The sequence below is a fragment of the Delphinapterus leucas genome, chromosome 8, assembly GCF_059928025.1.
Source record: "Delphinapterus leucas isolate spDelLeu-1000000601 "Yukka" chromosome 8, BTC_Dleu_Yukka2, whole genome shotgun sequence".
Lineage (NCBI taxonomy): Eukaryota > Metazoa > Chordata > Mammalia > Artiodactyla > Monodontidae > Delphinapterus > Delphinapterus leucas.
Window position 1 is genome coordinate 15,981,505 of NC_143136.1, and position 144,179 is coordinate 16,125,683.

Sequence of the window (144,179 nt, forward strand, 5' to 3'; positions counted from 1 at the left end):
AATGGAAAGCTTGTGGTTTTTAATGAGCTTCACCTGAGGTCTCTCAAACTTAAGACATCAATCACATTCACTGTTCACATACAGTAAAAAGTACATTTATTTTCAAGTGTCATAGAAACCTAATAGTTATTTATGACAATTCCTCCTCTGGTCTGTACATTGTTGGTTTACTGGTATCTTTCTTTCCTTCTTTCCCTTCCTTCAGCTTGATTCCCATTCATTCACCCTTTCCACCAATATCCCCTGGGTTATCTTGCTGTCTTCTGCAGAGAATCCAGATAGAAAGTGGGAACATTCCCATCTCCTGGGGACCCAGAAAGCCGTCCTCTTTCTCTTCCTTTTTGGGGCTGGGGAGGCTCATCTCTTCCTAGGGTGAGGACCAACCTGGAGAAACAGGGGAACAGAACTTTCTTACTAGGAATATCTAAACATCACCTCTCAGATAGTCCCCAAACACACCACTCCTGTACCCTACTGAGTGTTCCTTCAAGAAGTGTTACTTCTTGCTAAGCTGCTCACATGGCTTCTCTTGGTTTTAATAAAATCAAGAAGATCTGTCTCGTGTTACTCATGGAGCTTCCAGCTCTCTACATTTGTGTATTAAAAGTTTAAGTGGACCAAGGGGGTGAGTGATGCCAGGGACTAGATGTAAGCTGGACTGAAATTCTGTGAACCGCTTTGACAATAACATTTCCCCTCTCTGGCTCTGGAACCGCATGCGCACCCACGAAGTATTGATAGCTACCACCATCCCGTACAGTCAGCGTCGGGAAATCAGCAATATCTGGCTATGAGTTTGCGTTTTCATGCCTCCTTAAGACTCAGGAAGCAATATTTCGGGGGGTGGGGGCAAACAGACTGTTCAGCTCGAAAATTTCCTCTAGATGGTGAAAGGAAAATGCCATCCGTCGGCTTCCACCCCGAGAAGAACGAGGCAGGGCTGCCTGGGCTTTGCTAATAAAAGCGGAAAGTGTAAATGGCTTGGTGGTGACTGGCTTTAGCCCTTGGCCGGAGAAATGAGATCACGATTTTCACAAAGGACAAGAACCGCCGCTGCCGCCACCGCTGAGGCTGCTGCTTCCCCTCCCTGCGCGGGTCCCGCATTACATCACCGGTGAGCTCCTGCGGGTGGGGGGGAGAGAAGGCTTTGCCAGGGACTCAGCCCCAGACCAAGGAGGATAAACACGGAATAACAAGGATACGGGGCGGGGGGGGGGGGGAAGGAGAAGGAGAAGCAAAAAGCAGGACAGGTTTCCTACCACGACCCTGAACGTGTGTATGGGGTGGGGTGTTGCACGGGCACCGACTCCTTAAAGCAGCCGCACCCCAAATTCCGTTCCCGCATCGCACACCCCACCCTCCTTCAACTCCCAATTCCAAGTCCAACAAAAACCGACATCCAAAGCGGCCTGCGAAGTCGCCTTGAGAGGCCCAAGGGGGACGGCAGAGAGGCTCCCGGGGACTGGGAGGGAACACGACGCCCGCGCCTCCTTGGGGGAGTGGGGGAAAGGCGGTAGCCGCTGCGCCCCCGCCCGGCCCAGCCAGCGGTGCCTCCCCCGCCAGGCAACAGAGGCCAGAGGGGGGAGGCAGAAGCGCCTCCTCCGTGCCAGGAGCCGAGACGGCGGCGCAGGGGGAGGAAGGCGCCTCTCCTTACCCCCGATGAGGGGCGGGTCATGCCATGGCAGCGCCGGCGAGCCACAGCGGCGGCGGCGAGCGGAGCCCATCCAGCAGCCCCCGGAGCTCGACAGTGGCCCGGGACGCCGCGGCGGGAGCCCGGGACGTGGGAGCCAGGAGCGCATCGGTGACGGTCCCCGGCCTCCCTCCGCTTGAGGACTACGAGTGCAAAATCTGCTACAACTACTTCGACGCAGACCGGCGCGCGCCCAAGCTGCTGGCGTGCCTGCACACCTTCTGCCAGGAGTGCCTGAGCCGGCTGCAGCTCCGCGCCGCCGCCGCCGCCACCATCGCGCCCGAGCGCCCGCTGCGCCCGCCGCCCTGGCACGGGCCGCCCAGCGCCATCGCTTGCCCCGTGTGCCGCCACCGCACGCCGCTGCCGGACAGCCGCGTGTACGGCCTTCCCAATAACACCAAGCTCGCCGAGGCCTTCCCGCTGGCCCTACGCGCCGCGCACGACCCGCTGCCCCAGGACCGCCTCCTGCCGCTGCCCGCACGCCACCCAGCGCCCGCCGCGGCCCCGCCGCGGCCGCCGGCGGCCGCCGAGGACGCGGCCCGAGGACCAAGCTCCAGCGCCGGCCTGCGCGCCCCGGGCTCCTACGAGAGCTGCCAGAACTGCAAGCGCGCCGCGCTCACCGCGGGCTGCGTGTGCGTCGTCTTCTCCTTCCTCTCCATGGTGGTGCTGCTCTTCACCGGCCTCATCTTCGTCAACCACTACGGGGGCGGCGGGCCCCCCCCGGGGGGCGGGACGTCCCCTGATGCGGCCCCGGCAGCCGGTTTGCCCTTGCCTTCGCCCGTGGGGCCCATCTGCCTGTCGGTGGCCAGCATCCTGGCGCTCTTCTCGGTCGTCGTCACTTGGGTTATCTGCTGGCTCAAGTACCGGCCCGAGGGCGCGGCCACGGGCTCGGCTGGGGGCGGCGGCGGCGGCGGCCCAAGGGCGCGGGCGGCGGCGGATGCGGGCGGCGCGCGGAGGAGCGACACGTAGTGGGGCCACACGCCTGGCCTCCCTCCCATACCTCCAGCGCGGTCCGAGAGGAGGGGGCCTCTGGCCCGGTGCGCTTGAGCTTCTCCGCCCTCTGCGGAGGGCGGCCCCCGGCCGCTCACCCCCTCACCGCCCGGTCACGGCAGAGCTTCGGTTTTCCGCGTCTCTGGCCTTTCAAGTCCACGCTTCCGCGCTGGGCCAGAGAAGGAAACCGAGGAGGCGGGAATGCTGGTGGCAGTCCCATCTCCCTGGACTGTGCAAGGTCAACTTCCGCTTCATGCACCACCCTCATCCTCGCCAGAGTGCACAGCCATCCCTTCCTGGGGTCCGAGGATTTGCAAGAAGAGGAGGAAGGAGCAGTGGGATGCCCGCTGCCCCGCCTGGAAGATGGTTTTCTGGCTGCTGTGACTTGAGAGTTTCTTTAAGGGTATAGGTGCTAGCTCACGTCTGCAGCAGTTGTGAATGGACCTGAATTGTCCAGAGGAAGCATGAATGAGATGTAAACGTGAACGGTTTCCCTGCTTCCTGGAGGCCATGGCGAGTGAGTGAGCCGTAGCGCTGAGAGTGACGTTCAACCCCCGGGGGCACGGCGCTGGCCGGAGTTGGGAGGCTGCACCGACCAACAGTCCGCATAAGTGCGCGATTGGGCAGGTGCTCAGCGCGCGTGCGCGCTCACATCTGCCGCTGGAGTCTTCGGAGCACAGCAAGGGTGGCGCGCACAGGGCGGTGGATCCGTCTGCTAGCGGCCCCACAGAGTCCAGAAGTTCCATCTCCTGGAAACTTGTGATTGTTTTATTCACGGTGTTGCTACCAGGAAGTCATTTCATCTTCTGTAACTGGGCTCAGGGAGCTTAACGAGCCCGTTCTCTCTTCTCTTCTCAAAGCTGACTTACTGTTGCCCCCACCTGGAAGATACTGAAAGCTATTCACGCGGAATAGAAACTGTAGGCTTCCCCTGACTTTTTTCTTAATTTCATTTTTAAAATAATTTATTTTAGAATATATAAATCTGGAAATTTTGTGCATTAAGATTTCTGGAAAAGTTGTTTGATAAGCAGTAATATTTCTCCCGTACCTCTAGTCCAAATACATTTCAAAAGTAGGGGCGACAGTAAAGGCGTGTTGGTAATTGATTCAAGATTTTATACTGTGAAACAACTGACTTTCAATTATCTGATCAAATAGAAAATACTGCTCAAAAAATGAAACTGACAAATCAACTGACAGGTCTTTCGTCCTTTGATTACAAATATATATTATACTTATCAGAAAAATATTATTTTGAATTCACCTGTTTGATATTATTAGAAATCACTGAAATGTTCACATCTGATCACATTAGATGAAAAAGAATACGTACCTATCCGATTTTGTAACTAAAAAGACGAATTGAGAGTGTATGTTGCAGGTGGATTAGATGTTTTATAAAGAAAAAAACCCTGAATTGTTCCAAATGTATTTTATATGAAAACATTCTTTATTCCATCTTTTGAAATTTGGAATAAGACAAAGTTTTCATGCCTAAAAATCACAGAAGCTACTGAGGGTATGCTGTTATTCCTCATGTATTTATGCAAGCTGTCTGCATGATATCTTGACACTATTAACCGAACTTGAATGGAGCATTTGTATCTATCATAGAGTGAAGTAATTTATGGGCCACTGATAAGTGGTATGGCTGCAATTTAGGAATTGCAATATGGTATGTTTTGTGTCTGCACTGTCAATAAAAACAAGAAGCATTTATAGAAAAAATCTGTTTTCATGAAACTTATTTCATGGGGAAATTGCTCTGAGTTATTTTGGTGGGACTTCTTTTCCTGAAATACACATCCTCATCCAAATTCTATCAATAATTTCACATTTTGGATAGGGCTGAGAGAGCAATAACTCACATGTGGGAGTACACTGCAAAGGCATTTCATGGAATTACTTCTAGGGTTTAACGGAACTCCTGAAGGCCAAGTGAGATCTGTTGTATTTTAAAGACTTACCCAATCCACTACTATAACGTTCCCCTAAAACTAAACTCTGTTGTCAGATTTTGTTCTCAGTTTCTGCAAAATGTTTTCAGTTTCCTTATACTAAGACTCACACTTCAGAGATGGGTTTTAATTTACTTTTACCTCCAACAAATAACTTGTGTTATTTTTATTTCTGTATTCATTTTAATCTTGTATCCTTTGTTTACCTCCAGTGCCGAGATTCTGCTAGTATTCACAACTGTTTAGTTGTACAAGTGCAGTTACACATATATATGTGTAGTTACTAGAATGTACATGCTAGTAACAGAACTTGGCTTTGTGGATGTAACCATGTGTACATGTGGGCACACACATGTGTTTGCTATTTCATTCCCTTAAATTGGCAACCTAGAAGTTTGTCTAAAGTTACCTGGGGACCAGCTTGCTTCTTATAGAGTTTATTTATGTTCCACAGAGGAAGGTACAACAATGACATAAACTGAATTATTCCTCATAAATGAGAACGAGATCTTTGAATTGCCTGAGTCACAACACAAGCCACATTTTGCTTCTTTCATAGGTTGCAGGTGTAAATCTCTTGTAATGAGAAATTTGAATAGTTTAAAATCAAATATATATAATTAGTAGCTCAGTACCTGGCCATGGAGAGATTATTTTTTCTTGGCTAACTTTGTTTTATTGCTAATTTCTGACTTCTTTATCAGGAATTGAATGGCAGGATGAGGCGATGGAAAACATTTTTCCAATTTCTAGTGGTTTTCTGGCATTCAGCTGTTCCCCCATTTTGCAGATGTGATTTCACCATTCCTGCATCACATGGAAAGTCCTGGTATACCAGCATCTTAGAGCATGAATTTAGCAGACATTGTTTAAATGACCAGTGAATTGTCTGGAGGGCTCCTGTGACAGTGGAGTACTTTTCTCTCTTCTCATGGAAATTCTCATCTTCTGGGAAGAGCTTGACTCAACCCTGGGCACATCTCCAGCTCTTGAGTATGAACTACTAGTAAAATCACTGCAAAAAGCCCGACCTTGTCTGGCCTGAATACCTGCTCAAGAACTGGTGGTTTCCATGGCCCAGATTCTGCTTGGGTTCTGAGACTGCTGGTTAGAATTATCTTGAGGCTTCTATAGAATCTAAATTTCCAGTGAAAGAAACTCATCTTCTCGGTGATTGATAGATTAAATACTTGGCCTCTAAATGTAATATGTTTTGGTGAACAGTGTCCACATCCATAAAGAACCTCGGTTTGGGTTCTAAAGACCAGTAAGCTCACCCAGGAGATATAAGTCTGAATAATGGCTCTCTCCTTTCTTGGAAGGACCTTGGCAAGTTATTTAACCTCTTTGAGCCTCAGGCTTCTCATCTGCAAAATGGGAACAAAAGGAATCAGCCCTGCTTTCCTTTTGGGGTTGGCAGGCATAAGGATTTGTATACATAGGAGGGTATATGGGTGAAAATGCTTTGGAAACAAGCCCCATGTGGATCTTTAGTTTTGTCTTCATTCAGGTTTGCAAGGGTCTAATATCACCTCCTCAGAGAGGTTTGCCCTCACCACTCTATCCCCAAGGGAATATCTACTGAAGTTTTATTTTCTTCTCAACACTAGTATCTGCAGTGGTCTTATTTATTTGTCATATGCTTTATCTCAATCTCTTGCAACCAGAATGTAAAAACAAGGGCAGAAACCTTGTCTGGTCACCCACTCTATCCACAAAGCCTTAGCCAGTTCTTGGCATATGCTAAGTGGCAGATAACTAGTCAGTTGACTTGGCTTAATGGGAAACCCTGGACTGAATGTTAAATGATTTGGCTCCCTTTTCTCACACTTCCCCTCAATAACCCCTGAGACCCTGGGGGACTTAGGTAAACAATTGCTTTCCCCCGACTTCATAAGGAATTTTGAAAGGTGAAAAGATATACCAAAAAGCACCTTGAGTTATGAGAAAAATCAGTTCTATTACAGCAAAACTCGAACTGCAATGTAGTCAGTGACAGGAGACAGTGGAGCGACTAAAAGACATTTGGCCTCCATTTCCGATCATTTTCTGCATTTTAAGATTTCAAGGTATGAATCCTTTTGGCTACCTTCTTTATAAGCGCGTCTGCCCCATCCCCTCCAAAGCTGGCAGCACCTACATAGTTGGGATAAGCTTACAATGCGGTGAAATTTCCCCACAACATTGAGAGCAAGAGCTATTAAATTTCTCATTATGTGTTACTCCCTGTTTTACTAATTCTTCAATCTTTGCCACTTTAAATAAATTATCCTTCCCAAATTTATCATCTCAGTAGCTGAGTAATCCCCTGTTAATCTGTGATCCAACTCATCCTCTTTAATCATTTAATTCCCATTAGCTAATATTCGTATTTTAAATTTGTTATGATACAAAGATGATTACCTTCATGCCGTGGGCATTGAACTGCATCCCTGTTAAAGATAAATAGCATACTTCTTCCTTTGAAACAATACGTTTTTATTGTATATGTTATAGCATAAGTTTGTGGAATATCAAATATTTACTACAGTAAATATTTATGAAATGAGTATTAGAAATGACCGTAGCCGGAGCTTGGTTCCAAGTTATGTGAATGAAGAAATTACGAGAGAGATTTTATCTATCTTTTGCTAGATCTCTTTTCATCGTGCATTTAAGAAAAGCTTTGTAATACATACCATTAGCATTGTTTCTATCCATTGATCAAACTTGCAGCTTCCTTTCTCTTACACAAAACTAAAACATGCCAAAGAGAGGCAAGTTTGCTTCTGTGATAAATTCACCATCATGCTTGATTATAAAATACATTCAGGGAAGTAAGAGTGTTCAATCTCCAAGAATATTCCTAGGAGCTCAGGAAGAATGTGCACACTTCCTTTAGAAAAAATTGTCTTTGCATGTAAAATTGGATTATCTTTGGCTTAGAAATACCACATCTCCATGGGGTGGAAGAGGGGGTAGTGCTGAAGTAGGAAGAAAGAAGGTAGAGAAGATGTGCAAAGAAGTTCTCCTAACCCCTAGTATTACAAACACACATTCCGAAATAAACGGGAGAGAAAGTGTTTAATCGCTGCAAGAAAAGAACACTTTTATTTCAGCAGTTATTTCAAGAACCATGATAATAATTGAGTGGCTCAGCTATCTCTTACCACAATGACAGTACTCTCTATCACATGGAAATGATACTTTGATAAGATTTATATGTCTACTGTGTGTGCATTTAAAACTAGTTTCTAGTCAAACGTGGGAGGTGGAGAGCAATTGCACCTGACTTGCAGCTTGGGGCTGGGGAGGTGGGTGGGGTGGGGAGGGGAAGGATTAACTTCAAGTTGTCAAGCAGACAGTTTTTGCTTGGAAGAAAATTTGGGACTGAACTCTGCAAGGAAAAGATTTGTCCCTAGAGTCAATTTCTTATTAAATTCACACACAGCAAACTTATTTCCTGATTGGAGCCTTAGCAGAGGTTCTCAACTCTGGCTGCAGTTTAGAATTACCTGGAGCGCTTAAGAAACAAAACAAAACAAAACAAAACAAAACGCGGAAGCACCCGTCCCGCCCCCGGGTCGAGACATTTATTTAATTGGTCTGGGAGTAGGGGTGGGGGTGGGGAGGGGAGGTGCAGCAGCAGTTTTTAAAAGGCGCCCCAGGTGATTCTACTGAGCAGCAAGATTTGAAAGCCATTATACTTCACAACGTTGTTTATTGAAATGCTACGTTCTCCCCAATCCCACTTTAATGAACTAAACGCAGCCAGGTTTCTTAGAAAATGGGAGATTGTGGACTAATGCTTGGATTTTGGAAACGGCCATAATTTGGATAACTATTTGTTGCTCTGACTGTTCCCTCTGTCTCTACACATACACACACACACACACACACACACACGCACACTCAGACTGTTGACTTTGTATTCCCAGGAAAGTTAGGTAAATATTTGCCTCCTAATTGCGGGCGCTCGTGATCTTTCCTAACGTGGCGGGGATGACGGCTGCGCCTCCGCACATTACAGGGCTTTTCCGTGGGCTCCCCTCGGTCCCTCAAAACAGGGGTGTGCTTTCCAAGTCAAAATTCAGTGACAACGTGGGGATTTGAGGGTGGATTATATGGCTAACCAAGAAAGTCTAGAGGTTAAATTAACAAAACCTCGCCAGTTGACAGCTGTGGGTGTCATCGCCCGTGACAACTGAAGGGGAAGCTGCTGGTCACCAACAGGTGTGGACAGGCGAGCAGATCCAGAGCAGAGAGTACTGTTTTAAGATATTCGCTAGGAGAGTTATTACATTCTTTCAAAAGACCCTTCCGAGTAGCCGTTCAGCGTACAAATTAATTCCACACTCTTGGATCCAGGTGTAAAGGGATTTGCGCTAAGACCCAGCGGCCAGCGATGGGAGGAGGGGGATCACCTCGATTTCTGTGCGTTTTAACGCGGACGCCCGAGGTAGCTCGTAGCTGAGCTCAAGGACTATCGGGGGAAAAGTGCGGGCGCGGGGGCCGCCGAGGGCAGCCACCGCGACAGGTCCCCGGGGAGGCTCCTGGGGCGGGCGGGGTGGAATCCGCATCCTGGGGCGGGCGGGGTGGAATCCGCATCCTGTGGCTGGCCTGTGCCCGCTCCCGCGCAGTCTCCCGGGCTGGAGAGAACTCGAGGACGCCCGGGGCGACAGGCTAGTCCCCGCACAACTGGGCCAACGACAACGACTTAAGCGTGTCCCTTTCGCAGCCCCCGACCCCAAACCCCAGCCCAGTAATCTCCAAGCTTGCGATCCCGAAGGGCAGGCCGGGGAGAAGTCGAAGACACAAGGACGCCGTCACCGGCGCATTCGTCGCGCGCGGGGGAACCAGCTGGCACGGTGCCTTGCAAACTCAGCCACTCGGCATCGCTGCTTAGCTTGTTAATTGTTTTGTCTTCGTATGGAAACTGGTCTTCAGCCCCTAAGTCTCCGGATTCTGTGACGTCCCGATTTCAGGGTCTGAAGGTCTATGATCCAGTGGTGTCCTTACCATCTCTGGATGTCCACGGGCCCTCCCAGCGCCCGCCCCATAGCTCTCGGTTCGCATCTATCTTCCTTCCTCCCTCCCTCCCTTCCTCTTGTCCCCGCTGCGGGGCTTGAGGGGTCTTAGTTCCCCCACTGGGGACTCAACCCGTCCCCGCAGTGAAAGCGCGGAGCCCTAACCACTGGACCGCCAGGGAATTTCCCGCATCTATTCTTAAAAAGAGCAGAGAAGCCCCAAATATGTAGGTTAAGAAGAAAGAGACACCGAGTGTGGTGGCTGCGGGGCGCGGAGTCGCTTGTCTGTCCCGTCATATCTCTGCAGCTTTTTGGTCCGCAAGCCGGCTTCTCCCCGAATCCCAGCCCCGCGGGGCTCCGAAACCCTCTCCCGCCTCCCGCCGCCTTCCGCATTGTCCCCACGGCTTTCAAAGAGGCAAAAGGTGTGCTGATAAACCTTCCCATTTTCGGGTGGGCGGGTCAGCGGGACGTGGACGCGAAGGGTTAGGGGCTTGGAAATACCTTAGGCATCTTCGGGTTTCCTCTTGGAAATTCCTCGCAGTTCCCCGCGGGGGCGGCTCTGGCATCCGACCCCAGACCTTCCACCACCACGAGGCGGTCCGCAAGGAGGAGAGGTTCGCCACACGGCTAGGGGCCTAGGAGGACTTCAAGAAGCCCGGCCCACGCCACGTTCCAAATATAGCGCTGATCCGCAGGGGGCAGGAAGATTTGGATTCTTTCTGCCAATACTCACCAGCTGCCTGCCACGTGCCCGGCCCGAAGCAGGGGCGGCTGAATGATGCTAGGTGTCTCAGTTTCTCCTCCGCACGGAACTACAGGCTAATAAACTCTGGGAGTAAGAAAACGGGGTGTTTAAAATAAGCAAAAATTTTAAAGTGGAATTGTCTCATTGGAAGGTTTTAAAAAGGGAACTGAAAGGGAGTAAATTTCCAAATTATTTTCAATCGAGATAAGATAGATCAGTGCCTCCTGGAGGCATTAAATGTAACTTGTTGACATTTATTTACAACCAGAACAGGGCAAACAGTGAGAGGTAAAGTATTTCACCAGCTCCCAGATTCCATCCCTTTGGGGTTCGATGCCAGCGTTAGAAACCTGTAGGGCTTTCTAACTGAACAGGAGTGGCAACACCACATTGTGGGGGGTTTAAATCTTAGTTTTGTTGCTTCCTAGCTGTGTAACCTAGAGCAAGTTAAGTAATGTCTCTGGTCCTTTGTTTTTTCTCATTTTAATTGGGTACAATCTAGGTTTTTTTAAGCAGTAAGTAAATTAATCTTTGTAAATGTTTGAGGATAATTCCAGTACCTATGAAGTGCTCAATACATATATGCTATTACTCTTATATGTTTTATTACTATTATTATACAATGATAATGTGCCAGTATGATTAAGTGCTGCTGTTGCCACACAATTTCCCCAGTTCTCCCAAGAGGGGGAACCCAAGCCTCTAGACCAAGGAGTGCCAGGCTTCCTGAGCACTCATGCTGCCAACCCCAGGACACCGGGCATGTTCTGAGAAGTCTCCTGGAAAGTGTGGTCTGATTCCTGGGAGGGAGCCTGGGACAGGTGATGGAGAGATGGCTTAGCAGGCTGTAGTGGTGGGGAGAGGTTGGTGGCACCAGAAAAGCCTGACCTCCCTACGCTGGTACTTTGATAAGTGGTACCTTAAAAGCGTTTGTTCCAAGTGTTGATTTTATCCATGCTTTCTCCCATCACCCCGCACTTCTGTAATGTATGAGTGGGCAAAGTCCTATCCCTATTTCTTCTTTTTAACATAAATGAATTCTAAAACCTTGGGAGCAAACTAAATGACTTATTCTTAAGTCAACTCTCTGTATCCTGGTAGCCCCTAGTATACAAGTATCTCCCCCATGACCACATATTCTGAAACGTGAAATTGGAGATTCAGACCACTTTTCCCAGTGCAAATGTGTCCTTCAAATTAGAAAAAGTCATTTCTTGTTGTCTACAATGAACCCACCTTGACTAACATCAATTAGGATTTTTTAAATCAGCAATATCTTAGTCCTAATGTTTCTTCAGTATTTCGTTATTCTCTCTCCCCCTCCCCTTTTCAGTCTTCAAGCAAAATCCTCTTTTCTTCCAGGGCTTTTCATTTTCTTCTCTTTTTGTCTGTCTCCGAAAACTTCTATTTTTAGGGTACTTTCCTGCTTTTTGAGCTCAGGAATCTTCTTTGATTTCTCCCTCCTGGAGTGACTTGCCAATCTCTCCACAGAGTTCACCATGCTCCAGGATCTAGCTCCTGCCTTCCTGGGTCATCCTGCCCAAATGAAACCACGCCATTTGCTCCTTTCTGAACCTGGGGCTACCTCACCAATCAGAGAAGGAGAGTGCATGCCTCCTCCCCTACTTGGAAATGTGACCTTGTTTGGGGGGACCTTTGATTATCCTTTCTATTACAGGGATGACTCTTATGATCTCATTGTAACAGGACAGCCTGGGCTTTCTGAGAACCTCTTCAGCCTGCTTTGGAGATAGAAAACATAGGTCTGAGGTGCTACAGGGATTCCCTTTCCACGTGCACCTTCTTACCTCTGCTGCAGGTACACACTGTTTCTCTTTTTCTCCCTTAGTAAGTAGCTCCAAAATCTAGTAAGACTTTATCAGTAGTTTTCTGACAAGTAAGAACTGCTCCCTTTTGCTGAGTAGTATTTCTGCTACCATTCTGAGAAAGCCACGGCCTCCTTTCAAGCCCCCACTGCAGGGCTGCATGCTGTTGTCTCTACTTTATCTGCTGGTTCCCTTGATCCCAGACTTTCACAGGGAAAGGTGTTTTCAAAGCCTTCCTATTAAATAACGTGTGAAACCTTGTGAAGACATTCTCTCCTGAATGGTCCTGCTTGTTTCTTTCGCGTTTACCTCACAAGGCCGCTAGCTGGGGAAGGATGATTGGTTTCACTGGGGTCTAGGGCTCCTCTGGAGGAGTCCTTCCTTTCCGCTTCCCCTCAGAGTGGTGGCAGCTGCTGGGAATCATTCAGGAGGGACACGCACATCAGCCCCGCCCTGTGGAGCAGCGCATTTCTAGTCTGCCCAACTCTTCTCCTGCCTGGAAGGACTTTTCTCCAGTTTGGGGAATGGGGTCTGGATACCAAGAAGTTGGACCTTCATTTTCTCTCAAATAATAATGCAATTTTCAGACAATGGGCACTGAGAGGAAGACTCCCAAGCTCCTGCTGGATTTTTGAGCCACAGACGTGGGAAGGGAGGCGACAGGGAAATCTCGATCTCCTGACCCTCAAAGGTGACATTACTCCCAGAGGTGGGGTGAGGGATGGCTCCAAGGAAGCCTCTGTCTGTTGCTGGGAAGATTCAGTCCCCTGTCACCCCTTTAGGAGCCTGAATGAAGTGTCTTCAGAAAGAGGACAGTGGGAAACATCTGGAGAGACTTCAAGGCCCAAGAGGACCCAACAGCTGCCTCTTTCCAGGCAGAGCACCTCTGCAGGTTTGGCTGCCCAGGCCCGGCCCCGAGTATGCCAGGACTTCAGAATGCTCCACCCACTGGCAGTTATAACTCCGTAAGGTGTTTTCTATCTACACGTGTTTTTCACTTTCTCCCTTCACCCTTTTCCTTCCTTCAGCAATCACTCCTTCCTACCTCCCTTCTCTGCAGGAATCTACCTCTACTGAACCTGCCCAGGCCTTTTCTGCTGAAATAGCAATGCCCCCGCCCCACTCCACCCCACTCCAAGGTTGAATACCTCTTCTCCCCCTAGGTCCTGTGAGCTTCGCCAGAGCTGAGCTGCACCCTTACAATCAATCTCCTGACAAGTTACATTTATATTCTCTTTGGTTATTTTCTGGAACATCGGCTCTGCCAGGTTGAGGACTGTGGTTTGTTTTCATCACAAGGGTAGCCCCAGCCCTCGGAAAAGCACGTAGTAGACGCTCAAGAAGTATATGTGGAATAAATGCGAAGCTCTGAGACAGCTCTGGGAACACAGCCAGAAGACAGGCCGACCAATGGGGGGGGCAGGGGGAGAGTAAGGTAATCAAAACTGCCCCAGGGAAAAGCTTCAAAGGCCAGGCTTGCAAGTGTCTCAGGCCCTGGAGATGACTAGTGAGTAAAGGAGCCTGAACATTTAATGAAAAATTTCGGAGGGGGAATGAATGATTGAGAGAGTGTCGGACACGGAGTATGCCCAGCCCCACACGGAGGAAGCCCCAGGAAAGAGGGCGACGCTCCAGGTGCTGCTAAAGCCAGGAGGATGGTGCTAGCCGGCCACCGCCTCGCTCACCTCTGGGCTCCGCCAGCGCGGCCCAAAGCAGGACAGCAGGTCCCGCTTCTCCTCGGGCCATCGGGTCCCCAGGGCGTGCACCAAAGCAGGCTTCTCCGGGCACCTCGCTCATGAGAGAAGCTCAGATTGCGCGTTGAGACTTTCCGCCTCCTGGGAAGGCTACGAAAAGCCCGCCCGCCAAGGACGCGGAAGGATGCAAGGGCGGGCAGACCAGTCCTTTAGGGTACATTAGGCTGAAGGCCCAACCTCCGACGCCAGGCTGGAGGTTGCAAAACCAAGAGAGGCACCTAGGAGCGCACCCTACGTGCTTCGGGGTCGGATCCTCGCTGTCCGATCTCAGAGAGGCCACGAAGAGGGCTTGCGCAGCACCCACCTCTTCCGCTATGGCCTCGGAAATAATTACCCTATTAGGTTTGTGCCCTGAATTGCCCCCCCCTTTTTTAAAATCCGGCAGAATCTCTTTATGGGGCTCCAGCGGAAGCATCTCAGCTCCGATGTTCCAGGTTCAAGGTGCAGAGAGGACGGTACCTGCTAGGATGGCGTAGGTGGGGTGGGGGGAGGGTGAGAAGGAGCTCAGGCCGAGGGAATAATGCTGGCCAGGTTGAGAAGGGTGGTCTCACAGACACCCTACCGCAGGACGCTTTCCGGAGTGAGCTAAAGGGTCCCCGCCCTCAGCGGACAGAGTGCAGTGGGGCTGCCTGGAAGGAAGCTGAATTTGGCGGCCCCATCTCCAGCCAGCTTTCCCACACGGAACCTGGAGGCTTCGAGCTTTCCTGGGTTTCTCTGCCAAGAACTAGAGCCCCACCCCTCCCACGCTCTCCTGCCCAGTGCAGGCGTCCTCTTGCACCCTCCAGCGCCTGGGAGGGTTTGGCCTCCTGGACAGCTTCTAAGGTCCTCCCCGCCCCGCCCCCCAGGGCAGCTCTCAGGGGCGTCCTCGGGGCGACAGGACTGGGTTTTCTTCTCTCCACCCCTGTCGCCTCGCTCCAGGAGTAAATGAGCCCCTCCCAGGAACGCTGCTCAGCCCGGATTCGGGCCCCGCAGAATCGAGTTTTGTCCGGCTCCTTCTAAGAGCATCCGAGGGAAGAGGAGGGTGGGGAGCTGGCTGGGGGGCAGGGGGCCGAAGAAACTGGCCGTGGGGTGTGTTCGAACGAGTCTGCTTGTGAGTTGCTGTGTGAGTAAACGAGCGAGTGCCCAGATGCGGGAGGGACCTGAGTGGGGGACACCGGGCTCTGTCGGGGCTCCGGGAACCGTCGGGCGCGCGCGCAGCAGGCTCTAGGCTCGGGGAGAGGCCTGGCGTGGCCCGGAGGGCCGCGTCTCCCCCGGCCGCCACTGCAGCGCCAGCCGGGAAGGGTGGACACGATGCGGACACCGCTGGCTTCTCGGCTCCTTCCCCAAAGGCGCTCCGGGAAGGGATTAGGCGCCCGCTGTACTTTCGCTTTGGGCCTGATTGATGCGCCCCGCGCACTGAGGGCTGCGTAATTAATAAAGATTACGCCCGTTTTGTCGAAACGTCCCTCTTAATTAATGGAGAGGAGGACGCGAAGGGTGATTTATTTGCATGTGGAAAATTCGCTCTGCGGTGCGGGCTTTGCCCTGTGGAGGCGGCCGCTGGGACCCAGGCCACCACCGGACTGAGGCGTTCTCGTTCCGGATCGAGGTGTCCCCCATCCTGTTCCCCTCGCCTCGTTGTCTCGGGGACCTACTCCCTGGCATTCAACACCCCCTCCCCCCAGTCTGCTATCACTCTAGCTCGGGGTGGCCCTCCCTTTCCTCAAAGGACGCTGGGAGACCTGGCGGGCACTCCCCTCTCTCGCTCCTCCCGGCTCGCTCCCCTCTGCACCTCCTTACCGCTCCCCCTCCCGTCCAGAGGGGGCTTCCTTGGGCAGGGATCACTGATCCAGGGCTCGGCCGGGGCTCCCGTCGGTGCTCTCAGGGAGGGGCCTGCGGGAAGAAGAGGCCAGCTCCACATCCCTAAGGCCAAAGGCGCGCAGGAAAGGCTGGGAAGCCACCCCCCGCGTGGGCATGTGCGTGTGTGAACCCATCTCGGGATGGATGTTTGTGTGTCTGTATGGCTATGTATGCCTGTGCGTGGATTTCTATGTGCCTGTGCGTGTGCGAACACGTGTGTGAACGTGTGTGACTGTGTATGTCCCCGTGTGGGTCTTCTGTGTCTGTTTCTAAGCATCTTAGCGGTGCGTTTTGCTAAAATACCAACCTCTCTCCCGCCTTACTGTCCACCTGCTACAGCCTAGGAAAAAAGGGCCGGCTCTCTCTTGAGCTTCGCTGCATTAAAACACTCCCGCTTTAGCCGGAAACATTTCCTCCGGGCGTGGGGACCGAGTGCTTCCCACCCAGCAGGGGCTGGGGGCGGGCGGGTGGGGGACGCCGCGAGTGGCCGGCAGCGTGGAGGGCCCAGGAGCCGGGAAGCGTCTTCAAAGGTTTTCGTAACGACTCTTTGGCCTTTATTTATGCCCCTATTAATACAATATCCATCATGTAGATATTGATCTTTATCCTTTAAACTGATACACTGGGAATCAATTAGCCATGCAGATTACATTTCCTGCACATCCAAATGTTAATCTTTCAGACTCTGGTCCAGTGACATATATTTTTGCAGCCAGATAGTATTAGATTTCGTTTAGAAATGAAAAGAAGAAGAAAGGCTTTCTGAAGCTCATTCCTCTCGGGGCTACTTGTCTTAACTCTTGGCCGGGGCTGGGCGTTGGGGGTCTGGGGACCAGCATGCCTCTCGCGGGGTTTTCTGGGGGGAAAAAAAAGAAAGGCCACAAGGGTGACCTGCACCTGGGACCACCGAGGGGACCCGGGACACCTTTCTGTGGCAGGGCTCTGGGCAGCCGGTTAGGGCCGGGTCTGCACTTCTGTCCTGCTCAGACTTCTCCTGGCCACCCCTTCCCATCACTTTGAGTTTGAGATGGTCAGTTTTCATCGTTTCAGGGTTTTTCCCTTAGGGTTCTCCTTACTCTAAATTTCTAAATCAAAAGTTTTCTTCCACTCCTCGTCCGCAAACCCAAGGTTGGATTAAAGGTTCATCCCCCAAAAGAGAAAATTTGTTTAGATGAGGAAATAGGTGTTTTCCTGGGAGAAGGGAGATGGAGAAAAAGTTTAAGACCTAGGAAGGAACTTAGTGTAAGTCCTATCTAGAGACTGGAAGGGCTGAGGCAGCCTATTTTGGTTGTGGTGACTTCTTTTCTTCTTTCCTTTCTTTCTTTCCCTTCCTTCCTACTTTCTTTCTTTCTTTCTTCCTTCCTTCCCTCCTTTCTTTCTTTCCCTTCCTTCCTTTCTTCCTTCCTTCCTTTCTTTCTCCCTCCTCCTTTCCTCCTCCCCTCCACCTTTGAAAGGGTGGAGGGGGTCAGGAAATGACGTATCCCAGGGCAAGGGACCCCTCCTCTCCTCGTACCAGGTGAGCTCCCAGGGGCCGCCCCGAAGTGGGTGGGCGTGGCCGGGAGGCGGATTGCGCAGAACACTTCCTAATCGTCTTCTTCCATCCCTGCCAGTCCTCCTCAGGCTTTAGCCAAATCGCGCCCGGACTCCGCTCACGGAAACCCGGTCTCTTCCAGCTCCCCGCACCTGTTGCGTTTATTCCTCCGAGTTGGCTGTACAGTCCCCGCTCCCGACCCGCTTTTAAAACCTGGGAACCGCAGGTCAGGGACTCACAGCTCTGCCGCCTTAGGCTCCCGGGACCTCACTGTGGCTCAGCTAGATACCCTGAGTTTGAACAGCCTCCCAGATCTTTCTTGCTCCTTGTGTCACCCGCCTCCCGTTTCTCCCTCTAAAATCCACCTGGCAGAGAAACTTGCTGCGGGGGTTGAAGGGATTCAGGCCGAGAGGCGATGGCGGCTCATGGCGCTGGCTCCGTCACCGGGGCCGCGGCGGAGTCCTAGAGAGACCTGGCCTGATCAAAGCGAAAGGCCTGTCAGTCCACCCCCTCCACTGCTTCCCCTTCCGCCCCCTCCACGTGTCTCCCGCCCCACACCAGCGGAACACACAGTCCGGGCACTTCGTGTCCAGAAGCGCCCCCAGGCACCCTGGGGCAGGAGTTCCTGGCGTGGTCACTTGCTCTTCGTTCTGCTCCAGACGTCAAGGAAACCCGGAAGACCTCCCGCTTCCCCAGCCCTCACATCCACGTCCCCAGCTCTGCTTCCACCCCACTTCAGATCTGGCCATGCACTTCCTCTCCTCCTCAAGGCCCAGACAGCCCCCAGTGCCAGCCAGTACCCCCTTTCCAAGACCCCTAAATCTTTACCTCCCCTCTCCCACCCCAGGATCCCTTCAAACGCGGCCCTGTGTGCTGGCATCTCATACACACACCAGCAGAGCAGTTACCAAATTTCTCTTGTAAACTTCAACACCCACCCCCCAACACACACACACACACACACACACACACACACACACACTCTTTCCGAGTTGGGCAAAACACTTTTTGAAGGCTAGAGAGTATGTATTCTATTTTTTATGAGACACCTCTCCCCCCTCTCCCAGATTCTGGCATCTTGTCTTCCTTATTTGCATAAAAATAATTTTTGCAGAACCAAATGAACATCTTGTAGGAGACAAGCTGCTGTGAGATTCATTCTCTCCATCCCTCACTGCCTTTCAAAAAATATATTTTTACACCTCACTTCTTCCTCTCCCTTCTGTTTCCTTTCCTCTTTTTCCTTCTTCCTTCTTTTCTCACAAACCATATGTTCTTTATTGAGAACCCACTCACACGTTCTGGGGCCGCTTCCCTAGCTACAGGGGCACCGCGGGGACAAAACCACTGCGGCTGGCCCACACCACATTTCAGTGCGATGCGCAGATCCCCATCCAGTCCCTAAATCCGACCCCATCCCGACTAATTTTCCAGTGGGGGAGAATAGCGGCGCCAAAGCTTTTGACAAACAACAGCTGGGGGCCTGATCACGGTCGCTAAGCCAGGCGCTGTGATGGGCCACGGGTTTAACCCCAGCAATCACCAATCTGGTATCCGGCCAAGAAGCGCGTGGTCAGGGTCTGGCGTTTTGATTTCCTCCCGGTGAACGCGGGAAAACCTTTCCGCGGAATTGAGGGTTTCCCGTCGCGTTTGCTCGAACTCGGACTCCATCCTGAGTGATGCCTGCAACCCTGGGGCGCGTCCCCGCGAGGCTACACCCTCCAGATAAGGCACCCCCGCCTCCAGTTCAGGGACATTATTTTACACAGCTCATAATTTCCTCCTAAGGCCTGTGTCCGGCTAGAATGGTCTCTCTCCTCTCGGAGGCCCAAGAAGTCCGTGGGCCATGAAACTCTTGTGGCCTGGGGTCCACAAGTGCGGGGCTGTGGGCTGAAGGGTGTCACTTGGCCCAAAGCAGATTCCACTCAACCTGACTGGACTGCAGATCCACGCATCCAAGCTGGCCGGGACGGAGGGACTTCTAGTGAACCGGGCATTCTCCCCACAGGCTTGGAGGGGCAGCCGCTATCTATTTCACCTGAAGTGCCTCTGTAACTGGGGGCAGAGGAAGCAGCTGCAAATTATTTTCCTTTTGGGGTCGAATTATCCTACTATTGTCCTCAGGGCTCCAGTTTCATTTTGCACGTGCACGTGCGGGTGGACACGACCGTTCCTTCACAGAACTGTGCTGGAGACTCTCCTGGCTGCTCTCTGGGTAACTTGTCAGTCTGAGGAAGTGATACTGCCTCCCAAACCTGGGCTCAGGGCTGCAGGGCCAGGCGCCCGCCTTCCAAACCTCACTGCAGGGTTACTCCTTTGCCCGCGAGTGGAATGGGGACTCGGGGGCCCACAGGTTCCCGGCAGGGGAGGTGCCCTGGTGGAGATCCCCTTCCTGCTCCGGGGAGTCAGGTGTGGGTGTAGCTTCGGCTTCCAGAGAGACTTTGGAAAGAAGTAAGGGGAGGCCCAAGCTTCCGAGATAGGGAAGGAGTGGCTGGAGTGTAGAATCGGGTGCTTTCTTTAGAAACCAGTCTGGGAAACCGGGAACTACCCCGCCCTCCGGTGACCTGTTGGTCACCCCGCCTCCCCGCCCCGCCCCGCCTCCCCCTCCCCTCCCTGCCTGGTCTGGCCTGACTACGAGTGGGCACCACCGGCCAGGGAGTCTCAGCCAGCATCGGTGTCCTGGCCCTCCCAAGTCAGACCTCGGGGATACCAACCTCAGGGAATTTGGGGAATTCGGAAGTGACCCTGCAGCCCGACCGGCCCAGCTGCCAGGAGCCTGAGGATGCCCTCCCACCCGTCTCTGGGTCTCCCGGGTCCTCCGGCTGCTGCCAGGCTGAGGAAGAGCTGAGTTAATCTTCTGGCTACATATATACCTCAGAGCGGTCTGGCAGGGGAGAGGCCAGCAAAGAGACTCCCGGGCTGCAGGCCGCCAGTCCCTCCTCCCCGCCCCCCACCCCGTCACCATTTGTACATTTTTATAGCAAGTGGTGGTCGTTTTATGGATGCGCCTACTGGACGGGCACTTATGGGCCCTCGAAAGAAATCCATTTCAACCTGCAGCACCTCCATTCAAAGGTCCTCCCGGCTCTACAACTGGGAGGACGCGAAACCCGGGAGAGCGAGTCTGCGGCAAGCGCATCCCTTCCCGGATCCGCGGGCTCTCGAGAGAGAGAACGCCCCGCGGGAGAGCACCGGGTCCACGGCGAGGGCTTGAAGACGTAGCCCTCGGCTTCCAAACAAATGAGACTCAGTCCTGGACGTTCTTTAAGCCCTCGTTGCCGCGGGTCCCAGGGTTCCTTTGAACTGTGAGTTGAGTCTGCGTTTGCCCTCTGGAAACACACTTTCGGGTCTCCCTCCTCCAACACGGACGGGTGACCCTAGAAAGTGCTCTGGCCGCTCCACTCAACCTTTGGAGACAGAAAACTTGAAAAAAGTCTAGCTCGAGAAGTAGCTTAGGAAACAGGACACAGGCTTTTGTGGCCCCCAAGTGTGCAAAAAGAAACTGAGAAAGTTGTTCCGTTGACAAATTGAATCATTTTATGTAAAACCAGGTTAAACAGGGCTGCATTCTAAGCAGCGTCCCTCCTGTGTACTATGAATGCACGTGGGGCCCTCCCTACTTGGGTGGGTGAGGGCACGTCCAGACTTTTTCTGGTGTCTCCAGAGGCTGGTCTCCCCCTGCTCAGAGGGTCAACCAAACCTTTTGACTTTGGGCAGAGCCGAAAGCTGCCTGCTTTTCCCACTTGCGAGTGGATTTTTGAAGAGCCACTCGCAGTCGGTTGAGCAGCTATACTCCCCCCTCCATCTTGCCTTCTTAGTTTGCCTTAATTAGGGGGTGGGGAGTTGGGTTTGGGGGCCCGAGTTCATGTAAAAACTGTCAAGTGAGTTAAGGGAAAGGGGAAGGAGAGAGAGGGTGGAGAACTCCAGTGCAGAAAAAATTCAAAAATCGTAAAAGGAAAAGGGGGAACTTGAAGCCCAGAAGTCATTGTTTCCTTTATTTCAAAGGGAAAAACCTGCCTGATTCTCATCCTTTTGATTGATTAAGGCCCTGAATACCTCGCAGGCCCCGAGTGACAGTCCTTGAATAGACTCGAGCGAATAAAGCGCAGTGCTGAGCGCAGGGCTGGCACTCGGGGGTGTAAAGGAGGCGAGTTCGCTGGCACTTACCAAGTTATAAATAAAAGACTATGCACAATAGCACCTTCTCTAAGGACAGACAGTCTTTACAACACTCCTGGCGTCATATCCTGCTGGGGACACTTCAGCTCCTAGCCAAGACTTTGCTCCTTTTATTTTTCCAGCACTTTAGTCTGAATACCATAATAAATTCCTGAGAACAAATGCTGCAGCCGGGCAAAACTTTAACATATAGATGCATCTCTGCCAAAGCATTGGGGAATCTATACCTCCAGATTTAGAGCTGGGGCTTCCTAGAGACGGTTTTTAAATCAAGAAGAGGAGACCTTTTTCTTTCTCCTCCCTTCCCCAGCCTTCAACCAACCAGTACTGTGGCCTCCAGCCACTACCTAAGCTCCACACTATCCCTGCCCCCAGACTGTGAAGACAAAAGAATTTATCAGCACACTCTGGACTCTTCCTGAGAGGAACCCCATAGGGAAGACCCTCATAATAAGCCTATGCCAAGGGGCATGGACCAGAGGAAGGAAGACTAAAGATGTCTGGGGGCTCCAATGCCTTCTTATTGTAATTGCACCCCGTTCATTGACAAGGAAGCCAAGAAAAGTGGGCGCGAGGCAGAGCCGCAGGGAGAAGAACAGAGACATAGAGACACACAGAGAGATAGAATGAGAGGAAGAGTCAGAGACAGAGAAAGACACACAGAGATACACACCGAGAGATAAGGAGACGGAGAAATAGAAAGTCAAGGAGAGAGACACACATAGAATGACAGACAGACGCGGACCCCTCTCCAGCCTCAGCAGCTGCCATCTCCTTCGGACTGTCCCTGTTTCCGTGGGTGTACCCTTCTCTTCCCGGGGAAGAGGCGCAGCGCAGGTTCCTCTCCGGGCCTGCCGAGGCTTCGGCGCCGCCGGGGATGGGAAGAGAAAGTGGCCGCTGTCGCCCAATCAGCGCGTGCCTCCGCCACCCGGGACGGTCTCCCCGTCGGCCAATCGCAGCTCAGGGCTCCTGACCAAGCTTTGGGTGAAAGAACTAATAAATGCTCCCGAGCCCGGATCCCCGCACTCGGTGTCACGACGGGAGGAGACTCAGGCCGGCCGCGCACCGCCCCCGGCCCCCCCGCTCGGCTCGTCGCGGCGCTCAGAGCCCCCTCCCCAGCGCTCCCAGCCGCGGGGCCGCTCGCCCAGCTTCGCACCAAACTTTTCCGCCCTGGGCTCGGGATCCTGGACTCTGGGCCCTCCCTGCCCGCCCCTTTCCCCGGTTCAACCTCGAGCCTCTCTTTGGACTAGGAGCGAGCAACCCCCTCCCCGTGTCCCTCCTCTCGCTCCAGTCTTTTTGGGGAGGGGCTCTCCACGTTCGGGGGAGTTGCCGAGGGTCACCAGCGCCTCTCTCGTCCTTCTGTTTCGCCTTCACCTGGATATAATTTCCAAGCGGCGCTGTCCCCAGGATGACCACACTGGCCGGAGCTGTGCCCAGGATGATGCGGCCGGGCCCGGGGCAGAACTACCCGCGCAGCGGGTTCCCGCTGGAAGGTAAGAAAGGGCCTCAGCGCCGCCCAAAACCCCGGGGCCGCGGCGGGGCTGCTCCACCCAGCCCCGGGTCTCCACAGGCGCGTCCAGGAGCCCATTCCCGGGGTACCCCCGCCCCAGGAGGGAACAGTCGGGCGAGATCCCGACTCGATTTTCTCTGGGCAAACGAAGCGCCCTTCTCTCAAGTCCTCGCGGAGCTTGGCCGTCAGGCCTGCTCCTGGGCCGTTGCGCTTGCCTCTGTTGTTTTGGAAATGCCGTGGTGGGGAGAGGATCAGGCGGCTTCTGAGCACCAGAAAGCGACTTCGCAGCATTTTGTCCACCCGAAGGCATCTCAAAACTGTCCCGGTTGCTCCCGTGTTCGCTAAACTTCTGTTAATTCCGGAAGGAATTTCTTGCCGCGGCAAAGTTGTGGTGGAGTTTGGAAAATTTAGTATTAATTGATTTATTAATTAGAATTCCATTCATCTCCAGCGGCATCTCGAAGTTTCCACAACCTGTTTGGGGAACTGCCTTTCAGTTAGCCTGAAGGTTCTGGAATCCCAGGGAGGCAAGAGGATTTGCAAGCCCGAAACTTTCTAGGCAATTTGCGAGGTTGAGGCGCCCGAGCCGGGATGCTGACTGGGTGGCGCCTAGCCTTGGCCCTCAGTCCAGAGTAGGATGTAATATCCAGGGCACCAGCGGAGGCGAGGGGACCTGCGAGCAGACCCGTCTGTCGCCTCTGTCCCGAGGTGTAACAGGTGACACGCACTGACACCTGCGGCTTGCTTTCAGGACCCTCTTTGACCTTTGGCTGCGGCCCTGTTAGCCAGAAACCTGAAGGGCTGTCAGCTCCTCCAAGTGCCTTAGAAAGAAAGCTGCCCCAGTTAGACAGTGTTTAGTGCGACTTCGAGAAGGCCTGGGTGAACATCTTTCTGTCAGGGGGCTGTTCCAGCCTCAGAGTCTCCCCCCACAAGTTGTCCCCTTTCCTGGGCCCAAAGGGAAGACAGTTTCACTGGAGCGAGTTAGTTTGCCCTGGTTGTTCCCTTCACACAAGATTATGTGCCCCTGAATTGCTTAATAATTTGAACAAGTGTAGTTGAAACAGGGTCTGGGGCTGGGAGCCTGAATGGAGCAGTTTCAGTGTTGAGGCTGTAACATGGCGATTGGCCAGAGGAGTGAGAAATTAGGTGGGTTCATCTTTTGGGCTGCTCTCTGCTCTCCCGAAATGACGTTCTGTGCGTCTCTCTCTTCGCCTTCTGTTCTCAGTGTCCACCCCCCTCGGCCAGGGCCGGGTCAACCAACTTGGCGGTGTATTTATCAACGGCAGGCCACTACCCAACCACATCCGTCACAAGATCGTGGAGATGGCCCACCACGGCATCCGGCCCTGTGTCATCTCCCGCCAGCTGCGTGTGTCCCACGGCTGCGTCTCTAAGATCCTGTGCAGATATCAGGAGACGGGCTCCATCCGTCCCGGCGCCATCGGTGGCAGCAAGCCCAAGGTGAGCGCGTGGTCCTGGCCCTGGAGGCCTCCTGCCTGCAGTGTCCCGAGTTAGGGAAGAATGGGCAGGGGGCAAGGACTGCCATCTGGGGCTTTCTGAGGAGTTTTTCCAAATCTGAGAAGGTGTGTGTGTGTGTGTGTGTATTGGGGGTTGAAGGGAAGTGGCTAGAGTGCTGTCTTAGCTGGCACTCCTTGATAAATGCTAAGGAAAAACTCCAGCCTTTTTGCAAAGGTGATAAGGCATTTGTTTTTTATGCCTCAGAGTCCTGGAATCCCCATCAAATTATTTTAATAGGCAAACACCCAAAGTGTGCAAGCTGTATGTGCCCACCTGTTGCTGGTTTATTCCCCAAGTATCATCCCAGCTCCCAGCCACTGCACTGCCTTTTCCAAAACTAATCCAAGGAGCCACTTTTGGCTTTTAATGGTTTCTCTCCCAACTCCCATCCCCAGTCGCCTCCAGTCCAAATTGTCTTCAAGGAGTCAAAAGCCAGGGTGATTTGTTTTCTTTGTAATGAGCCAATGACTTGGCTTTTAAAAGGTACTTTGGTGCTGTCCTCAAATTATTTTGGTTCTCCTTAAAAAAGGAAAGAGAATCACACTGGCTACGGCTGAGTGGGAGGGGATTGTATACGGTCTGCCTTTTCTTCTGGATGTGGGGAAAATCCAATATAATTTTCTAGTTGCCACAGGGCAAAACCCAAAGGAGGGTTCTGGTAAACTGAAGACTTCCAGACAACCGCTTCTCCTCCTGCCATGCCAGCCGCCTTTGCAACCTCTCTAAGAATCTCTGGAAACTCTTTTTATTGGGAAAAAAAGAGTCAGTCTCTAAAATTATCCATATTTGCTATCCTCTCTAATTTTTAAAAAACCTGGATACTCACCTTTTGCATTTCATTTTGGTCTTCACCTTAGCTAAAATCTTGTGCTCCTTTGGAAAGGCCCAAGTCGCAGATCTAACTTGAGTTTTCTGCTACTCTTTCAAGCATTCCTTTTTTAGTTTCGTTTTCATGTTGATTCAGTGTAAGGGGTTGCCTTTCTTTATTTCCATGGATCAGAAAGTACACCCCTTCCAATATGTCATACCTCTTCTTATTTTAAGCCGATTGAGGGGCTGATCTGGGGAGAAGAGTACACAGGCTGCTTCCGGGTGGGATGGTTTCCTCTCTGCCCCTTTCTAAAGTACACAGCCTCAGAGAGCAAGGGTTCTTTTGCTAAGCAGAGGGACCTTCCCAGGGGTCGCAAGAAGGAGCGTCCCTCCAGGCCCGAGGCGGTGCGGCCGCCACATCTGGCCCAGAGGACTGGGTACCAACGCCTGCCTGCCTGTTCTCTTAAAGCAGGTGACAACGCCTGACGTGGAGAAGAAAATTGAGGAATACAAAAGAGAGAACCCAGGCATGTTCAGCTGGGAAATTCGAGACAAATTACTCAAGGACGCGGTCTGTGACCGAAACACCGTACCCTCAGGTACCAGGCTCATTAACGTCTTCCTGGGGCGAGGCGTCAGTCGCTATTATCCGGGCAGGCCATCTGAACCATCATCACCCCAATGATCGATCTGGGCGATCGGAAGACGGCCCCTCCCAGGGCTATGAAATATTTACGAGCTAGACGTTTTTGGCGTTTTATGGAGGGAGTAATGAGCTGCTTGTCCTGGGGTTGAGAGACCGCCGCTGAGGGCTCCCCAAAGAGGATTTCTGTCGAAGAGGCAGGGCAGGAAACGCGAGGCGGAGGCCAAGCGTTTATTAATATTGATGTTCCCTTTTAAAGAGAAACAAATGTTTTGGTAATCCTAACCGAAGGGAGATGGGGCCGCGCCAACCGAGACTTCACCGTGCGCGCCAAGGAGGGGAGGCTTCGGCAACGGCCGGGATTTTTTTCCGAGAGTCCCAGGGCCCATCCGGCGCCCCCGGCGGCCAGGGGGAGGCGGAGGGAGAAGAGGGGCGAGCGCAGGCGAGGGCGAGGGCGCGCGGGTTTGTTTTTAATTAAAAGGAAACTCCCTTTTCCCCCCTGCGAGAACGAGATATTTCGGAGCATGGATTTGTTTACCAGACTGGAATCTGGAAAAAATAAATGGGAGAGAGTGCATTTTCTTTTGACTTTTACAATAGGAAACGATCCTGCAGTTGAAATTTAAACCCTTTATGGCCTCAAAAAAAAAAAAAAAGAAAAGAAAAAAGAAAAAAGTTGAATTGCAGGGGACGGGTCCGCTCTGGTTCTTCCTGCCTTTACCGCGAACCGCGGGGCGCAATGCCTTCAGGTTGAGGCGGTGCAGTGTGGCTGGCGGGAGAAATCTCTTAGATTGGAGATCTAGAGACCCGTCTGTGGAGTCTAGGGAGGGAAACTTCCTACTGGGGAGAGCGGACCGAGACCGCGGTTCCCGGCCCTAACCTGGAGGTGCGAGCTTTCCAGGCTCCCGGCTCGCTGTTCCTAGAGGCCGATTATGCGATGGGGGGTATGAGTGGGAGGGTGAGAGGGGGTGTAGAAGGACGAGGATGCCCAAAGACGCTGGAGGAGGCAGAAGCAAGCTGTTTAGGGCAGGCCTTCTAGGACCCCCCACCCGTACCCCGACTGGGGGCCGGGGGGCCCCTTGCAGCGCGGCCCTGCACGTCTCAGTCGTAAGCGCCCCCTTCCTCCTTCCGCCCCCAGTGAGTTCCATCAGCCGCATCCTGAGGAGTAAATTCGGGAAAGCCGAGGAGGAGGAGGCCGACCTGGAAAGGAAGGAGGCGGAGGAGAGTGAGAAGAAGGCGAAACACAGCATCGACGGCATCCTGAGCGAACGAGGTAAGCGGCGGCGCGCTGGGCGTTGGGGTCCTGAGGGCGGCGCGGCCCCGCTCGTGTCAAGGCCCCTTCTCGCTCCTATCCCCTGCACCCGGGTAAGAGCGTTCAAGTGAAAGACCAGAGACGCACTTACAGTGAACACAAAAATCTTTTCCTTTTTTTTTCTTCTATTTTTAAACCTTTCCTCCACACCACTCGCAGCCCCACGGAAGGCAGAACTGCAAATTGCAGTCTGGGTGCGGGGCCACCCTGCTGCCCTCTGGGGTACGGGACTGGGCGTCTCTGAGCTGTTGTGAGGCAGGGGGCAGTCCGTGAGCCTCCGGAGGTTAAAGGAACTTTTTCCGCCCTTAGGAAAGGCCCGGGTCTCCGAAGGGGTTTCCACATCAGAGGAGGGGGGCGCAGAGAGGGAGAGAGGGAGAGGGACGGGAACGAGGACGAGAGAGAGAGACTCAAAACTCTTTAAGGCAGTGGGGTCCCACCACACTGATTGCCTTATAAATGTATATCTGTAAGTTGGCTGTTTTTTTGTTTGTTTTAAATCGATTTTCAAATGCGGTAGGGTTTGAGCTGTGCGTGTCTGGGAAGTAAAACAAGCCTAAGCTCTGGGTTACAAACCGAGGGGGTCTGAGTTCTTGGGCTCGCAGTGCCGGCACCCTTTCTCCGCCCAGGGGTGCGGACCATCGTCTTCTTGTTGGCTGCGATCTGTCAGCCTCAAGAGGAAATCTCCCCCGCGGAGTCATAAGTGCAGCCGGCGGGTTGTCTTCAGACTCTAAAGGTACGCCCACTCCCACAAAAGAAAGCCAACCCCGTGGGAGTTGAACCTGGAAGGGTTCACGGCAGCAGGAGAGTCTCAGCCGTTTTGCGTCTCAGCACTTTTGGCCTTGGGGATGGTTGCACCTCCTCCAAAGCGCAAAGGGACGGGAGTTGCCAGGTGCCCCCCTCCCCCATGCGTGGCCTTCCCTCGCCCGGGGCCGGGACTTCGTTGGGCTGAGTTGACTTTTGAGTTGCCCTAGAAGGGCAGGCGGCTCTCCAGGTGGGCTTGGAGCGGTCACCCACTTCGACCAGCTGGATCTGAGCCCTCAGCCGGTGGCATCCAGGGTAGGACTGTGGGTCAGGAAAGTGGTCGCTTCTTTTACCTTCATTGCTCAACTCTGGGGCGGACCGCTGGCCCTCCGGAGCGGCAGCTTTACAAATCAATGCAAACTCTGTACACAACCTCGAAGGGACCCAGATTTCAATGTTATATATCCGAACCACAGATTTCAGCGATAAACAGGTGCCTAGATGCCCCAGCACACACAGGCAATCAAGAAAAGACACCAAAACCCACGGCAGGTTGGGCAGGGGAGATACCTGTGCTGTTGCTTCCCTCCTTCTAAAGCAGGGGCCTCACATGGACTCGGTTTAAGCCCTTCCTTTTGGAGGGGTGCGTTTCTGCCCTGGTCTCTGAGAAGAGACCCCAGCTTTTATTCTCGGTCTAGATGCATCACGGAGGTGCTGGGGAGGGAGGAAGGCGAGAAACCAGCCAACCCCAAACCTAACGGGCCCCTGCAGGCAGCGGGGCAATGAGCCCAGAGGGTAGGAGAGGCTTGGGAAGGGGGGGGGTGGTGAAGGGTGGCAAGGCTTTGCTACTTGTTGCTGGAGGCGCCTGCTCCGCAGCTCGACAGCTCCCTCGCAGCACCGGCAACCGAGGCCCAGGAGACAAAACGCCCCAAATGAGCTGGTCAAACATTTGTACAACTTTTCCAGCTTTTACAAAGAAGGCCTTCTCTACACAATCTACACTTGGAGATGAACTTGGGAGACAAAGCCTGGAGAGTCCATTGAAACTCACACTTTAGCTCGGCCCAGACAAAGCTCCGGCTCGCAGCAGCTTGATGTGAACAAAGGAAGGCAACCTTTTTATAATTCAAGGAGAAAAGAAGAGAAAACAGCCCCACAAAGGCCCGAGAATAGACATTATGGGCTTGCAATGAGGGATGAATTATTCAATGAGCCCCAATAGCTGCTGTGCCAGGAAGTTTTACGGACTTTCCAGCGTGGAAAAAGTGGCCACTTCACCTACAAAGTGTTTCGAGTCTTTTGGGCCGTCTAGCTGGGCCCGCTGCCATTCAAGGGCAATTGCTAAAGGGCATTTTCAAAATCAGAGTATTCTCCCCAGAGGGGGCTGAACCGTTGAAAACACACACATACACACAACTCGGGAGGCTGAAGTCTAATTTAATTTGGGGTCGTCGGGGAAGATGCAGTGTCAGTCTCTTCAGTGCCTCTAGCTCCCTCTGCAGATGAGCCCTGGAGGACAAGAGGGGCCCAGAGAAAGGACAGAGTGGAGTGTAGTTTGAAGGGAAGTTTAGAAACCTCAAAAAAAAAAAAAAAATTCCCTCTATCCTTTGGGCCACAAAAGTCCCAGGCTGCCCCGCTTGGAAAATAGACTGAATGTTGATAAACGGCTCTGAGCTCCCAGGCCGGGCAGGAGGAGCCCGGCTGAAGAGGGACGTTTAGGTGTCATGATCAGGGCGGCTCGCTCTCTCTGGAGGTTCCAGCTTCCTTTCCGGCCTGCCGGATGTTTCTGAGACCGGCTTTCCCGAGTACCTCTCTCTACTTGTCAGAGACTGGGACACAGGGAAAGAGGTACCCTGAAAGAGGTCAGAACGGCCCTCGTTTTTCTCTCCAGGGTCTTGTCCTTTCTTCTGGATGGCCTCTTTCACCTTCCCAACTTTGCCGTGTCCCTCGCCCAATGCAAGAGCAGCGCTTCGGGCCGACGCGGGGCGCTCAGGCCCGTGCGCCCTAGGCGCGCAATAGACGCTGTGCGCCACTTCTGGACCTTTGCTTCCAGCTCTTTTGCCAGGGTGGAAGGTGAGGGTAGGGCAGCCAGGAACATCCCCCAGCACCCTCCTCATCTCCCCACACCCCCACCCCCCTCCCCACACACCATTCCTCTCCCCAAGAGTCGAGCAGGCGCAGCGGTAGGAACCTAGCCCCGGTCGCAGCAACTGGGGCTGTGGGCACTGCCCGCGCTGCGGCCACTCAATAGGCGTCTCTGTTCTTCCCCCGGCGCTGCGGAGCTGGCCCGCGGGCGCCGCCACAATGGGCCGGCCCCCACTCCTGCGCCCTGCGCCAAAGCGCCGCGCCGCCCCCTCCCCTGAGCTCCGGCCGGCTCGAAGCTTAGCTCGCCGGGCTGCAGCCGACTCAATTGCCTCCTTTATGTCCTTCTCACTTTCATCTAGACACAGCCCGCCTCCCCCGCCCTCTTCTTCTCCTCTTTTTTCCCCCTTCCTTGCCTGAGGCTCACATTAGTGAAATTTCTGCAACCTCCCCCATTTTTTTCTTATTTTAAAGAAAGCCCTTAACACAAAAGCAGTGACTAATCAATGGAAACTGCTCCTTCATCAACTCCTCCTCCAGCGGCAGCAGCAGCAGGGTGACGCTTTTCCTGTTTGTGAGTTTTGGGAAACATTTTTGCTTTGTGCCGTAATGGAATTAGAGCACAGATGAGGACTGTAAATGGACACGCGACTGCAAGACTCTCGCTTAAATATTTAGATGCAAAGTTACAATTACTGACTTGTTGCTGCGGCTTTGAAGTGGCAGCTCGGGAGTGCAGGGGGAGAGAGGCCAGATTGCCAAATTGATGTTTTGATTGGGGCTGGAGATACACTTTCATAGGACTTTACCCCTTTTAAGAATCACCAGTGAGCGTGGGAGCTTTGCAACAATTTCAAAGATTGAGCCAAGAGACCCCAAGCATAGGTAGGTTGGAGCTTACCCTCCGTTTTTTTTTTTTTTAACGCTCCCTTTCAATTTGATGTTTTTGAAAAACAGTGCTTTTTTTCTCTTTTTAATTTGAGAAAGTAAAGGTGACAAAAGTTTTGCTTGAGTTTGTAAACTTAGGAGCTTTTCTAAAATTAACGAGGACGACATCAACTTTTCAGCGGGACATAAGATAAAGCAATTAAAAACGTACAGAAGTTTTAAAAGTCCTGGAACTATTTCGTTTCCAGTGGAATCATGAAAAGAACATTTTATCATTAACTGGAGTGCTACTGACATCGAGGGGAGCGGAAGGCCGTTTCTTCCCTCACCCGCCCCCCCCGGGCCCCCCCCCCCAGCCTTCAAGTTAGCAGGGAAGGACATTTTGGCGCGAGGCAAAGGGCGGGGGGGGGGCGGTCGGGGAACAGGCGGGGGCGGGGGAGGGAGGAACTTTCCCACAGATTAAAATCACGGGCTATAAGATCTTAGGTTTGTGGCATCGGAACCTTTATTAAAGTGGACGGCCCACTCTCCGAGTCCATTTGTCAGAATCACGAATTTGACCCCAATGTCGTCTCTGGTCTTTGGGGTAAATTTCATGTTTTCTGAAGCCCTTACAATACTCAACAAGGAAATATCACCCGTTTAGAAATGTATTGGAAATATCAAAACCTGAATTAAATTAAAACACCTCGCTGTGTTCTTTTCAAGGAGATAACGGTAACGACTTTCCTGTTGGCCCGATTTGAAAGACCCGAGTTCGGATCGTGGTTTTATTTTTTGAGGGTTTGTTCTGTTTGGTTGACTGCTATAGGCTCACTTTCTAGCCTTATTGAAAACATGCAAATTTTCTAACTAATGCTTGAAATTGTATGTTTATTTTGAAGTCTGATTTGCTTGTTGATAGCACCTGAGCGGGGACGTAGGGGCTTCACGTGGGTAATAATTACTGAAGGGTCATTTAAGAGTCCCCAGGGCTGTGCAGTAAAAGCCATCGGCGCGGTGAGGTGGAACCAGCAAGTGCGCGTCAGTTCAGGGAGTGGAATATGCAGAAATTAATCAGGTGAATACGAGCGTTGCCACGGAACTCAGGTTCGACATTCCTGAATACATATATTTTAAGGGGAAAAAAATTCCTTCCTAACTATGAGGTTATATGCTCACACATTGTACGTAAATAAGTAGCCAATGAATATTAAAAGCCTCAACAGCAGCAATAAACGGTGAGAGAGTTTGGCCAGGGCTGGGGCAGAGAAGGTTGGTTCAGGCCGGTGGAGTCCTACGGCAGGTAACTTATTTATGTGGGTAAATAAAGATTAAAGAACCATTAAGAATGTACATATATAACTAACAAGACAGTAAAAGGCAATTAAGCAGTCAGTTTAATGCCTCATCTCACTGGCTGCTCTGGGGTTGTTTTACAACTAGGAATTAAAATCTGAAAAGGAAGTTTTCAGCAGCTCTGGCCAAATATTGATTAAGTAGCTGTTTGTTGATACCATTGTTACGCATTAAAAGGCCGGGATCCCGGCCTCTCAGTGGCCATCTTCCATTGTGAGGGATTCTTAACCACTGAGATCAAAGCGGGATCATTTCAACTTATCTGTCTTGGAAAATCCTTCTTTTCCTCTGAAACCTCTAAGGAGGATTGACTGAATTCTCTTTAAGAAATAGGAACCGAAACCAGTTACGTGTCCTAAGTTTGCAGAGAAGAGATTCATGGGGTGTTTTTAATTATCCTATGGTGATTTCTTGTTTAGAACTTAGGCTAAGATGGTGAACTTATCATCAAATAAGTTCTCGTTTGGGGGAGGTGACGAGAGGCATGGAAGCTAAGATCCTGAATGTCACTAAATTTCTAAATATGGAAGTTTTACTGAAGTTACCTGCCAAGCTGGAATGACGTAAAGGCAAGATGTCAGAGTTTTGTGTAAAACTAGCTGGAGAACAATTAAATACACAGGAAACTGGGAGTTAGATTGACTGCATTTCTCTACATATGTTTTCACAATTTTTGTGTTTATGGATGGTTAGATGAGTCCCATGTATATTTTTAAACCTCCTACAATGTAGGAGCAGATATGTGTTTGTTTGTGTGTATAGTTAAAGTTTATTTATAAGTCAGTCACTATGAGTTATGTTGGCAGTAAACTATACCCAGTTGCACACACACACACACACAAGGATTTATTTCTCCTGTAGGTTACACTTTCTAGAGTCATGAGAATTTGAGGTAACAGCACAGCTTACCAATTCATATTCAGCACTGCTGTTGAATGCTAAGAAAAATATTTCTTTGAATAATTTTATGACTTTTTTGGCTGTTGGTTTTTCGATGAACTGTTAGGCTTTTTTTGTTTTGTTTAAGAGTTCAATATATTTGGATAGATTTTTCTTTTATTATGAGAGCTAAAATGCATGCAAAGACTCTTTTGGAAATACCATCTCTGTGCTTAATTTGCAAATTCCAACAAGTCACTCTGAGGTTGTGAAATTTATGCCAGATTCAGTTTTGAATATTCAACTGAGCACCATAGATCTGCCTGTGTGCGGGATTTTCTGAATCCCGTTCTCTGTGTTCATTTCACTACTAAATAACTGTGCTTAGGGTTTTATTTTTATTTCATTTATTTTATTTTACTCTTATTCACTCTTTTTTAATATAAATTCATTTATTTTATGTATTTATTTTTGGCTGCATTGGGTCTTCTCTGCTGTGCACGGGCTTTCTCTAGTTGCGGCGAGCGGGGGCTACTCTTCGTCGCGGTGCGCGGGCTTCTCACTGCCGTGGCTTCTCTTGTTGCAGAGCACGGGCTCTAGGCACGTGGACTTCAGTAGTTGCGGCACGTGGGCTCAGTAGTTGTGGCTCGCGGGCTCTAGAGCGCAGGCTCAGTAGTTGTGGCGCACGGGCTTAGTTGCTCCGCGGCATGTGGGATCTTCCCGGACCAGGGTTTGAACCCGTGTCCCCTGCATTGGCAGGCGGATTCTTAACCCCTGCGCCACCAGGCAAGTCCCCTTATTCACTCTTGAACAAGATGAATCTTGACATACAGAGTCAGAATCATTAATGGGTATTTTCTGACATTTTGTATTATAATCTCCCAATTAGTTAATAATCTATCTGTGCTCAAATGTCCTTTGAAATAGTCCTAGTCATTGCAGTGTGGGACAACTGCCTGAAACAGATTAAGCTGGAAGTGTGAGTCAGTGCAGATCTATTATGACTACCTTGCCCTGGGTCCAGATGCAGTGCTAGAGAGTTCTTTGCTGCATTTTCCATGTATATGTGTATTTCATGTTTCATTTACATGTGGAGTTAAAGTGACTTTCCCCCCTTAGATATCAGGCTATGTGTTCATATACTGCCAGGGGGACAGCAGAGTCATACTCTGAGTGGGGTCTGATGTCAGTACCAAGGCAGAATTACTGACTCAGTAACGGGCTATGTCAATTATATCTCAATAAGGCTGGAAAAAATAAATATTTGATATTATTGTTAAAAAAAAAAAAAAGCACTGGCTGCCTCAGTGGGGAACTGTAATCAGAGAAAGTGAAAAGGAGTTTCAGAAGTTGCCACTCTCTTGGAAGATGCACACCAAAGTGAGAACAGAGGACCATCCTCTGCTCCGTTGGGAAAGGTTTTCTCGCCCGGTTCATGCCAGTCTTGGGTAGAGAGTGGCACAGCTCAGCTTTCAGCTCTATCTTGCAGTGTTGGGACAAATGCTGAGCTCCAACAGTGTTGAACTTTTGCTGGAATCGGGACGTCTCTCCTTTTAGAAAGCTTCCCCCACATTTCTGTGATGGTCTCAAAGGAATAGAATATATGTACTTTCCAGTTTGTAACTGGAAAATGAGCAGTTATCGAAATGGCCGTTAACGTTATAAAACGTTTATTTAAGAGAGATGAGTTAGAAGCTTCACCATTGTCAAAGGGAGCTATGAAAACCATGGAAAATAGTTGTTGAAGACACTTGAGCAGTAAAAGGCCTTATGAATTCATATCTTCAATGTCTGTTTTCCTTCCTTCCTGATAAAAACTGAGAAGAGACTAACAGATAATTTCTGCCCTGGAAATGTCCACTTTTCTTTAAAGAAGTAGTTGTATTTTAATAAAGAACAATGGTGTAACATTTCGAATTTGATTTGGTGCACATTTCTCCTGGAAAAAAAAATCCTGAGAAAGAGTTTTACCTTGCACATTGCATATAACAAAGTTCGTAGCATTTAAATTTTAGCTGCAGGATTTTAAGTTGAAAAAATCCCAAACAACAAAGAACCCCTTCTCTTTGCGGTGAAGCAACTCAATCAAAGTAAGTAGTCTGAGTTTTTATGTCCGCCTTCTTACTGCAGTGATTGGGAAATGAATCTTCCCCAGTAATACAAACTAGAACTCATGACAGGCAGTAACAAACTAGCCATATATTTGTTTCCTTAAACCCATTTAGTGATTTGATTTTTATGTATTTTTATTTGGCCAGCTTTACTGTATCTACAATAGCATATTAATATAAACTCTTGATTCGAGGAGGAATTTCCCACTCATCCTGGATCCGATTCCATTGGATTCTATTTTAAAATAGCTGATCAAAATGCTTTGTGACAAGGATGGGAGACTCTTCTTGGCTGACTAACATAGGATTGAGGGAGAGGAAATACCACTGATTTTTCAGCATTAAAAATTTCCAGGATCATATTGAGAATTCAAATAGTATAGTTTTAAGGAGGCTTAAATGTAAATTTAAAAAAAATTTATAATCAGATGGTAGGCATATTTCTGGAAACAACTACAGAATTAAATGTACTTGGCTTTATGTCATTACATGCAAACAATAAGTAAGTTAGGGTAGAATAGCTAAGAAAGGAAAGTTAATGGCTGTGTGCAATTTATCTAGCAACATGGAATTGGTTTTTGTATACTTTCATAGTCAATACTTGTATGGTCACATACAAATTTACATTTTTAACAGAAAGCCTACATTTGTAGGCTTGTGAGTTTTATAGGTACACAGATAAACTAAGAGTACAGCCACCATACCCCTCATATCTTTTATCTTTTTTTTTTTTTTGGCAAACCCTAATATAGGCATTAACTTACTTCGGCATTGTCTGGGGGTATTAACATCATTTTTGTTTCCTTTATAGGGTCTATCTTCTTTTTGAAAAAAATCTTGTTTTTAAACAATTATAGACCCATAGAGTCTGTCTTCAAACACATATTTTAAAATTCTTCCAGTATTCAAACATATTATCATGATTAAGAAAATCTTGGCCACAGGGTGTGTGTGTGTGTGTGTGTGTGTGTGTGTGTGTGTGTGTGTGTGTGTGTCTCCCAATTACCATGGTTGAGCTTAACCTGAACTAAAGAAAATTAATTGGTCCAATTCATTTTATTATAAGAAAAGCAACAGGTTCCTTCTTTATGAATCCCCACTTGGCTGGTTTCCTGACTGAAGTTCACTAATACAAATGAATGTTTCTTGTCTGACTTAAACACACCCCAAAGTCCTTTTTCATGTCTTTGCTTGCCTTATAAGAGCATAGCACCCAAGGTAAAAGTAGTCTGTCTTGCATCACTGATTTTGCTCTAGAATTGAGAACAGCACATTTTGGGTGTGAGCCCCTTGAGTTCTGATGTCTGGTAAGATGGGGGCACATTATACCAATTTCCCAGGGTGATATGAGAATAAAATGAGAAGATGCAAGTTATGTGCAAGTTACACCTATCTCACAGGAAAACTCAAAATCTTGTGCGGGGGGTGGGGGGGGGGAAGCCCTCTGAACATGCAGAAAATGACTAGCCTACTGGCAGATGGGCTCTGCCCAAGGGCAAATAAAAGCTTAATTCGGGTTTAGGAGCAACAATGAAGACCAGCACACCTACATGCACACAAGCATGCACACACTCACCAAAAAATTCGCTTTCACTGATTCCAGAAAACTGAGTTTATAAGAAACTCTTTAATGTAATAGACTATATTGATTTAATAGTTTGAAAAATAATAAAATTTGAAAACCATTTGCCGAGATGTCAAAAGATATTTCTTAATTACTTTTTCTCCCGTTCTGTAGTTTACTTTTCTCTCTTAGACTAACTTGGCTATTTAAAACTCTTCCAAATCAAACTTTGTTTTGTTTGTGTATTTGCACAAGTTTTTTTTCCTCCACTGGCCTGACAAATAAGTTGCTTTTTGAAAATGGATCTCACACATGCGTTCTTATTCCTGAAATCCTGGTGCAATCCTTCATTTTGCGGAATTGTGTTTGTGTAATTTCTCATTGCGTCCCTTCTCCAGCCTGCTTCCTTGTTCTTAAATGTCTTTATGGCTCCACACGTGAGATAGTGTGCATTCTTCTTTCTTTCTGCATGATTCTTCTTAATCCCTCTCCTTTAAAATTGGAGTTCAGAAATATTAAGGAAACTTTCCAAAATAGCATTTGTTAAGCTGGAGGATACATTTCAGTGACCTCTCTATTCAGTTTCCCTCTCTATCCAGCCCCCAAAGCTTGGGACTTCTGTACGAGTAGGGTGCCATGCGAGGGTAAAAAGAAAGTAGCCTGGCTTGTAAGACTTGCGGGGGGCTGGAGAGCTCCTGCCCTGTGGTTCTCCTGCTGGAGCAGCTTGCCAGTGCAGCCACTGGAGAGAAGGAAGGTTGTTTTCTTATCCCTGCATGCACTGGGCTGACCTGTCTCTGAAATAGGTCAGGCTGGGGCACCGCCAGTTTACGCAGCTGTCACGGCTTAGGCGTCTCAGCGGGCAGCCCGGCTCCTTGGCCGGTCGACCCCCAGTGAATTGATAAAAATTCGCTGTTGAGCCCTGGGCCTTCCTTCTGGACTGTGCTAGCCCCCTGAAGGCTTTTAGAGGCAAGGGGACTCCTGGATTATGGGGGCCAACTCTCAGCCTAAAAAACGAAAGCGTTCTTTTATTCCGAGGATTGCCCTCATGTCCACCCCCTCAAGTGAAAAATACATGTGTTGTCAGATTGTATTTTTAAATCATATTTATTTTTGACCAGGTAAAACCTACACTCTGTACATAATTCAAAATATAGAAAAGGGCGTACAGTGACAAGTCTTCTTCCCACTCAGGACCCTCAGAATCTTGGCTGTCTTTCTAGAGAGTCTGCATAAACAAGCAATTGTATTTCTCTCTTAAAAATATTCTCTCCTCTTTGTTTGCACAGATGGTAGCCCACTGTAGAAACTGTTCTGCACTTTGCTTTTTTTTTTCCACCTTCGAATATATCTCTGCAATCACTCCTCATCAGACTGAGGGTCTCCTCAGCCTGTTTATGTAGCTGCATAGTATTCCATCCTATTGGCAAGTGGTGATTTACTTAACAGCACTTAGAGTGTTTCCAATCCAACAGCACCATTTGGCACATGTGTGACTTTATTTGTAAAATAATTCCTCTGTGGTAGAGACAAAGGGAACGGCATTTGTGATTTTGATAGCTTTGGTGGAATTTGGGTTCTGCATTGAGAACAAATGGTGAAGGAATGCTCACTAAACATGGAGTGTGTGTGTGTTTGCCTGTGGCCACTTGTACAAGAAAAAAGAGACACTTCCTTCTACCACTGTGCGTAGGTAGGAGCATAGGTTTTGAAATTTCTGCTTAGGAAATTCCTCCAATATTTTGATATTTCTCCAAATGTAACATTCTCTAAATCCAAGGAAAGCTTTTTGCTTTGACTTATTGGTTCCCCTTTTTATTCTTTTTTTCTTATCTACTATTTATTTCACTTCGCCTCCATCAAAAATGGTACACTTATGTTAAGCATTCTTATTTTTCTTTCTGCGCTGGAAAAATTATGGATAGTTTTTAGAACAATTCAGAGACAACTTATTCTGATTGTTTAGTTACAAAAGACAAATTGTCTTTCAGGGTTACCAAATTAGGTTTGAACTAGTAAGAAAGCAGATTATGTCTAATAAAACATGGCCTTGTATTTCTAATATTTGAAAAGTGCTGGCCTGATTCTCTAGGGGTTTCTTGAGTTTGGTAAAGGTTAGTTTTTGATTTTATGAACTTTTAAGGGGTATGTATCCATTCCCTTCTAGGCACAGAAGACATTTTATGTTTTTGCACATAGCTTGCCTCCCTCAAATCATTTCAGCGCATTTTCCCTTAAATCTGATGCTCAGGAATTCAGTTGTTGATGCTGCTGAGTACCTGGCTTACCTAAGCTGGAAGTTCAAGTCTGTGGAATGAACCAGAAAGAACTGGGCTCCAACTATATGAGAAAACAACACTCTCCAAAGCCTCCTGAGAAAACTGGATATGTGAACACCAATACACACACACACACACACACACACACACACACATATATATATTTATTTTTTTGCAGTACGCAGGCCTCTCACTGTTGCGGCCTCTCCTGTTGCGGAGCACAGGCTCCAGACGCGCAGGCCCGGCGGCCATGGCTCACAGGCCCAGCCGCTCCGCGGCATGTGGGATCTTCCCGGACCGGGGCACGAACCCGTGTCCCCTGCATCGGCAGGTGGACTCTCAACCACTGCGCCACCGGGGCAGCCTACCAATACATATTTTAAAGTCAATATTTCAAGTCATTCCTTCTTAGGACTGGGCCTTTTGGAAACAGGGAACAAGTTAGGGGCTAAGGATTTAGTTTTGAAAATCAAAATCTTGATTCTTTTTTTTCAAAATAACAGGAAAACAAAAGCAAGTCTTCTTTCTTGACTGTTCCTGCAGCCAGCCCCACAGCATGTAGCACTATTCAGCCAGACACAAGGCAGGAAGGTGTGTTTTCCTAATGCTAGAACTTCTGTCTGTGCTTCGATAGAAACAGCCGGCTGGGAACCCTGGTTCTCTTTCTGTTTCCCCTCTGACTGCCTTACGGAACTCCAGAGGAGTCAGTGGGGATGGAAACAGGCCTGGCATTTAGAGCATCTGCAAAGAGCTGAGAAGAATGAAAAGCAGCATTTTTTTTCCCCTCTCCTGGCTCTGTGCATAATTTGGATTGAATCGGGCCCGTAATTTGTGACATCTGATTACTACCTGCAAAAGTATGCAGCTCTCCATGTAGGAAGGAGGGTCTTGGGAGGATTAATCCCAATGAGGAAAATTGTGATTTGTCAGGTTGCTGTGAGGTTCTCAACAGAAATTTCGACCGCATAAAATCAGTGGTTTTCAGGTCCACATCAGCAGAACAACCACTCTTTAGATTCTCAACACATCCTCACATTGTTCTCATCACACAGGTGAAGGAGGAAGCAGGCTGAGGCGTTCTCTGGGGAACTGGCTCAGCGTCAGGGAGCAGGGGTTCCGGTGGGAGAGCTGCCCCTTCGCTTCTGATTTTTAGATTTGTAACTTTTTAAAACAAAAAGAGACCCATGAATTCATCTGGGGAAACACTTCAACTTTCCGTTGTATGATTCCCAAGTGAATGGGATCTCAGTGTCTGGAATTATTGGTTATATGTTGGAAATTTTTAAGACATAAAATCCTCTCAGACCATTTCTAACGGGGGCTGGGAGTCCATTTCAGGGGGTCGAGCGAATAAATTGGCTCTCCTCACAGAGCATCCAAGGAACCTGCAGTATGCCAGGGCAGAATATGATTTGGGAAGCTCTCCAGGGTGGAAACTTTCCAGGTGGTCGATTTGCTTGACTTTTACGCAGATGGGACACATCCGGCACTTGTACGCATGCAAGACACATTTATCAGAGGGCAGTAGAAAGGCAACTTCTATAGCTTCTTACCAGAAGCCAATGTCTGCTTGTGGTCACTGGCCCTGCCAAGCTCTGACTACTGCTGAATTTTTGTCTGAAAGAAGAAGGCAAACGGAGCACTAAATTCCCATTTAGCAACAGGTTAGAAACTACAAGGAGCCTGGCTTAAGAGTGCAGGGGCAAGAGGGGTGCCTGGGTAGTGGAATGTCCCCCATTCTACAGGGAATCAGCTCCAGGTAGAAGGCCAGGGTGCAAACTCAAGGCCTGGCTCGTTTTGAATTAGCTTCCGGGCTTTTGTCAGTGAACTTTTTGGGCCTCAACTTCTGTCTGTCTTCTTCCTGCCTGTGGAAAGTGTCAGCTAGGGTTTCTCGGGGCGTCCTGAGTACAAAGCCAGCTGGGGGCTGGGAAGGCCACCTCATCTCGTTTTCATCAGAGGCTCAAGAAGTGGGTGTGGAGACAAACAGATCTTGTGTAGGTCAAGTACTCATTCCCTGGCCCAGCTTTGTGTCATGTGGTTTGTCCTTTTTAGACAAATTGAAACCAACGGCCACTATACAGGCTTGCCTTCCGGGTGGAGTACTAGCACATACCTGGGGCAGATAAGGAGAGCAACACTCTCCTTACTACAAAATACAAATGACATAGAGAGCCGAATTTGGTCTGAATCTTTGCTGGCTGGCGAACTTTCATCGTTTTATTGAATTACTATAATTTAATGTTACTTGTTTAAAGTAATGATTTTTCCCCTGAAATGAATCCTTTTTACTTATTTATTTTTAAAATTGAAAGCTCAAATTAAATTCATTAGGGAAGACAATGATTATCTTTCACATTGACATTTCTGGTACTTGGAAAATCCTTTTGGAAAAACTTTAGGAGACGGTCACTCAGACTGTAGTTTATAGGAAATGATGTTACCGGAACAAGTTTGGGTTTTGTACAGGGATGTTTGATAATCTCCCTGCCCCCAATCTTCCGTTCCCAAACCCTGTGAAAATGTTTCTCTCACTTTCTTTTCACAAAGGACTCTATGGGCTGACCTTGGGTGAAAAGAGGGCAGTCTCAGCTGCTGTTCTCTCTTCTTTCCTGTCTCCCCAACCCCTGTCCTGCTTCTACCTGGCTTACCCTCCCCTTGTGCACTCCAGCTCCACACACACATACCATTGCTTCCACCGAGCTCTACCTCATTCACATTGACTCGACCGATTGCCCTTCCTAAGGATGCAGTTTCCAAAAGGGCCCTGGGAGCAATTGCCTGGCATGGAGGAATGACTCCCCAATGGCAGAATTCCAGGTACCCATGTAGGAAAGCTTTTTGGTTGGGGCAAGGTATAGGTTTCTGTTGCCCTGCAAATCGTACTCCAGCAGATCCCAACTTCGCTGTGAATGGGCAGGACTAGTTCTGCTATGAGGAAGCTCTTTGTTGGTGAGCACGGCCTTCCAGGGCGTGGTACCCCATTGAGCTATCTGGGGGAGGCAGAGGCAGGTGGGCACCAAGAGCATTTCTCCTGTAGGTGGATTTTCCACACTTCCTGAATGCCAGGGAAGGGACTTGGCTTGTGTCCTTTGGGTTTCTTGGCAAAAAGCAGGGCCAGAGGAAGGACATACAGCGTCTGTTCTGGCTTAGAGCCATAGACAGGGAGGGCACTTTGGGGCCCATCTTGCCTCTGATTCTAAGGAGCAGATATCTGATCTGAATAGTCATGCTTCTAATGGTGCCTGGACCATTGTCAGAAGTCAGAAGAAGTGAGGCTCTCCTCTTCAGCAAGAGTAGGGCCCAAGGGGCATCCATGATGGATCTACTGGCTAGGAGAGCTTCTGGAAGGCCAGAGGCTCCTGGACTCTCAGCGCTAGGGTCCTGGAGAGCCTCAGAAACACATTGCTTTGGAGAATGTAAGCCACGAGGGTCCCAGAGGGACAGCTGGCATTTATCCCACCTGTGATATATGGGGTTCAGAAACAGCCCGCTGTGTTTGTGGACTCTCATGATCTTGGATTCCTGCTGAGCCCCCATAGCTGGTATTTAGACTTGATTGATGTTTTGTAAGTATTAGGTAATGACAGTAGATACAAGCATCTAGAAACAGCCTACATCTCCCCCAGGCCCTCTCAAGTGGAGGTTGAAAGAGGAGTCCTGGGCAGAGGTGGGTTTACCATAGAGCTGAGGAACCTTCAGTTCCAGGGCCCCTCACCTGTGTGTATCCCTTCCAGGGGACCCCTAAATGATAAAAGCTTCAGGTCCCACAAAAATGCATCTACCCTTGTCCTCATTCAGTTTAGGGTGGGGAAGGTAGAGGCTAAGACACATGGGCTCCCTGTGCATGGAGTATGGGCCTGGCACAGCTGTGTGTGACAGCATAAAGATAATAATAATACTACTGATACTCAGTTACCCTCCACTTGTATCTTGGACTTTAGAGCTTCCAGGATACCTCCTCATTTCTTATTCCTTATCTTGTTTACTTATGGAGCCAAAGTCTGGGTCTGGCAATCCAGAGCTGCTGAGAATTTACCCACGTGACCCTTAGGCTACACAGCATCCTCAGTCCTTGCAAGGAGCCCCTTAGATGGATCATGCACCAACTCCTCACAAGAAGCTGAGGAACCTCCATCCACTCACTGGTTACAGGCAGGTGGGTAAGACCCTAATTCTGGGGGGCCTTGGTCCCCTCAGCTGTAAAGGTTGTATTAGGCAATTTTTAGATGTTTCTTGTAGGTCTCTGAAACTATCATTGTGACCAGGTTGCTTTCCCTCTCTGGACCTCATTCTCTCTTCCTTTGAAAAATGGAAACATTGGCCAGGTGAAGGCAACAGTCTCTCCCAGCTCTGGCAGGTTGTGGCAGCTGCGGCCAAGTCCAGCTCTTGGTAGACATTGGGAAGCCCCAGGCAGCTGTTTGAGGAAACAGTGGGGCCTCCAGGCAGTTGGGGAATCGGGGCAAGAATGGAGAGGCCCCTGGTGGCCCCTCGATGTGTCAGGAGGTGAGCAACTCCTCCTTGTCTTACCTCTGGGGGGAAGGATGCCCTTAGGTGCCGGAAGAGTGAGGGTGGGGTCTTGCTGCGCCATTGAACAGGTAGACACCCTGGCTTTTCCCCATCCACACAGGGAAATGCATGCTTTTTTGTACCCCTTGTCATAGCTGTGGCTTCCAGATGAAGCTGGAAAGGCCTGGGGGTATTGGTTAGAGAACTTCTCCTTAAGTTAGAGTTGCTTAAGCAGGACGGTAACATTCCTTCTTTCAAATCATCTGTGCCTAGACATTTTTTCCTGTGCCTAGAGAGGAACACACGAGATTTCTGGCAACTGATGAAGTCAAAGCTAGGAACTGTCTGGGCTTGAGGAAAGAGAGAATCAGACAATGGTGCATTCACTTAATCGGATTCTGCTGTCATATCTTAAACTTAAATTAGCTCCCTCACTAGTAGTTCTCAGAAACCCAATTCGATAAACAAGATTTGCTTTTTTTTTTGCCTTTGAGTTAAAATACATGCAATATACACTTACAAATAAAAAAATATCATATTTGAATCAATCAAAAATTTCCACTCGAAACAGTTTGTGAGAAAACTTGTAAAGATTAAATGGGAGATAATTTCAAATCTGAAAACTTTTATTGTTTTTTCAAGGACTTTTTTATGAAGCATTTTAGAAACTCGAGGAGAATATAAGAAATATTTTTCGTTACATTGAAAACAACTCAAAGCAAGATGTCGTAGCCTAACAAGGGAAGATTTTAATAAAGTTTTCCCCTCGCTTATTTAGTTTTGTGGTGGAAAATTATTTCAGAAGTCAACATCTACTACATATCAAGTTTTTAATATATATTCTGAGAATAGAGAATGGTTCAAATGCTACAGTCCTTAATTACAAAGACTAAATGATAAAATTAACAATGTACAATGTATTGTGAAAAGTCATTTTTTGTTTGAGGAATTTTTAGAGCATCTAAAATACCCAATCTAATATATGCATGCATAATTTTTCTTATGTATCTGATATCTGTGGCTTAAATTTTGTTGTAGTTTTCTTTATCTTAAACAAACAGATTTTGTAAGCAAATTCTGAAAAAATATCTACCAATCTTTAAAAATAGAAGCAGAACATTATAAAATGAGAACATCAGGAAGAGAAACTATACCCCTTTATACATTCAGAATAATAAGTACTACTGTTTACCATATGAAAGAGTTTGTTTCTATTTTTGTTAGCGATTATCCTGTACTCAGATCAAATGTATTGCAATTTTGAACTTCGAATGGCAAATTAAAATTTTTATTTGATAAGATTGAGAAAGTCACTACTTGACCTATAGATTAAAGAAGAAATCTGATCTCGGCTACTTTTGGTCAACATTAGAATTTTTGTTGAGTAACTCCACACAAATCAAAACAATTTAAGTTATTGACTCCCTTTCTGTATCCATAAGCAGACATCTGACTTATACTCCACATGAATTGGGTTCCAACAGGTATGAAGAAGTCGAATTTGTGAGAGTTATGGCATTCATTTGTTTAATATAGTTTGAATAGCAAGATAACAGTATAACTTTTAAAATGGCAGGCATTTATAACACTTTGCCAAGTTTGGGGTGGTGAGCAGTAGTCGATCTGAGTATTTGATTTCCTTTGCTTATTTTTTTTTCATGTTTTCTTAGGGAAGTGCTAGTTGAGATTTGAAGAAGAGTTGTTATTCTGTTTAACTATATAAAAACATTAAAATATTTTAGGGAATGCAAAAATACATATGCTTCAGGTTAAAATAGTGAGACATCTTGGATATTTTAATAACATTTCCACTATAGAGTAGCAAAAGTAGACTTTTTAAAACTTTATTCATGAGGTTACATTTGCTCATTAAAGTAATTTGAACACTTTGGAAGGGCACTAACTTTCTAGTGGTAAGACATTTACTGTTTTCCATGCTACTATTAAAAGAAGTGTTTTTTTATTTATAGGTAGAGTACCATTATGATTATTTTTGTAATTGTTCAATTACAAAACAGTTTTGTAATTGTTTCTAAAAAATCAGTGTTAATGTAAATTTATACAAATTAAAGAAAATGAAATCAACAAATGCTAAAACTAAACTGTAGAATGACATTCTATAATATAAAGTAAATATACATTCCACTAAAAGTATTTATATTAATAATACTTAAAGACTGTTGTACAATTCAGTTTGGATGTTTGAGATTAAAAATATCCCTTTAGAATCTGGAGAAATTGAAACTGTTGCTCTTTGCCAGGAGAGGGACCAGCAGAGCAGAACATGTTCTAGAGAGTACTTATTCCAAACATTCTTCAAACGCTAAGGATTCTGTATATTTTATTTCATAAGTCCTTTGTGACGTCTCTTTCTCACATTAAGATTACAAAGGTAATTTCCCTGGAAACCAAACCAAAGCAAACCCCACCAAACTCCAAATTCACTTGCAGAGCACATTGCAATTTAGACGTGCTTTTGTTAGAATGATGGGAATTTTCTAATGAAGGAAGTTGAACTGAGGAACAAATTCAAGAAATTACAGCACCTACTTTGTTACACTGTGGTTGAATTTTTATTCTATTATAGTCCCAAGAGCTGTCAAATTACCTAAAGGGAACAATGAGTTTCTGAACAGAAAAAAAAAAAAAAAGAAGGAAAAAGAAATTACCCAGAGATGCTGCAATTTACAAAACAATCTTTCCTGGTAGGCTTCGTGCAGTTTTAAATACAATTGAATGTTAATTCTATCAGACCTAGTTGATTTAAAAGCTAGGATGGATCAGTAGCTGATTTTTGGCATTCATTCATTTTTCCACTCTTTTGTTCACTTGACACACAGCTTTTATACACTGGCTTTGCAGGAACCACTGGCGTGATCTCTGAACAATCTGTTGGAGGAGGAAAGGGCTCCTCCGACCAGCAGCCAGGGATTTAATTAAATACTGTGCATCCTGTCTATCTCAAACAGCTGAAGAAATAGCTGTTGGCGTAAAGGTACCAATGAACTTATGTTCTCTGGTGTTAATAGGGCAAGGAACCCTCTTGGTGGTTAAAAAAAAAAACCCCTCCAAAATACCCCCAATCACGTGATTATTATTTTTTAAGTTAAGAAGAATCACATCGAAGCAACAGTCCCGTTCTGTGGAGCTAGACTCAGTATCATGTTGAAAGGGACATGCAGGTTGAAGAAATTATTTTGTTTATTAATTCAGGTTACATGTCCTGCCAGGCTGGCTGGAAGAGAAAGGAAAGAGAGGTGTAACTTTTAAGCACACACTGATTTGTTCTTATTACATAACAAAAGTCTATTTCTTTATCATGTTATCATTCAGTTAATAAAAATTAGCTACAATAACAGCATCAACTTAAAAACCCCTCAAAGTCCAGGGGATTTTCTTTCACAATGAACATGAATACTGTTCAGAAATACAAACAGTCAAAGGATAACTTTAGGTCTGAAAGAGAAACCTGGCAAGGGTAATTGAATAAGCCTGGGTCCCTTGACTGTGTCATGGTGAGGGCAGTCAACATGTCATAATTAGGTTTATTGAGGGCCATTCCAACAATCTGCTTCTATTCTTCCTGCCTTATTGTCCACAGCTAGGCAAATAGCCAAGGGACAAAAGGAATCAAGTGCTGACAAAACATGAAAGAGGAAAAAGATTTAGCTGCTTTTATCAAAGAAACTGAGAGGGACTTTGTGTAAATAAAATAAGTGACTGGCCATCCTGCATTTAGGCAATGCCGTTTTCATTAGAATTAATTCTTGACATATTGGAAGAGTTCCAAGGGAAGGATTTCTACTTCTGACAAGTTTAATTTGTAAATTAAAAACAGTTGGTTAAACATGAGCCTCCATCAACAAAACTTAACCAAAGCCATACACGGCAAAGGGCTAAGCAGGTGAAAAATAGAATTACTTTGAAAACAAAGTCTTCCCCAAAATTATGCAAATTCTTATTACTTCATAACAAATGTTTCCCATTGAAGCCTACAGCAGGATGTCTGCTCAGGGAGGTTTGTTTAGATCACATTTTCTTCCCCTTTAAGCCTCTTTAGTTGACATAACACTTACGCCGTGCTTGGGCACCGTGCTGGTTCTTGGGAGAAGTGGCAGCAAGAACAGAAGAGGTAGACTGACATTTTTAAAGAAGTCAAGCTATTACCGCTTTTGTAAGTCTACGAATTTCAGGACGGCTTGTTCTGCTTTTTTCTTCATGGAAGGTGAGAGATCCTTGCAAGTGTGCTTTCGATTCCTAACGGGGATAAACAGTGGAGGCTACTAGGCAGTGTTTCCTAAACTAAATAATCATCAGATCCCAGGTCAATGTTGTCTGCTTGAAGGGTTGCATGCAACGCCGGCTGCGTTGCTGGTTATGACTAGGTGACACAGAGAAAGTGAAAACCTACAGGAGAGAGATTTAGCCAGCATCTGGACAAAGCTTTCTTTTAAGTCTAGAAAGCTCCTTAATAAAACAGCTATTTGTAAAGTTGCAATACCTTTCCTGTTGCATTTTTTCAGCTTGCAAATTAAGCTTCAGATAGGGGTTTTTCACAGGGGCCTGAATTTCAGAAGGTGTCTAGAAAAGAGAATGCTATCATGAAAGATTTGTCCCTTGGGAATACAAATTTTACTTGGGTATCAAGTGCCCCTTAGTTTCATTGAGAGTTACAGAGGCAGTAAGAAACCTATTACTTGGGTAGCTTCAGTGACTAGCTGTTTCGATTTTAAAAATTCACATTGCTTTACTTCACCTGGCATCAAGGCATGTTAGAGACTTACATTGCTGTATTCCTTGGCACTTGGAATTAAAGTGAAAAAAATTATTTTCTCATCTGAAGGAATCATTTAATTCCATCAGTCAGTGGCTATGAAAAACACTCTGAGAAGAGTAACGCCCTAGAGAAATGCAAGACATAATCGTCAGTCATCAGCAGTACCATTACCATCGGTACCAACACGATTGCTATCTTTGAATGGAGCTTATCAATGGTTGTATTTATATGACTGTAGCATCCTGGGGAAGCATTGAAATATATATGGTCCGAACAATTCTCTTGTGGCTCATTAAGCTGGATCTGCAGCATCTTGAAGTTTATTTCACTTGAGTATTTTGGTTAAAAACACCCAAAGAAACAAAACCAACCCCACAGCACACTGGATGGCTGATCTAGCTCTGCACCAGATGTAACTGTGGACTTAGGAAGGGTGTTTTGGTGAAAAGATTTTGCTTTTGGTCCCAGTTCAATGTCTAGCTAGCTGTGTGATGAAGGGAAACTCACTAGCCGTTCTGAGCTGGATTCCTCCAAAGCGGGGGTGACAATAACGTGTTCCACTATCTCAAAGGATTGTTGTGATACATTAGTGGCCCTGAACACATCTGAAGTTCTGAACGAGTATAAAGTATTATTTACTTATAATCTGCCCATTGCTTTTGTACTCAGTGAAATAAGATTTGGTAGCTGATTTGCCTTAATGCTTTCCTAGAGTACAGCTTAACAAGAATTAAGTGCGTCTTCCTGTGGTCAGCTCAGAATACCCTGAAATAACTCTGTATCCAGGACATATGGGACTTGGTTGCGGGAATAACACTGCTTTATTGCAGAGCGGCACACTGGTGCACATCTAGTGGAAAAGTGGTTTGGGAGAAACTGCTTTTAAGGGTTTGGATTTGTGCAAAATAGGTCTTTTGATTTCCACATTGTTCCAATGCCTGTTGGCTCATGTCACAAAATTGGAAGGCCCAGCAGGCCAGGAAGGAGTTTCTCTGGAAGGAGTTGGAGATTTATGCAGATTGGCTGCCTCTCTGACATTTATTTGCTGCCCTTTTCTCACTCTGTTTTGGCAACTCTGAACCAGATGGACAAGCTCATGGAAAATAAGGCCAGTGAAGAGAAGATGCTTTTGATTTCTTCAAAGATAAGGGAGAACGCTTTCTTTCCCTCTTTCTTTTAACACAGCAGTGGCAATTTTTTTGTGCACGAATTCAAAACTGGCAAGTCACTTTTGGTGACTGATTAAAACATTTGAACAAGGACTTTCCTTGTTACGTCACTGAGAGTAACATAAACTCTGTTTACCAAGGCATCCACTGAAGAGAAATGTCCAGGCGCTGGTCCAAATATTATGTCTACCAGAAGCCAACCGTCTACTTTGTAGCTGTGCACCAAGAATGTTGTCTGAGCTTTAGCTAAGATGATAATTCACCAGGACTGAAATCCTTCCCTAATCACCAACCTCTCGGAAAGGAGAATGATGCAGAGGGGAAGCATGGCTTACTGTCTCACTCTGCAATCATTTATGATTTGAGCTGTATTTTACCTTACAATGACCTCTGGTGCTGTGAGTGTATCATTCTATACTTGCAGCTACCACGAAGACATTGGGCACTAAATAGTGACTTCTCTGGGAGAAATGGAAAATATGGCTTTGGTGAATAAAAAGATACACAGACATGTTTTACTATTTTAGATTCAAACGACATTCTCTGTACTGAGGGAGTTAGTGAAGACAATAATTTAAGCACAAATGTTCATATCAAAAGTAATTATGTCCTGAGCACTGGGACATTTATTTTGAAAGTTCCATTTCTTTCCTGCATTTTAAAGTCATAATATTGTCCCTCGGTGTTACCCACGGTACAGAATTTCAGACTGAAAATACTTTATCTCAGGCGTGTTGCTGAACCCCATCCTTGGAATTTCAGTGTTGAAATATGGGATTAAAAATGCTGAATGAATTTGCTAATTAGGTGCAGCTTTTCTTTCTTTCCTTTTTTTTTTTTAAAGGGAAGTATGTGGGGATGGGGATGTGCAGCTCCCGATTTCGTCTTATTATTTATTGTACGTTGTCGCTGTCTGTAGACTTTTTCTTTTATTTGTTTACTCTTGTTTGTTTGAACTAATCACTACTTAAGGAAAAGTCCTCTCCGGGACGGCCCCCCTCTTCCCGAAGCCTGTAGCCGAGGTGACCGTTCAGGCATAAAAACGTGCTTATCTGCAAATGAATGGTAGCTCTTTGCTTCATTAAAGCCCCTTTCTCTTTTGGCACTCGCATTGTGACCCTTTGATATTAATTCAAAGGGCAATTAAAGAATGCGGCCCATCTTTGAAGTAAGGCATTCAGGGCAAGGGTAGGGATGAACCTGGGCCTCTGATGGACTGTGTGTATTCAACAGGCCTTTTCAAGACAGTTTGAAGTGAGTCAAAGAAAATGGGCAGGAGAAGGTCAAAGAGAAAAAAAGGGCTAAAGAAACAGTCTGTATTTGTTCGGAGTATTAGCCAAGCAAACTGCAAATAGCAACAAAATGAAACAGTTAATAGAGCAGCCAGACAGAGCCATGTCAATCACTTAACTTGAACAGCATTAGGCTTGCGAAGCTCCCTCCACTGTGTTACCTAATTATCTTGGGAAAGGCAGTAACTGGAAGTAATGGTATTGTATTTCTTTCTGCTTACTGCCCAGAAAAAGGTGATAAATACTCACTGCTCCATAATTATGCAACATATATACATAAAGGAGTAGGAAGGGGTGGGAGGGAGCTGGATGGGGGCGGAGGCTGACTGAAGTTGCTGTTCCTGGTAAAAGGCCCAAATAGGGCACAAATATAGCATTTTCAAACATTACATGCTGGAGAATCACTTAACACGTTTCATCTGGAGCTGGCTGAAAGGTGCACGATTTCTCCTTTAACAACCCTTAAAGACAAACACGTTTAGCCATCCAAGAAAGTTCTTTTTCAGGAAAAAAAAAAAAATTAACCTGCAAAAGCTGTGCTCAAATAATATGACGGATTGGGCTAAGAGTCCCTGCTGCCTCCGTGGAAATTGAGTGAAGCCGGCACTCGGATCCTAGCTTTCCCCATCGCGCCCAGCTGTTGACACACCCTTGCGGGGAGGTGGCCAGAAAATCCTCAACAGCGAGGGAAGGAGGAAGGACTGGGAGACTGATTGGAGGCAGGATGGGTTTTTATTCTTGCGGTTAGGACGGATAGTTTTGGATTCCACTTTTATCGGTCATTATAAAAAACAAAAGAACAGCGTCAGCCACACGCTTCTTTGAACGCTGAGCAAACTGATTTTAAAAAGATTTCTAACTCTCTCAGGGGTGTATGGGTAAGAGAGGAGGAAACCCCAAGCACCCGTTGGAATGTCTGCAGATAGGTCGAACTTGGCTCTGAATTGCAAAACGTGGCCGCCTTTTAAAGGGCCCCTGAGGACTCTGTATAGATCATTTGCAACATGGGCTGTTGCAGATCGTTGGGTTTGTGCATAATGGGTTTTGTTTGGAGGGACAGTAATGGATGTGAAGGATCTGTTATGCAGCTTTTGGACATACTGTTAGAATAGAATGTATCTATTAATTTAAAAGTTTTTGCCTTTGTAAAAAGTCCATTATTGAACTAAGTACTCAATTGCTCTGCATTTTAACACACCAATCATTCACTGGCACTTGAAAACTTACTTCTTTAAAAAAAAAAAACCAAACCTGATTTGAGGGTCACCCAGGGTGAATTGTATACGAAGCTAGGAAAACAAATTATATGGTTAATTTTTTTTTTTTTTTTTGGTACGCGGGCCTCTCACTGTTGTGGCCTCTCCCGTTGCGGAGCACAGGCTCCAGACGCGCAGGCTCAGCGGCCATGGCTCACGGGCCCAGCCGCTCCGCGGCATGTGGGATCTTCCCGGACCGGGGCACGAACCCGCGTCCCCTGCATCGGCAGGCGGACTCCCAACCACTGCGCCACCAGGGAAGCCCTATGGTTAATTTTTGAACATATAAATCGCTTCAGCTATTTAGTAGAGCCAACGCGTAAATTCTCTCCTGCCCTGTTTAATGCTACATATGACAGAACAACGTTTGAGGGACTAGGAGGCATTTCCACTTGGAGACAAAGTTAGGAGAGAGTAGTAGCTGCTTAAGGAACTGGAATTCAGTGAAATTTACAAATTTCCTTAGGTGTCCTGGGAGAAAAGCACCGTGAAATACCCTAAATAATAATAAAAACATAGTTAAATAGTAATTGTCAAATAAGGGGAAACCCAGGGAATAGAAATAGAATAATCTAGGACATTTTCATCAATAATAACTATGGAAACTTTACCACTTTTAGAAAGAGGACTTTTTTTCTGACTATTTTTGAAAACTTGTTTTATTTTAGTTTTAAAATTACAGAGCTCATTTTTATGTTCTTTTTCAGGATGACTAAAAATCATAGTATCTGGAAATATTAGGAAATGTCCATGGTCTTAGAATACGGAAACACTGACATAACTTTCCGATCAAAATCAGCTCGAAGTCGAAAGAAAGACTGGGAGCGTTTTCGTTATTCTTTGTGTTTTTCCTAATCCTGGGTGATTTTGCAAATTTCCACCAACTTTTACCTTTTTAGCCTCTTTTTCCCCACACAAACCCCTGATTTTTGCTGCCAGAAATGAAGGCTGTGGAACAGTGGAGGGGAAGAACAATTTGGGTTCCCCTCTTGTCTCCCTCTTGTATCTTCTGAAGTCAAGATACATTTTATCATTTGCTCTGCCTGTACCTTGGAGAATTTGAATCCAAATGGCTGAATCTAGAGCAGTGTTGCAGTTATTACACTTGTAGCTCCTGCTATATTCAGGCTCAATGCCATATCCTTTCATAGGCTTACAATGCAAAGGACCCCATTCTATCATCCCCTCAGCTGCTTCTTAGAGGTACACAAAGAATTCCTGGAATCTGTATGATCTTTGGGATCTTACGGTTTTAGTGATTCCCCCAAATCAGAATGTATCCTTGGACCAACAATCAGTCCTTCAAGGGCCAGACAGATTACAACAAAGCAACAATATAATGTACTTCCTATTTTCTATCTAAGGACGCAGGAGTAACACAGCTTGTAAAGGCAGAGCTGGGCTTGGAATCCAGGTTTGTTGGATTCCAGAACATGCACTTGTAACTGCCACACTATGTAACTGGCTTGTGGCTTCTGGGAAGGCAAGTGACATTAAGAAATTATTGAGAAGGGGGTGTGTTCTCAGGGACTGTGCCAGGCAACTCTGCAGCTAGTAGGTCTATGAAATGGGGCCAAAAATAGTATTTGCCTTATAAAATTGTAATAAAAATTATATGAGAGAATACACAGGGGCACAAGTGACCCTCAATAAACATCAAGTATTGTCTTTGTTAATCTTATTTTTGGGGCGTGACTCAGTGGTGGATTTCCCAGGAAGGTGATAAAGCTTCAACTTTAGGACTTTTTCATGCATGAACCCTTGGGAGTTTGCTGGGTGCTGTAGAGTGTTCTGGGTGGGCAGAGGAAATCAGGATGTGTTTCCGCGTACGAATTCCTACTAAATTGCCTTGAGAGATAAACACAAAAGGTAGCTCCAGTAACTTACTGTACTTTTTCCCCATTCTAAACAAATATTCACTTTGTACCTGGCTTCTGTAATTGTAAATTTATATTCTTCTTAAGAAGGTCCCCCCAAACCTGGACCAGCTACTGACTGCTGCCACACTATTGGGTTGGCTCTGCTTTAAAGCCCTTGGAGAGATACCCTCTCCAGGCACTGGTGAGCCGGGTTCTGGCGCGAGGTAGGAGATGGTTGCTTTACTGATTGGTTAGTTGAGAGTCTGATTCATTCATAGGCATTATCTGAGAATTCTATCTGATCCTTCAGATTCTATGTGCATGAACTAGAGAAGTCAAAACCACCGTCCTATTCTGGTATTGTTTGAAATCTGGTTTGCTTAACGTTGTAATTGCCAGTAGCCTGAGAGGGTTGGAGGAAAAATCTTGCTCCAAGTATGAAGAATCCACAGGAGGCTAACTTAGAACAACTGGGAAAGTATACAATGTAGGGAATTACAATTCATTTTAAAACAAGGATGACAGAACCTGTATGAATAAGGAGAGACCAGCACTTGCTCAGAAACCAATTCAGACTATTTGGTGAGAAACAGACAACAACCAACAAATCAGCTACACTCATCAAATGCTTACTATATGCTAAGTTAGTGGAGAGAATAATGATTAACAAGATGCCGCTCGCCTCTCCACGAGCCTATAGCCTGGAAGGGAAGACAGTCGCATGAGCAGATCATGCCAATCTAAGATGTCGAAGTGCTTTTAAAGTCCAGGGCACCGAAGGAATGCAGGGAAATTCGTCTGGCCATCTCCAGGTTCAGAGGTGCTTCCTGGAGGAGAAGATCTCAGAGCTAAGCGTTAGAGGGTGACTAGGAGTTGATCAGCACAAGAAGGGCTAGAGGAAAGGCATTACAGGTAGAGGGAACAGCACGGGCAGCAAAGGCATGGAACAATCAAACACATGTTGTATGTGGGGATTGCCAAGCAGCTGAGGACAACCAGGGGTCCTGTCGCCTCAGTCTTTAAAGGAAAAATAAGCACTCCCTTTTCATCTTTCTTCTGTTGTAAATGAACGAGCGATATACTCTACAACATAATCATATTTTCAAAAGGCTAGGTAGACTGCTTTCCCCCGCCCCCAGCTTTATTGAGATATAATTCCCATATAACATGATGTGAGTTTAAGGTGTTCAATGTGTTGATTTGATACACTTGTATATGGCAAAATGATTACCACCAAAGCGTTAGCTAACACCTGCATCACATCACATAATGAATATTTCTTTTTTGTGGTGAGAACATTGAAGATCTACTCTCTTAGCAACTTTCAAGTATATAATACAGTATTATTAACTATAATCACTGTGCTGTGCATTAGATCTCCAGAACTTATTCTGATAAATGGAAGTTTGTACCCTTTGACCAAGATCTCCCCTTTCCCCCGCCCCCCTCCCCTACAGCTCCTGGTAACTACCATTTGGGTCTCTGTTTGTATGAGTTTGGCTTTTTTTAGATTCCACATATAAGGGAGATCATACAGTATTTGCTTTCTCTATCTCACTCAGCATAACCCTTTCAAGCCTCCATCCATGTCAAAATAGGTCTCTTTAATATTTGTTATTAAGTAATTGTTGTTTGAAATCGGATTCCATACACTTGAGTTCTTTTTTTAAATGGGACAAAAATTCTCCCACTAAGAGTGACCATTTTGCAGGAGCATTTTGGGGAAGAACAGAGCCTGATACACGGAAGTGGGAAGCTCTTGGGAATTCTAACTCTAACTCTTCCTTTATGCTGTGTTCAAGGAGATGATCTGAGCATGCAGTTACAGACTCTTACTATTTTTTTCTAGATTCCTTCATTTTGTGACTTAAATTTGTATCTTGAAATTATCATATAGTAAAATAGACTTAATTTTTGTTTTGTGTATTGAGGTGCAGTTCATACGAACCACTTTAAAGTGAACAATTCAGCGGCATTTAGTACATTCTCAAGGTGATGTAACCACCAGCTCTACCTAGTTCTAAGGTATTTAGAACTATTTCATCACCCTGAAAGGAAACCCTGTACCGATTAAGCAACCACCAATCTGTGTTCTGTCTCTATAGATTTAAATATTCTGGTCATTTCATATAAATAGAATCATACAATATGTGACCTTTTCTGTTTGTCTCTGTCACTTAGCATAATGTTTTAGAGGTTCATTCGCGTTGTAACATGTATCAGAACTTCATTCCTTTTTACGACTGTATAATACTCCATTGTATACCCACTGTTTGTTTATCTGTTCATCCACTGGTGGACCTTTGGGCAGTTTCCACCTTTTGGCTATTACGAATAGTGCTGCTATGAACATGTGTGTACATATGTTTGTTCTTTCTTGAAATTTTAACGTGAGTATGGGTTCATGTAACGACCATCACGATCAGGATACAGTATAGTTCCATCACCCCCCTGCCCCCCAGATCTCTTCATGCTGCTCCTTTGAACTGACACCCTCCTCCCACTCCCAGCTCCTGGCAGCCACTGATATGTTCTCCAGTTTTGTTCTTTTAAGAATATCGTATAGGGCTTCCCTGGTGGTGCAGCGGTTGAGAGTCCGCCTGCCGATGCAGGGGACGCAGGTTCGTGTCCTGGTCCGGGAAGATCCCATATGCCGCGGAGCGGCTGGGCCCGTGAGCCATGGCTGCTGAGCCTGCGCGTCCGGAGCCTGTGCTCCGCAAAGGGAGAGGCCACAACAGTGAGAGGCCCGTGTACCGCATACCGCAAAAAAAAAAAAAAAAAAGAATATCGTATAAATTGAATCATACAGTATGTAACGCTTTGAGACTGGCTTCATTTACCCCGTATAGTTACTCTGAGATTCGTCCAAGCCATTGAACGTGTCAATATTTCATTCCTTTTTAAAAAATGGATGTATTTATTTATTTTAATTTAAATTTTATATTGGAGCATAGTTGATTAACAATGTTGTGTTAGTTTCAGGTGTACAGCAAAGTGATACAGTGATACCTATGCCTGTATCTATTTTTTCAAATTATTTTCCCGTTTAGGTTATTACAGAATACTGAGCAGAGTTCCCTGTGCTACACAGTGGGTCCTTGCTGGTTATCTTTTTTTTTTTTTTTTTTTGTGGTACGCGGGCCTCTCACTGTTGTGGCCTCTCCCGTTGCGGAGCACAGGCTCCGGACGCGCAGGCTCAGCGGCCATGGCTCACGGGCCCAGCCGCTCCGCGGCACGTGGGATCTTCCCGGACCGGGGCACGAACCCGTGTCCCCTGCATCGGCAGGCGGACTCCCAACCGCTGCGCCACCAGGGAAGCCCCGGTTATCTATTTTAAATATAGTAGTGTGTACACGTCAATCCCAAATTCCCAATCTATCCCTCCCCTCCCCTTCTCCCCTGGTAACTATAAGTTCGTCTGTTTATGTTTTATAAATAAGTTCATTTGTGTCATTTTTTAAAGGTTCTGTGTATAAGCAATATCATATAGTATTTGTCTTTCTCTGTGTGGCTTACTTCACTCAGTGTGATAATCTCCAGGTTCATCCATGTTGCTGCAAATGGCATTATTTCATTCTTTTTTTATGGCTGAGTAATATTCTACTGTATAGATGTACCACATCTTCTTTATTCGTTCATCTGTCAATGGACATTTAGGTTGCTTCCATGTGTTGGCTATCATAAACAGCGCTGCAGTGAACATTGGGGTGCGTGTATCATTTCAAGCCATATTGATGAATACTGTTCTATCGAATGGATGTGCTACAGTTTGTATATTCATTCACCTGCTGAGGAACATTTAGGTTATATCTAGTTTTTGTTCATTGTGAATAGAGCTGGCATAGACATTTGTGTAAAATTTTTGTTCCAACACAAAATTTCATTTCTCTAGAGTAAATGCCTGGGAGTGGGATTGCTAGGTCATATGTTAAATGTATGTTTAACTTTATAAGAGACTGCCAAACTATTTTCCGTAATGGCTATACCATTCTGCATTCCACCAGCGATGGATGAGAGCTCTGGTTGCTCCGCATTGGTGCTAGCCTCGATATTGTCAGTATTTAAAAATTTTTCCTATTCTTAATAGATGTGTAGAGATATCTAATCATGGTTTAATTCACCTTTCCCTAATGACTAATGATATTGAACATCTTCTTATGTGTTTATTTATCATCCATATATCCTCCACATATCCATATATAACTGAAATATCTGTTCAGTTGTTTTGCTCATTTTAAAATTATTTATATTGTTTTCTTATTGTTGAATTTTGAGAGTTCTTTTTATATTCTGGATTCCACTCCTTTGTCAAATATGTGATTTGCAAATATTTGCTCTCAATCATTAGCTTGTCTTTTCATTCTTCTAACAGTGTCTCTTGCAGAACAAAAGATTTTGATTTCAATGAAGTCCAATTTATTGATTTGTTATTTTATGGTTGTGCTTTTTAGTATCATGTCTAAGAACTTTGTGCATAGCCCCCGTCATGAGGATTTTCTCCTATAAAAGATAGATTTTACATTTAGGTCTGTGGTCCGTTTTCAGTTAATTTTTGTACCTGGGTTTACGTTTAGGGCAAGGTTTATTTATTTTTGCGTATGGATGTCCAATTGTTTCAGCACCATTTGTTGAAAAGGTTATCCTTTCTCTGTTGAAAAACATTTGCACTTTTGTCAGAATCAACTGGTGGTGTTTGTGTGGGTCTGTTTCTGAACTCCCTATTCTGTTCCATTGATTTATAAGCCAATTCCTTTGCCAATACCACATCTCCATCACCATAGTTTTGTGGTAATTCTTAAAATCCAGTAATGTGATTCCTCCGAACTTCTTTTTCAAAATTGTTTTTGGCTATTCTAATGGTTTTCCACATACATTTTAGAATCAGCCTATATCTACAAAAATTCCTGCTGGGAACAGTTTATTTTCAAAGATGTTTTGTTTTGGTTTTGAAGAGTTTTGGAAATCAGAGAGTGATAATAAGATGAATCTATTTCTATTACATGCAAAATTAATGAAATCATCTACCAAACTGGGGATGCCATTCTATTACAGATTCTTCCTCTATATAAGTACTACGTTTTAGTGAAATGGTTGGCAATAAGTCAGAGAGATTGAGCAAAGTCATGTCTACACCAGAGATAAACTCTGAATCACCACACATGTTTAACCTGCTTTCTGAATTGGTCACACAGCACTCAAAATCAGTCTCAGAGAACAAGGAAGGCATACATAAAATATTTAATGTATATTCATGAAAAACAGGTCAACCTGTCCTTGACTTGTGTATAATTTATTTAATTTATACAGATTTAGGCCTTTGGGTCCTTTCAGAAACATTTGCAAATGTGCAGTATTATAGGGTTTCCAGACCAATGTTCTGTCCCATGAATTAAAAACTAGAACATCAGGAACTCAGGGAGGAAAATAGAAAGTAGGAAGCTTTGCTTTCTTTTTCTGCTTTGTGGGAAGAAAGAAATTCATCCCCTGCTCTGCTTTAGAAGAGGATCTTAGAAAGATGTTACAATCTTCTTGGTACCTTCTCCTCTGAGCCTAAAATTTCATTGCAAAGTTCCAATGAACTTTGACTGCCATGTTCTAATGTTTTATACAAATTGACACGTATACCAGGTATTTAGCATGTTTTTCCTACCCATTTTCTAACATTTAGAATAGAATAAACATTTAACACTTACAAAGTCAATGTGAGCATTATGAAAATGAGCTTAAACTATAATTAAGGATGCAACAAGTAAATCTCAAATTTGGCAGAGGTTGCCTATGAAACTCTTGGTTTTTTGAAGGATGCTGTTAAAATTGGTCATCTTGGACCTCTTGGCACCTTGTTATGTGCATACCAGGTCTGCCAGAATAGTTCAGTTTGTTGATCTAAATTTTGGAAACTTTGGGTTAGATAAAGTCAGCTTATCTCAGGTTACTCTTTAAAAACTGTATATTGAGATGAATATCCAAGGTTAAAGTTTGTCAGTTAAGTAATTTTAGGAATTTTGCATTGAGACTGCACTGCATTGAAGGATGTGATGCTGAACGGTTGTGGCTACTTGAATTCATTTTAATTATACGAAGTCTAGGTGGCCCTAGGTTCTATGGTTACAAGGAGAGCACTATTTTTTAAATTTTGTGTTTTCAGAAATACTTTTTTCATTCCTCAGCCAAGACCTTATGGTGTTGAAACATAGCCACATGTAAATGAAAGTAAGTTCTCTGATTTCTTAGTTCAAGAACAGATACAAATATAGTCCAGTAAAACTAACGCAATTCGGTAAATGATAATTATAATGCTTTATTTTTCCGTGGTTCTTCTATATGTAGTTTTTATTTGCTACTTCATGTTGTGATGTGCTGCAGATTGGCACGGCTTTCCTCACCTCAGAGATGAAAGCAAGCCTCAGAGAAGTTAAGTGGCCGACCCAAGGCCACTGAGCTGGTGATAAACAGCAGAATCAGCATGAGAACCTCATTCTCCTGAGAGCGTTTTACTTTTAGATAAAATAAATTCCTACCGTATATCTGTGAAAAAAGGTAAAGGATGACTCCAAAGTACTGAATCGCGGATTCTATGGCAAAAGTTATTTGATATTTTTTGATTTTTTCCATTAAAACAAAAAGAAAAAAGACAAAAATGCTGAATTCTGTAGCACCAGCTCTGGCTTTGAAATATTTCAAAAAACATAGGCGTTTGTATTTTTCTTTCTCTAAACACAATCAGTGTCATTTCCCAGAGTAATTTCTCTGTTTGGACTAGTGTTATAAACCCTTGTATTCTGATGTTCTTAATAGATGCTGATTGGTATAATGCTATGCCTAGTCTTTATATTTGATATATCATAGAGTACCTGCAAAGTGCTTATTTGCTTTGTACAATCTTTTGGTCTTACCTTTTGATCCAGATATAAAATAGGCAGAAGCAATGTGATTCCTGCCTTTAATGTAATATGGTTTCAGGAATTAGGAATTTCCATTTCAGAATGTATCAGGAAGCGGGGAGTGGGCTTATTCAGCAGTGATGTTCTGTTGGATACATTGTGTTCGGTTGCTTCAGTGTGTGTGTGTGTGCACGTGTGCACGTTCATTGAAAAGCAGTAACAGTAGGTTTTTCCTCTCCCAACAAACCACTCTTGGAAGGTAGATCTCAGCAGCTGTAGATGAGGTAAGAGATAAAATAAATTCGGTTTAGGAAAATTTAAATTTTAAGATGATGATGATTATTATTTTTTTTTAAAGGAAGCCACAGAGGTGGAAATCTGCAGGAAGAAGTTTTCTTATTCTAGTTCCCCGGTCCAGGCCATTTTAGCGGCTCACTTCACAGTATGCCTCAGGGTTTGAGATTTTTATAGTGTGTATAAAATCAGTGCCATGCAGTCAATCCCAGATGTGACCCAAGAGAATAAGACTCAGAGAAAAATAATCTCAGCATTACCAATAAGAATTCCTCTCTCTCTCTTTTTTAAGAACTAAATTTCAGATCCATATTTTAGAAAGATATAGTCAGCATCCAATAAAACTCAGATTAAAAAGAATCCTCCATCTGCCCCAAATATTCACTAATTGCAAACAATATGCAAGGGTTAGGAATCAAGTCCAAAGGTTAAAGGTTCTTGCTGGCAAGTGAAAGAGGGAGGAAAGAGGTATATTGATGCATGTCAGTTTCCAGATTCTGGGGTCAAGCTGTTGTGCCTGAAAGGAACAAGGCATCTTCAGAAAAAGTGTGATTATCAAACAACAGGTCAAAGTTTATCTCTAGGTCAATGAAAAGGGTGGGGGGAGGGTCATCATTCAGGTTCTGAATATAAGCTTTGTATTTAAATAAAGTTGTGGCAAGGTATTCAGTTTTTTTTTTAAAATTACCCTATTAGGTTTATTAAATATTATTTAATAATGAAATCAGAAAATTGTTCTCACTTATAATTAATATGAAATAATAATGATAATAATAAAGCCTCACATACAGTATATAATTTAATCCTTAAAACAATGCTGTGAGATATATATTATTATTATATTATATATTATTATTCCCACTTTGCAGATGAAATAATTGAAGCTTAGATACACAGACGCCTTTTCTAAGTTCAGAGTAAGGGGCAGATAAATATACTGTTCTTTCCACCACTATAGTTCTCCCCTCGCCCTCCCCCGCCCCCACCCCCGCCAACCGGCCCCCGTCCCCCCGCAAATTGGATGGTGTGATATGAATTAGTCCTAATTTGATTCAGCATGAAATAGAAATGTTCTTGAGAGCACTCCAGAAAATCACGTTGGTTTTAGGATGGAAGGTTGTCTCTCGAATATTCCTCTTCCTTGAAGCGGTTCTTTTTTTCTTCCCTTTTTCCCAGAAGGGTTTGACGTCCATACCGTTACAAAGCCCCTTCTGTCCCCCGCCTGGACGTTGCCCGGCCGTGGTGGTGGTGGTGGTGCGGGGACTCCGAGCCAGGACCGGACGGGGACGCGGTCAGCAGCGGCGGTCGGGCGACGCGGGGAGACCCCGTGGACACAAAAGCCTCAGCAGGCCCCGAAGTCTGCGCTGCTCTCAGATGCAAACGGCCCTCCACTCTCCAGCATCCCTCGTTGTTTGTTTTAGGAAAATATTGCGGGAGGGCATTTGGACCAGTGACTGCAGGCATTCTGATCAGCATTCAAAAAGATGAACCGAGACCCGTAGTTAATATGATTATTTTTTCTACACAAATGGAAGGATGTTTTTGAAACAATGTCTGGAAAATAGGCAGTTTCCCAGGGGAAGTCGTTGAGAAGTCTCTATAATTAGGGTGATAAAACCTCCAATAATAATTTTAAAAAATTCACAAGCTGTGCTGGTTTTAATTTTTCTGGTACCTGTGGAAAAATACTTGTTCGAGCATATTGCTAATGCTTAAAACGTGAAAGTCTATTATTAATCGGCTGTTGAGCTGTATAAGTTAAAAGCAAAGGAAAACAATATACACCTTGAATTACCATGACGTCATAACTTCAATAGTCAGGCAAAGAGTGTGAGGAATTAGATATTATCTGAGGCCTAAAAGTGCTGAGCCCTTCAGTCAGCAAATATTTTTTGTGTCCTTGTTAATGGACGGCACGCGGAGACATTGAAGCAAAATGTAGACAGTTTGGGTTTTTTTTTTTTTTTTCCCATTTAGTAGTTTTTCCTCACAAAAAAAGAGCCTATGGCATGGTGTGTCTGTATGTGCCCATTCTGTGAATATTTTCCTGATTTTACCAGCAGGCTCTACAGCATATTATAACTATTAATAGTTATATTTACTGTCTCCAATTTGCCTTATTAAGCAAAACTGTCTCAGAATTGCAGGGTCCACTTCCCTGATGCAGGCTGACCTGAAGTTTAATACCTTTAGAAGTAGTGTCGGTCTAGGGACAGCGTAAAATTTCAAAATGGAGAGGAGAACCAATACATCAAATTCGACGCCTGCTTTCCGAGATGGAGTCAGGTTACCGTTCCCTGAAACAAGTTGCGTAGTTGAGGCATAACATTAAGGATACCGTATTGGTATTCACTTTCTGAATTTTTGGAAAAGAAAATTTAAAAGATGATTCGTTTAAACATCGCCGTTACATACAATATTTAATTTTGTATTCATGAGAAAATGAGACTTCCAGGCTACTGGTAAAGAAAAGCTAATTCCTTGCAGTAGAGCAATCAAAGCGCAGTTTCCGAGTCTCCCGGGCCGAGGGCCTGGAGGAGGTTAGGGGGTCTTTGTACCTGGGGGATTGTCTCGGTGGGAGTGGAGAGGGGGAGGTAAAGATCAGGAAGTGCCTGCCTCGGTGTGAGCCCGAGGGATCAAGGAGGGACCGCAGGGGACTCTGAGAGGGAGGGATGGTATTAGCGGCGGAGAGGAGGTCCTGCTCGGATCAAGGCATCTTCCAGGCGATGGTGAGCACAGTCCTCGGGTCCTCGGGGCTGGTCGGAGGGAAAGAATGGTTTTCTGTGAGCAGAGAAAGTCCTTCGTGGAAACTCTGAAAACGCTTAAGAGCTCTGTCTCCACTCTGTTTGCCCCCCTGGAATGTGATTGATTACCGCACACTCCCGATCCCGGAAGAAAGAAAAGAGTCCAGGGGCTCTGAGGCTTCCAAGGACAGGGTCCGGCACAAGCCATAGGGAAGGAGCTCCTCATTCTCAAGGGAGGATCTCACAACTGCGAGTCAAGAATGCTACCGGGTTTGTCATTAGTGCTCAAGGGTGGACTTTTCCTTAAGGGCACTTGAGCGCCGCCTGGAAGATGGTGCGCCCTGCGTCAGCTCTCGGCGGAGGGTTCTAGTGCGCTTCTGTGGGGTACTTTATGTGTATAAGAAATGCCATCGTCACAACACCATGCAAAATAGGAATTATTATCCCTGTTTTGAACATGAGTTCCCTGGGGTTGGGGGAGGTTTAATAACCTGCCGGCAGCCACACTGCTGGAAAAATGGCAGATCTAGGATTTGACTCCACGTGCATCTTACTCCGAAATCTAGCCCAGTGGTCCAACTTCACAGAACCTAAGAGTCATACTTAAAGAACCTGAATTAGTATGCAAAAAATTCTCAGAACTTTGACTGATATGGTAAGTGCTAGATAAGTGTAGGTATTACTACCATTAATTTCTGGGCTTCTTGCATAAGAGAATGTTTCTGGGATCATCTTCAAGTGATTTCGACTTTGCAGATCTGGAGTGGAGCTCAGCAATCATCATTTTTAACAAACACCGCAGGTGATTCTGATGTGGATGCTGGTAGATGATTTGCATGATATCCCCGTGTAATAGTGGCGCTAACTTCACCACCTGATGAGGCCTCTCCAGCTAGGAGGTCCTGCTGCTCCTCCCCCCATCTCCTCGAGACTGTGACCACATTTACGCAGGGCAGACATTTCCTATCACAAAACCTCAAGCGTGGGACTGCCTCACTCATTTTCAGTATTAAAATCAGATCCCGTGACTCATGTTTTTGAAGACTACACATTCCCTCTTTCCCCAGTGAAATCTGTAAATGAGTTTGGCTACTGAACAAAACAAAATCTCTATTTCTCTTCAGTTGGATGAGTTGCAACTTGTCCGACTGAGTTGAGAATAGAAAGTTTAATAGTAAATCTTAAGTACATGAGGGTTTATGATAAATGCATGTTGATATTAACTGAGATGTTTGACATGATTGCACTGTAAAGTGATATGAAAATAATATGAAAAAAAATCTCAGAGATCTTCAAGTGGTCTCAGGCAGCGATGATACTTTCTTGCATCCTAAATAATCATGGCCTTGATGGAGACATCAGTTTAGGGGCAGACCCTGAGATGGGTCTCAGAGATGACTCTGTGATAAAATAATACTCAGAGACTCTGGGAAACCCAGATTTACAAAGGTTTTTCTGGGTATCTAAGAGACCCTGACTTTCAGACCTTCAGAGCAACCATATGTGTCTGAAGCATTGGACAATGCTTATGGCAGGAGGAAGCATGTCAGAGCAGACAAACATATTTCAGTACAACAAAGACAATCTAAATGTAAGGTGAGAAAACACTGACAACATGTAAAGTGAAAAAAGACTGTGACAGCTCCCCACCACTACCCGCCCCGCAGGCAAATAATATATCCACTGAACACAAAATGGGATTAGAAGTCCAACTATTATCTGGTAAACCATCTAATATGTCTGACTGAAAACTTAAAGTGAAACTATGCATTAAGAAAAAAAACCTTTGCAATTGGCATTTCCTGGAGACTGGATGTCAGGTGTTTTTTTAATTTGATATTTGTTAAAGTGTGAGCTCTGTTCTGCTCACCCTTTTGCGTGTACTGCTTTGCACAGACCTGGACGTAGAGTAGGCACTAAATAAACATTTGGTGAATAAATAAATGAGGAATTAGAGGAAAATTTTGTGATGAGGTTATTAAAAACTTTGATCCATTTTTTTTTCCTGGAAAAGAAAACGTATGTCTAAACATATGTATGGTATAGGTTATGTCCTGTTATCTGGACTCTGGTTATATCTTTGACAACTTGTTTTATTGCTGTTTCTGGTGGTGCATCATCTAGGGTTACTCGTATAAATAGGGCCTTGGCTGGCATGAAGTTTTGGATTCTGAGTCACACCCTAAAATGTCTTCAGTGTTTGAAAAAGTTAGCATACTAATGTCAAATGATGATACATATTTTACACTTCAAAACTATAACTTACTTTTATTTTACCTTTCTGCAGTTCTCCACATTCTTCAAAGTCTATTCGTGCTCCTGTAAATCTGTTCCTTACCATCACCTATGGATACTTATTTTTTTTTTTTTGCGGTACTCGGGCCTCTCGCTGCCGTGGCCTCTCCCGTTGCAGAGCACAGGCTCCGGACGCGCAGGCTCAGCGGCCATGGCTCACGGGCCCAGCCTCTCTGCCGCACGTGGGGTCTTCCCGGACCAGGGCACGAACCCGCGTCCCCTGCATCGGCAGGCGGAGTCCCAACCACTGCGCCACCAGGGAAGCCCCGCCTATGGATTCTTATTACCCCTTAACAGATGGTGAATACAATTTAGGCAACTGTTTGCCCAGCTGAAGGGCTGGGTTGAGAATAGAATCCTGGGAGTAAAATACCAGTTCTTTTTTTGTGTGTGTGTGTGCTGCCTCTAGCTTCCTTGTTTACCAAATAGGTAAATTTGCTGCCCCGGTGGTGGCCACTTAGATAAAAAGGATGCCAGTTGTGTATGGGGCATCGGGACATAGGAGTGGGGAGTCAGGTGACAACTATGGTTCTAGCATTTCTGTGGGTGTAGCTAGTGGCTTGTGTCAGAGGTCACTGAGTTCATGTGGAGATCCAAGACAATCCAATAGTCTGAAGTCAAAGCCAAGGTCAACATTAAGCTAAAGTAACCATAGGTGCAAGACTTCAAACCATCTGGGAAAGTTGATCAATTAAAAGAGTTTCCTGGTTCTCTATCTGCTTGTGAACTGAGTAATAACTTTGGTTCTTGGGTGTGATTAATTCATGAATGAAGTTTGGCACTTGTTCTGTAAAGCTGAGTAACATTACAGGGACATGGGTCCTCACGGGAAAAAATCCCCCACAACCCTGGCTTCATTCATCCCTGGAGATAGGATAAGGCATCCCTCCATGCATACTGCAGAGGGATTGGGACTTGCATCGCGCTAGGGAAAAATGAGAGTTTGTGTTTTATATTTTGCCTACCCCTGGGTGATGCAAGTGGTGGTGGGCTTTGGGGGTGACAGGGAATGTGAGGATGAAATTTGGCACAGAATTCATAAACACAAGCATCTACCTGAGAAAGTTATTATGTCAAATCTACTTCCACTTCGTACTAGTTAAGTAACTCTTTCTGTGCCTCAGTTTTTTTCATCCATAAAATGGGGAATAGTGTTAATTTGCAGATTAGATGAACAGAAGCAAGTAAAAATGTTTGACATGGTACCTGGTGTGTAATAAGTACCCATAAGATGTTGGTTATTGTATAGACCAGGTACTGTCGTATAGACCTTTTTCTATAAAGGACTGTATAGGGAATATTTTTGGTTTTGTGGACCACTGGTCTCTGTCACAACTACTCCTTTGTAGCATGTGGCCATAGATAAATTAATAGGCATGGCTATGTTCCAATAAACTTTATTTATGGACACTAATATTTCATTTAGTTTTCATGCATTGATGTTTTTCTTCTTTTAATTTTTTTCAACTCTTTAAGGATGTAAAAACCATCCTTAGATCACAGGGCATGCAAAGACAGGTAAGGTAGTAGGTCGTGTTTGGCTGACCCCTGCTATAGACCATTACATCTCCAATTTGGAAGTATTATTTTATCTCCTATTGCCACATCTATGTTTGTGGAGATTCCCATTATTAGAGTTCTGTTGGCAACATCTGGTTCTGTTGCAAAGCATGTGATGGGGTGTTGACAGTCCTTCCTCATTCATCCGAGACTGGTTATACCCTCAAAGTGGAACACTTCTAGTAGACAACTGAAGTGATGGGATAGATGGTCCTTTAAATGCAAAGTGCATTTTCAATTTCGTGGAGTCTTGGCAAAATTTCATCTTTAAGAAATCTTTCTCAGATGGTAATGTATTAGAACTACTGAGGTCAGTGAAAATTAGTGCTTGATCTAAAGTGAAGAAATATAAAGAAACTTAGTCTTGAATGAGTTATTTGGGGTAAAACTGTGTGAGGTCCTATAACATATTCAGAATTCAGAAACCTCAGGTGAGAATGAAGCCATATCTTCAGATGCAATTAAAGAAGAAATGCAAGGTAATATTTAAGTGAAATTATAAGGCACTTGTGCCTGAAACAGCCAACCAGTTTTTTTCCTTGTAACTTTGTAATAGCCCCATTTCTTCCACATCAATTTCTAGAGTATTATATCTGGCCTAAATCTGGTGCAAGTACCTCTTTCTTTTTTAAAAAAAAAATTTTAATTTTTTCTATTTTTGGACTGCACCGTGCAGCATGTGGTATCTTAGTTCCCCAAGCAGGGATCAGACCCACACCCCCTGCAGTGGAAGCGTGTAGTCTTAACCACTGAACCAGCAGGGAAGTCCTCCCTCTTTCTTTTCATAATAATTTTTTCCAGTTTCTGTGGTGCCAGCATTTCCCATGCAAGATGTGACAATATTAATTAACATGCATAGAATTTTTAGTTGTGTTTATGATTATTTTTCTGAGTTTTTTCAAGTTTAAGAGGGTGCTAGTAGTGTCACCTTTTAGGTACCAAAAGATTTCACGTGCTGGTTAAAACATTGAATTGACTCAAGGTTGTTTGCAAATTCTCATAAAAATACCCAAGTTTTTTTGGGTTACCTCTCAATACTGGAACTATTTCCATTACTATAAAAGTAACACATATTCATTGCAGAAAAAATATTTAAATAATAATTCACAAGTCATTTGAATTGTATTCCCTTTGAGGCTAATGAGTGTAAGGAATAAGCACATGGAAGAACCACACTCATGGTGGTGATTTCATGAGGGTATCAGCAGCCTCACGAGATCCCTACCCAGGACATGCCCCAGATTCCCAAGACGTTTCTTTAAGGTTTGAAAACAAAGCAAGATGGCTTTCTGTACTTATCATGAGGTTCTCTGTAATATCCATGACCGTATGGCTCTGTTATAGTTTATAGAATGGGCTTTGCTCACAGGCTGATGAAGTGGCTGCCCCTGAAGGCTGATTTCACTGGAATTGAGGAAGAAACCCCATGTCCCCATGAAAGAACTTTACAATCATGAGTATTGATTGACTTGTCTGTTCCTGCTATTTGGGGGGTAAACTGGGCTTCATTGCTGTTGTTTAGGGATGTTTACCCTATGTTCATGGCAAGAAGTGTGGATGTAGAAAAAGTGTCCTTCTCTTGTGCACTGCACTTAGGGCCTCTCTGCTTTTACCAGAGGTTTATGAGCAAAAGTGGATTTACAGTGAAGCTAACTTCAGATCCCTTAGTGGCGAGGAGTCCTTCCAAATCCTTGCAAAGGGCCCTCAAAATGTGTCACATGGTCATGTGATTTTGTAAAATAGGCAAAAATAAGCTAGTTTTGTGGGTTATTTTTAAAGAACTCTGTCCCCCCAAATTGTAAAAGCTTCACACCCCACAAAGCCTAGATCTGTTTCTGGCTCTGTATTTGCAGGCTGGGACTTACTTAAACCTTTTCGGAAGGGGAAAAGAAAAACACCTTTGTTGGGAGATATGTCAAATTCTGGGATTTGAGAGTAAATCTTCCCTAAGGCCTAAGACTGAAGAAGACATTGTGAAAGGAAAGATTTTTCTCAGGGAAAGGGGCATGAAGCTGAGACAGGAATGACATTGCTGTTGTCTTCCTGTATTAAAAAAAATCAGGATATTTGAGAAAAAGAAGGGCAGATATCGTAAGCTATCAGAAAAGAACCTCATACACTCATATTTTTTATTTTCTGTAGAAAGTGAAAGGCTTTAATTTAATGTTGGCTAATAAAGTTTGGTGCTGTGTTATCTATTACAATAATAACGATGATATGGTGGTAATGACGAAGACAAAAATACATATGTTACATGAATGTTACAGTTTACAAAACACTTTCATATACTTTCTCTCACTGGTAACCACTGAAGCCAAGAAAGAGTCTCTTTATTTCTGGCATTTGGATGCCTCCAAAATTAACTGGAATTCTGTGAAAAATTGAGATAGAGTGGTCTCCATGCTTCTCTTAATTATTCTTTCCTTATTTTGTGATAAAGCCATGACACCATCTGTCAATTTCTCTTCTTTTGTGAATTCCTCAGCATCAGAGCAGTCTAAATAACCATTGAACTTTGACACACAAAGCAGTTTCCCTTCAAATGGCCTCTCATTTGTCGCTTGCACAACTACTCAACTGGCAAGCAAAGAACCAAGTTCCCTCAAAACCTGCTCTTCGTAAGGCGGTGTTTGCATTTGTTAGATTTGTCTGTATAAACTTATTAGTTGGTTTGCTGACCTCTGACTGCTTTACCCTTTAAATGAAAAGGCACCACTGGGACATACAACTAAATTTATACACATTTGAGGAAGTGGTCAGAGAAATGTGTGGTTGCAAAAGAGTTGACCTGAAAGTTTAGTCAATAGTTCAATTAGGAAGGAAAAGTGTCGATGGAATGGAAAAGATAAGTGCTCCTGCAGTACAGAGAAAGGAGGGGTATTTAGGATTGGGAGGTTCAGGGAAGGTTTTGTGGAACTGGGTTTTGAGACCTGACATTGTGTAAAGATGGGCAGAAAGGTGGTAGAACAGACAGTGGTTAAGGTGGCAAAGTCAAGATATGACCAATCCTTGGTCCATTTTGGTAAGCACAAGGGATTCTGGGAAGTGGATTTGTTTCAGTCCAATGAAAACTTTAAACTCCACTTGGTGAGCTCTTTGTAGATATTCGTGTACATGTTCATTAATAGTTTTCTACATTTTGAAGCTGATTTATTCAGGAATATATTAGTCATTATTTCTTGTAAAAATTGGTTGTTAGTGCTTGGTATTTGAATATACATGTTACTTGAGCAAAGAAATTTGTGAATGATACTAAGAAATAGATGATCTAGAAATCATTCCAATGCATTTTAGAGTGAAGATTGGTGATTATCTCCTTAATTCTGGAAGCTTATTGGCTTGCTGAGACTTTGGGCAAGTCCTTTTAAACCCTCTGAGTATCAACTTCATTTGAAAAACAAGGATACTAATTTCTAACTCACAGAATTGTTACAAAGATATAATGAGGTAAAGAACTTTAATAATCAGAAAAAAGCAGAATCATATAATGGTTAAATGTACATATAATGGTTGAGATGCTAGATATTTTTTTCCATCTGAGCCCAATTTGAGCCCAAAGTGCTTCATCTCATTTCATTAATTTTTGGATTCAGTGCATCTGGGAGAAGTTTTCTACCTACCGTAGTTGATCAGAAAATAGAAGTCACTTCACCCACAGATCCACAGAAAATTATGAGTTGATAGTGTGATACAGAGAAAAGAACCATAATTTAGAATTTGAAGACTTAGGTTTGAGATTTAACTCTGTCACTAACAAGCCACATGATGATACAGGTACCATTTCATTCATTTGGGACTCAGTTATTATTTTTTTATCAGTAAGGTAAATCATGATGATTTTTAAAGTAATTTCCAGCTTTAAAAATTCTGTGCTAAGCAGTGCATTTAATACAAAACATGAACATCTCTAGCAAATAGTGGAAAAAATATTTTAAACAATATTCCTAATTTTCCCCCTGCAATTTACATTGTTAGTTACCTGGAACGTCATCTTCTGTTTCAGTTGGTTTTCTCCTGTTGGTTTTCTTTTCTAGCCACTGTCTCTCTTTATGCCCATCTTATGCTCAGACATTCACACACTGATCCTGCTCTGGCTTCTTCTACCAGGAAGAAGACAGCATTTTAAGGGCCCCCTCTTACTCAATTGCATCATGGTTGGAAATGGGGATGAGGATTTGGGAGGAGTGGTCAGTAAGGACAACCACCTCTGATGACTCAGGCCTTTGACAAGCTTTCTTAAAACTTTGGCTTATTTACTGTGAGAGTGGAGAGAGAGATGTATGACAGTGGCTTCAGTGCTTGTTTGAATGAATTGCATAACTGCATTCACGTGTGAACGCAATGTGAATACACGTCATTTATCTCGGTCCTCATGGGCAAATGCTTATATTTGTACATTCAGATGTGTCTACAAGGGCTTCCCTGGTGGCACAGTGGTTGAGAGTCTGCCTGCCGATGCAGGGGACACGGGTTCGTGCCCCGGTCCGGGAAGATCCCACATGCCGCGGAGCGGCTGGGCCCGTGAGCCGTGGCCGCTGGGCCTGCGCGTCCGGAGCCTGTGCTCCGCAACGGGAGAGGCCACAGCAGTGAGAGGCCTGCGTACCGCAAAAAAAAAAAAAAAAATGTATCTACAAGTTTCGATGAGCAAATTGGAAGCACCCTACATAACCTCAGAACTCAAGTGAAATTTTTACATATCAACAATACTACCAACCAAACAATTTTGTTGTTATTCTAAAACAACAAATTCATTTGAATACTTGCTGGAGGAAAAAAATTTATTTACTTTTTAATTGTGTAGCTAATCAAGAGAGGGGTTTTTTTTTTGTTGTTTTTTTTTTGCGGTACGCGGGCCTCTCACTGTTGTGGCCTCTCCCGTTGCGGAGTACAGGCTCCGGACACGCAGGTTCAGCGGCCATGGCTCACGGGCCCAGCTGCTCCGCGGCATGTGGGATCTTCCCGGACCGGGGCACGAACCCGTGTCCCCTGCATCGGCAGGCAGACTCTCAACCACTGCACCACCACGGAAGCCCAAGAGAGGGTTTTTATTAAAAACTTATATTTCGTTAATAATATACATGGAACAAAAGAATGGAAAGAAATACGGTAAAGGAGATTGGCCAATCTATATCTCTCTCTTGATCCATCTACACATTCATGCATCCATCTATCCATCCATCTATGCATCCGTCCACCCATCCATTTATACAATCTGATCTCTAATTTTAGACACTGCTCAAATTTTATTTTATAATGTAATTTACCTTTATAATGTAAAGTCAAAAATCCACAACAAAATAAGAAATGTATTTTGTCCAAGAAACTCTTCTTAGGAATAAACTTACAATTGGGTGACGAAGAGTAGGGCTTCACTTTGAACTAAATTGGCAACATAGTCTTTAAATGCTGGCATTATCCTTACATATTGATGGGGTGATTTCCAGTTAAAATTACTGGCTGGTGTGGGTGGGAAGGATGAGTAGGACTACATTTGGTCAGCATCCAGGAGGGTCCTTAAATTATTCAAAGCTGCCGAAGATCAGGACACATTTTCAGACCCTTACCCTCTGCCCTCCCCATTCTGTCCGAGCAGGCATTCCTAACTCAACAAGACTTGTCATCAGAGCCTTTTGGAGAAAGGAGTGCCTGGGGTCAACCCACTAACTCTGAAATCACTTATTGTGTTATTACTCTTCTTCATGAGGAAGGAAAGTTGACCCTCTTCTCTTCTGTTCTTTCCTCTTCTGTCCTCCCCTCCCTTACTCTCTCCTACCTAAAACTTCCTTATTCATTTCCTTCCAGCTCTGCAAGATAGTTCCTGGAAAGCTAATGTGGAGAGGAAAGGCAATTGCCCAACAATTCACATAGAAGCCTGCTTTTGAAGGAGTTCTTGAATTTTTTTTTTTTTTTTCTTTTCTAGAGTTGGGTACCTGACCTATTCACATTGGTTGTGGCCACTAATCAAAATGAGAAGATAGTGAATTGGTCAAAACTATGCTTCATTTTGCCTATATAGATTCATATCAGTAGACAAAATTGAAGATGAGAATTTGCCTCCAAGCAAACGTACTCAAAGTTCTTCCCCATGGAAATCGAAATGAATGTTGGCATAAAGGAGAGGTCAAGTATACTTAATTTCTTTTAGGCTGTTTGCCTGACTTTTGTTAAGCTCAGCCTTCTCGTTTAAGTCTTGAGGTATTTGGGAGCACAGGATTTATTTACTTTCATAGCTACCATAACCATTGATCCCACAGCACAGACACGTGCCCTGGGCCAGGAGGAGTAGAGTATCCTGGGCTACGTTTTAGATTTTTAAGGGAATTGGAAATGGAGCAAGAACTGAATATCCTTTGTAAGTGGATATGTATATACTGGCTGATTATGGGCAGGATCTTCAGAAGAGGAAGCAGATGAGAGACAGGATAATGCTCTTATTTCGCAAAATCCGGAAATTCTACATACATCTTCAAAGTTTTGGTGATTGTTTTTCTCTCTGAGTCTTAGAACTTAGAGGGCATTTTTATCATGGTATTTTTTTTTTCATGCCCGGTGGGGTTGGATAATATGAAGGTGAAGGGATGCAGAGGGCTACATTTTCGGAGGATATATTGTACATCAGGAGCTGTTCTGTACTTCACAAACACTTCTTTCCTTAAAACCAGTCTTTGAAGCATGTGTTTTAAACCACATTTTACTAATGAAAGAACTGACTCAGAGGGTTAAGCAGCTTGCCCCAAATCAGAGAGGAAGTGGCCAGGTGGGCGTTTGAAGTAGATGGCTTGTCTCTAGAGCCGGGGGTCTTCTACCATGGCTTACTGCTTTGTTCGTCCAAACCTTTGGTATCATCTCTTCCGAATCCAACGGTGACCGTTGCTTAGATGCAAAGAGAAGAAAACAAAATTTCAAAAATCAGCCATCCCTATCTAACTAAGGACAGTGATGTATCATTTACCATTATCTGCTTAGTCATCTCGACTGGTTTGCCAGTTCCTCCTGGGGTCCTCTGGTGGGATATGACACTAATTTGGAAGCCAACCTTCCAAGTCTGAGCATCATACCTCTGCAGGATGAAGGAGAGAAATCCCACTCTCTTCTTCATTATCCCTTTCCTCCCGGCCTCTAGCAAAGTACTACTTGCACAGTAGGTCTCCCATGAGTGATTTCTGATGATGACCTTGATGTTGCTACTAATGCGTTTGCCAGGGAGAATTAAGCTCAGCCTTCTCTTTTGCCTCCAGGAAAAGTTTCCTCTTTCATTTATGTTCAGTTATTACCTCTTTCTATCTTCCAACAAGCAATAATTGACCCAGATAAGATTTGGATTTTCAAAACAAGCTTCCCGTACTGCCTCTTTTCTTCCTTTTGGAACCCAATAGAAAATGAAAAGCAAAGAAACAATCTTGAAATACCATATGGGAGGTGTCAGTTAAAGCATTTATGTATTAATTTGATCTCTGTATTAAAGATCACAGGCACACAGAATCTATGGCTCTGTTACTTAGTAAATAATGTATCCAGGTTTTTCAGCCTTGAGAGACCACTTAATCTTCCTGTTGCTGCAGGGCATGGCTGGATTATCTTCCGTATATAGTGATACTTTACTTTGATTCACTGGGAAGAGCACTGGAGAGGGAAGTTAGGTGATTTGAGTTTTACTTTCTTAGTTTAAGCGCCATACATTATTCATATTTGCATGCCTGGTGCCAAGGACAATACCAGCCAAATCGTAGGCACTCAGTAAATGTTTACTGAAAGATGTGTGGTTTGGGGCAACCCTACTTGCTCTTTCTGACCTTCAACTGCAAAATGAAGGGACTGGCCAAAAGTTGCTTCCTTTGATTCTGAAATTCTGTAAATGTTTTGCTTTGGTATTTCAGGTCTCTTAGTCATTTATCTTCTTAACTCCTTTGGTTGGTTTCTGGCACAAAAAGTGTAGTATTTAACTTTCTTCTTTAATCTGCCTTTCTTCTCCTTTCCAAACATCTCCAAGTCATGCTAATCCTGACAAAGTTTAGTTGTTTAGGTTTTGTGTGTCTTGGGTTATCTTGTCTTCATAAGGGTGGCAAAAGCATTCTTTTGTTTTCTACCTGCTGAAAGGCTCTGTGTGTAACTGGTCACCTCTTTTATATATTCAGCCTTAGTTTATTTGTTGACTTTTCAATGACTGATGCACACAATAGCAAAAATATTCGATAGTGGAAAATAAAGGCAGGGTGGTTCTTTGTCAACTGTGTCTTATTTAAAGCTCTGTAAATATAGTTAAGGTATGAGTTTCATAGCCAGAATTCTTTCTTAGTAACTGTATGTAACATAATTTCACATACACCAACCACCATGGAAAATATCACTCACCTTTTATGGTCATGTTTTCGCAACGGATTTATAGGGTTGACTGTGACTTGGAAGAAAAATGTGACGATACTGACCTTTTTTTTTCAACCCACATCAGTGGTTTAACCGACCTGTTCCTCAAACAACGTTACTCATTGATCTTATATTTGGGTAGCCTCTCTTAGTTTTCATTGATCAGGTAGGTTACATTACTCTTGAGACCTCATTTTTTCTCATCTGTAAAATGGGGATGACAATACTCCAATAGGGATGAAAGAAAATGCACATAAAGAACGCTGGAAGCAGTGGTTGGCTATAGTAAGCTGTCAGTAAATCAGTGAAGAGCAGCTTTTCTTATATCATTATTACTATTATGGAGGTGATTTTGCCAGAATGTTGAAGGAACTATCACAAGAAGGGCTTTGAGAGATCCATGTTCTGCCTCTAGTTAACCAGTTTACATAAAAATGATTTCAAAATTAAGTTGTTCTACATGGCAGTGGATGAACAACACTTGGACCAAAAAATATGGTATCAATTCAGATGCAGTAACAAAAACATAAGCTAAATCTCCTCATAAAGTGGGTGTTTTGCAACATGGTTTTTCTTTCCCTATTAGAGAAATATTTTCCCAAAGGAGGAAAAGAAGGTATGTTTGGGAAAGTAAAATGGCTAGCCACAATTATTTCTTAGACTGATATCATTGGTGATATTAGTGGTTAGCAACCCAGAGCGAGAGCATTTCCAATATTCTACAGTTGTGCATAAATAAGGTGTAAATGGAAGAAAGATATATAATTACTATATGGAACATGATCTTATGTTCTATTTCATGGATTTATTCTTTTCATACATAACATCTTAGAAATGCATATTTAATCCTGAGAGATTAAAAATGCCTGTTGTTCTTTCAAATTGTTTGCTGTGTCCTGATTTTCTTTCCTAACTCAATTCCATTGAATATCTATGAGTTGTCACATTTTTAGTAAGTAATAACTGTGTCAAGCTGTGCTGACAAAATATCCCAGCATAACTGTTAATAAGCATTGTCATTTTCATTGTCATGAAACAGTTTAGCTGATGATTTATCTCTTATAATGCAGCACTTGGGGCAGATGTATGACTTGTCTCTTTAGCAAGTCAAGTAATTTCTCTAACAAAATGTTAAGCACAGATGGGCCATAAGCTGTCAGTTAACTATTATTGTGTCTGCATCTGCTTGCTTTCAATGCACTGTTTTATGTATTCAGTCAGTTACTTAGCTGCAGCTCCCTGAAAAGCTGAACCTACTCTGATTGGCAAATAAAATGTTCATTTGTCTCTTCTTCCTATTGTTTTGTTTTGGTAACACATGTCAGCAGCTCAATTACCCAGTTCATTAACAGCTCCCAAAGGACATGATGGCCAGCCCGTGATAAGAGGGCAATTGTAGCACATATGGTCAATAAATGGCCTCTCTTTTGGCAATTGTAAATAAAAGTCACTTGGCCCTTTTCCTTTCACAAGAACTACTGTTTTCCTGTTCCCCTTCAGTGTGCAAATTACCTTTCTTTGCTCCCTGCAATCCAATCCCAGTAAACCAAAACGTAGCTTACTGCTTTTAGAGACACGGAGACTTTAGCACAGAGAGAGCTCTGGCTCTTAATTTTAATTATGACTGACTTTTAAGCTCTTGAGGGAGGAAAGTTCTTATCAGGGGAGACTATTCTTAGAATGCTGTTAGCTGACTAATTAGTTAACTGATCAGTTTTCCTAATTGAATAGCAACACATTTTCTTGGGGCTTTCCTCTTTTTTTCTCTTTGAAACACGCCGGTGGTGGTTACCACGAAGTTTCAAAAAGCCATTTAAAACAAATATTTGTGAGTAGAAATCATTTGCAGGGGTCAGGTAGGGAAGTGTGGCTTCATCTTTGCTTGATGAGAGAGATTCATTTCGTTAAAAGGATTCTTGTTACACACATGTAAATCTCAAAATAAAGGGTTTAAGAAGCCACTGGGTTAATCTGGGTCACTGTCAGGGTCCCCCAAAGTAGTAATGATTCCTTCTTCACTTTATGCCTTTGGAAGGAGGTGCTGAAACAGCAGTTTGGTTGGGATTTTGTGGCTCCTTTATGCAACATGTTGCTTGTGTCGGGGAAAAGAAAGGGCACAAACATGTTTTTACTTAAACACGTCAACGAATACAGCTACTAAAAATAATCACTAGCGGGGCTGCAATAAGTGAAGGAGAAATAGCCTTTCTTTCTAGCTGTGTTGTTACAAAGGAGGCCTTTTAAGTGACTAATGGTCAGGTAGTGGCTGTTAGGAGGGAACTCCACCGGATTACATTTCCTCAGTGTAACGTGGATAGAGATCCAACACGCACCTGAAATTCAATGTTATTAGAACCGCAGGATCCGAGGTCTTTAGGGCCACGCAGCTCATTGCCTCGGAGGCAGCTTGGCCGTTCAGCCAGCCTCTGCTTGTCAGCCCTTATCTTAAATAAACACCCAATGGTCCATGTTGTGCATTTCAAGTCACTCTAGGGCCCTGGAGCACACGCGGCCCTCCTGGACTGCCCCCGCGGCCGGCCATATTCATAACCAATCTGTACTCTCCTCCCAGGGCAGCAGGGACTCAGGGAGTTGTTGAGTGTCAGGGTTTATTTGCGCTATTTTGATTAGCACCAACCTGGCAGGAGCTTATTTTCCTTCTAATGACCCCGTGCTGTGAGAAGGCGGCTTCCGAGGGAAGGGCTTGGGTCAGAGGGGAGGGGACCGGCGTTACATTTCTGCAGCCCCCAGATGGGGACTGCTGGGCGGGAACGAGAGTAGGTGAATGGCTGGAGGGTCTTAATTAGATTTAGAGTTCTTAAAAGAGCCTTTCCGAGAGAGAGCCCAGAATATTCTTGCCATACACTATCCTGCTTTTTTTTTGCACTTGCTAAAGATTTTTGGGCTGGCAAATTGGGGGAGAAGTTGTAGAGGCAATAAAAGCAAAACAAGACCCCCCTGACCCCCCCCCCTCCGCCACCCGCCAAGAGGCCACTGATCAGGTTATAAACTATCTCTCCTAGTTTATCAACGATCATGGTCACAATTACTCAAAACCTAGTTCTGAGTTAGGAATTCTGGAAAGTTCATTAGATAGCTTGAGTTTGTTAGGTCACACACGCTTTCTAGATCTACTTTAGGATTTTGTTGTAAATCTTTGGTTTGTTCCTTTCAGCGGGGTCTCTTCTTTTTTCCTTCTCTTGACGTATATACAATTTAAAAACATTAAAAAATATAATGTGGCCGATTACTTCTTAGCTTGTGAATTAATGTGGCAGAGAAGCTTCCAGGTGCTGAAGTCTCTCAACTGGCTTGGATTAACCCCTACTGTGCTTCCATTTCAACCTCCCCCCTCCTCCCTCCTCTGGAAAAAAAAAAACACCCAACCTCCCCTTTCTCATCCACTCCGGCTTTCTTTGTGTCTGCTGCTCCCTGCCAGGCAGGTGTCAGAGCCCTGAATGAGGGTAAACGCTCCATTGATGGATTCCACAGATGGAGCGTGGAAATCGGTAGAATAGGCCTCGGCCACAGGCCATTTCTTGGGATCCAACAAAAGCCTCCAAATAAGTCAACAAAAATCCCAAAGATCACAAAGGGAAAGTGTCATTTGTCATTTACTCTGGGTCTGTGAGGGAATATCAGACTCTTCCTGATTTTCACCCGAGTAAACACGAGAGAGGTCATTCACATCTCTCTCAGTGTAAAAGGGCTATTTCAGATCAGAAAACAGTTAGTTGTCCCATTGTCCCCTTCGTGTTGAATGGTAAAACTCACAAACACAGGAGACATTCTACAATTAGCCAAGTAAGTACATCCAACTTCAAGTTGACCCGTTAAAGACCTCATGGGATATACTTCTGAAATACCTTCATGCTGTCTGATACAGGGTGAAACCACCTTGTGGGGCTCTTAGGCACGATTTTTATTTTTATCTTGTTCTTTCATCGGTGAAACATAGCTTTGAGTGCCGACGCTGACAGGTTTTGCTCGGAAAGGTTAGTACAGATGGGATGACCATCTGATTTGGTCTGAGGCTGTCTTAGAATAAATGACAGTTGACCAAGGAAGTTCAGCCTCAAAACCTGCAGAGAGAGATTCCCCCCACCTCCTCCCGTGTCTGTAAATTGCATTGTGTTATATCTGGGGAAAACATAGAGTTTAAATGGTTGTCATGTTTTGATTCTTTAATTATTCAAATGAAAAGTCTTGCTGAGAAGAAAGACAGTGTGCCAAATGCATGCTTGTGAATGATTTTGGTTCTCCATTTTTTGCCCGTCTCCCATCTCTGAATTATACTTGTCTGGAAACCAATAATTATAGAATTCCACGTGACTAAATCCCTATAAAATTGAGGTAAGATCTCATGTATAATAGCATTAACTAGGATGAAATATTTCCTGAGGCTATAGAAGAGGTCACAAGGGGTTAACGGACAAAGACATACTCTCTAATTCTGTAATTCCTTCTTTAATTAAACTTCATGGTTGGTCCGCTGGTGGTAATACTCCTGCCTTCTCCTCCCAGTTTGATTTGTTTCCGAAAGAAGAATTTGTAATCCTATGGGGTATGATTGTTGCCTATGCTTGATCTTTTTTTTTTTCTCTTTAAGCAGAAAATGTCCATTTTCCCAAGGTTGATTTGGGGAGTTGATGTGAGATGATTGGGATAACTAAAAATTTTGCTCCTAAGACCTAGAATTAGCTTAACGTAGAAAAAGAAGGAATGAGCTTCTTTGAAAATTAAGAATAAAGCACTGAGTTGAGACACTCAGGCACCTGGGTGAGAGGTGACATTTTCCCGGTGATCACGCTGAGGTTTCTGCTGAACAACTTGTGAGTATCCCAACAGATTTCAAGTTTTTATTCCTATGCTTTTGCCTAAAAAGAATTTGACGTTACTTTACAGCTCTTGATATCCTTTCACTAAGGTGCCTTTAATATCAAAAAAGAAGACTTTAATAAAGATATAAACAGAGTGATCAGTTCAACTGCTTGTGAACAGTAGTATTTTCCCTATTGACCCTGGATCTTAGAACTGAGCGTCTGTGATGATTATTAATGGAGACTGCACATGGTCAGACTGACTGCTTTAATTTCTTAAATTCATTCAATATCTAGGAAAATTGATCCATTTCTTAGTGTTTTATTGTTGTTGAACATCTATACTTTGAATATATAAAGAATTCGATAAATATTTGTTGAATTAAATTCAATTGGGAAATTGATTTGGCATATAATATTGATTAAACTGTTGTATTTCTGTCAATTTCATTTGGTTCTAAGAAGTTGTGAAAATTTGGGACAAATAAGAATAGTAGTGGCAATCAGCTAAATGATTTACATTGGGATTCCTGTTTTGGTGTGTTTCCGGTATTCCTCTTCAAAAGGGGACTGTTTGTGTGTGTGTGTGTGTATGTGTGTGTGTGATAAAGAAACTCAACACCTATTTAGAACACTCCAGGCTAGATGAGAGAGAGTTCTCTGAAGTCCCATAAACCTGGGTCAAATCCCAGTTTCCAAGTTGTGTGACCTGAATAACCTCTCTGAATCTTTCCTTTTTCTGGGGTGAGTATTTACTTCACGGGTTTTTGTGTGGTTACGTAAGGAAAGGAGAGAAATTCTCCACCTCTTGGGAATGTTTGCTCCAGGTTCATTGGTGACATTGAGTTAAACAAATGTATAAGTCAGAGAATGGATTGTGAAGGGGTTTTGGTAATAGAGTCAAAACTTTCAAAGTCTGATAAGAATATGGATTAGGATAAAATCTGAGAATTTTTATGCAGTTAAAACAACAAAATCTCCACTTAAAGGACCATGTATTATGTATTGATATGGATTTTCTTATGAGAACTATTCTGGAATTTCAAATTAGGGGACAATATCTCTAAAGAACAGTAAAGCAAACTTTGTGAAGGCAGGTGTAGAATGTGACTGAGCAACTTAAATGTATGAAAGTCTCCCTCTAATATTAAGGCCAGGGCTTCCCTCATGGCGCAGTGGTTGAGAGTCCGCCTGCCGATGCAGGAGACACGGGTTCGTGCCCCGGTCCGGGAAGATCCCACATGCCGTGGAGCGGCTGGGCCCGTGAGCCCTGGCCGCTGAGCCTGTGCGTCCGGGGACTGTGCTCCACAGCGGGAGAGGCCACAACAGTGAGAGGCCCGCGTACCGAAGAAAAAAAAAAAAAAAAAAAAATTAAGGCCAGACAGTATAAATAGACTGAAGAAATTATATTTAATCTAGTTGCTATATCCTGGCAATTTATTAACATTTAGATAACTGTCTTGCTAACACTGCTTGTAGTTTTCAAGTCATAGCTTAAATATTATTCACAGAAAAAAAAATAATTTCTTTCTGTCAAGCTGTCTGAAAGAAAGGCCTTGTTTTTACTTTGCTGAAATATTTAGCAAGATTAGATACTTGGTATCTAGTATCGAATTTGTTCCAGTATCTTGAGTAAAGTTAAATATGTAAAATAGAACTTCAACGGATTGATTTAATTTGTGCTATTAAAATGGGATTTAAGTTTTAGACTTGTTTTTGGTAAAAACTGAATGATTCAAATTTAGGACATTATTGTGAACCATGTTCTGTGTAAATAATACATTTTAGGGCTTCCCTGGTGGTGCAGTGGTTAAGAATCCGCCTGCCAATGCAGGGAACACGGGTTCGAGCCCTGGTCCAGGAAGATCCCACATGCCGTGGAGCAACTAAGCCCGTGCGCCACAACTACTGAGCCTGCGCTCTAGAGCCTGTGAGCCACAACTACTGAAGCCCACCTGCCTAGAGCACGTGCTCCGCAACAAGAGAAGCCACCGCAATGAGAAGCCTGTGCACTGCAACGAAGAGTAGACCCTGCTCACCGCAACTAGAGAAAGCCTGCACGCGGCAATGAAGACCCAACGCAGCCAAAATTAAAATAAATTAAAAAAAAAACACAAAAAACATTTTAATTCTATTGAGTAGTATAAAAAATGGTAGTGTTTCCATCTTTAGAAAGAGCTAGTATTTATTTCCTAGCTGGTAGATTAATCTAGGGTTGCTGACTGAACATTTTTTTAAAGCCCACATCCTTTTGGAGTTTACAGATGGGGAAAAGTTAGAATTGACTTGTAAGGTTGTGGCTTCATCGTGTCAAAAATGATCAGTTGGTTCAGATAATTTTCTAGCAGAAAAATCAGGCAAATCGTTTCCTCAGTGTCTTTAAAATGATGCTATTTGGAGTTTTTCCTAGTTAGATGGAACCTTTGGATTGCTTTTGAATAAACAGTCTAGGAATAAAAGTAGTAATTTGCTAGCTTGTTAAAGAAAAATTTATTTTTGGTGGTAAAGGCTGTGCTATTGAACTCAGATAGTCTTGAGTCTTGTTTATCACTGACTGTTGGTGGTTCTTCATCTTTTTTTAAAAATCACAATCCTCTTTGAAAAAATTGGTAATTATTCCCTAGAAAAATTCAGGCATGCAAGTACTTGCAAGAATTTCCAAGTAACTTTCAAGGACTCACAACCCCCGCCCCAAAGCCCGTCTATAAATGGTAGTTGGGTGACTCAAAAGAGCAGAATTTCCATTTTAAAGGTGTAAAATGGTGACAGAAAAGTGAGTTTTGGTTCAAAACTTAATTCTTCTTCTGTACTTCTATTCATTCAGCATGTATTTATTGAGCACCTATTATGTTCCAGCAGTAATTCTAGCAATGAACAAGGCAAAGGAAGGGTCTTGAGCTCATAGAGCTTCTATTCTGGGGGATGTTAATTGTTAAGGTGAAACAGTCGTCTTCACCCTCAGAATTAACTCTGGTTGGTACTTGTACATCTAAGCAGCCCTCTTTCTCCAGAAACCAGCGATGATTTTGATTAATTGACCTGACAGTGCATGGCACATCATATTTACTTGGGAGGATTTACTAGCCCCAGAGACTCCCAAAGGAAACATGAAAATTTCCACGTACTATTATCCTAATGGGATCATAGTAAGAGAAAGTGCAAGCAAAGATTTAAGGTTCTCACAGGCAGAGGAGAGATTTTGGTCAGTTCTTAAATGCTGTTGAGTTTTTCACCTGAATTCACTTTAGACAGAAAAGTCAGGGCAACAGAAACTGGAAGCATGGAAGGAAAACATTTTATAAAAATTTATTTTCTTCTTAGGGGAATGAGTAATCTGTTTCTTGGGGAGTATATTATTTATAACTGAAAAAAATACAGGTGGGAGCAATTTTTTGGATAAATTGTGACAGAAAATATTTTATATACTTGGGAATTTTGAGGGGGAAGCGAATAATTAATCTGAAATGTTCTGCAGAGAAGGTTCTCAAAGTGTCTGTCCAGGATCAGTAACATCAGCGTCAATCCCCAGGGAATGTGTTAAAAATGTGTATTCTCAGAGCCCACCCCAGACGTATGGAATAAGAAGAGCGGACAGCCATCTGGTTTTTCATAGGTTTTTCCAGGGATTCTGATGCTCCAGAGGCTTGAGAACCGCTGCCCTACAATTAGGCACAAATTATTGTTCTTTTAATTTGGTTCACGTTTATTAAAGGTATACACATGTAAGTTGTACTGGCTGCTTTTGAAGTTTATAATGCAATGAATGACATATTTCTTAGCATGTTAATACTCCTGTAAAGTGTTAGCATACTTAAAGTCTATTTTTCTTTCTTTCAGTTAATACTAAAATTTCCTAAAATAAGATTTATATTAAATTAGACCATTTTACATTAAATTAGATAACAATTGAAAAGCCAAGCATAATGGCTAACATACAGTAGAGCATTACATATTATAATTCCCTTTTGCTTTTATGTGCCAGTATTGGTTTTCTTTGATTTGTCATATATATTATTAATTCACTCTCTTAATTTCACAGTATTTGAATGTGAATAAAATGTAGAAGTACTAAAATATTAGAAAACTTAAAATTATATTTGTGGGTTATTTTGGACGTGTACCTTTTGGGGCAGCTTATAATTTATACTGAAGTAAAATGAAATTTTAAATTTCTATAGGGCAGAATTAAGTTTGAGCTTAAGAGAAAAGAGAATTAGTAGTATAGGAGATACTTCATTTTAGGATTGCTTCTAGCACTTCCGGCATTTCCCCAGGTTCTACCAGCCTGAGGGTGCAAATGAGTGACCTTGACGTTGACATTAGTCATCTACAACTTTCTGGCTTTCTCTCCTCATTTGCTGACAGCACACCTCAGCCTCTTCCCCAGAGGATCCTCCAGTTATTTGGGAAGTTTTGAGAGCATTTGCATGTGTTCAGGGGCAAGGGTGCTCTGGCTCCCACGCTACACTCAAGAGTCTGTGGCCTGGTAGCCCTCTGACAACCTCTGCCACTGTCCTGAGGTCCAGGCCTCTGGGAGGGGGCTGCCCTCCTACCGAGAGCCCTATGTCTGGTGCATCCTCAAGCTGAAGAACCTGCTGTTGGCCAACAGGTACTCTGCTGTCACAACTCACAGATGCTAAATTGCATTTTTAATGCAAATTTCTACTTAATTTCCCAACTCCTCCTCCGGTTTCTTGGGCGCCTGCATACTAAAACTGGAAGGCCTCCTTCCTTGATGCGTGCTCATACAGGCAAATTCAAGCTTTGGTGAGGAGGGGGCCTGTAGCAAGGCTGGCTTCAGGGACGTGTGGCCTATGCAGTCGCTCAGGGCCCCATGTGCAGAAGGCCCTGTGCTTAGTTTTATGCTCTGTAGTTGCCATCTTGAAATTCGTGATAACTTGTGAACACGGGGGTCCTGCATTTTTATTTTGCACTGCGCTTCTCAAACTAGGCAGCGGTCCTAAGCAGCAGCCTATCAGACCCAGACTCTGAACTTCTGTTGAGAAACAGTTTAGTAGACTATGCCTGCTTCTTCCTGAGTCTGTTCTTGAGATTTGCATTAACAATATCTAAACTCTCCTTAAAGCATTTCCTAATATCTGGCCATGAGAGAGTAAATTTAACACGGTGTTTCTTATAGGAGCGGTACAGTCTACAAATTAATAGGAGTCCTGCACCAGTTTACGATTATTGCCTTTTTAGATACGAAGTCAGTTTTGGAATATTAATTTAAAAAAATCGCTTTTTAACAAATTTTTTCCTGGTCTAAAGGCTGGTGGAGATTGATCAGGAACCAAATTAAATGTGATTCATTTATTAGACAAGAACGGAGTACCCATTAAAGGCTAAGGACATGGGCCAGAAAAATGGAGTAAGGCTTGTCTCTGCTTTCTAAGAGTTCATAATGGGCTTAGAATGACAGGTGCAGAGAGCAATTATTTCTGCCTGGGGGCCTTGGAGATGGGATAGGGGAAGAGATTAAATACCATTTAATAATGTAATACTGCAAGGAGGGGCTTTGTGTCAGTGGGAGGACATTGGGAATGTACTTCAGACTAGGATTTGAATCATTATAGCTTGGTCAGACTGGTTTTTTTTTCTTTCATATTTTGGTGCTCCAAGAAGCTTGTGGGATCTCAGTTCCTTGACCAGGTATCGAACCCGGGCCATGGCAGTGACAGTGCTGAATCCTCACCGCTCAGCCACCAGTGAACTCCCCAGACTTGTTTTTTGATTCACATTTGATCACTTTTTTTCTCCTGTGCTTTTAGCCTCGGCACCCCAATCAGATGAAGGCTCTGACATCGACTCTGAGCCAGATTTACCGCTCAAGAGGAAACAGCGCAGGAGCCGAACCACTTTCACGGCAGAGCAGCTTGAAGAACTGGAACGGGCTTTTGAAAGAACTCACTATCCTGATATTTACACTAGGGAGGAACTGGCCCAGAGGGCAAAGCTCACCGAGGCCCGAGTACAGGTACTGACGTCCAAACATCCCCGTCCTGCTTAAACCCACACAGGAAACAAGAGTGTCTTCTTCTCTAAAGCATATTTCAGACCAAGAAAATAACTATATCAGGAATGGTCCTTCATTGTGAATGGCAGCCTCTCACATTATAAAGTTCTTCCTTTCTCTCTCATTTCTTTCCTTCATATTTCGCCGTGTCGTGATAACGACATCATGACCTCCGCTTCCATTTTATTGCATGTGCTTGGTCCAAGCACCTCCTGCCAACAACCCCCCTTGCCCCCTGCCCCGCCATCTCCCCCAAGGTATGTCTGTGGTATACAGCAACATATTACTTTGCTAACCAGTCAGAAAGTTTTCCTTTTCCTCTTAATAGGTTGATAAGTCCAATTAAATTTATTGATGTGATGGCTATATTTGGCTTCTTTTCTATCACATTAGTTGATACAAGTGTTTTATATGTATAGATTTAAAACTGTGATCCATTTAATTAGCTTTCTTTGTATTCTTAGTATTTTTTTTTTGTATTTATGAAAGTATACATTCTTATTTTAGACTTTGGTTGTCGTTATGAGGAGAATGTAATTATATCAGATATATCACAGAGAAGGGTGTCAATTCACATTATTTATGCATCATTTCAGGAATCCTTGTTATGTACCAAGCACTGTATAGACTTTGGGGGTGGTACATAGATAATGGCAAAATTTTGAGTGGTTACTCTGTGCCAGGCACTGTTCTAAATGCTTTATAAGAATCAATTCATTTACTCACCATTAAAACCCTAGGTTGGTGCTATTAATATCCCCAATTTATAGATGAGGAAACTGAGACTCAGACTATTTAAGTAGCTACCCAAAGTCATGTAGCTAGTAAGTGATCGAGGTAATTGGATTCCATACACTTCCTCCCTATGGCCTTTCAATTATGCAGATGTGCAAAGTTATATAAGGTAAAATCCCTTCCTTTAAGTCTAGAAGCATTTCAAGTAACTATATTATTTAAAGAACATTTTAAATTATCTTTTCAACTCAGAAGTGTTCTGAACCCTCTGGAAAGGCTACTTTGGTGTAATATGTTTCTATTGAGTGATAGAATAATGTTTCATTATGAATAATGAACTTTCTTCTCAAGGTAGTAAAGCATGGTTGGAAAGATTACAAATGCCTCAGGGTATCCTGGAACCCCTTACTGCCCCAGGAGTGAAGTTACCTTATCTGGAAACGTCATGTTATTGCCAGATACTTGACGTTCATAGTTAGAGTGAGGCTGGGGACTCAGCAGCGAACTAGGCAGTTGATGTGGTCTCCAGATTGATCGACACTTTCCCATAAGCATCTAACTACCTCTCCTATCACAGACTATTTTGGAATAGCCTCTCGTAGCCTGCAGAGCCAAGTCAGAGGGATTGTTTTCTTCAACTTGACTTTCTTTCTGATCATCACAGTGCTAGGAAGGCCAAGGAACACTAAGATGAATTAAGACAAATTTCTCAAGGAACTAGTATTTAATGGGTAATAAAGTAAACGCATGAATAATTTAAAAACAAAGGCGAGATGATAAGTGCGTTAGAGAGAGCTGAAGTGCAGTGAGAGTCGAGAAGAGGAAAGGGTGAGATTTTATTGGAGTAAACAAGAGGGGATCATGAAGAAGGGAGGGTTCAGATGGCTTTTTGAGTTTAGATAGATATTCATTGGACAGGGAGGTTGGGAGAGTATTTTGGTAATACAGAATAATGAGCAAAAGCACAGAGTCGGAAGCACATGAGTTGCATATCAGATGACCTTTCATTTTTCACTCTAGTCGTGTTGAGAACACAGTGAATAGTTCAATCTGGTTAAGGGTAGGGAGTGCTAGGGTGGCAGGAAGGAATATGATTGCTTGAAAATCTATTTGCTCTCTTTGTATTCTTAGTGTTTATTTTTTGGTACTTATGAAAATGTTCATTCTTAACTTTGGTTATCATTATGGGGAGAATATGATTATGTCAGATATAACATACAGAAGCGTGTCTACTCAGGTTATTCACTCATCATTTCAGGGATCCTTGTTATGTACCAGGCACTCTGTGGAGTTTAGGGGTGGTGCGTGGACAGCGGCAAACTTTTCAGTGGTTTGTGAAGTAGGTCAGTGGCAGTGAGGATGGAAAGGAGAGAACTGCCTTGAAAGGTGGAATGTAGGCAACTGATTGCGTGAGCTGGAGGTGGGTGCAAAGGTGAGTGTAGGGAAGAGTCACAGATACACAGGGGTTTGCAACACAAATGTTTTACAGCTGGAGCTATTCGATCCCTCTGCTTATTACATTGTGATATAGCGCTCCTTCCCAGAAATGACCACCGCTGACCACAAATCATGATGATATTTATATATGTATATATAAATATCACATTATTTTATGGTAATATATACAGTGTATGTATTATAATATATATAATAATGCTACAAATATTACATATATCAAATCTATTTGCTTTTATTATAGTTATGTGATCACCTGGTTTAAATGTAAAGTGAGGTCCATTCATTCTTCCATTCTTTGGGCAAACCTTTACTGAGTGCCCACTATATTCCAGGATCTGGTCCTTATCCTCTCTGGCTGGCCAAGCCCACATACTGGGTCTGTCCTTAAGATAGATTGAAGATCAGTTCTGAACTCAGAGTCAAAAAATAAACATTGGCTGTAAAGAAATCAAACAAAGAGAGTGATGGAAAATTGAAAAGAGCGTGCTGTGTTGCTCTACCTCGTTCATTGTTGCTTTTGCCAAAGACAAGGATGGGGGAACAGAGTTAATCTCAACCGCGTGCAGCTTGTACAGTGCCCGGCGCTCGCATCTGGCTCAGTGAACGTCAAAGGAGAATAAGAATGGCCCATTAACTTCCAGAGGACATGGGATCAAACCAATAAAGAGTGGTTCATATTTTTCTATACAGTGACCTCCTCTCCAAAGCGGGGCCCTCATTAACCTAACAGCTGTCCTAATGTGGCTTTAACCCGGTGACTCTTTACATTCCTTATGGCTTCATTAGTTCCCTTGAGACACATCACGTCTCGCACCACAGCTATGATCTACAGCCTAACAAATTCCCTACAACACCCGGCATATGGATCTTTTACTTAACCCAGCAGGAAAAAGAAGGGGGTAGTTAATCACTGATTAAAATGCCAGAACAAAATCCTTTAGTTTTTAGAAGGATCTGGGAAAGCAGTAGCAAAGTCAACTCAGTTTGAGTGATAGCCAGAGAGTGTGAGTTATTTTAATTTGGGGCACCTGGGAAAACCCAACACCCCCCCCCCCACAAAACCCAAATGTGTCTACATTCCTTTTTTTTTCCTCCCAGAGTGGGGAAAAAAAAACACCTTCTAAACCCTTCTGGATAAAAATGAGACTAAAGCTTTAATAAATTAGACCTATGTCAGTATTCCATAAAAATTTGTTTAGACAGTAGCTATGTTATATTTATCAGAGTCAAATCTGAGTACACAATCTAAGAATTATTGTACAGCAAAGACTAATTTGCCTAATTCACCTCCTGGGTAGCTGTTACTATGCAAATAATGGCGAGCACTAAAGTTTTGTAAGGAAGGCTGACTTGCAGACATTTATGATGTGTAAAAGTTTTAGTAAATATTCCATCTAAAACTCCGAGAAGTAGGCAAGCATTGTTCTCTTACCACCCAGGTAATGGAAGACAGGAGAGGAAGCTGCTCGTGGAAAAGCATTTAACTAGGAGTCAGAAGATGTGGGTTTTGGTTTCAGCTTTGCCAAAAATGTTTTGTTGGGCAAGTCACAATTTTGCTGTAATCCTGCTGGACTTCAGGTGCTTAAAAATTTAAATACAAATTTGAAAATATGGGGTTTAGATCAGATGATCTTAGTCTGGGTCCATGGATGACCAGGATAATCATGGATGGACTTCAGGAGATCTGGGAAACTTGAGATTTGTGCACAAATGTTGTGCCTTTGCCTGTGTGTGTGTGTGTTTGTGTGTGTGCACGCACAAGTGTTAAATAGGGAGAGGTCCCCTAGCTCTCATCATATTCCCAAAAATCGCCACCTCCTGTTCTTTCTTTCTTTCTTTCTTTTTTGGCAGCACCACACAGCTTATGGGATTTTAGTTCCCTGACCAGGGATTGAACCTAGGCCCTCAGCAGTGAGAGCACGAAGTCCTAACCACTGGACTGCCAGGGAAATCCCCCCCCCGTTCTTTCCTTTAATTAAAACCCCCTAGGATGCATGATCTCTCAGGACCCTTATAGCATCAGTAATTTGTGATCCTCAGGGAAGCCCAATGGTGGTTTAAAGCCATCTAACAGATCTGTATAGTTTATTTTTATTTTATTTTTTGCGGTACGCGGGCCTCTCACTGTCGTGGCCTCTCCCGTTGCGGAGCACAGGCTCCGGACGCGTAGGCTCAGTGGCCATGGCTTACGGACGCAGCCGCTCCGCGGCATGTGTGATCTTCCCGGACCGGGACACGAACCCGTGTCCCCTGCATCGGCAGGCGGACTCTCAACCACTGCGCCACCAGGGAAGCCCCAGATCTGTATAGTTTAAAGATAGGTACAGAATATTGGCCCTGAACTCCATAATAAAGAAAAAATGTGGTCATCCTACAATTCTCTGCAGGAGTTTGCCCTTGGGATACATAAAGATGCAGTTAAGTACGCTTTCATGTGTGTCGTGATCCTCTGACATTCACAGGAGCGTGGCATTTCTCCTCATCAGCCTTGCTCATCCTTTCCCCAACCTGCTCTCCATACAGTGGTCAAGGCTGGGTAGCAGCAATGGGAAGAGGGCTGGGCATGTGCGATATGGGAGAGAGGGAGTGGAGTGAGTGGGAAGGTCCAGGGAACAAGCAGCTTGTCCTGAATTTACCTACTTGGAAAGTACTGTAATTGGCACTTTAGTATCAGCTCTAGTATTTTTTTTAAATCATTTTTTTTTTTAGATGTTGGGGGTAGGAGTTAATTAATTAATTAATTAATTAATTTTTGCTGTGTTGGGTCTTCGTTTCTACGCGAGGGATTTCTCTAGTTGTGGCAAGCAGGGGCCACTCTTCATCGCGGTGCGCGGGCCTTTCACTATCGCAGCCTCTCTTGTTGCGGAGTGCAGGCTCCAGACGCGCAGGCTCAGTAGCTGTGGCTCACGGGCCTAGTTGCTCCGCGGCATGTGGGATCCTCCCAGACCAGGGCTCGAACCCGTGTCCCCTGCATTAGCAGGCAGATTCTCAACCACTGCACCACCAGGGAAGCCCCTCAGCTCTAGTATTTAATGAAACATTTTATAATCTTGTTGTGAATTCTCTTTCTAAGGATTAATGATTACATTCTCTTCCCATTTTTTAAATGGCATTTGAAATAACCCATCTGGAACAATGTAGGTTAGACTGCCTTTGAGGACCACGCCCAAAATGTGAACCAGTAATTTATTGACAGGCAAAATTAGGCTTACACCATGGGACAATTAACACTAATCCATGAACCTTGGAAGCAATTTGGACCTAAGTCTCCATTCAAGCCAAACTGGCGTTCAATTATTTGAGGTGTTATTTGGGTACTTTCCTGTTTGCTCAGGGGCACAAAAGGCTTTGGCTGTAGACCAGAGAGCTTAGAAAACAAAGCAAGTCTCTAATTCTTGGATTTCTCAGTGTGACGTTTGTATTTAATAACTAACATTTACTGAACACAGCATCTCTTAGGTGTTTTGCAAGCTTTGACTGTATTGCCTCATTTAACTGATTATATTGTCTCACTTAATCTTGTGAAGGAGCTTTTTTTTTTTTTTTTTTTCCCGGATGCGCAGGCTCAGCGGCCATGGCTCACGGGCCCAAGCACGCCGCGGCATGTGGGATCTTCCCGGACCGGGGCACGAACCCGTGTCCCCTACATCGGCAGGCGGACTCTCAACCACTGCGCCACCAGGGAAGCCCTGAAGGAGTTTTTTATTTCTCCGATTTAGCAGATGAGAAAACAGAGACCCACAGATATTATGCAAATTGTTCAAGATCACAGAGGTAGTGAGTGGTGGGGAAAGGTGGGATTCAACTATTGCCTGGTCTGCACTGCTTCCATGTGAATGAAAAGTATTACCGTATTTCTTAAAATATTAAGTTTTTTTACAACTTTCATTGTTGAGAACAAATGGGTACTTTTTTTACTCGTGAAGAGAAAAATTTATAAAGACCTGTTCTTTTGTGATTCATTACCTTTTTTCCCTAGTTATCATGATGTTATATTTTAAATTTTGCTTCAAAAAATCATTTGATATAATATTACTCCAGAATGGATCTAAATATCATGTCCAAAAGTGTGAATATGACTTTGTAGAAGGGCTCTGAAGAGAGACGTACCAGTAGGAAAAGATCCAGGAGCAGATGAAAATGAACCAGGCTGCAGTTCATCAAATGAAATAAAAACTTGGTGCGAGGGAAGGTTCTGATGTAGTGTGATATTATACAGGCAATTGTAAGCAATTAACCACGCCTGGTAGTAGTTATCCACCAATGTATGTCTCCCACCCCACTTTCTTACCATGCTAAGTGTGATGTGTAAGGCCAGGTAATGCTGCGTGGGGAGAGTGAAATCACATTGAATTAGAGATCGTAGAATGACATTTAATAGGTAGATAGTTTAGTAAAACTTGTTCTTCCTGCCCTTCTGGCTAAGAAATTGGTGGAACACTCATATTCTCCTCCAGAACATCAAAGGCCAGTTTGTCTCTGTTGCAATTGCTACTCTTTTCAAAACAAAGTTTCTCGTGATAGTAACAACTGCATCATAGATGCCTTCCACCCATTTTAGATGAACTTATTCAGTATTCTGCACTTACTCAAGCCATTCAGTAGATTATTCCTTGATTGTTAGGAATTAGACAGACAATATTGGAAGAGTTGGGTAGGACTTCTGAGGGCAAGGGAATGTCTTTCAGTCAAAGATGGGCTAATAACAGTACCCCAGGATCACTGTGCATAGCCAGTTTGGGTACTTAAAATGAAGGTGATGTCAAGGGCATTTTTTTTTTCCTATTAAAAATAGATGTTTATGAGTTTCAAAGCATAAAGAAGGCAAGGGCCGTTTCCCATTTTGCAACTTCAGTATATTTTTCCTTTAGTGCTTCTTTTGGCAGTGTCAGCTTGTTCTAGGAGATGCAGAGGCTGGCAGGGGCAAGATGATAGAAAAATCTGGTTAAGGGCTTCCCTGGTGGTGCAGTGGTTGAGAGTCCGCCTGCCGATGCAGGGGACATGGGTTCGTGCCCCGGTCTGGGAAGATCCCACATGCCGCGGAGCGGCTGGGCCCGTGAGCCATGGCCGCTGAGCCTACGCGTCCGGAGCCTGTGCTCCGCAACGGGAGAGGCCACAACAGTGAGAGGCCCGCGTACCGCAAAAAAAAAAAAGGAAAAAAAGCAAATTCTGGTTAAATGGCCAGAGACAGGCAGCTCAGTCTTCAGTAAGCCCTGCTTCCCTCAGGAATAGCCCTCTGGATTTATTTAGCCTAAATTTAAACAACATTTAAATTCCTTCCTTTGGGAAACTCTTAAATCTCCTGTTGAAGGTTTGTTTTTCAGTAAAGATTTGCTTCCCAACTATTTCTCTTCATCTTATATTGTAGTTATAATATATGCTGTATTGTAACTATAAGAATTTTTATCCAACTCCTGGTAGGTTTATTCCATGTCATCAATATTTACTTGTATCATTTTGGAAAAATGGAAATAAAACCCCCAAAACTTTACCCCTAGCCTTTTGGATTTAATGTTTTGAAGGGATTTGTAGTTATGATGTTTCTTCTAATTTATTATCTGAGCAAAGACATTTTTGATTTAAAAAATTGGATTATGGAGGCGTTAGCATGAATGTAGATCAAAAGTAGGTTAAGACTGATCGACTAACCAGGCAGAGCCCACCCACTGGAAAAATCACATTTGGTTTACTTATCTAAAAGTTACAGCAGGAAATTGGCACAGAGAGATTGGCAACATGCTCTGATAATGTCAGAAGTGGCAAGCTTCTGAGTTCTTCATAAGGGATCTCACCAGTAGATTTGAAGACGGTAAGTCTGAATGAGTGAAGTCACATCAGAACTTTTGGAAATTCAACTCTCCTCCCAGCCTAGTACATAAAGCTGAAGATGCACTGCCCATGGGCTGGTCTAGATAAGTGTGGGGAGGAAAAAAAAAAAACAACCCATCACCTGAGCCAGGTGTGCCTCATTAATCTGGAGGTTTTATACTATAAAATATGACACAGTGTGTGGTATGGGACAGTGCATTCAGGCATGAAAACAACCCTAATTTCTCACCCCCAGCCTCCTCAGGCTAACCAGCTTGTTCCAAGCACTTCCCTGAAAACAGTTTTCTTACCCTGGTGTCTTTGGGAGTCCCGGTAACAGACGCTTAGACTTGCACTGAGAAAACACAATTGATGCAGACCTGAAATTGAGCACTGTCAATGGTTCTATTATCCCAGGTGGTAATTTTTCAAGTTAAGTAAAACTCTAATTCAATTATGTATCAACATGGGAAAATATTGACTTCCCTTCTTTTCCTGTTGGAAACTTAAGGAGTATTAAATGTTAGTGTTCTGAGGAAGTTCAAATAGCTTTCCTTACAACTGTCTTGCATCATAGTTAGAGATGACCAAACTCTTTTCCAGATAAATGCTTGGGTGATTGGCAAAAGTTTAAGCAGATACCTTGGCAAAGTATCTGTTAAACTGGGCTTTCTTGCTACAGAAGGGAGACATTCCTCTCTCCACTCTTTTAAAAATTTTAGGGCTTCCCTGGTGGCGCAGTGGTTGAGAGTCCGCCTGCCGATGCAGGGGACACGGGTTCGTGCCCCGGTCTGGGAGGATCCCACATGCCGTGGAGCAGCTGGGCCCGTGAGCCATGGCCGCTGAGCCTGCACATCCGGAGCCTGTGTTCCGCAACGGGAGAGGCCACAACAGTGAGAGGCCCGCATACCGCAAAAAATAAAAATAAAAAAATGTTTTGTGACTTGAAATTTACATTTAAGTTGTATAATTGTTAACTTTGTTCTATAAGGAAATCAAGTCTCAACTTTTCTTAGACATGCTGGTCTCTTGTATCTCTTCCAACTGGCGTGACCACTTTTCGAAATCATATCCAAGCTTTCAAAGGAGTTGAAACTTTGTCTCCACTCTAAACTTCTCCTAATTTCTCTGCATTTTCAAACATGGAGTTTCTACCTCCTGTGAGCAGTTATTTTGGTGACCTTGATTACTCTGTGAGTTCCTAGAGGAGGAGACAGTAAGCTTACTTGAGCTCAGGGATCCTATCTTATCCACCCCTTTAGCCCTCTGTTGAAAAGATAGGTGCTTATAGCTGCTGTTGAAAGAAATAATAAATAAACCCACTATTTAAAAGAGCTTCATAGATAAAATGCTTTCATTTCTTGAAATACTTACCTCTTCAGCATCTATTTCCATGAAGACCAGCACAATGCCTCACACTTTGGAAGGGATGGTAGAATAGCTCCATTTATCCTTCTGGTTAATTTATATGACTTTCCAGGAATTGTGCACATAATGTCCATAGGAATACAAACACATTGATAAGACTATAAAAAACAAGGGTTAGTGTGATAGGTAAGACCAAATTAGGACACGTGTCACGCGGGGGCCAAACAGACTCCTGGATCCTCCCCGTTATGCTGTGGTACATGAAGGTGGGAGGGTGCTTATGGTGATGGCAGGGAGTTCCCGTTGTTCCCATCCCTGCTTAGCCATCCCTTCCCATGGTCACCCCCCGGGCTCGTGGGGGCTCTGCAGGACCATTGAAGGCCCTCGAAGTCCTTCTACTGACCCCTGACATCTAACTCTCCTTTCTTCCCTGACAATACAACCCAGAAGGTGGAGGGCTCTTGTGTCTATTTGCCCTGTCAGTAAGGGGCCTTTAATCTGTTTTAGCATGAAAAATTCATTAAGACTGTACTATTATTTCATCAGTGAAATCCTCAAATTTTAAATTAAATCCATAGGTCTGGTTTAGCAACCGCCGTGCAAGATGGAGGAAGCAGGCTGGGGCCAATCAACTGATGGCTTTCAACCATCTCATTCCGGGGGGATTCCCTCCCACGGCCATGCCGACTCTGCCAACATACCAGCTGTCCGAGACCTCTTACCAGCCCACAGCTATTCCACAAGGTATGGAGGAATGGAGTCGGGGGTTAAGATGCAACTCCCAATCTTGTTCCTTGCTGCTTAATTTATGCAGTGAAATCTTCTGCGGTGTCCTTGTGGCTGTTTGTATGTTCATTACATCAGGTTGTCCTGAAAGTACTGATACCTGTCACATTTCAGAAACATAGTTTGTCCTGTGACCTGTCTGAATCTCTCTAGATAAACTGTGTTGTAATATAATACTGTTTCAGTATTTTAAAACAAAACAAAACAGCATCCCTAAATAAGCATGCAATTTGCTTTTCATTTGTTAAAACTTTACATTTATACTCCAGTCTGCCATTAACTGAAGTTCTGTGATGGCTCCTAAGTGCAGTAGGAATAGAGGGAAGGTAAGCTTTGATAAAAAGTCCCTCTGTCTTAGTGCATAGAGGTGAATGGGATAAATGATAAAACTAAATTAGTTTGCATTATGAAAGATAGCATTGCAGGCATTCGAAACTATACTATGACACTAATGTTCAGGTGCTTTGGAAGCATATTTGATAAGAAGCTTGAGACTTGCAATTCTTACATGGGTTAATCCTCATGTTGATTAATAACATTCACTACCAAAATAGGTTTGTTCGCACTGTCGATGTGATTTCTGAATTTCTGTTCTGGGTGAGTGTGCATTGAAACTATGTAGATAAATTATGTACTTGCACATATGTGCAGAGATGTGGCTGTATTTGTTATGAGTGGTTCTAGACCTGAGTGTCAAGAAGGACAGTTTGAAATTTACATGTGGCTGACCAGGATATACTGCTGATGGCTTGGTGACTGTGAACTTTTGTACTGAACTTTCTCTGCTGGCCTCCAAAGGAGATTTATGGCTGATGACCTTCTTCCTTGCAGCCGTGTCGGATCCCAGCAGCACGGTCCACAGACCTCAGCCGCTTCCTCCAAGCACTGTACACCAAAGCACTATTCCTTCCACCCCGGACAGCAGCTCTGCCTACTGCCTCTCCAGCACCAGGCATGGATTTTCCAGCTATACAGACAGCTTTGTGCCTCCGTCCGGGCCCTCCAACCCCATGAACCCCGCCATTGGCAATGGCCTTTCACCTCAGGTCAGTCCCGTGTTTCCAGACAGACGATTTGCTGTATACCAGAACCAAATAGTCAATTCCCTGAGGCAGTCATATAATGAATTGCCAAATTTAAACCATAATGTATTCTTTATACAAGCCACATGATTTCAGTTTTCTAGTTTCCTTTCTCTCCACCCTTCCTACGGGCTGTATCAAAAGTTGTAGCTTAGACTTAAAATCCAAGTGACTTTTAATGTAATCACAGAGATTGTATGTTATACTTAGTTGTCAAGGCATTCATCTTCTGCACTCCTTGTTCAGGGTTTTGGGTAAGAGGTTCACACACATTTCTTTTTTTAATGGTATTTGGTCAGCTGATAGGGTTGTGAGCAAAAACACTTAATAAGAAAACACCAAAGCTTTTATACAATATTTGGAGAGGAGGTTCACAAGTTGTGTGGAGAGAGACCCAGCTGATGACTACAGAACTCTAGGATAAATGAGTTATAAACGCACAAATTAGGAGAATTACTGCTCTTTGGGAATATATAGATATTTGAATGTTGTAATTGTTTTTCTAATTTGCATTGAACTATGAGCTTTTCTTGAGAGATTATATTAATAAATTGCCTTGATAATTGCATGTCAGAGGGTTGGTTAAATTTCCTACATGTGGCATCTGTCTGAGGTTGACATTATTAGCAGTTGTTTAAATACAGATCACTTGATTTTATTAGAGAGCACTTGGCCCAGGTGGCGAGGAGAGCTGCCCGCTGAATTTGGAGAAACGTCACGAAGGGGTTGCAATCTATAATTGCAATCGAGAATCTCTTCAGGGCCGATAGTGAGAGTTTTAAAGCTTTATCTTTTCTTAACCCCCTTTTTCCTCTTGGTGGTTAGAAAAACAGAGAGAAGCTCAGAATGACACAAATGAAAAGTGAAAAGACAATTATACTCAATTACACACTAATCACTGACTATCACTGCTGCCTAAACACCAAGAGGGCATTCTAATAGGCAGAAAATGAGATTTTAATGGCACAAAGGGTGGCCAAAATAACGACTCATATATCTTCGCCTTCTTCGTTTTCTTCAACTTGTGGTCTGCGTCTTGGGAGTGGAGTTCCTGGGCTCTGCACAACGGTGATAACTCCGAGCAGCTGAAAAGTTCAAAGCCGTTGGAGTTGAAAAGAATGAATAGCAAAGGCAATGAAATAAACATTTCTGCCTAAAGGCAAAAGTTCATAAATCCTTTTTTGTAACAGTGAATGTAATTAAGTTTCATAGATTCCTATAGCACATCCTGGGATAAAAAATAAGAGGTGGCTTTAAGCCTCAGCTGAAAAATAACAACATGAAAACAATGGACATGCTTCCTACAGGACTTTAATACATTTAATTTCCAAGTGCTCGCCTCTGTGAATGTGATTTTGCATGAAAATCATGGATTTATATTAATAGATTCATCTTTAAATGTCTGGATCTATAGCATAGAAGCTTCTTCCACAGTTTAGAAGTAACATCAGAAGTAGTTATCTCTGCAGTTTTATAAGGCATTTGGGGCCATAGAAGAGCTTTTTATGAACATGATTTAGTTGAAAGTTTGCATAAAAGTAAACTTCAACTAGAACCACTTCTGTAAGGTGAGACCCAGGATTCTTTTGGCATTTCTTAGTGTTCGAGCGTAATAAAAATAATGACACGAACATGTATTCTCTAAGTGAAGCTCCTAGTTTCTTGTATTATAGATGTCTGCTCTTGTATGTTATAGGAAGTATAAGTGTATTATACTGTGTTATATAAGTGGAGGTACTAGCACTTGACCTTGAAACTGTTAATCCTTGATTTCAAGAAGCCTGGCTATGATTCCAGAGTTGGCGGTAGGGTGGGAATCATTCCAATATCAAGCCATGGAAAATTCCACAGGCAACTTCTCCTGTATTTCTTTACTATGCTCTTACACATTATGTTAACTCCTCACTTATTAAATTGCAAATATCCAGGACATTTTGCATTTCTACCATATATTTCCTCCTCAACCCACCACTAGGAACCCATGTTGTCTTAGTTCTTGTAGCATCTCCAGTGAGTTAGAAAAGAAATGAATAATATGAAGTTCCTCCTTATTTCCTTAGGCAAAGTTGGAGGAAAAAAGGCTGAGTGAATCAATATCTTGCCAGACATATTTACAGAAAGATGGAATAGGGACATTAGGAGAGTTGGGAATTAAAACTCAGATTTCTATAGCCTTTAAGATTTACCATTTCTCAGGAATGCCTCTATTTAAGCAAGGTGGGGAGGTGTGCACCACCCTGTTTTTGATTGTTTGGCTTTATTAAAAATATTGTAAAGAAAATTTGAAGAAAAGAGTCCACGTCTAACAGCTGGTTTACCTGTTAACTAAAGAAGAGAGTAAAGAAAGGGTGGTCATGGCTTAGTCTTTTTCCTTGCTATAAAGAAGTGCTTATTAATATACTGGATCATATAACATTAAAAACAAAACTAAACCTGCCACTGCCATTTCTCCTCTTCTCCTCCAACTTTTCCACTTCCTCTGTCTCTATCTGGACGTCTAATATACAGACAAATCAACTGAGGCTCAGAGAGCTTGTGGTCACAGCGTTAATAGTGAGAGAGCTGGGACTGGACAGAGGATTCCCAGCTCCTACTCTCGAATCTCATTCATGATAGCACCCAGTTGGGTGAAGAGGAGACAGGTTTCATAAAAAATAGAGGTGGGGGTCTTATTCATATTTTAAAATCATTTTATAGAAACTAGTTTTCTAAACTTTGGATTTGGGTTAATTAATACTCTTTTTGCTAATGCACTCTTTACATGCTTTTTAAAAAATTTTTATAAATTTATTTTATTTATTTATTTTTGGCTACATTGGGTTGCTGCTCGCGGGCTTTCTCTAGTTGCGGCGAGCAGGGGCTACTCTTGATTGTGGTGCGCAGGCTTCTCATTGCGGTGGCTTCTCTTGTTGTGGAGCAAGGGCTCTAGACGCTCGGGCTTCAGTAGTTGTGGTACATGGGCTCTAGAGCACAGGCTCTGTAGTTGTGGCACACGGGCTTAGCTGCTCCACGGCATGTGGGATCTTCCCGGACCAGGGCTCGAACCTGTTTTCCCCTGCGTTGGCAGGCAGTTTCTTAACCACTGCGCCACTAGGGAAGCCCTACATGCTTTTTTGCTTTACACATTTTTTTATCAATCTTTTAACTTCCCCCAATAATAAAAAGTACTTCATGGTTATTGTAGGGAATGGAAAAAAAATTTAAAAAGGTATCTCTAGAGTAGGAAAAAAATTCCCCTGGGGAGTCACTATTAATATTCTTGCATATTGCCTTTCAGCTCTTTTTGGGTCTTATGCTTAAAAAATATATATATATATATATATACACACACACACACACACACACTCACATATATATATAATTGAGATAGTATGCATGTTCTATGTTATATAATATGTAACTTTGCATCTTACCTATTCCCTGCCTTTACTCTTCATCATAGGTCTTTACCTACCTATTAATTTAAATTGAATTGGAGCTAAAGTTTTTTGAGTCATTATGATCAATTCATTGTAACTCTCTTTAGTGGATGCTATTTTATTTGTGCATTTTGTTTGATTCTTTTCTTAGTGTCATCGAAATTGATGTATTGTTTGCCATTCAGACTTGGAAATCATGAGTTAGAATGTATGTGAACCATTGTGAAATCGGCTTTCTAGTTTCTTGTCAAAGAATTAATGGACACCATTATGATAAGCAAACTGTTTCTGTGTTGGTGTGAGGGATGTAGTTGATTTTCCTTTGGGGTCTCTAACATACCTGCTCCCTTGAGCAAAGATTCTTTTAAAGCTTGGAATCAGGGACTTCCTTGGTGGTCCAGTGGGCAAGACTCCGTGCTTCACTGCCTGGACCGCGGGTTCAGGAAACTAAGATCTCTCATGACCTGCGGCCTAAAAAAAAAAAAAAAAAAAAAAAAATGCTTGGAATCAGAGCCATTAGTCAAATGGTGTTTCTTAGATTCCCTCAGTGCTTTTCCCAGAGAAATTCTCAGCTTCGGGAGGGATGGGTGTGAAGCAGTGAATCAGGAAAAGGTTACACTGTCCAGCTGGTGGGATTAGAGTAGTAGTAGACTGACAGGCATCTATGACATTCTAAATCTCAGAATCCTGATGAAAACTTTTAGAAGCTTTGGTCGTATCCTTCCTCAAGTTGCTAAAAGTGTCTGTGTGTTACTGAATCGTTGGAAAAGTGTATCTTGTTCTGAGGGAATCCATAACTGTATCTGGGGAATATTCCCATTTTATTTATGCAAAAGCTGAGGCCAGTGCAACACAGTTAGAGTCACTGGCAGAGTTAAAAGCCAAGTCTACCTCTCTTGCAGTTATTACTAGTTCTTTAATAAACCAAATTACACATTTCATTTGCTGAAGAAGCATAATGTTGTAGAAAGTTTTCCGTGGGCTCTGGCACTGATATTCAACTCGATTTTCCTGCAGGAACCGTCAAAAGCCTTCACAGATGGAGGGCTGGGCTTCACACTCCCTCAAAAGCTGGATTTGTCAGGGAACTTGAGATTCTCAGGGATGGGTGGGTTGGGAATAGGCTAATTCCCTTGAAATTTTCTACTGTCTCTGAATTTCTAAGACCATTTGAACTATATAACCCTTTCAGGAGATGAGGCTTTTATAATGAATGACAAAACACCATCTGAGAAGGAAACCATTCAACTCCCTCTACCCTGCAGTAGCACCCTCTTTTGAAAAGTTGTGTGTTCTTGGTGTGGGAACACCACAGAAAGAGCAAAGGGAAATAGAGACCACGTATTTCCCCTCCAAACCCAGCTGGTGTGTTCCCAGCACCTTCCTGCATGTGCAGGAGAAAAAAAGGAATGCCGACTTGGAATACGGAGTGCCAAGGAAATACTACCATATTCTCATGCTCAAGACGTGAGACTAATTAACGTTTGGCCCATGTTCTTCTAATTAACTTTCCTTTGCAAGAAACATTACCCTCACTGCTCCCCCCACCTCCAAAACACGCAGAGCCAAACCCCCAAAACAAGGCCAATTAAATGAACTAACTTATATCGTTTCAGCACCCCCCTACTCCTGCAAACGCCATGGTTTCTGGTGACAGCTTCTAATGATTTCTTGAGTGAAATACAGTATCAGTGGGTTACACTAGGAAGTTATCTAGGAAGCTTTTTTTTTATTGTTATGTAGTATACAAAAATGGGCCAAGTTGGCTGCATTTAGGGTTCATCAACCATTGCAAATGATTCTTTGAATGTTTTGGGTTTGGTAAAACCTAAAACACATTTTGCCAAGCACTTTTCCTCCTTAATTTTTCAAACTGTGTATTTTAGGGAAAATTTGATCCATATGGTTTTGATTCATTTACTCTTATATCATTGACATTTTTTTTTCCTACGGAGCCATTTGATATCCAAGAAGCTTTCTGAGCCTTTCCTACGTTCATTTTAAGCATTTTCCTCCTTAAAAAGAGGAAGTCCTCTTTGTAACCTCAGAGGCTATAAATTTTGAGTACTTTCTCAATTCAGCAATACTTAAAAATACATTTGGTATAAATCTGGATTATTATGAACACATTTTATGTTTAGAACAGATGGGCAGATTTTCGTTTCTGGTTTATGAGTGAAACCAATGATAAAATAAGAAAATAGGCTTAAATTACAAAAAAAGTTTTGTTATAGACAACTTTTAACTGTTATTAATAAATCCCCACAGTAAGATCTATGCTCAGAGGCCTCATTTTAAATTTTGGCCAGGTCTTGTGTAAGATGTAATTGAATAACCAGTACACCTGTCCTATTTCATGGATAATGTACTGAGGAAAGAAAAAATTCTCATAAAGATTTGTGTACCAGGCTTAAACATGCTTGAATGTTTGCTCACCACTCAGCACCTCAGGAACAAAGAGTAGGTCTGCAGATCTCATCAAGTTTATCGACCATTCATCTGTTAAGTCTGGTTGAATCATCACAGCTCTGTGGGGATGAGATACTGCCTCTGAAACAGACCCAAGAAAGAGCAGATATATCTTTACACTAAGGAGGTTGTGGTTAATGGTGGAAGACGTCAGGATAAACTTTTGTTCTTATTCACATTTTATAAAAGAAAAATTTTAACTCCACCACCCATCCAGTTACTTTTAAAGAATAATATTAAAATTGAGATTATCAGTGTGTAATGTATGTAAATTGCATATTTGGTGTCAGCTACGCTTATTAGGCAGCTTCTCCATTTCATGCATATATGTATTAGACTGTCGTGGTTCCATTTCAAATCAGATTTCAATTGCTCAGCACCGTTTCTTTTGACAAACATTTGTTACTCCTGAAACTTACTAGGGAGAAGCATTTAAGCATTAATATGTGTACACAGAACTCAAGACTGCTTTTGATTTTGCTTGTCATTTCCTGGACCACAGTGTTCACAATTATCTCAAATTCCTTAGCTGCAAGGCAAGATGAAGGATTTTTGTCCATTGAAGGTGTGCGGTTTACTACATATCAGTTTGTTATGCGAATGGGGTATAGTCATTAAGAATGGTTGTGATGGGTACTTTTCCGTTTCGTATAGAGAGAATATCCTTTTCACTGTGGTATAGCAATTCCTTGGTCTTCTTTAGTACTGTTGATACATGTAAAAGCAGTAAGATTTACCCTGATGGCAGGGCCAGCTCCTGTTTCAGGAGAGCTATTTTTCTGGACATTTTGGGCACACATCCAGAAGCTGCTTGATGCCAGGCCATTTGTTTTGTCCATTTCACACACAGGTTGCAGATCCTGTGCCCTCAACCTACCTTTATCATCGTGAAGAACCAGACAAACAGGTGGCCTGCCACCAACTCATTTCCAAACAAAGGCACTACCTTTTTACAATTTCCAGAAATTCATCTGTGGAAGAAAAAGGAGTGCTTTTGATTAAAGAGATTGATTGGGTGTCAAACAAAGCTTGGACAGAGAGACATTCTGTACAAGAGTGGCAGCCTCTCTGAAGCTTCAGCCTCTTTCTGTTTCATTTCTAAAGCAATTCATGAGCTCAGAACCAGGGCTGCAGAAGCCTTTTACATGTTTATGAAGGCTCAAGGACGTTTATGATCATAAATAAGCCCATTTCAGCTACACCAGAGTAACCACTGGCCATTTGCATGTTTCCATTCCGCCATATTAGGTTTTCAAGATATTCTGCTTCGTGGTGAAAACGTTGCTGCTAATCCATTTGTTGAATCAATGCAGTCTGTAATTGACCTGGTGCCTTTGGTTTTTCTCCAAAGGCTGTGGTTGCTACCCTTAAAGAGCGCGAGGAGAGCCCTGGTTTATGTCAGCTCTAGCCACAGCCTCTTGAGTTAGTTGGAGAATTGTGAGAGAAGCAAGTACCTGGCCAAAATCTCTTTTTAAAATCTTACATCATGTCACTGAAATGAGCCACAAGAAAACCTTTCTTGCTGAATTAAAATTTTTGTGAATTAAATTGATTTAAGTAGAAATTCCATCAGCTACTTTCTCTTGTACATTGGACAAAAAATGTAACAACCCCAAGGTATTTAGGCCCATTTGAATTCCTTTAGCCATTGAAGAGAAAAAATTGAGTGTGATTGCTTGGTCCATAACTAAGCTACTGGAATAAAAAGGTTTTCTTTTTCGTCAGTAAAACATAGGAAAGCCGTGCTGAATTCTAGTGTGAGGCCAATGGTCTGAATCAACCCTTTATATGTGGTTGGAATGCAATGTAAAGCTTTTAATTTATTACTGCATTTGCAAAATGGCAATATCTATAGAAATCTCAATACTTGCATATTTATTCAATTAGAGGCTGAATGTGTGCTTTGTACTGCAGACACAGAAGACTGGATTCAGTCATTCGTTGTATACTATTTTTTTTTTTTTTTTAAAGAATCTGTCTCTGCAAAACAGTCTGGGTTTCATCAGAGGTGTATATTTTTCAATGTATAGTGTCATATTTAAAAATTCCTCTTGACATTTAGCTAGAGTTCAGTAAACTAGAGTTTCTGAGATTAGTGATTGTATTGTCTCCACTGATCAATGGAAAAGATGGTAAATTGGGAGACCCTTTGAGATAGTGCATTTTGTGGAATCAAAGGGTTGTGTTTCTACCTTGCGGGGAATATTTTGGAGCTGTGAGATGACTGGGCAGGCTGTCCTCAGCACTGAACTAATGAAGGATGCAGGCATTATTTAAAGACATAACCATCTTTTCCTTCCACAAAATGCTGATGTCTCATTCTGGGCAGCTTGCATTACAAAATCTAATTAAACAGTTGCCGATTAAAAAAACCCTCTATATCACTTCTCGGCCTTTTGGCTAAGATCAAGTGTAAAAACCCTCTAAAGAGCCGACCCTCTATATATAAGATTCCAAGGGAAAATTTCTAGTTCAGTATGAACCCTTCTATGACACTTGTAGGCAGAATTTCTTGCTTTAGTCTCCGTTGATGCCACATTAGAGTGTTTATACCTTTTTAAAATACATACCACACTGTATTATAACATATCCATCCCCCTTTGGACCATGAGCTTCTAGAGGCATGATACTAGGTCATAATCATCTTTGAACACCCAGAAACCAAACAGTGTCTCGTAATAAAGGCTTGTTCCCCAAAGTGGGCTCTTTGAAATAGTGGTTTGGGAAAAAAGGATTTTGAGTCAACGATTTGGTAAATATTTCAAATTATATCCCTTTACCTTCCAGAGTCCCAGTGCACATTAGCCTACTAAAGGCTCTGACAAGTCTTGCAGTACAGAAACATGTTTGTTTAACTCAGTGTTCTCTAATTCAACTGGGGATCCCTTTTGTTGAGTAACAGACTACCAAGTTTTGAGGAATATTTCCTAGGAAGTGCTGAATGAAAAAAATGGGTAGAGACCCGACTCATGATTTGTCCATTTCTAGAATTGTTCTTTAATTTTTTTCCACTAGTGAATGTTTCTTCTATTTAATGTCTGATGTTATCTCCTGCTTCAATACACTGTCACCCTCTGCAAGTGACCTTAGCAGGAAAAAGAGTAATTTTAAAGAAGAAGCTATTAACTGCTTAATAATGTTAAGATAGGCAGAAAAAGGGAGTAAAAACAGAGAGAATTCCTGTTTAGTGAACCGTCGGCCATGTGGGTATAACTCATTGCTCTAAGCAGGACCCCCAAAGTCAAAAGCACTAGATTCCAGTACTTAACAGCCGCTCACTAGCTGTGTGTCTTCAGGCAAGTTGCTTAAACTATCTCAGCTTCTGTTTCATCCTCCTGTTAAACTTGGGAGATATTGAAAAAGAGTCACCCTATAGAGCTACGCTGAGAAACACAGTACTTAAAAGGATTAAATGCATTTTGATAAAGTGATAATACTGTTTGTTGCAACAGAGCTCTCATTATTGTTTGCTGAAAAATATCACGCAGGCCTCTGACAAAAAAACATGCTTTTCTTTGTCCCTGATGAATAAGACAAATGTGGAAGCTGAATACCATCAAAGGAAAAGCAGTTTCTTGGTGGACTGGAGTATTTTAAGGTATTCTACTCAGACATTTTAAAGACCTAAGGACACATATTGGTGTCCATTCAGAATGCAGTCATTGTAATGCTACTGGGATATGATACTCCCCAGAAATACAATGTACAAAAATTGGTTTTGTTTGAGTAATTCAGATCACAATAACATGAGAACCCACTACAATGAAAAGAAGAGGCAACCATCCTTCATTCCATGGGGCTAAGAGTAGGGAGGGGACAGGGTTGTCCTATTGTTTCCTATTCTTATTCTTGTTTTGATTTATTGAAATGTAATTTTTAAAAATTATTCATTTATTTTTGGATGCATTGGGTCTTCGTTGCTGCACTCGGGCTTTCTCTAGTTGTGGTGAGCGGGGGGCTACTCTTCGTTGCAGTGCACGGGCTTCTCACTGCAGTGGCTTCTCTTGTTGCAGAGCATGGGCTCTAGGCGCACGGGCTTCAGCAGTGTGGCGCACGGGCTTCAGTAGTGTGGCACACAGGCTTCAGTAGTTGTGGCTCATGGGCTTAGTTGCACCGCGGCATGTGGGATCTTCCCGGACCAGGGCTCGAACCCATGTCCCCTGCATTGACAGGCAGATTCTTAATCAGTGTACCACCAGGGAAGCCCCTTGAAATATAATATTGACATGAACTCATTTTTTAAAAATCTACAGTCTAGCTTTTATGATACTAGATACCTCAAAGGCAGAAGAATCTTATGAACGCTATACTTCTCTCTCACCAGCAAAAGAGAAAGGTAGCTAAAACAACAGGTGCAAGGTTTTAGAAAGTAAGGGGCAATCTAAGTAATTTTGAGTTAACTGATTGGGAAGTATTCTTTTTATCACTAAATTACAAAGACTCTATTTTGTCAGGATCTGTAGGAGCAGATTTAATTTCTGTAGGTCAAAGAACTATGTATATGGCCTCACTGTGGGTCCTGGATGTTGCCAGCGACTTGAAGTTGCCTGGGAATAGGAGACATAGCCACTGCCCAATTTACGATCAAGAACACAAGTAAGTTTTCAGGTAGAAAAGCACTGCAACATCTTTATTGGTCCAGTGTCCCTGGAGTCGGGAAGGTGGGGAATTAAAGTAGGTAGGACTTTAGCTTACCGGAATAGTAGCTTCTGGTCCCTAGAAGGCTGTATTCGCAGATGTTGTCCCATATGTATAGAGTTCTTACACATTCCCATGCGTCTTAAATGAAAGCTTATTCTGCCTTAACACAAAACCTGTGAAACAGGGCAGAAAACACTTCCCGAAGGGTAAGCTCATTCTCAGACTTTTGCAAGGCTGTGCACTGATTTCCCATAGTTAATAGAAACAACTTTCCTGATATCTACTCGTTAAATCAATATCACTTGATCTTTTCAGTTGGCTCTTTTCTCTGTCCTAAGGACTTATCTTCCTTCACATGAAGAGAAGTGTAGGGAAGTTTCTCTTCTGTAATCTTCAGGCGTTTAGTAGATGGAGTCTTATGACATGGACTTTAGGCAGCCACAGAAATATTTGCCTGAATCACACATGATCTGGAAGAAAGAAGAAATCTCACTGTTGAGCCGGGCAAATTTTTTCCTCCCTCAGTAGGCTGGAATGTCTGCCCTACACACAGTTGTAGTATTGGGTGGAAGGGGAAGTTTTTGGGGAGTGAAGATACAGTGTAGCCCAGCACCCCTATGCTTCAGAGGGGCAGTGTGGAGGTCCTTCTTTCGAAAAGGTAACGTGGACACCTAGGTTATTGTAAAGTTCTGCGTGAATCTCAGACAGAACTGGGCAGTTAAGATTCAGCAAGGTGTGCATTTAGGAATGGTTATTAGGTGAATCAGCCCTGCATTTTCTTGAATGCAGGCTTAGCTTATGGGCAATTAGAGGTAAAGTTTTAAACACCATCTCACTGAAGTACCGTGGGATGCCCAAGTGTAGAGCTTTTCCCTTTCTATATTTGGAATCCTAGGTCTCAAGAGGTCAATTAATATTTAGCAAACGTGTCCAGAAGTAGTCATAAAATTAAACCAAGATATGTGCTTAATTTTCTACAGTCATGTTTTTGAAATGGTGATAGGTTTGAGTGCTTACTCTTTAGAAGGCTGCTGTTGTTTCCTGAAATGAGAAGAGTTAACAGCAGGTAATGTCATTCCTCTCAGAAAGAGTTTGAGACTCTCTGTGTTAAGTGATGAATGAGGGTATCTGACCCACATCTGTTTTACATTAGAATGGAACATTGCCCTGACATCCTTAGGAGCATTTGTCAAGATTCCCTGGACAGAGCTTCTGTAAATTACATGCTGCAAATGTGTCAGGGTCAGATAAGAGGATATCATTAACTCCCCCAAGTTTACTCAGGGCTCTGTCAGTCCATCTTAATATGCTAACAGCCAACAATTTTCCTTGAGCCGTTTTGCTATATTTTTCATTCATAGAAGAAAAAATATGTATGCTACACCCTACCCCCCCCAATATCACACATGTTCTTTTCTCATAAATCATATTAATTGTAGACATGGTCACAAAGCATATTAAATGCAGGCATGCGTAAATGAATTAAAACATATGAGAATTTTATTACAGACCATGGTGGGTCTAACATAGTCAGATACCAACTGTATGAGCCATACTTTTTCATTTAGGTGAAATGAGCTTTTTCTTAATGGGCTTTATTTTATTGATAATAGATGGACACGATATGATTGTTCATCATTGTCTAGAAGTAAACTCTGTATGTGTATATGTATATGTGTCTCTTGCAAGCCATTTCTATGCTAATTTTTTTGCCTAGGTTTATATTTTAGTCATCAGTCTCTAAAGAATATTGCTACCCATTTGACGGCTTAGGTCTATTGAGAAAGAGGTATTCTAAAGAATCAATAAAGTAAAAGTCATTCTGTAACTTGTCACAGAGCTGGAGATTAAAGCACATATAACAGAGTTTAACTGAGAAGGTACTCACTGTGATCTTTACAAATAAAACTTGGAAATATACGCACCATATGAACCACACTTGTCTGACACGCATACTTTTGCATCATGTGTGAAACATAGCTACTTTAAAATGTTAGCTAAGGATTAAAGTAAAAAATAAGTGTGTATTTAGCTGGACATTTTACATGCACTGGTTTTCTATCTGGTTAGGTAAAGGTCAGCCATGCCCTTCCCGTAACTCTGGGTGGGTGAGAAGGTCACCATCCTTACCTTGCTAGAAACTTCTGCCTTCGGGCAACTTCCCTCTTACAGCTTTCAAACAGACAGGGCTAAAAAATCTAATTATTTAGATGCTAATCAACTGCAGGATAATTCCCAAGGCATTTGAATCTGAAGACAACATTTTCAGGGAAATCTCTGCTGTTCAAGTTTAGCGTTAGTTACAGCCTCAAAGATACAGTCACTGATATTTAAGCATAACATAACTCCAGTAGTACCCGTATCGGCAAAAAAACATGGGCATAAACATTTGAATTTTTTGTTTGGTTGTGGGAATAAATTATATCCAAATTTTAAAAGTTTATCATCATTAGCCTTTTGAGAAAAGTGTAGAAGCTATAAAAAAACCCCTTTATGTCATACAAAGCTGTAATTCCCAGTGGTTTTCTAAAATGCAACTAAATGTGTATTATTAAATGTTAAATCAGAAAACATCTGATTACTTAAGAGCAAAAACGTAAATAAAGACATGAACCAGGATTCCTGCTAAGGAAAAAAAGAAGCGCCTAGACGTACACCATAATTTGCTAAATCATTTTAGATTTCTGATAAGCTCTGAGCACTTTCAACTGATGGCAAAATCATAACACTTAAGCCAAGACGGATATTTTCCAGACACATTGTTTTAAATGTAAATCTTAGCTTGACTCATAGTTTTTTATCTTTTATATTTAATCTTACAATAGGAAAATTAATTCAAGAGAAATATGGCATGAAGCAATTGTAAAGAGTTAGTTTTTCCTGAACCATATAATCTTCCAATCAAGATATAAACAACTTCTTTGGAATTCTGAAACTTGAGAATGAGCTTAAAAAGATCTTCAACCAAGTCTCTAATAAAGCGAATGACTGAGGAGCCAGCAGAAGTCCCAGTTCAAGACTCTAAGGCTTGAATTTGTTTTTAAAGGTTAGCCATAAAACAATTTAGAAACGGTGTCTGGGAAGTGTTTCGGAGGTAACAATTTACTGATATACTTAATAGATCTTTTTCCAGATGCCTCACCTAAGAGTCGTACTCAACTAAAAGTTAAAAAAAAATAAAAAATAAAAAATCCTCCTCCCACCTCCATTCCCAAGGAGACAGAACAGAGATCTTTATAAAAGGAACACTTTTCCTGTTCATTGCAGTTCCTGGACTCATCTGACATTTAATAAGAATGTGATTGATGTTCAGTAGACAGAACTGACTAGCCCTTAGTCTATTTCTTTTCCTGTGAAATTGTTTGTGAAAACCAGGCAATTGTGTTTCTCTTACCTCAAATTAAAAAATAAAATAAAATCAGGCAAAAATGCCATCCCTGTAATAGAAATAGCTTATTAATGGCTTATGAGGAAAAATCCCCCACTTTGCAACCAATGGAGATTTTATTTTAGGCTTTGAATTACAAATTGCTGTAGGAAAAGCTTATATGAAAGAGATCCTGACAATATTCTTAAAAAGAAAATATGACTGGAAGACATTCCATGACCATATTGGGGGAGTTCTAAGAAGTCTGTTTACCAACTTTGTGCAGCAGAAAGAAATTTCCATAGTTTCCCTTGAACCACATTAAATAGCAAAATTGCTTTTAAAGAAATGTACATAAAAATGTAATGGGACCCTTCCATAGAGATTTGAGGTTTTAAATTATGTTAGGGGAAAGTAATGCATTTTGTAGTGATACAGTTAGTTTTCTTTTCCAACACAGATTTCCTTTTTAATTTTTAAATAAGAAGCTGTTACAACGATGTACATTTCTCAAGTTTTCTCAGTGTGAAATATTGAAGTAAATTGCGTTAGTTGTCATTATTCATTAATTTCCATTTCAGAGCAAATGTAGGGAAGTATTAGTGCTTCTTTTCCCATCCTCATCCAGTTCTTGAGAAAGAAGTCATGATTACAATGTGTGACCATCACAGTGGAAAGAAAAACTCGTGGGAGAATATCTGTCTCTAAGCAAGATAACGGGTCTCTGGTCCTCTTTATTTCCTCACATTAGCTTCCGCAAGTATTGGGCTGCTGAGCTAAGGGCAGTTGCTAAAGCAGGAGCTGTCACGAGCTTCCGGTGTGTGACAGTCATAATAGCGACACGAAGATCCATCAAGCATCCCTCTTATTCCATTCACACAGCAGCCATCCCTCCTGACTGGATCATGAGCTGGGATGTCTTTAGGACACTGTGCCCTGGCACCTTTAAGGAGCTGTCTTTCTCTTGCCCTAGAATATAGCCTTGGCAGATGGTACTGTATGTTCTCCATCCTCCAACAAATGTATTTCAAGGTCTTCCTGTCCTAAGGTATTTTCTAATTCAACAGCTGCAAAAAGGTGCTGCGTGAACATCATCAGCTGAATTTTGCTTCTAGGAAGGACTCATTTCTTCTCTTTTAGGATCTTCATGTTTTTTTCCTCCCATGTTCAGAATTATTGCGGCCTTCAAAGTTATGCAAACAAGGAATATATGGCAGAGGATTAAAAAAAGTTTATCACAAAAATGTACATATAGCTCATGGGAGAGTGTGCATGTTTTGAATAAAATTCTTCTATTACTCTTCAACTCTGACTGATAGAGTATTCCATTTCTTCCTTAAAGAGATATACCATTAACAGAATTTCAAGTAAGTATCTTCATGAAGGACACTACTAAAAATATATTTCCTTTTTATCCAGTACCACTGCATATTTTTCTTTGAATTTATACAGTTACAAAGTTGATTTTTCTAAGTGCTTTTTAAAAAAACTTAGCACAGATTATTTACACAGTAAAATATTTGTGCCCTGTGCCATAATCCCCCTTTCATTAAAAATATCACATTTTTAATCTTTTAATTTTCCTTGTCCATTCTTGCCCATTAGACCAGTACACAGAGGGGTACTCCTGATTTGAAAGGAGTGTGTTTGGCACTGAACAACCTCTACTTTAAAGACTTCTCTTCTAATAGATGTTCGTAATTTGGGCTGAAAGAAAATATTTAATAAATTAGTATATCAATTGACATTTATGAATTTTCCAAGTATATACTGCAAAATCATCTACATGAACTCAAAGAAAGGCAAAAAAGAAATATATATAGATGGAAGAACATTCAGGAAATAAATGCATTTGGGGCTATGTTCAGGTTTTTTAAATGAGAAAATGAAGTAATTAACTTACTGTAATCGGCAGTGTATGAGAGCCCCATGTTCTGGTGACTTTTCATTCTCCTTTAGCTGTGACTCTTATTCTTACTTTACTCTGTGACTCTCACTTTCCCCTAATGCCCAATAAAACAAAAGCATGCTCTGAAACATACGATTTTTTTTTGAATATAAGTAATTTTTAGAGATTTTGAAAAATCTCAAGCTCAAGAAAATTTTGATCCCTTGGACTGTCTTTAAAAATTTCGGTAAGACTGTGTTGCTTTCCCCACACCAGCCCGCCTTCCCATCTGCTCACACATAGAAGAACTCAAGTGAAAGGGAGACAAGGAAATGGAGAATAGAGACTTGCCGGGGTGGGATGGTGAGGAGAATCATGGCTTGTTAAAATGGAGGAAGAAAGGGTAATCCATAGAAGGTGGACCAGATTCTGTTTTGTTTTCTCTTTTTCTTTTTTTTTTTTTGTCTTTTGGGGCTAATTGAAGATGGATCCGTTTAAAGCTTTATTTCAAGAAGATTTTGTTTAGCTCTGAGGATTATGCAAACCCTTCCCAAAGGGGATTGTGGCCTCACTGGTTTTGGAATCTAATTTAGGAAGCTTTCTGGAATGCGAGATTCATCCCTCCCTCCTGCCTTGCTGGTACCCCTCCATCCAGGATCCTGTGGCCTGCATTACCTTGGTGGATAACCCAAGACCTACAATCAGGGTTGAGTTTCATTACTGCCCTCTCATCTCGCTCTTATTTGTACACTTTAATCTCCATATGCTTCAAACGTCTTAAAATACAACAGGACTAGGATGGAAATACTGTGCAGTGGTGGGTCCCTGCCTTGCAATACTTTGTAAGCAGGTGATATTTTCTGGAAGCTCTTCACTCAGCAGTTGATTTCTTCTGCGATTGCTTTTCGAGTCCTGCTACTGACTTGCATGAAGTTCAGAAAAATCACTTCCTCTCCTGGGTGGCAGTTTTCCGGATGCAAAATTAATTATCTACTTGCTTCCATCACAAGGTGTTGTAAGGGTCATCGAGCCTGTGTTTGTGAAACTTGTCACCGTGCTAATCGGAAAGTTGTTCTGTTATCACAGTTTTGTTTTTTTAAAAGTTCGCTTGCTCTCCAGGGTTATTTAAAAAACCGAGCAGACTTTTTATAACATGTTTGCACTTCAGGCTTTTTTTTTAAAGCGCTTCTTATGAAAATGTTAGTTTAGAGAAGAAATGAAAGGATTAGGTAATGGGGGCAGTTATTTGGAGAATCATTTACCATTCATTCATTCATTCATTCAGTACCTAATATGTGCCCGCCCTCTGTTAGGTGCTGATGATATGAAAATCGGTAGATTACTCCCCTCAGAGCTCTCATAATTCAAAGTAGGTGACCAAGTACTAATTACACAGTAAGAGGGATGAGGAAAACGCAAGGGAATATCAGGGAGGGTGTACTAATTTCTAATTACTGAAGGATGGCCAAAATGGAGAGTGGAGTTTTTGCGAGAGGGAACTCTATGAAAAAAGACATAGAGATCTCAAAGTACACAAAAAGAATTTGATTTGGATTCAACTTAAAAAAAAAATATAAGCAAATGCCTGTTTAAAATGACATGTGAGACTCCCAGTTGTAATACATGGTTAAACATTATTCGATACGAACAGATATAATTTCTTCCTCCTTCCAACCTTCTGTCCCTGTGTCCCTCCTTCTTTGAATTTCCAGTATGATTTTATCACTAGGGGCACGGTGTCCTCTCTCTCCCACCCTCTCTCCTTCCTTCTTTTTCTTTTCCCTTCTTCCCCTACCCTCCTTCCCCTTTCCCCCTCCCCTTCTTTCTGAAACTGCAGTCAGATGTTATCACTGGGCATGATGTAATATCTCTGCCACTGTGAGTGGAGGTCACCATCTTCGGGACAGCTCTTTAACAGCAGATTTCCAAAGAAGTGAAACTTGGCCCTTTTCAGTTATCCTTTCAGCTACAGGCTAGGGTCTGGTACTCCCTGCATTCTCACTTCTTCCTAATCCGCCTGTTTATTTTAGGTAATGGGACTCCTGACCAACCACGGTGGGGTACCCCATCAGCCCCAGACCGACTATGCGCTCTCGCCTCTCACTGGGGGCCTGGAACCTACCACGACGGTGTCGGCCAGCTGCAGTCAGAGACTAGACCATATGAAGAGCTTGGACAGTCTGCCAACCTCTCAGTCTTATTGTCCACCCACCTATAGCACCACGGGCTACAGTATGGACCCTGTCACAGGCTACCAATATGGGCAGTATGGACAAAGTAAGCCTTGGACTTTCTAGGGGGTAATTACTCCTGTAAGGGTGGAACACTTTAACTCTTCCTTGAGAAAGGGGAGCTGCCAGCATGATTAAGCCTTCCATCCTGGTATCAATTTTGTGGCAAAGCCAGCTGGTTGTTCCAGCAAGGGCTTCCCAGTATAATTATTTTCTTAACCAATGTCAGCAACATCTTGCGGTTATTAATTGCTGAGACGTGAAAGCTGATTGCCACTAGGTAAAACACAAGGGTTGGCCAAAATGAAATAACCTCTGGCATTAGAAACACATGTTCTTAATGAGGTCAGCTCAAGGATCATATGGGGTATAATCCCAAGGACACAGAGTTCTGTCAGACTTGTCTTAGGAATAAAAATATTCGTCTCGATCCTTTGATACCTCGGTATTAAATATGACATTGTCAGCCTGTAGCTGATTTTGCCCCTTGCTGTGAATTGTCCCAGCCTGACCTGAAAAGCTGCATGTGTTTCCTTACAGGTGCCTTTCATTATCTCAAGCCAGATATCGCATAAGTGAACTGTCCACTTGGAGCTTAAACTGGCCCTGTTTCCGGTCTCCACAGCCTAGACGTGAAGAATCTTCTCAGAAAAAAAAAAAATCACCCTCTTGGGGGGCAGTCTCGACAGGAGGCAAAGGAGAATGATTGATTTTCTTTCTCCAGTAGTTGGTTTCAAATTCTTTTGAACGTGTTGGACAAAAGCAGTGGAGAAAAGGAAGATCCGGAACAATAAAAGACAAATGCAACATTTTAAGGCAATGATTTAACATGGCTACATATCAAATATCCCAACTCTTTAGTGCTGATGATCAAGGAGCTAAAACATTCCATTTGTGTGCGTGTGCGTGTGCGTGTGTGTGTGCGTGTGTGTGTGATTTATCTTGACTGGTTTGGGCAAGCAGAATGTTCTGAAAATATAGTCGGAGAATAAAGTATAACAAGTTCGATGTCCAATGCTGACACTTCTACAACCTTAAAACTGCTCGCTCCATGAAGCCGGAACGGAGGAATCCTTGACTTTTACACACTGGAAATGGATATAAAAATAAATGCCACCATTTTTAGGAAGTTAGACTAGATGTAAAGGACCTCCCAAATAAATTATTTGTTATCTTATCCTCATCTGTAATTCAGTTGTCAATACATGTCCTGGATGGACACGTCTTGCTAAGAGGATATGGGGGAACCAGAAGAAAAGCTTGTTTTCTTTCTCAGTGTGGGAGAGGTGTGTGACATCTGCCCAATTTAGTTTCATTTGGAAGCCAACCTGGGCTGGGGGAGGGCGTGGTGGAGAAGTGATGTGCATTCCCACAGCTGCTTATCATTATCAGTGTGCAATACTGTGTACCTCATGGGTGCTTTGGCATTGGCCAGGGCCATAGAAACAGAATCAGAACTATATTTTTGCAGGTGCTTTATTTTCGCAGCCCATGATTCATTGTGGTAGAATGCAGTGATGTTTGCCATTTGCTGGACAACCAATACCCGGCTCGCTCCTTTTGATTAGAGACCATGTTTGAGAATAATGCTTTTAAAATGACTTCGTTTACATTCTTCTCTTTTCTATGAAAGGCAGGGCAACACCAGAAATGTCCATGTGGCTGTCATGTACTTTTAAATTATACAATAATACCTGAAATTGAAAGATGATAGGAAACTGAGGTTTACATACGTTTGTGTGGTGACATTTTAGAATGTCAATAAATTTGTTTTTTGAGATGTTAAGAGGAACAGGAAGGTGGAATGCAGTGTTATTTATTTCTTTCTATTCTTGGAACCATGAACGAGGTAGGCACAAGTACATTCCTTTTAGAGTTAAGAACTATGACGTAGTGAGTTAGTGAGACTAGACACAGTACTGAGTTTAGTTCCTACGTTGGTCTTAGGGGGTGGTGGATCAAGAGAAGCGTTATCTTCGTGTTGCAGCCTCAGCCAACAACAATGTGTTGTAAAAATGTCTTTCCTGTAAAAAGTGCAGTAAATATTTACTATTTATAATGAATAAACAGTTATGAAAACTTGCCCAACACTGCTTTTTTGGGGGAACTGGTGAACACAGTATTAATAAAAACTTGGAAATGGGGAACCAACAAAGCATACACTTCACTTCTAATCTAATGCCTTTTATTTATTTATTTTTTTAAATTAATTTATTTTTTGCGGTATGCGGGCCTCTCACTGTTGTGGCCTCTCCTGTTGTGGAGCACAGGCTCCGGACGCGCAGGCTCAGCGGCCATGGCTCACGGGGCCAGCCGCTCCGCGGCATGCGGGATCTTCCCGGACCGGGGCACGAACCCGCGTCCCCTGCATCGGCAGGCGGACTCTCAACCACTGCACCACCAGGGAAGCCCTGTTTTTTTAACTTATTTTTTTAAATATTAAATTTCTTTTATTTCTTTACCTAGAAATAATTCTCCATCAAATATTGGTATATACTTTATCATTATCACAAAAGGTTATTCTGGAATAAGAAGGAAAGACAATCTCAAAATTCATCCACCAATTATCAGGATGTTCCAATGACCAAATCAACCTCATGTTCACCTTGTTCACCTGCATAACTCAGTAATATTAATATAACAAAATTTGCCTCACAGCTATATATACATATTTTTAAAATTAATTTTTATTGGCCTTTTAGATTAGACTGTCCCATGGATGAATAAGGTTACACAACCCACACTTGTGTTCTCATGAAGAAGCTTGGTTGAACGTACATTTAAGGATTGAAGCTTGTGTTTTCATAGATGTGGAATCTAGAAAAGCCCCTCAAGCCCACCTTCCTCTCTCCCTGGTTCTCTCAGAGCCGTCAGCTCTCTTCACTGTCCCTGGGAAGCGTGTTTTCCCTCAGAGCACTCACTTCCATCTTCAGCGCCGACACTCATACCCACTGAGGTTTTTATTGAAAGCTCTCATATTTTGTTATTTGTTTTAGAAGCTTTCTTTACGCTTCATGAAAAGGCATTACTGCCTATTTTATTCATTCTTCTTCCGCCTCTCCCTTCCTCCTTTTCTCCCATCCTCTCTCCTCCCTTTCCTCTTCTTTTCCCTCCCTCTGTTCCTTCAACACTTATTTAATGAGAGTCTAAATGTGCCAGGCATGGTGCTTGGCCCTGGTGTTACAGCGGTGATTCTAGTGTAGTGGGTAAGACAGAGAAGCAAATACATGGCTACAGTAAAGCAAGAGGACACTTGATTGGGGAAATGATCATGATACTCTTTGAAGGTCTTTCTTGTATTACCTCGTTTATTCCTCCCAACATCTTATATGAGGCAGGTGATACCATTAGCATACTTCTTTTACGAGAGGTCACCCAACGGCAGAGCTGGGATTTGAACCCAGGGGGTCCAATTTCGGAGCCTGTGAGCTTAAACTCTCTCTGCTTTCCCAGACTGGAATGAGAGAACCTTATAATAAAGGAGTTCCATCTAATTTGTAGCAACTAGTCATGTATGGCTACTTAAATAAGTTATTGAAACTAAATAAAATTTAAAAGTCAGATCCTAGTTGCACTAGCCACATCCCCAGTATGCAAGGGTCACATGTGGCCAGAAGCTACCATATTGGGCAGTGATAGAGAACATTCCCATCATCATGGAAAGTTCTATTGTTCAGCGCTGATCTAAAGCACCTGAGCTCATCTTTTTTTTTTTTTTTTTTTTTTGCGGTACGCGGGCCTCTCACTGTTGTGGCCTCTCCTGTTGCGGAGCACAGGCTCCGGACGCGCAGACTCAGCGGCCACGGCTCACGGGCCCAGCCGCTCTGCGGCATGTGGGATCTTCCTGGACCGGGGCACGAACCCGCGTCCCCTGCATCGGCAGGCGGACTCTCAACCACTGTGCCACCAGGGAAGCCCCAAGCTCATCTTTTAAAAACTCCAAGGACTCGGAGTGCAGTAGATAAAAATGTCCAAATTCTTTCAATGCCTTAAGGTCTTTTTAGCAATACACTCATCCTTCTAGTCAAATATGTTGCCCCTTTTCTGACAATTATCTATTCCAAAAATAAGAAGAGGAAAGGAAGGTAATCCTTACTGAGTTCTTACTCTTGTTATCTTGCTTAATCTTCACAAAATCCTGTGAGCTGGACATTATTAGCCCTAATTTACAGATAAATAGACTGAGGTCCAGAGTTGTTCATTAGTTTGGGCAAGGTCACACCCTGTCAGAAATAGCAGAAGCAGGCTTTGACTTCTGTTCAGCCTGACGGTGGAGCTCATTACTTTACCTCTGCAAATCCTCCTTGTGGTACTCACTTCATTATGTCAACCTGTCCTCACGTTGAAAGCAGGCATTTAAAAGAAAAATCATTCACTCTCAACACAGAAGAGAAATGCTACCAGGATGTGGGATTACTCAGTAGAAACTGATCTTACATATCACTTTCCCTCCCCTCCTGATCTCAGAACTTGCCATGTGTGGCTCATACCTCTTTTTGATATACTTCTTTATACCCTTCTCTTATTTCTACCTGTCTCTGAGATCTGTTGCTCTGCTCATATTTCTTACGTTGAAACTCTCTGTAGATCATTTTTTCCCCTGACTTTCTTTTGGGTATCTAATCCATCTCCAGGGGAGTGGGGATCTGACTTCCTCAGTCCTAACCCTAGTCGGGGTCCCTACTCTAATCCCCTGGAACAGGCAGCCCTCGGGGCTTTGAACTCTTTGGCATTCAACTGTGTTCAAACCTGATCGTGTGTGAAGGGCTTCCCTTTTGTTCGTGTACTTATAGAATTTAATTCGAAAACTTTAAACGTAAAAACTGAAAATTAGAGCTTAAAATTATTAAATAGTGGATGTACGAATGTCAGCTGCTGAGTCGTGCCTTGACAGCAATTTTCCTAGAAATAGGTATATTTTACATCTGTGATGGAAACAAACATATTGATTTAGGATTTTAACTAGCCCAGTTTGGAAATGCGTTTTCACACACACTTGGATACTTGGGGAACCATTCTGTTTTAGGAGGGATCTTCATTAGCATTGGCATATGGAACCAGTGTAATGGACCAGGTCACTGGCTTATGGTTGTGAGTTTAGAAAGAGACTTAAATGGGGGAGGGGTGGATTAATTAATGCCGTTTGTGTGGACATGCCATGGAAGAATTCCTCCTCAAACTACATAATTGCCACATGGAACCAGAACCGAGATCTCTATAGAAGGAAATCTATTTGGGGGGTGAAGAGTAGAGCCTCAACCTTTCTGAGTAAATGATGTTTTGGTGTTTAATCACTTATGGGTAAGGAGAGCTGGTGTCAAACATCAAGAAGGAGAACAAGTGACAAGTGGCAGTATTTATGCAAAGAGATCCAGAGACGAGCCTCAGCCCTGGATAAGGACACGTGGATTTGGAATCAGTGTTAGATGATACATGAGACTACAGGAATAAAGGACGCAATTTAGGGCTGTTGCCAAATGCCAGTGATATACGTTAGCTCTGTCTTTTTCATAGACCTACTCTTTGGTATTGCTGACCATTGCAACCCAAGTAGCTAGTCCCATGTGTGACCCAAAATGAGTACTCAGTGCCTGCCTGTTGAATAAGTAAATGAGTGAAGAGTGACTCAAACTGTCCTAACGTGCTCTTCTGAAGAAGGAACTCAACCTGAAGGGTGTGTGAATTGTAGTTGGAAGGGAATAAGACGAAGCAAGTATTTGGAGGGACTGGCTTTATCCAGGAAAATGAGCAGCTTTTAAAACATTTTCTACATAAGTAAGGGAAGTAAGGAAGAACACAGACATACGTATTGGCAGGTGGGTGAGGAGTCCATGAAGTTGCACGAGGCCACCTCTGCTGCCTCTGTTTTCTCTGGAGCTGAGCGCAACGGAAGGGGACAAGCATTTAAAATGGCCTCAGGGGAGCAGTGAGGGATCTGTCTTAGGACACGGAGAGGCTGTGGAGCAGCCTTGAGCACCCAGGAGAGGGCAGGAAGACTTCTTGTAGCTGTGCTTCGTGGCTCACGCAAAGGGATTGAGTGGACTGGAGACTGGATTGATTCTTTTGGGGGGATTTGCAGCATCACCAGCTAGGTGTGAGTGGTGGAAAGGCTACTGGAGGGGATGGAAGGGGCTGAGTCTTGCAGGACCTTGAAGGCCCTTGTAAGAGTTTCCTCCTAAGTACCTATGAGGCTGCTAGACTAAGGTTTTAAAGGTGGGAGAAACACAACCTGACGTACATTGTTGGAAAGATCATTTTGGAGAGCTGCTGTTTGGTGCTAGGGACAAGAACCGAGGTAGGATTCACTGCACACCAGAGAAGAGATGACATCATCTCTGCCTAGGGATTCAAGAGAGACATTGAAAATGGACCCCAAGCTCCTGGACTTGACAGGGTTACAAAGTGTAGGGGATATTCTTCTGAGACAACCCTCTTCCCGTGACTTTACATCGTCACATCCTTAAGAATGACGTATTGCTCTGAAAGTAATTTTCTGAAGGCAGTGTAGCCTAATGCTATAGATTTTAAGGACTCTAGACCTAGGTTTTAAATTCTCCATGGGCAGTTTAAAAATTTGTACTACCTGATAAGCCATCTAATTTCTCTAAACTAATTTGAAATACTGTAAAGAAAGAAAAATGGTGATGGTTTCCTTATTGGACTCTATTGAGGGTTAAACGTTATCTTGCATATGCCTGGCTAAAGGTGGGCAATCAATAAGTTTTAGCTACTAATATTATTATTTAATCACATTGGTCATAATATGCAGACTGTAAAACGTACTCCTGGGCTTTTAAACTTGCACATTAACCTACCCCAGTTACTAAAATAATGGAGGAATTATTTTTAATGACCATGAATGGAGAAGTCAAAAAATAGCTCTTCTATGTGAATATAATTTATTGAGCAGATGTATTCATAGTTTCTTTTTTTCTTTGCCATACATAGTCATAGTTTTTAAATGATTCTCTCTTACCCCGGAGAGTTCCCAAAATAATGGGATTGAAGTCACAAACAAAATAATAACCTGACCTCTGCTCCAAAGAATCCTTACTGATGATGGCTTATTTATCAAGGCAACTTTTGTCATGGAAACAGGTACGTTTCTAAGACGCAAAGGGTCAGTCTGAGGCAGTGGTCTCCAACACCCCACCCCCTGTGCTGACACACAGAGGAATGTCTCACTGCGAGACTGATTCCTAACAGTGTATGACGGCACTGGGGGAGCAGTTACTGGGGATATCAGGAACTTTTTGGAGAGGACCATTTCTAGTTCTTTTTGGTTTGGATTTTATAGGAATGTGTATTTGTAGGGGGAGAAAGTGTGAGTAGATTTTTGCAGGCACAAGTCCGGGGGCTTTTAACCTCATGGTCCAGGGCAGGAGGTGGTCTAGTGTTTGACTACCTAAATGGTGATTCCTATATGTCTTCTTTGCTGAAAGAGCCCCAACTTCGTTCAGTTTTCTTGCAGTCATGTCCTCGGATCAGTTGAAACCAGTGAAATCCAGGGTGTGGATGGGGAGGGAAGGAAGAACTGTGTTCCAGCACCCTCTTGAAGATGAGACTGAGGCAGATACTCCATATTATGCTAACAATTAGAATGTGAATTGGGAGTCATTGAGAACTGAGTTCCAACCCTTTTATTCATTTATTTGGTAAACACCTTTTTGAGAATCTTCTGCTAGCCAGAAATTGTTTTAGTGTCTTTGATGTTTTGTTCAACAAATAGACTTGGTTCCTGACTTTGGAAGCTCATGTAGGGAAGATAGATCTACATGAGTAAAGAAGCAAACGTGTAATTAGAAATAGTGCTGAATGTTGGAAAGGAACAGAATGAGATGCAAAGAGAGATTCATGGGACCTACCTAGATTGAGTCTTTAAGGAAGGTCTGACAGGGAATGAGGAAAAATGAGTCTTGGGAAGTGAACAGAGAAGTTTTCTAAGCAGAGGGAATAGAACGTGTGACGGCCTGGATCTGAGAAAGAGCTTTGCTTGTTTGAGGTACTGAAATTACGTCCTTGCATCTGTTTTGCAGAGGCGGACTGTGGCATAAGATGAGGCTGGCCTGGGCTGGGTCATGCCCGGCCCCCTGTAGGCCACAGTAAGGAGCTTGGATTTGATTCTCTATGCAAGGGGAAGTGACTGAGGACTTTCAAGCAGAGGAGGGACATTATCTAATTTCCTTCCTCCGTGAACGTTGTGTTGGAGGGAGACAGGAGTGGAAATCCTGGGCAGTAACATGATGAGACTTGACCTGTGTGTGTCTTCCTGGAGGGAGGATGGCTGTGGAATCACTCAGATGTGGATGTGGATCCTCATTCAATCTCCTATGATTATTTACTTATGCTCTCCAGGCAGTGCTTTCTCTGAGCTGCCATTTTCAAAATTAAGTGAGTAATAATTCATAGGGTGGTGAGATTAACTGAGTTAATTTTATGTGTCTTAACACAGGTTTGGTGCATATTGTGAACTTCAAGAAACATTCATTTTTCTTTCCCTCCCCACTGGGAGTAGATAAAGGGCCTGATACTCTCCTTGTTGTTTTTTTTTTTTTTAGATTAAAAAAATATTATATATTTATTTTTGGCTGTGCTGGGTCTTCATTGTTGCACGCGGGCTTTTTCTAGTTGCCGCGAGCGGGGGCTACTCTTCATTGCGGTGCGCAGGCTTCTCATTGCGGTGTCTTCTCTTGTTGCGCAGCAGAGGCTCTAGGCACGCGGGCTTCAGTAGTTGTGGTGCACGGGCTCAGTAGCTGTGGCTTGTGGGCTCTAGAACGCAGGCTCAGTAGCTGTGGCGCATGTAATGGGTTAGTGGCTGCGCGGCATGTGGGATCTTCCGGACCAGGGCTCGAACCCGTGTCCCCTGCATTGGCAGGTGGATTCTTAACCACTGCGCCACCAGGGAAACCCTGATCTCTACTTCTTAATGAAGACGTGTGTGCTGCATAGAGGCCAATGGGTTGGTGAAAGTAAGACAGAGAAGAGATGTTAATCTTTGCCCTATGGGGTCTATTATAAGGGTAGTGATGTCTGTTAGTATTTACTTCACAATATTAAAAATTCTGTTTTCATTGTAAAAATACTAAAGGTCCATTAAAGAAAAATTAGAAAACTAGAAAGATTAAAACAAACAAACAAAAACTCATCTAAAGAGACACAACCCAAACATAACCACGGTTAATAGTTTGGTTTTCTTAGCCTCTTTGCACCGAGGATAACACAGCAGACAATGTCTACTTGTTAGCGGTGCTGAAAGAAAGACGAGCTATTCGTGAAAAGTTTTAAAAATTTTGGACAAAGGATACTATATAAATATAGTGCACTGTTGTTTCATTGTCACTTTCAAAATAATTGTAAAGATTTAAATATCGGGCTACCCTGGTGGTGCAGTGGTTGAGAGTTCGCCTGCCAATGCAGGGGACACGGGTTTGTGACCCGGTTCAGGAATATCCCACATGCTGCGGAGCGGCTGGGCCCGTGAGCCATGGCCGCTGAGCCTGCGCGTCCGGAGCCTGTGCTCTGCAACGGGAGAGGCCACAACAGTGAGAGCCCTGCGTACCGCAAAAAAAAAAAAAAAAAAAAAAAAAAAAGATTTAAATATTGGGGTCCTCTTTTGGACTGATCAGCATTTCAGGGCCTCAAGCATTTCCCCAATATTAGGGAAAAGAAGACATCTTGAGGGAGGTAACTTTGGTATCTCATAAATTATTATCCTAGCAGCTAAATGGATTTTATGCCTTGTAAGTAATTTATTACATTTAAGAAAACGTGTTGACTATGGCAACCTGAGGATATAATGCCCTATTGCTGAAGAGATGAATTGGAATTAATTCATTATTCTAATGATAAGCAATTAAATTGTATTTCTGACAGCTGGTAACTGGAAGATTTTCATGCACAGAAAAGGAATTGGCTAAGTTACTACACACACACAGCATCATATAAATCCCCATTGTCTAAGTGACCAATCTCACGCCACAGGAAATCAGCACTTGGGCATAAATGTCTTTCAGTCTTTGGAAATACAGTGTATATTATCCAGTTACTCAGTCTGTGTCATGAAATATGAAAATAGTTCAGGAAAGACACATCCCACTTGACCTTTGCAGAATGATTTAATAAAGTTAGCTTGATACAAAAATATGAAGGAGTAATTGCTGATAAAAGCAGAATTGTGGCTTCCTTCTTTCAGATCCTCCTTTCTTTGGAAACACTTCACAGGCTTTATTAACTCTTTAATGTTTTTGTAATTGGTGGCATTTGTCCCTGAGGCCATGTTACTAGCCCTGGAGTTGGGTACCATCGGAGCAAAGATTCTGCATCTCCTAGGTTTTCATCCCCTTTCAGCACTCATCTTGATATCTTTGTATATATAATTAGGCAAATATGTTTTCAATTGTTTTTACGTGTATACACATTTCATCCCTTTTACTGCTATCTTGATTGATGTTTTATGGGATAAATTTTCAATTGGTGGCCTCCTCCACTTAGAGAGGTGCCAACATTGGCTTCTGCATCCACTTAGGACTCTATCAGTTCCATCTGCAGGTGTAACTGAATATGGTCCTTCACTTTCCCAAGGAAGGCTGGACTTCCTGGGTTTTCTAACTGAGGGCTCTATCACCCCATCCTTTTATTCACTGTTATTTATTTATTTTATGGTGTTATTCTGATTTGAAATGAAATATAGAAAAAATGTGGAGACTACAAAGAAGTTTAAAAGAAAACTTCCTTGTGGTTTTAGAACTATCATCACAATGGCAGCCATCAGCTGACGTGATTTCTTCCCAGAGGCCTCTCCGACCTCTCAAACTAGTCACCCGTTCCCTCTCAATAACGTTATGCAGATTATTTTCATCAGAGGGCACGTCATTACCTGATATTTTCTTGTTCACTTATTTGTGTTAATGGTGACAGTAGGGATCTTGTCTGTCCTACTTAATGGTACTTCTCCTGCGCCTATAATGGCCTGGGATATATTTGGTCCTCAATAAATATTTGCCTAATTTAATGAATGAACTGACTTATATTTTAAAACACATCTTTTTTTTCCCTCTTAAACATCTAAAAATACTAAAAAGTTCTATTGTAATTACTAGGTTTATGTTTTTCTTTACATCAGCATTTCTTTTGATATTGTGTCAGCCAAGACAACACTGCCATAACAAACAGCCTCAAATCTTAGTGGCTTAAGACAATGAAGATTTACTTCTAACTTTCTCTACATGTCCAATGAGCTCTGCTCATCGTGGTCACTCAGGAACCCTGGCTGATGGAGGTTTTATCTTTGCACATGCTTTCAGCAAGGCTGGGACAGGAGAAGGGAATAGATGAGTTGAACATTGGCTCTTAAAACTTCTGCCCAGGCGAGACACATTTTATATCTGTTCACATTTTATTGACCAAAGCAAGCCACACAGCCTAACGTCAAAAAAGGTGGAGGATATGCATTCCCACCTTGTGCTTAGAAAGAGATCTAGAATTATTCTAACTAGAGCTCTTGTGATGACTATGTGGGTTATTAGCACACTTGGTAAATGATGAAAAGTAATTCTGTTTCTTAACCTAGATTCCCAATCCTTCTCTCCAGCCTCTCCACTACTAACAGGCTCTGGTATATCATGCTCAAAATTTTCTCTTCATATGAAAATATATGTGGTGTGTATATGGATGTATGCATACATCCCTTTTTTGGTACTCAAATAAGAATATTCAATAACACTCTTCTGTCTTTTATTCTTGGTTGTTGGATTATTTCTACATAATATATTTTAAAGAAACCTTTCTCTATATATCATATAGCTCTCCTGCATTAGTGGCCATTATGTACCACTAATACATATGGCTGTATGTACCATACTTTACTTAACCACTTCCTTTTTGATGGTAGGGTGTTTCCAATCTCCTCCTTTGACAGCAATGCTAACAGCACACCTCGATGAAGCTGCTGTGGTGTAGTGTAATAAGAACCAACCTGGCTTGGCTTCGGAAAGATCTGGTTTGTAATCCTAAATCCCACTGATTAGCTGAATAGGCAACTCATCCAAGCCTCTTAAGTCTTGGTTTTCTCAGCTATGAAATGGAGATATTAACACATCCCTTACGGCACTGTCATGAGAAATAAATGGGGTAATTTTCCTGTAACCTAATGGCCTTTCAATAAAAATTTGTGGGTGAGTGTTACAAGTCACTGAGCTTGAACTGAAGGGATTATTCATACTGAATCTTACTAAAATAGTAGGTAACAGTTAGTAAGCACTCAAATGTATAGATGCCATGGAGATTCTCTCATTTTTTCTCTATTCTATTGTATAAAACCTGAATTTTTAAGAACAGAAAGGAAACTGCGATTTATTAATTTTAAGATCTTAAATTTCCAAGACACACAAGTACAAATAGAGGTTTGGACATTAACATGCAAAATGACACCATCATCAAGATCCTTGAGTACACACAGAAATAACCATGGAAGGGGTGGTCGTGACTGGGCCCTTCAGTCCTTTTAATATTATGTATCTCATATAATTTATAAACTGCTATAAAGAAAGAGAACAAGGCAGAAAATGGTCAGTGAGGGAAAGTCTAGCATTAGGTTATGACCTCAGGATTTTTCTCTACTGACTTCCTATGTCCTAACTGAAAATAGGTACAATGTTAGCTATCCTGTTATGGTAAATCATTACCTATTGGAAAGTTAAATGAGATGCAGGTGAGCAAAAGATAAAACACTGTTCTCTGATACAAGCATTCATTACATTTTTCTTACAAACTGTCTCTCTTACACGGCTCATCACAATAGCTACAGTTTTTTGCCAAGTGTACATGTGGTGTCCTTTGATCTATTCTATCCTATCCTATGTGGTTCGATTCAGCTCTATCTTGTTTTATCCTGTCCTGTCCTATTCTATTAATTTCATTTTATTCCAGTTCATGAAAATAATTCTGGTCTTGATCCCTACATTAATTTCATGGCCAAGATTAACAGTTTGAAAAATCCTGCCCTCAAAATGTTCCTTTTGTTTCGTTTTGTTTACTAGCTAGTCGTCTAGATCTAGATTGTGATGCCACCCAAATTTACATATTCAACAGAGTGACGCACTTCACGTCTGCTCATATTTCATTAGCCAAAGCAAACCACATGGTCCTTCTCACTTCAAACTTAACGCATCCCAAATAGAACCCCTCATTCCCCTTCTGTCACAGTCTGATTCAATCATGCTGCCCCTCATCTCAGTAAGTTGCATCACTATTCACCCAGTTGATCATGCCCCCAAATTGGGAGTTATTTTGACTCTTCTTTTTCTTTCATGCTGCACATCCAAATTATCAGCACATTGTAGTAGCTTTAAAAATATACCTCGGGCTTCCCTGGTGGCGCAGTGGTTGAGAGTCCGCCTGCCGATGCAGGAGACACGGGTTCGTGCCCCGGTCCGGGACGATCCCACATGCCGCGGAGCGGCTGGGCCCGTGAGCCATGGCCGCTGAGCCTGCGCGTCCGGAGCCTGTGCTCCGCAACGGGAGAGGCCACAACAGTGAGAGGCCCACGTACCGCAAAAAAAAAAAAAAAAAAAAAAAAAAAAAAATATATATATATATATATATAAAAATATATATATATACATATATATATAAATATATATATATATATATATATATCTCACATCCAATCGCCTCTTAATATTTCTGTTGCTAACAGTTTAATGTAGTCATTGCTCTTTCTCAATACCTAGACCACCACCTCAGTACTCTCCAAATGTGATCTTTGTTTCCACTCTTACCGCCCCACCAAGTCTGTTTTCCATGCAGCAGCCACAGTGATTATTTTAAACGTAGATCAAATCTTCTAGTGATGTTTTCTCACACCTAGAATAAAATTCAATCAATGTTTTTCAATTGTGGTTTGTGATCTGTCTCTGTGTGTGTACATGTATGTAACCATGTGCTGGCTTGTGATGCAAAAGTGTTTTTCTTACTTTGAGTTGCAGCAAAAAAAAAAATGCAAACCTATTTTATAATCTGGCTCCTGGATCCCTTTACAGCTTCCTTTGTTGTAATCCTTTTGTTTATTCAGCCCTAACCACACTGGCTTCCTTGCTGTTTCTTAGCACTCCAAGCACCCATTACCTCAGGACCTCTGCGCTTTATATTTATTCGTGCTGAAACATTGATCATCCAGATATTCTGCAACTTCAGTTTGCTTTACCTACTTAGACACCCTCTCCCCATTTTCTTTGTCACTTTCAGAGGCCTAAAGGTTGGTTCAAAAAATCAGATTCTGGGGCAAAGGATCCAAAGAAAATGGATGCGGGGCAAAACCCATGTATTTTTTCTCCTTAAGATCCTTTATTAGTATATGTATATAAAATTCTATACTTTTTATAACCAAACTAGAATGAGGCACATATATAAAAAGTTAAGAATCTGTGTATCTCCCTCCAACTCCCCAAATTAACAGTATCTCTCCACTTATTCTTTATGCTTATACAAATGTATAAACCTATATTGGCACACATGGAGTTGTTTTTATTTTGATTTTTGCACTTTATTGTGTTTTATTTTTTTGTGTTGCTACATAATGGTGCAGAGGGTGGATCTGTCTTAATTCATTACACCATTTTCTGATGGAAGGACCAACATTCAGATTTTTCCTGCTAGTAAATATGCTGGGGTAAATTTATTTATATATCTCTATCTCTGTCCCTGTCTCTGTCTCTATCTCTCTATTCGTATCTCTTTCCATGTTGGCACTTTTGCTTCTACAGGATGGATTTCCAGAAGTGGGACTGCTGTGGTAAGCTATTTCATTTTCAGTCAACTTCCCAGGCCTTCAGCAACCTAGCGCCCTTCTTGCCTTAGCTCGCTCATGACTCCCACCCCCAACCGTCCCACCAAAGTGCACACAAGATGGCGACCACGGGAGGTAAAGTAGCTGTTGTGGCTCCTGACCTAAGTTGTTTGTTTATAGTGACCCCCACCTCAGAAGCAGGCAGTCTGCTCCTTTTGACCACTGACAAAGGGAGTAATTAATATAAAATTCATGCCCTTTTCTGGATTGTATTCTGTACTACCTGCCTTTAAGGGGACTTTGAATGAAGCTAAACACATCGGGGAGTTTGGAAAAATTTTATATAGTTCATAAAAGAGAAGGAGATAATGATGCTGCTATTCAAAGTCCCATTTAATGTGTTGCTGGTATGTACACCCCTGAGAGTTTAAGAAAGACTATATTAACCGTATCATTAGAGTACCTAATGCAATAGACAGTTTTTTAGATAAATTCACCACATGGTTTAGAATTTAAACCTGTTTTTTATTTTTTATTTTTTTTTTGCAGTACGCGGGCCTCTCACTGTTGGGGCCTCTCCCGTTGAGGAGCACAGGCTCCGGACGCGCAGGCTCAGCGGCCATGGCTCACGGGCCCAGCCGCTCCACGGCACGTGGGATCTTCCCGGACCGGGGCACGAACCCGTGTCCCCTGCATCGGCAGGCAGACTCTCAACCACTGCGCCACCAGGGAAGCCCTAAATCTGTATTTTTATTAGAATTCATTTGTCATTAGTGTAATAGAACAGGTTTTTGATTTTTTTCTCTTCATCCTAGCTTCTTTTTCATGATTTCCTAGTTCTCTGCTTTATCTTTTAGAGCTTCTAAGTTATTTATTCTTTTGTATTTTTCAAGCAATTAATATTTGGCAATTAAAAGAATTTGTGGTTAAAAAAATCTTTAGTTTTAGGTTAACTGAAGTAAAGGCAACAACAACAACCAAAAAAGCAAACCCAAAAGAAATATGTGAACCGGAAAAAAACATAATGAAAAAAGTGCTATAAATTCACCAGGACTAAAATAAACTAAATAGTCTGACACATACACATATTCAATGATAAAGTAAATACTGCATTTTAAGATGTTCAAATTCATTTTATTGAGTTGATTAACATATACATCCTGAAACACTTTCTATATTTTAAAGTGAATTTAAAGGATTAATTCCTGATATCAAAATGATGTAATAAAAAAGCGAAAAGGTCGTCATATACAAAGACCATTATTAAATGATTCTGCATGGCAGTGGTGGCTAGCTGGCTTCACTACATCAGAGATCTCAACTCAGAGCCTAGGACACTGATCAAATAAAAATCAAGAAATGAAAAGGGATTTCATGACTTCATTATTGTTGACTATGTTCTCTTAGCCTGAGGTTTTTGTTTTTTTTAAATGAAAAAATGGAGAATTTGAATCTAGAAGGCAGTGGGGCTGTTGCACAAAACATGCAACTACAGCGCTATCGCTTCTATTCTGATCTGGCTCAAGTTCATCAGGGAAAATTAACCTTGGCAGCTTATTCAGTGACTAAATCTTGATATTTTTCTGGCTTAATTCATAACATAACTGTAAGCTATTGCTCCGTGTTTATATTTCCCATCCATTTCTCACATTTCCAAAGCATGCTGATATGTGATCCGGGCAGTTTAGCTACCATAATTGGCATTTTTCTTGGGCCAAAAGGAAACAAATTCCTTATCCTCCATACTTTTTTAATTTCTGAAAAACAACAAGTAACATGGTTAATCCTCTTTTTGATCTTTTTTCCTTTTGAATTTTCCTTATATTCTTTCTCTCTTTTAATCTTTTACTCTTTTTAATCTTCTCATTTTGCCCCACCCCTTTTATTTGACTTCTTGTTATGTATTCCTTTCAAAGAATTGGTCCAGTCTATGGAAATGGGTCTTTAAAGGGTGTTCAAAGAGCCATTATCCACAGTTAGAGGCCCTACTATTTCTCTAAAGAATTTCATTGCAGCACTTGCCAAGCTGTCCCAACAGACTATCTTTCACAGTATTAATAGCACATACATCTTGTGGACAAAATGATGCTCAGTGAAATTATTTTTTGTGACAAAAAATTAAAATGCTTTAGATTTTTCATCTTCTGTATATACGTGTAAGACAAAAGGTTATCCTAACAACTCAGAAAAATTGGTAATTGATTTAACAAGCCACTTAGCTTTTTCAATCAGGAGCATCCATATACATTTTTAATTTCTGTTAGACTACGTTGGTGACAACGATGGTAGCAGAAAGGCAGTTTAGTTTCAGATGCAAGCACTGTTGAATTAATCTTTACTTTCTTACGCAATTTTGAAACTCACAGAGCAGTGAAGTTGTTCATGTATAAGGTGTACTTTTAACAGTAGCCAATAGTTTGGAAAGAAAGGAATGAAAGTTTGGGAAGTTACAAATAAAAATATACAGGCCTTCTACCTAACTTGAAAGACTTATTTAAAATGAGTTGCCTATTTCTCTTATAAGTCACATTTTCAAAACACACTCATAAGATGTTTGGCTGCTGGTCTAATATTACACCTTTCTCTTTCATCTTTCTTTTCACTACAAACCCTTAATGACAAACGCAGGCAGGCCAGTGATACTGATATACCGCGAGCTTAGCATGTGAATTAGTCATCAGACAATCAGTTCAGGGGTCAGGCTTAGAGAAACAGTGCAAAGTTTGCAAAATGCAGGTCGGCAGAGGTGCTCTCCACTTCAAAGGGGGCGTGCTTGGCCACGAGAATTTAGATCCCAGGCAGAAACAGCTGGGATTGTCGTTTGTCCAGAGATGGAAGGTTTGTGTGTGTTTGAGCATGTTTGTAGCTGAGATTGGGTTTCACTACTTTGTAAAACAACAGTTTACTTTAGGTGGCTGTGCTGGTGAAACACAATAGGAAGTTAGTGTCCACAGAAGCCCAGGTCACTAATATCAAGCAAGGGGACTTGATCTAGGACAAACCACACCAAAAAGACATCTGAAACGTCCCCGTGCGGTTGCCTTGCTCAGGACAGTTAAGGATTTCATTTTCTTAGAAATTTATGAAAGCATTTCCTTTTCTTGGGAGTGAAGTTAGAACATGGTTTTGTTTGTATAGGAACTGAAGTGAAAATATTAAATTTTGAGTCTATCCTGAAGATTTTAGAATTTGCTTTTTCTATCTCTTATTTTTTTCAAGGGCAAATGTATGAAATAAAAAGTATGACTCAGATTTTTGTTTGAAAGAACTATATAGAAAACCGATGTGTCCTTTTCCACTTCAATTTATTTTTCTTGAGAAAAAAAAGGGAAGTCAAGTCTGCACGTTACCCTAACGGTAAAACTTGTTTTAATTAAAGTTGCAATGAATATTTACATTTGTATTCAGTCTGTAAGTGCATTTTAGTTTCAGTTTTAAAACTGAGATTTCTTTTCAGTGTACTTAGGGTTTTAGGGCAAGTCATCCACAGTCAATCAGCCAGAGTTCAGCAAGTAGGGAAGTTGCTACCTTCCAAGGAGTAAACGTACAGGATACTAGTTTGATCTCAAGTTGATGTTACCATTTTTCATTTTTGAGAAAAGCTACAGCATGAATCAAGAGAACTGGATTCTTGCATCTCTCAGTGTTTTTCAACTACTGGAAAGAAAACTGGAAAGCGAAGTAAAAAATGCTACAGAAGAGAAAAAAATCCAAAATCCAAACCATATGACAATGCCTATTTCTTCATTTTCTTTGTCATGTTGTTTTACTCTTTCCTGGCGTTAACTGTCTTTTTGGGTTATAGTTGCTCCAAGAAAGCCATTTCAAAGAAAGATCTTTACCAGGAGTTCAATGAGACTGAGCACTGAAACGAGAATGTGACCCTTCCATGGCGGAGAAGTATTGCTTTGAAGACGAAAGTCTTCTTTGAACACTGAAACAAGGATACTGTGCTAAATACTTGTAGAAGGCTCCTATCGCAGGGGGAACGTAGACACCTTATGCAGCTAATTCCAGCCTGAAAAGCCAAATTATTGCCTAAACGTGGAAAAAAGACCGACTTTCTAAAAAGCTGATTTATTTGCAAAAGAATGTTCAAGAAGCAGCATAACTTATAATGGCTTTCTCTCTTTTTATAAGTCACTATTAACATGTCACTAATTCATCGTGGGGCATCTGTAATGGAATGTTTTGGGTTGTGCTTTTAAGTTATGGACAGAAAAAGAAGAAAAAACGTTCAAATCAGGTATGGTGAATAGTTTGAAGGAATTTGTCACTTATTATATTTCTGGCTATAAAGACCATGGGTTTCTGCTTTCATTGGGAATTAACTCTGGGAGTACATGCAGTATAGCAGAACATGTTTTACCCTTCTTTATGAACTAATACCACTGAATATGGGAATATATCAATTCCCTCCTTGCCCCCTGCCCCCAGCACCCAGTTGAGTTAATATACAACGGGAAACTTATTAGCACAACACCTGCGGAACATAATTACACTGCTGTTTTGTATCCTTTCACTGGAAAGCTAGGAGCTGAAAGCTGACGTTCTTCCTTTTCATGACTTGAAAACATTCATAAACCTTACGAGTGCTTCTCTGATTTTCATTGGTGGCCATTAATGGTCATTTATTTCCACAGGCTATTCCCATGAATGTAAAAAGTAAAGTATATTTTTAATACTGATTAAGTTGATGTAAAAGCACAGTATATCTAACATGTATTTATTTTCAATGTATCAGGTTGTCTAACTCTTTTGCTCAATAATTTCTTTGACATTTTAGATTGATTTAGAAACGCTTTGTGTTTGTTTTGAACACCAGAAATTTCAGTGGCACTTTTGAAAGGGTTTTAAGAATAACAACAACATCATCTGTATAACAAACATTATATTGCAAACATCATAAGTAAATAAGGATGGTCCCCAACTGTCTACAAAACATCACAGTGATTGTGTTGTGACCAGCTTTCGCCACTGTGGTATAAATTCATTAACTGAGTGTCTACTATGTGACAGACACATGTCTAGGAGTTGGGGATGTAGAGAGGTGCAAAACAAAATGCTTACCTTCATGGAGATTACATTCTAGGAGGGGAGACAGACAGTAAATAAATGCGAGGTGAGGTTGTAATAGTAAGGAGAAAAATAAAGCAAGATAAGACATTAGCGTTGGGGGTGCTGTTTTAGGTAGGGGTTAGACCCAGTGTGTCTGGGCAGGTGATATTTGAGGAGATTTGAATGACAGGAAAGAATTAGTTATGCGATGAGCTGGGAGGAGAAGATTCTAGACAAAGGGTCAGAAAGTGTGAAGGCAATGTAAAGGGGAAGAGTTGGTGTGTTGGAGGATAAACTCATCTGGGAAAAAGTGAAAGAGGAGAGAGAAGGGGACATGTGTCTGGGAGAATTGGAAAGATCCAGATCACGGGAGGCCTTGCTGGTCCCAGTAGGAATATTGAATTCTATTCTAAGCATGAAGGGAAGACACTGAGGTTTTAATTACTGTTTTTAAAAGATTTATCTGGCTGTTGTTTGAATAGACTCGAGGGAGGCAAGAGTGGAGGCAGGAGGCTACTGAAATGGTCCAGGAGAGAAATGAAGTATCTTGGACCCATGGCTGCCCATATAGCTGTGCAGGTTGTGCACAAGCTAGAATTATCAAACAGAGTTCTACTCCTGCATTTCTATGTGGATCAGTTCTGTTCACGTGTTCATGATTCAAAATTCAGTTTTGTTTAATCTTAGTGCAAACGTCAGCCATACACAATTAAGATTTGAAATAATCCACATTAATATCAGTTCAGATCATGAAATTATCATTTATTATTTTAGCACAATAAGCTATAATGGATTGCATCTTTGGCATATTATAATTTAAATATTCATTTTTCAGATGGGATAAACAGATTTAGGGGAGAAAGAAATAAAATAGATGGATAAAACTAAGATCGGAAGTGATGGATAAATAGACAAATACAAATTTAGGAGAAAAATTCCCAATACATTTATTAAATCATTGCTAGTGCTGTAAAAAAAAAAATCCCCAAAAGTTCAGGTAGTGATCTGTGAAGGGGTGGTTATACTTTGAAATAGCAGCATGATGATTTTTTTTTTAATCTTTATTGGAGTATAATTGCTTTACAATGGTGTGTTAGTTTCTGCTTTGTAACAAAGTGAATCAGTTATACATATGTTCCCATATCTCTTCCTTCTTGCATCTCCCTCCCTCCCACCTTCCTTATCCCACCCCTCTAGGTGGTCACAAAGCACCGAGCTGATCTCCCTGTGATATGTGGCTGCTTCCCACTAGCTATCTATTTTATGTTTGGTAGTGTATATATGTCCATGCCACTCTCTCACTTTGTCACAGCTTACCCTTCCCCCACCCCATATCCTCAATTCCATTCTCTAGTAGGTCTGTGTCTTTATTCCTGTCTTACCCCTAGGTTCTTCATGACATTTTTCTTTTTCTTGGATTCCATATATATGTGTTAGCATACGGTATTTGTCTTTTTCTTTCTGACTTACTTCACTCTGTATGACAGACTCTAGGTCCATCCACCTCACTACAAATAACTCAATTTCATTTCTTTTTATGGCTGAGTAATATTCCATTGTATATATGGGCCACATCTTCTTTATCCATTCATCTGATGATGGACACTTAGGTTGTTTCCATCTCTGGGCTATTGTAAATAGAGCTGCAATGAATATTTTGGTACATGACTCTTTTTGAATTACGGTTTTCTCAGGGTATATGCCCAGTAGTGGGATTGCTGGGTCATATGGTAGTTCTATTTGTAGTTTTTGAAGGAACCTCCATACTGTTCTCCATAGTGGCTGTACCAATTCACATTCCCACCAGCAGTGCAAGAGTGTTCCCTGTTCTTCACACCCTCTCCAGCATTTATTGTTTCTAGATTTTTTGATGATGGCCATTCTGACCGGTGTGAGATGATATCTCATTGCAGTTTTGATTTGCATTTCTCTAATGATTAGTGATGTTGAGCATTCTTTCATGTATTTGTTAGCAGTCTGTATATCTTCTTTGGAGAAATGTCTATTTAGGTCTTCTGCCCATTTTTGGATTGGGTTGTTTGTTTTTTTGTTATTGAGGTACATGAGCTGCTTATAAATTTTGGAGATTAATCCTTTGTCAGTTGCTTCATTTGCAAATATTTTCTTCCATTCTGAGGGATGTCTTTTGGTCTTGTTTATGGTTTCCTTTGCTGTGCAAAAGCTTTGAAGTTTCATTAGGTCCCATTTGTTTATTTTTGTTTTTATTTCTATTTCTCTAGGAGATGGGTCAAAAAGGATCTTGCTGTGATTTACAACATGATGATTTTATTAGCACAAATCAAATTCCTGGAAAAAGTGATAATGAAAACTAACTTTTATCAAATGGAAATTTTGGTAAGCATGTCACTTGCTTTATTTTATTTAATTATCACAACAATTCCAGGAGGAGATACTATCATCTCCAATTGTAAGAAATTTGTTCAGTGTCTTGATACAATATATAAAATACCCTAACGACTCCACCAAAAAACTGTTAGAACTAAGAAATGAATTCAATAAAGTTGCAGGATACACGACTAGTATGCAGTAATCCGTTGCATTTCTCTACACTAATAACAAACTATCAGAAAGAGAAATGAAAAAAAATCTCATTTACAATTGCATAAAAAAATACCTAGAAATAAATTTAATCAAGGAGGTGAAAGACCTGTACACCAAAAACTATGACGCTGATGAAAGAAATTGAAGATAACACAAATAAAAGGAAAGATACACAGTGCTCTTGGATTGGAAGAATTAATTTTTTCTTTTTTTTTTTTTACAGTACACGGGCCTCTCACTGTTGTGGCCTCTCCCATCGCGGAGCACGGGCTCCGGATGCGCAGGCTCTGGACGCGCAGGCTCAGCGGCCATGGCTCACGGGCTCAGCCACTCCGCGGCATGTGGGATCTTCCCAGACCGGGTCACGAACCCGTGTCCCACTGCATCGGCAGGCAGACCCTCAACCACTGAGCCACCAGGGAAGCCCCTGGAAGAATTAATTTTGTTAAAATGTCCATACTACCTAAAGCAATCTGCTGATTAGATGCAAATACCAATGGCGTTTTTCACTGAACTAGAACAAATAACCCTAAAATTTGTATGGAACCAAAAAGGACTGCAAAGAGCCAAAGCAATTCTTGATAAAGAAGAGCAAAGCAGGATGTATAAACACCTTGATAAAAATTATACTACAAAGCTATAGTAATCAAAACAGTATGGTACTGGCACAAAAACAGACACGTAGATCAATGGAACAGAATAGAGAGCCTAGAAATAAACTCATACTTTTGTGATCAATTAATCTATGACCAAAATGGCAAGAATATAAAATGGGGAAAAGAAACTCTTTTCAATATATAGTGTTTGGAAAACTGAGCAGTTATATGCAAAATAGTGAAATTGAACCACTTTCTTATACCATATACCAAAACAAACTCAAAATGGATTAAAGACTTAAATGTATGACCTGAAACCATAAAACTCTTACATAGGCAGTAAGCATTTTGACACTGGTCTTAGCAATATTTTTTTGGATATGTCTCTTCAGTCAAGGGAAACAAATGGGACTACATCAAACTTATAAACCTTTCCACAACAAAGGAAACCATTGACGAAATGGAAAAGGCAACCAACTGAATGAGAGATGTTTGCAAACAATATATTCAATAGGGGGTTGATAACTAAAATATATAAAGAACTCATAAAACTCAACATCAAAAAAAAAAACAACCTAATTCAAAAATGGGCATAGGACCTGAATAGACATTTTTCCAAAGAAGATGTACAGATGATCAACAGGCACAAGAAAAGATACTCAACATCACTAATCATCAAGGAAATTCAAATTAAAACCACAGTGAGATATCACCTCACACCTATCAGGATGGTTATTATCAAAAAGTCAAGAAATAACAAATGTTGGCAAGAATGTGGAGAAAAAACCCTGTGCACTGTTTGTTTGTAGAATTGTAAACTGGTGCAACCACTACAAAAAACAGCATGGAGTTTTCTCAAAAAGTTAAAAAATAGAACTAACATATGTTCCGCAATTCCACTTCTAGATATTTATCTGAAGGAAACAAAAACATTAATTTGAAAAGATATATGCACCCCTGTGCTTGTTGCACTATTATTTACAATACCGAAGATATAGAAGCAACCTAAATGCCCATCAATAGGCGAATGGATAAAAAGATGTAGTTTATATACAAAATGGAATATTACTCAGCCATAAAAAAGAATGCAGTCTTGCTATTTGCAACAACATGGATGGACCTGAATGGTATTATGTTAAGTGAAATAAGTCAGACAGAGAAAGACAAATGCTGCATGATTTCACTTATGTGTGGAATCTAAAAAACAAAACAAATGGACAAACAAAAGAGAAACAGGCTCATAGATACAGAGACCAAACTGGTGGCTGTGGAGGATGGGAGAAATAGGTGAAATGAATTAAGAGGTACAAGCTTCCAGTTATAAAATAAATAAGGCACCAGCTGGTAATGTACACATAGGGAATATAGTCAATAATATTGTAGTAACCTTGTATGTTGACAGATGGCAACTAGACTTATTGTGGTGATCATTTCATAATGTATAAGAGTACTGAATCACTATGTTATACAGCTGAAACTAATATAATATTTATGGTAATTATAATTCAGCAAAAAAAAGAGAAATTTTTGCAATGTTACACAGATGGTAAGTAAAGGTCATCTATATTTTGAACCCATATTTGTTTGACTCCAAAGCTCATAATTTTTACCATTAGTAGCAAGGCCTTATGCCCGGCTCATTAGGACTTACTGAAGAAAGGAAGTTTGTGAGGGTTCAGAGAATGGCAGATGAATATCAGGGCTGACTAAACTTGGGCATTGTGTTATGGTCCTTAAATTCTCCCTGATTACTGGAAAGAGACATTCCAGGGGCTGAGGCAGGGATGGACATATGGGAAGAGATGGGAATGATGGGGTGGGGGGTCTGCTGACCCAATTGTGGATGAAGGAAGGCTCTAAAGACAGAGACCTTATAGGGAGTTAGTAAAACATTTACTTTTTTTCCCTACATGTCTGCTAAGGTTTTGTGGCCAGTAATTGAGCCTTTTAAGGAACAAAGCTCACAGATGGAGGATTTATTTATGTGGTGCACTTGCTGGTTGCTTGTTAGTTACACTGTTAATGGCCTCCTCAGCATCCATTTCCTCCTTCCTTCCTAATAGAACTGTGATATCATTTGGGTATTTAGTCAACCCTGTACAGCTGTGTGGTCAGGAAATGTTGATCCCTCCCCCTACCAGCTCCAGGGTGGGTGTGATTGGTCTAGAGGGAATCTAATGCCCCTTGATGATGATTTATTTAAAACTAAGCATGTGACTCAGCGAAAGGGAGTCTATCAGCTGGCTTCCAAGGAAAGTTTTGCTTCCCAAGAAAAAGTCAAAGGAAGAGACAGACACATCTTCTTCCTCCTGACATTGTTTCATGGTGTGATGTCTGTTTGGTGCTAATTTGTCCATTTTGATCCAGCTTTGGGAGGCATCAGATATGGGCAGAAGAGAGGAGAGGAAAGAACCTGGATTCCTCTTGATATCATCCGTCTGCTGAATCAACCAACACTGAAGCTTTATTCAGCTGCAGACACTCTGTTATGTGGGATTAAAGTTCTTTTTTGTTTAAGCCAGTTTGAGATTGGTTCTGTTGCTTATAGCCAAATAACATTCTCAGTGGTATAACCTCTTATTACCATGGTACTGAAAAATTTTGACACAGCTTTATTCCATCATCCACATGGCTGCTTGGGTAATATTAGGAAATATCCACGTTTTTGACCTCAATTACTCTAAATGAACAGGGCTCCTAAGTTGGAAGTGATACCATTGGACACCACTTTTTTCATCTTGCCTCTACCAAAAATAAAATGCTTGGAGTTGTAAGAGGTCCTGCTCATTTTTTCTTGCTCACTCATCCTTTATTGAAATTGGCCATTTGCTATAGCCCTGCTAAAAGGGGTGGGCTTGGGTGGCCATGTTTTTCAAGGATCTTGTTACATTCTTTAGCTACCACTTGACTCAAGAGACTGGACAATTGTCTCAACTGGATTAATCATATTTATATCCTGGGATTTTTTTCCCTTAACCTTTCAGTCTTGTTTTTTTTTTTTTTTTTAGTGAATGAATGAATTAATTTTTGGCTGCATTGGGTATTTGTTGCTGTGCGCAGGCTTTCTCTAATTGCGTTGAGCGGGGTCTACTCTTCACTGCGGTGAGCCGGCTTCTCATTGCGGTGGCGTCTCTCGTACGGAGCACGGGCTCTAGGTGTGCAGGCTTCAGTAGTTGTGGCACGTGGGCTCAGCAGTTGTGGCGCATAGGCTTAGTTGCTCTGCAGCATGTGGGATCTTCCTGGACCAGGGCTCGAGCCCATGTCCCCTGCATTGACAGGCGAGTTCTTAACCACTGCGCCACCAGGGAAGTCCCCCTTAACCTTTACGTTTGAAAATAAAATACAGATACAAAAAAAAAAGAACGCAAATGCATAGCTTAATGAATTATAATCAGGCAAATACCTTTATAACTACCCTCCAGATCATGTAATAGAACTTTGTCAGCCAACTCTGAAGCCCCTTCATTTGTCCAATCCCAATAACTATCCTGACTTTTACATTTAACACTTTCTTGAGCTTCTCTCTTCTTTTATTACTAAACTGTGCATTCTAGACCCTGTGGTTTAGTCTTGCTCATTAAAACAAAGCAAAACCAAACCAAACCGAAAAACTTAGAAGCCTCTCAGACCTAGAAGTCTCTTCTAATCTACAGTTTGCTCCTTAAAATAGATATTGTGGTGGCCCCTCCATTCCTTACTCAGGACTGAGGCACTCATACCTCCAGCTGCCAGGGGCACTGTGGATCCTTGCGTCCATGCCTTTGTATAATTCTGTCCCCTTCAGTGGACACCTATGACTTGCTTCGAGTGAATAGAATATGGCAACGGTGACGGAGTGTCACTTCTGTGATTGTTACATTATAGAAGACTGTTTTGTTAGCAGATTCATTGTAGAGATTCTCCTTTCTGGTTTGCTGAAGTAAGTGACCCTACTGGGGAAGCTCATGTGGAAAGAAACTCTGCCTGCCTGGTTTGGTCCTCTTCTGTCAATTTGAATAACTGTGAAGGGCCACCTAGCTCCTGTGCTCTGCTGTGGCATCAGCTGTGTGTCTGTTATGACTAACCCGTAGCTCAACTTCCCCCTCTGCCAGATGCTGCTTCCCTCACCTGCTTACAGATATTGTTCCTTAGTTCACTCCCCAATGAACCCTTCTGCATGCAAGTCTCTGTCTCAGAGTCTGTTTACAGGTAATCCCTTAAACTCTTTCTTTTGCTTGTAATTTATCTTTTGAAGAACCCAGGGTGTTTAACCTGTAGGCTTTTTCCTCCATCTGAATTTTGCTGATTACATGTTCATCAGTCCTCTGTCTTTTCAGAAAATTAGCAGCAGGACGCAGGTGCTAGATTAGACTCAGGTTCCTTCCCTTAGAAAACAGCATAAGTGTTGGTGTTTCATTTACAAAAAAGGGCTGTCATATTTATTTTGCTCTCTTGATTTAGGAGACATTGATATGCAATGCCTAGTTGCATTAATTCACTGAGGATTGAAAAATCGTGGTAACTCTAATTTTATTATTTTGTTTTCATTTAGTAGCTAGAATAATTTTGTGAAGAGATGCTTGCTTGCCCTCCTCTATCCAGGGGTACAGTTCGTATAGAAAAGACAAGAAAAATATGTGATTCTTTCCTTTTATTTACTCAGTTTTTAAAATAAATTTATTTATTTATTTTTGGCTGCATTGGATTTCCATTGCTGCACGCGGGCTTTCTCTAGTTGCAGCGAGCAGGGGCTACTCCTCCTTACGGTGCGTGGGCTTCTTACTGCGGTGGCTTCTCTTGTTGCGGAGCATAAGCTCTAGGCGGGCAAGCTTTAGCAGTTGTGGCACACAGGCTGAGTAGTTGTGGCTCGCGGGCTCTAGAGGGCAGGTTCAGTAACTGCGGCACATGGGCTCAGTTG

At 42.8% G+C, this 144,179-nt stretch overlaps 2 protein-coding genes across 2 annotated transcripts; both read left to right on the forward strand.

Annotated features, from left to right (window-relative positions):
• Positions 1–761: 761 nt before the first annotated feature.
• RNF228 (ring finger protein 228) lies at positions 762–5,438 on the forward strand. The gene has a single exon (XM_089916325.1). It carries the CDS (start codon positions 1,679–1,681, stop codon positions 2,657–2,659), a length of 981 nt encoding a protein of 326 aa, XP_089772451.1. The 5' UTR covers positions 762–1,678; the 3' UTR covers positions 2,660–5,438.
• Positions 5,439–22,123: 16,685 nt separating this feature from the next.
• PAX3 (paired box 3) lies at positions 22,124–117,944 on the forward strand. The gene is made up of 10 exons (XM_089916326.1): positions 22,124–23,014; positions 24,257–24,492; positions 25,829–25,958; positions 27,141–27,275; positions 86,785–86,990; positions 96,977–97,142; positions 98,016–98,230; positions 116,081–116,327; positions 116,822–116,852; positions 117,009–117,944. The coding sequence occupies exons 1-10, from the start codon at positions 22,930–22,932 to the stop codon at positions 117,073–117,075; spliced, it is 1,518 nt and encodes a 505-aa protein (XP_089772452.1). The 5' UTR covers positions 22,124–22,929; the 3' UTR covers positions 117,076–117,944.
• Positions 117,945–144,179: the final 26,235 nt, after the last annotated feature.

What these genes read in the sequence shown, in the direction of transcription:
- PAX3 (XM_089916326.1), top strand. Translation starts at nt 22,930, where the DNA reads ATGACCACACTGGCCGGAGCTGTGCCCAGGATGATGCGGCCGGGCCCG. An exon ending in CAGCGGGTTCCCGCTGGAAG is followed by an intron (nt 23,015 to 24,256) that starts GTAAGAAAGGGC and finishes TTCTGTTCTCAG; the next exon opens with TGTCCACCCCCCTCGGCCAG. An exon ending in GCCCACAGCTATTCCACAAG is followed by an intron (nt 97,143 to 98,015) that starts GTATGGAGGAAT and finishes TCTTCCTTGCAG; the next exon opens with CCGTGTCGGATCCCAGCAGC.
- RNF228 (XM_089916325.1), top strand. Translation starts at nt 1,679, where the DNA reads ATGGCAGCGCCGGCGAGCCACAGCGGCGGCGGCGAGCGGAGCCCATCC.